The sequence below is a fragment of the Tauraco erythrolophus genome, chromosome 1 (genome assembly GCF_009769465.1).
Source record: "Tauraco erythrolophus isolate bTauEry1 chromosome 1, bTauEry1.pri, whole genome shotgun sequence".
Lineage (NCBI taxonomy): Eukaryota > Metazoa > Chordata > Aves > Musophagiformes > Musophagidae > Tauraco > Tauraco erythrolophus.
In genome coordinates this window covers 115,383,916-115,528,094 of record NC_141465.1, presented here as the reverse complement: position 1 = coordinate 115,528,094, position 144,179 = coordinate 115,383,916, and the positions used below count along the sequence as shown (strand labels likewise).

Here is a 144,179-nt window from a genome sequence, read left to right as displayed (position 1 = left end):
GTGCCTAATTTTTCTGCTTGCATTTTGGCAAAGCTAAAATCTCAGTAGGGCCAACAGATTGTTGGAGTATATTATTAACATTAATAATTGTTATTTTTACAGTCTTTGTAGTGAATGGTAGCTCAAAAAAAATCTGATGGATCAAGGGCTGTGACTTAACCTTTGGTACTACTTCTATACAAATTCAGATCTCCTAACGAGATTTGCTGTACACTTCTACTCTTGCTCTTTAAAGGCTATTTGAGTTTGTTCCACAGAAGGTCAGAGCATATATTGCTATTTTATTATGGTGATGGGTGAGAAAAGTTGTTTTGTCCTTTTTCTGCTTCTTTCTCATTGGCCTTCTTTTTGTCTTCCTAGAACATCAAAAGGGGTAAAAAATCCTGAGGATCTCAGCTAAATGCTGAGCTTCCATTGTCTGCCTGATGAGAACAATCATTTTGATCCAGAAAAGTGACTCTGGATTAGGTACATCAATCTAGGAGGATCCGGGGAACTACAGGCCTGTCAGTTTGACCTCGGTGACGGGCAAAGTCATGGAACAGGTTATCTTGAGTGCTATTAATGAGCACATACAGGTTAACCGGGTGATCAGGCCCAGTCAACATGGGTTTATGAAAGGCAGGTCTTGCCAATCAAACCTGATCACCTTCTATGACAGGGTGACCCGCCTGGTTGACGAGGGAAGGGCTGTGGATGTAGTTTTCCTTGACCTCAGTAAAGCCTTTGATACAGTTTCTCATAGTGTTCTGGTTGAGAAACTGATAACTACTGGCCTGGATAGGCACACCCTCCTTTGGGTTAAAAACTGGCTGGACGGCCGGGCCCAAAGAGTGGTGGTAAACGGGGCTAAATCCGGCTGGAGGCTGGTCACCAGTGGGGTTCCCCAGGGCTCAGTGCTGGGTCCAGTTCTGTTTAACATCTTTATCAATGACCTGGATGAGGGGATTGAATGTACCCTCAGTAAATTTGCAGACGACACCAAGCTGGGAGGCTGTGTCGATCTGCTCGAGGGTAGGGAGGCCCTTCAGAGGGATTTGAACAGACTGGATCGTTGGGCCGAGGCCAATGGCATGAGCTTTAATAAGGCCAAGTGCAGAGTCCTTCACTTGGGGTGTAAAAACCCCAAGCATCGCTATAGGCTCAGGGAAGAGTGGCTGGAGAGCTGCCTGGCGGAGAAGGACCTGGGGGTGTTGGTTGACTACCGGCTTGATATGAGCCAGCAGTGTGCCCAGTTGGCCAAAAAGGCCAATGGGATACTGGCATGTATCAAGAATAGTGTAACCAGCAGGAGCAGAGAAGTGATCCTGCTCCTGTACTTAGCACTGGTGAGGCCGCACCTGGAATATTGTGTCCAGTTTTGAGCCCCTCGCTTTAAGAGAGATATTGAGCTCCTGGAGTGGGTCCAGAGAAGGGCGACTAAACTGGTCAAGGGGCTGGAAAATAAAACTTATGAAGAAAGGCTGATGGAGTTGGGGCTGTTTAGCCTGGAGAAGAGGAGGCTGAGGGGAGACCTGATTACAGCCTACAAATACTTGAGAAGGGATGGTGGGGAGGTAGGGAATGGGCTCTTTACATTAGTGTTGGGTGATAGAACAAGAGGAAATGGGTATAAGCTTAGTCAGGGGAGATTCAGGTTGGATGTTAGGAAGTATTTCTTCTCTGAAAGGGTTGTCAGCCACTGGAATAGGCTGGCCAGGGAGGTGGTTGAGTCCCCATCCCTGGATGTGTTTAAGAATAGGGTGGATGATCTACTTGGGGATATGGTTTAATGGGGATTAGGGACGGTTGGACTCGATGATCTCTAAGGTCTTTTCCAACCTAGAAATCTATGAATCTATGAATCTGGCATTCTTAAATATGGTTCAGTTCATAGCCTCCATCAGTGATCTCAGGAAATCAACAATTAAATTATATATTTAAGTGTAGCTGTATTTTGTTAAGTGAAGATTGCCCAGGCCTTCAAGGTGAGGAATTCTTTGTGTGAACTGTTTTTCTGGGTTGACTCTGTACCTGTATCGTACAGGTCTGAACTGACCTTAGCAGTTCAGAAGTGAGGGACTCAGACTCAGTTCCAGAATGGAAAATGGAAGCACTGCAAAACACTATATACTTCTAGTTTCCAAAATAATAGCTAATGTATATGTGGTTTAGACTGCTTTACTTCATAGCACTAAAAATTATTTTTACTGTGCCTTTTCTCACCTTCTCCCCATTTTTGGTATTTTAAAATGCTAAGGCTTTTTTCCCGACATTCTTTTAGTGAGTCATAGGGTGTAGTACGATTTTGAGTGCAAAACTAAAAGTAATCTACTTTGGAACAGTTTTACAATGGCAACTTGTGAAATGGAAAATCATTAATCATTCAGTGTTTTATAGCATAGTTTTAAAGGAAAAGTAAAATGCTTTGAGAACATGGCTTTTTCTTAGCTACCAAAAAACCACAGTATCAGTATTGGATAAAAGCTTTTCCTACACTGTCTGCAAGAAATTATTTCATTCAGTAACAATGTAAATATATCTAATTTCAGAGAACACATAATTTGGTTATAAGGTTGCATATACTGTACAAACTGTTGAAGAAAAATATTTTGTCCAATAGCTAATTCATCCTACTACATACATTGCTAATGTAAACATGATTGGATATGGCAGATTGCCTAACTTGGGGGCTTTTAGTTCTTCTTACTTGCTGTGTTCCATTAATAAGAGTGACAGAATCAGGTAAGACCTCATGGAAGGAAGGTTGTTCATTGATTAAGGACACAGAAAAATACTCCAGAAAAGACGATTTCAGAAAACACAAGTTTACCAGGGAGTAAAAAGGCAGAGAGAAATACAGGAAGGGTCTAGGAGCCTGCAGCTCCAGAGGAACAGTCAAGAGGAGAAATTGCTGAAAAGAACACATAGCTGCAAGTCAGATTGCACAGGTGATAAAATGAAAACCTCCTTGATTCTGGAGGAAACTTCAGAGTTTTCTGCAACTCATAAAATCCCTGAAGGGACAGACATAAGGTCTGAAAGCAAGGATTCTCTCTGACAAGGGTTCTCTTTGAACAAAGAGAAATGGGCAGGAAGTTACTTATTTATAAGCTGTCTTCTATTTATTTTCTTCCTTACCTGGCTGCTTCCAGGTTGTCTATGTTAAAAAAAAAAGTTATATTTTGTAGTGTAATTGAGTTTAAAAAACTTCTGGTTTACTTTGAGGAGCTCACTCTAAGGGAAAGTTTTAAGCTGATCCACTTCAAAGTTCTGTTTTATATGTGTAAATATACAGACAATTGTTTAGAAATAGATCATGTAAACTCTTGTAACTTTTTTATACAGCTGCCTTCATTATTCCTCTTTGTCTTTTACACTGAATATTCATCAGAATGTGTGAACAGCAATCATGTAAAATGAAAATATTTAAAATTTCTTTTTTTCTAGATTATTGCTAAATAAAATTTAGAATATAGATTCTGTACATGCTTGGTTTGCTCACTTACTGATTTATACCAACATCCTCATTTCTCTAGGAGCAAGATTTAGTTAGGTAAATGACCACAGTTTACGTATTAGCTAAAATCATAGAATCATAGAATCATAGAATGGTTAGGGCTGGAAGGGACCTTCAAAGGTCATCTAGTCCAACTCCCCTGCAAGGAACAGGGATATCTCCAACTAGATCAGGTTGCTCAGGGCCTCGTCCAACCTGGCCTTGAACGTCTCCAGGGATGGAGCATCCACCACCTCTCTGGGCAAATATAGGTACAGATGCAGAGCTTCAAAGATCTATTAAACCTATTCTACACTGAGAGATAGTCATTCAGTTTTCTGTTTTATACAGCCAGCTATACTGGGTGACAGTGATGTGTTTCACTTGAATTCTTCAGAGTTCAGATATCTCAAGGCAGAAGACTAGATTGTCCTGCTCTGGACGTTTAGTGGGTGTGGGGTTTTACTTTTGTTTTCAGTAAAGGACAAGTGATGTAAAAGAAAATGTTCTGACCAAAGAACATGAAACATGGTTCTCTGTTGATTGCCAGTGCTGTTAACATCTGTTGTAGAAGTGATCTGACATACTGTACAGGATGCAACTGTAAATATACTATTCTGCCTGTCACAGAGTGCTTGCAGATGGAACTGTGTGTAGGTATGCACTGAATCATATCCTAAAATAAAAATCCCAATACACAAAATAATGAACCTATTAAAAAGTGCTTTTACTCCACTCTCCTGTCCAGAATGTTGTAGAGTTTCATATGAGCCAAAGTACACATTTCTGGTTTTCTTCCTGTGGAAAAGCTAACATTTCACTTCCTCAAGCCAACATTAGTTGAATTTCATACTTAGGAGAATGCTTGAATTGTACCAACAATATAAAAGGACAAAACCACTCCAAAAGTGCTTGGACATTTAAGTTGGGTGGTTTTTTTCTCCCTATTAAGTTAGGCAACATCTTCGCCTTTAAGATACTACTTAGGAAGGTCTCTCCATTGTGTCTTCCAGTCTGCATGCAAGCCGTAGAGTCCGAATTAGCCTTTCCCTCCTTAACTTGACTCTTTGAAAGGGTCTACAAATTTGAGCTTGTTTGTTTGTTCTTAGAAAAGCAATTTGTCCCATGCTACATCTAATCCAGTTAACCTGTCAGGCTCATCTTCGCAGAGTACAGCAGTGAGCACTAAGTACACATGCAGGTTTTCACTTGCTGCCCCACTACTTAACCTCTTTAAAGGATCGTACAGAATTAAATCCACAGAAATTAATAATTTTTAATCAAATTGTACGAAGATGCATTCTAAGCAGAAAATACCATTTAACACCTCCCCCCCCCAAAAAAAAATACAAAATCCAAACAACCTACCTAGCCCTCTGTGACAGTTTGAGTCTGTTTTATATAAATTCATTTTGTGTCTATGTTAATTTGAAAAGAAAGTGAATAGAGTAGGTGAACAGGAGGTGAAAAGGTTCCTGTTCTGGAGCCACTGAATGTACTGGGAAGGAGAGTCCAGGTGATGGAATGTGACAAAAAAAGGGAAAGGGGAGTGTGGCAGTAAGGCACTGAGAGATAATATCTGAAGCAGAGACTGAAGTACTGCTAAGATGATCAGGCAATAGACCCACAGCCAGCTGTTCGTGCTCACAAATGGGAAAAATTCCTAGAACCCAGATACAGGGACCTGCTGTGTAGTGACATGCTGGGCAGCTGGATACTTATTTATAAGTACTTTTATTTTTATCTTGTCTTGCATAGTCATTTTCAGATTGTCATATTCAGTTTATTCTTGTTCATACTCTAATAAAGCATAAATATTCTGAGTTTCAAAGCTGTTTTGAACCTCCTTATAGATAACGTATCTGGAATATTGTGTACAGTTCTGGGTCCCTCAGTTCAAGAAGGACAAGGAACTGCTTGAGAGAGTCCAGCGCAGGGCCACAAAGATGATTAAGGGAGTGGAGCATCTCCCTTATGAGGAAAGGCTGAGGGAGCGGGGTCTCTTTAGCTTGGAGAAGAGGAGACTGAGGAGGGACCTCATTAATGTTTATAAATATGTAAAAGGTGACTGTCATGAGGATGGAGCCAGGCTCTTCTCAGTGGCATCCAATGATAGGACAAGAGGAAATGGATATAAGCCGGAACATAGGAGGTTCCGCTTAAACATGAGGAAGAACTTCTTCCCAGTAAGGGTAACAGAACACTGGAACAGGCTGCCCAGAGAAGTTGTGGAGTCTCCTTCTCTGGAGATGTTCAAAACCTGCCTGGATGCGTTCTTGTGTGATCTGATCTAGGTGGTCCTGCTCCGGCAGGGGGATTGGACTAGATGATCCTTTGAGGTCCCTTCCAATCCCTAACATTCTGTGATTCTGTGATTCTGTGATTCTGTGAAATGGTCTAGGCAGATCTCCCTTAAAGCCTTGAATATTGGGGATTCTGTGTTTATATTCTAAAAGATTCCTCTTTGAGTATTTTCTACCTTGTTTAGGTAATTATTTGAAACAATTACATTTTTACAGCTGTCCTGCTTTGGCTTACTGTTTTGCTCAGGTTTAGATGATGACATCCCTTTCTAAAATATTCACCATAGCCTTATTCTTGGGAAGGGGCAAGGTCTCAATCTATCAATAAACGGCCTGCTGTCCTACCTCTTACAAATTTAAAAAACACATCAAACATAGCCAACTCAAAATGATTTGGAGGGAAACACTAGAAAAAGTTGTTCCCAACAGTTCTTGTTTGATATCGTGTTAGAGCCTCTAACAGCAGTGGGAAGTCAGGAAAACTGGAAAAAATCTTTTTTGAAGAGGTGATTTTTCACTTGCATCATTATTCAAGCTCACAAGTGACTAACATGCTTAAGAATGAGAATTGAGAAGACTTGGACATTTTCCCTCAGTTCTTGGAAGTCCAGAGTCTAGTAACTAATTACTTTTTTATATTTTCTGACCATTAATAAAATTACCCCCCACTTTAATCACTTGAGAATTTGTTTGGTTTTGGATTTTGCATTCAGTGATTCTAACATAAATATTTGCATGTGATTTTTTTTTTGTAGGTATACACAGAATTTCTGGCAACATTCTAATTTTTTCTCTAAAAAAAAGTGACATCTTTTAATGGCAGAATGTTCAAACCACAATTTATTATTTTTTCCATTGTTTTTTCATGGCATAAATTTGCAAGTACTTCTAGTAAGTCAAGTGCTGATATGAGTGGACTCATACTCAATGTGAAAGCTAAATGTGTTTGCTTAATTACTTTTCCAGGACTAAGTTGTCAGTCATTGACTTTCAAAATCCAAATGAAAATGAGGTAGGCAGTTTTTGGTGAGGAACGGGGAATCAGCATTTTTGAACTGTGAAGATAGTTGACTTGACCGAGAGAAAGACTTTATTTTTCTATAGGTGCATGAAACCCTATAACTGAAGTCGTTGTTCATTATACTAATGCATTCTAATGCTAGACAGAATTTTAACATTGCAGCAGAAACTTTTTTTATAATTTTTCACAAAGACTTTGGACTAGTGTTTTTTTCTCATTTACAGTAAACTGTACTGTCATGAACATTTGCAGCCCAAACAGGAATTGGGTGTCCAGTATTTCATTTGTGTTCCACTGTTTTCATCTCAGTGGATTTTAGTCTATCACTTGTAAAATGTTGTCAGTTAAAGTAGACAGGAGGGCAATTCAGCAGTGTATCTTGTTCGTTCTCTATACTCACGAAAATTTTTCCTTTCTCTTTCCATTGTTTGCATTTTAATAGGAAGACAGCTACCTTCAGATGATACAGAACTCAGCTCTTGTTTCAATCGTACTTCATGAGAACTTTAGAAGATACTAACTGAGGTACGTATTTTTTCTTTTTGTTTTTAGAATTTCTACCTTGCAGGTATTACATAGATAGAAGAGCAGACAAAAGACATTGTGAATCTAGACCAAGGAGAGTAATCATACGTGGAAAATAACACAAAGTTCTATCCATAAAGAGAGCTACTGGGTGAATAGACTAGACTAGACTAGACTAGACTAGACTAGACTAGACTAGCCTAGAATAGACTAGACTATTTCAGTTGGAAGGGACCTACAAAGATCATCTACTCCAACTGCCTGACCATTTCAGGGCTGACCAAAAGTTAAAGCGTCTTATTAAGGGCATTGTCCAAATGACTCTTAAGCATTGACAAGCTTGGGCCATCAACCACCTCTCTAGGAAGCCTGTTCCAGTGTTTGACCATCCTCTCGGCAAAGAAATGCTTCCTAATGTCCAGTTTAAATCTCTCCTGGCACAGCTTTGTGCCGTTCACACCTGTCCTGTCACTGGATACCAGGGAGAAGAGCTCAGCACCTCCCTCTCCACTTTCCCTCCTCAGGAAACTGTAGAGAGCAATGAGGTCATCCCTCAGCCTCCTTTTCTCCAAACTAGTCAAACCCAAAATCCTTAGCTGCTCCTCACAGGACATTCCTTCCAGCCCTTTCACCAGCTTTGTTACCTTTTTCTGGACACACTCAAGGACCTTCACATTCTTTTTAAATTGTGGGGCCCAGAACTGCACACAGTACTCAAGGTGAGGCAGCACCAAGGCTGAATACAGCGGGATAATCCCCTCTTTTGACTGGCGGGTTATACTGTGTTTGCACCCAGGATGGGGTTTGCCTTCTTGGCTGCCAGGGCACACTGCTGACCCATACTGAGCCTGCTGCCACCCAACACCCCCGAATCCCTTTCTGCAGGGCTGTTCTGCAGCGACTCCTCTTCGGATTTATACTTGTGCCCGGCATAACTCCGTCCTAGGTGCAGAATCCAGCATTTCGACTTGTTAAATTTCAACCCATTAATCTTTGACCAATGCTCTAATCTAATCCAATCTCTTTGTATATCTGGGCACTGCGTTAGTCATTCTTTTTTTATAAATTGAGAAATCAAATAATTACAAATTTGCCAATAGGAAACATTAAAATGTTGCTTTTTTAGGGTCTTCTGTCCATTTTATCAGATCTCTGCTTTTCTCCAAAAATGGAAAAAAAATTTTGCAGGAGATCCCTGGGCATGAATACTCTATCATTTAAATACTGACTAAGTAATGTACCCTTCAAAACTATCTGGCATTTCTAGGTTTATTCCTGTAATACTTACAGGGAATTTCAGTTAAACAAAAGCTTTGGTGTTAACACAACATACAAATGCTTTTGTCTCAGTTTATCTTTTATAAATCCATGAGATTAAATATAAAAGTTGTTTAAAAGATATTGATAAATATTTTATTATGAAAAATATTTGTCTTTTTTGTCAGATACCAGTGAATTAATGCCTTTGTATAGGAAAAAACTTCTCCATTTGTATATGTAAACAGAGTCTGATAAAGGATTAATAGCCACAGAATTCATAAAGAGAAAAAAGTATCTTGTAAGCCTGTGATCAGCTGGATTTGTGTCAGTACTAAATTTATGATCTGCAGCTGTTAAATGTCTCATAGGAGCTTCATCTTCTAAAGCATGGTAACAGTGTGAGTGCATGGCTAGAAAAAAGGAAACATTGTCCAAACATATGGACGATGATTGCAATGCTTCACATGGCACAAACTTTTATTCTGTAAGTCTTACAAATGTATGTTTTCATGCTTTTTAAATTGCAGGCAGCTACCAGCAGAGATACTAAAATATTGTAGGCTGAACAGAAAGTCTGTCGGTCATTGTTTGTGTAATCAGTCTAATGTAAGCAGTGCTGGGCTGGAATTCCTGTTTCTGCATTCGGGAACTCAACGCTTAAGCGGCACCACCAAAAAAAGAGGTGTCATAATTTCTGTATCATCTTAAAATATGTAATATATGCAACTTCTTTTTTTAATAGCTCTTGATATTTCTATATCTTTCTTAAATACCAAGAATGGCTTAACTTTCTGGAAAGGTTGGTAATGGTTAGTGTAGTTATTGTATAAAAGTTGTATGTGCTATTACAGGTATATTATAATATACGCATTTCCTTTTTTAAAAAAGACTTTATATACCAGCCAGTATAGATTATAGTTAGAATAAGGTTAGCATTAAAATGAAAAGTTTTCAGAAAATTGACTATTAAAATTCAGTTGGATATTACATATGGATTCAGAAAACAAAACAGAAGTCTTTTTTGTTTCTAATTTTGCTTTATGTACTGTTAGCAGCTATGTTATTAATTTTCACATGCAGATTCTATGAAGTGCTGCATATTCTCAGATTTTAATAAAGCAGTTGGTGTTATGTGACAGGTTGGGCCGTTTTAGTACGCGTTATGGATTGGTTATTTCTTGCAGTGGGACAGTTCATTTCTGGAGTCAGTACACAACCATTTTAGCAGCAGAGTTAGCCGCTTATGTCACAGATTATAATTAGCTGTGTCTGTATGCCAAAGCAACAGGATGGAATGCAAAACACAGCCAAACATGTGAACGAATTTTCTTCCAGTGATATTTGGCCAGGCCTAAAATATCTTCCACTCCAGATTTGAAAGTAGTGGAAAAGTTAGACAATTCTCTCTGGGGAAGAAACTAACTGTAGTTTCTTCAGAAGTCTGCATTGTTTCAGATCTCTAAGGTAAGTAACATTTTCTTCAATTTCTTTTTATATCTGTATTAAAATACTAACATATGAATAATTGAGTTGGGCTTTGTTTGCTCTTTACTTATTAGATGGGTGCATTGAACTTCTCCCCTCTCTGATTTTCTGTGCAACATTTCAGGCTCATTCTGTCCTCATTTAAGGATTGTGTTGCTGCTTATGTGATTTATTTTATTATCCAAATTTAAGTGTTCATTTTTATATACAATTATTATTTTAGATTCTGATAGTTGCAATAGTAAACCTCTGATGTTTGTAGCTCTAAATTTTTCTCAATTTATCTATATCACATCCTGAAAGTTAAATTACATCAAGAGCGGGTCCGTGCTTCTGCTGAACACTTCTTTGTGGCTTGACAGTATGTTAATAACCTTCCATCTGAGGACCTGTTACCAAAATCGATTCTAACTTCTTTGACGTATGTTTGAATTAATATGGAGCATCCAACTATATATATAGAAGTTCTTTTACAAGTATACAGAATTCCTTTTACAAGTTCGTTGTCTCCTGGAATTCAAATACATTTTCTCTTGGATTATTTCGCTGACTGAAAGAAAATTACTAACTAGGTATCAGTGGGCTCCTGGCTCGTTATCAAATGATTTATTGCATGATACTTGGTGTCTCTCCACCAACAGATGCTTGCACTGCATATTTAATCATGCATCAGAATGAGCACATAAGTTCCTAAAACAGGGTATTGACCAAGTATAGGAATGTGATTTGATGGCATCAACACCAGTCATCTTGGCCCCTTTTGTAGTGGTATGGGAGGTTTCACCATGTCTATGTTAAATCTCCTCGTACTGAAGAGATGAATCGTGTCCTAGAAGTGTCTGCCTCTCTCCGTTGTCTGTGGAGAGGGCTTAGGTAAGTATGGCTGATGCTGTCTGTGTTTGGTGAGATGAATTCTTGCCTGCATAGCCACATCCAAATGAGTAATCCACGGGTGAACTATAGTAGCTTAGTGCCATAGAGTTCTGAAAGTTTGCACTCAGTTAAGATTTTGGAAGTTTTGGTTGTGATGCATAGTCACAACTGATGCCACTGTGGCTGAGATGAATGTCCATTTATCTTCTAAACAAATGTGATATTCACATATTAGATACAGACCTCCTTTCCATTACATAATGAAGAACATATGGTCCTAGAATACCACCAAAGGGCAAGAACTACTGTGTGAAGTTAAATTAAAAATAAAATCATCTAAATTAAGCCCAGCAATAGAGAGAACCATTTAAAATCTGTTTTGTAAACCTTTACACTTTTACTAATAACATGCACCTTTTTCCTGGTGGAAAACTCGGTGTTTAAAAGCAGGTTATATTTAGTTTTTTATTCATAATGATAAGGCCTTAGTAACAATATAAAGATACAATATTCATCCTTACTGTAATAGGTTTGTAATTATACAGATATCTGTGACTGTACTTAGTAGTTTTGAGAATACTCATGCAAAAATGTATGTTTTAAAGTAAGGGAAAAGAGTTTTGGAGGAACAATAGAAAGGAAGAAATGGATATACTGTATCACAGGAACACAAGGCTCTGTCAAAAAGCACAGAGAAGTTGTTTGGGAAAGATCCTCTTGCTTGAATAGCCTTGTGAGATTTATTCCTTCCTGTGAAAAGTAATGCCTTTTACATGAGATACAAATCCCAAGTTCCGAGCTCTTACAGTTTTTAATTATTTTCTTGACTTGCAATTAAGTAAGCTGGATATCCGGTGGACTTATTTCTCAAAGTTGATTGTCTTAGATGTTTAACGAGCAGTGACTGAAGATTTTCCATAACAGACGTTTTCAAGGTCTTTCTCTAATACAGGTTTTCTGATATCTAATAAGGTCTTGCCCATTGTAGTCTCTCAGTGGAGACATAAATGGGGTTTCTTTCTCTCTCTTCTGTCTCATTTTCAGAAAGCTTGTAGGAATGTAGTATTTCTGAGACCTCTACTTGTCTGTTGAATTTGGTAAAAATTGGCCAAGAAGCTCAAAAGCTTCTTGGTAGCTTCAAGCAGGAGGGAGGGAAACTCATGGGAGAAAGTTTAGACAGAACACAGCGTGTGGTTGCTTCTTTATTTATTATACCAGGCTGAAAGCATCATAGCAGTTTGGATAACACATTAATTCAATATCCTGGTCAAATTTTCAGCTTGGGTAACAATATTCTCACTATTTAATTCATCTGTAACTTTGGCTACCTGGGCTAGTCTTCTCATTAAACCTCTCTGTATATCTGCCAAAAGCTGTTACACAACTGCTGCATTTCATGCCGTGGTTGGATGTGTTTCTGTGGTGGATGAAGTACTACTTCTGTGTAAGAATGTGAAGAGGAATATAAACTAAAGTACTTCAGTATTTTTAAAAATGGTGAATAGCATGTGCTAAGTTTTGAATATTGTTGGTATTAGCCATCAACCACGTGATTTCCACTAATACATATAATATGTTTATTTGTGTGTGTGCATACGTATATCCTGAAGGTTGTCTATAAGAATCAAGTATATATCTGTATTTTCAAGAATGGGATGTAAGGTGGAATCATCTTGTAGTAATGCCTCTTAGAACTCTTCAGTTCCTCCTTCTTTATTTGCTGTGTGGTCAGTGCTCTGAGGAACAAAAGAAGTCTTAGTACCTTTTCTTTGCCTTAGCTTTTTCCAGTACTGCCAGTGGCAGAGACTAAATTTTTTACAGACTTTTTGCATCATTGGCTTACGAGTTCTGGATACTATTGGCTTTCAGCCTTTGTTTCAAGTTAAAATTTCATGGAGGTCCTACTTTGAATTTCAAAGCTATTAGACCTGGCTATGAGAAGCATACAGTTTTGGTCAATGATGGCTGCTGATGGAAGGAGACACCTCTGCAAAGTTCCACTGCAGCCAGTTTCCTCAGTTTTGAGGAAAAGGAGTTTGAAGTGAGGGGCAGTAATAAGTAAAAAAATCCCCACGTTATGCTGACTCCAGACTGCTAAAAGCAGAATATAAAATGGAAGTGGTTCTTAAAAAATAGATGCTCTGGAATGAAGCTGAGTCAGCAGAGCGCAGCTATGGCAATAGACCCTAACTGCAGACAGGGCTGCATTAGCAAGGCTATAGATGGCAAGCTGCATCCAAAGGTCTGTTCCGGTCCGGCATTGAGCTGGAGTAGATGAACTTCAGAGGTCCATTGCGGTCTAATTTTTTTCTGGAATTCTCAGAATTTGTTCAGATAGATTTTTCTGAATATTCCCTTTATTGCTATTATTTACCTACTGGTCTTGATTACTCCTCTGATTGTCCTACTAACTGATCCAGTCAGTAGTGTTTCAGATGTCTACTTTCAGTATGAGGAGGGCATCGCAGTTTACCAACTGAGATGTCATGGGAGATTGGTAGCTAGCAATATTGTCAAGTCTCTATCGGGCCCTCATAGAGTTCCTATAAATCAATAAGAATTGACTGTATATTAGAATTGAATTTTACTTGGAAATAGAAGGAAGGAAATGGACAAATTCAGATTTTAAAGCCAAAAAAGTAACAGTAAGGGTTATTTTAGTATCAACATTCCCTGTGAGCTGAAAAGTTACGGGAGGATATTTGAGAGACTGACAGTAAAAGGCTGTAGTTATTGTTTGCCAGAGTGAAGGACTTCATAGTAGGGATAAGAAACGGATAATATAGATTTCAGTATGTGAAGGAGGAAGAGATTGATTGGGGTTTGACCTGACTGCCAAACAGAGAGAGAGAGAGCATGGTGAACACTCCCAAAAGTCAGTATGGATGAGGCAGACAAGGCTGCGTCAAATTTGATTAGCTTCACGTTCCTGTAATAGTATCCTGATAAGCTTTTTACCTTCGTATTGCACCCCAAGGCTTCTAGCATGTATTCTGGTTCTGCAAAAAGGCAGTGATTTTTGAGGGCTGAAGCAGTGAAAGTTTGCCCAGAGGGCACCCAGAGCCAAGTTTTATGTAGTATGGATGGATGTCATATGGAGTTTTAGGTAGATGGAGCCAAACATTCTCTAGGACGGGCGGCAAGACCAGGATAGGAGATGGTAGCCCTATGCCGCCCATACTACTTTTCAGGCTATTTTTCTAGTCTCAAATGCTCAACTAGACATGTTGAAGGGCCTATTTGACAAAAAACTTGTCTACTTTATCAGTCTTACTCTTTGATATAATCAAATGTATATCTTTTAGCCACAAAACTTTTCTTCCCTGTAATATTCTACTTTTGATTTGGTTGTGTTATGGTAGGTATTTTCCATTTAATGAAAATACTGAAGAAGGTTTCTGAAAACTGTTATCTTGCTTAAACGTAGAACTGCATTATGAAATAGTATGTTTCATTCTGCATGATTTCATGAGTTATTTAATAATTATAGTCAATGCATGTGTGAAGATAATGCTTTCAAACAGAAATGCAGTTCTTATATTCATGAAGTTGTATGAGACTATTAGTGTATTGTCTTAACAGAGAAGAAACTGTTTATAAGCTATATTTGATAAAGCCACTCTTTGTGTTTATCTGAGTACCCCACATTCTTTTTTAAGTGTATATTTCATTGAAATTGTTAGTAGCCACTTTTGCAATCTGTGAAAGTACTTTTTTTTACTTTTAGATTAATATATTTTATTAATTTTGCTTTTAGTTAAGCATCTATTTAACTGATAGTATTGTGATTCACACTTGTTGATTTGTTTTAATTTACTTTGATCATACTTATAGAAGACAAAGCTGTATCCCCTTAGCCATGTTGAAAATATCTAAAATTCTATTTAAATTAAGAACATTAAAATTACTGTCTTCCTGTATCACAAGTTCTCAGGTACCTAGTAACATATGACTTTAATTCAGGAAAAAATTCAAAACTAACATTCAAAAAATTACCTAGAAATAAGTTTTGATTTAGGATTGTTTAGTAAGTGAAGCATATAAATGGCTAGAAGGTAAAATAATGAAAATAAAGGCATCAGAAAGCAAAATTATTCTTTCTTCCTTTGCTTTATCAGAAGATTCCATCGTTTGCTACTTCTCCTTTCTCTTTGTGACTTTCTTCAGCATTCCCTGGGCACTTTCTCCCCATATTTTACAATGTTCGCTCATATCTCTCATGTTCATTTCCTGAGTGTACCTACTATTTATCGTTTTTCACATATCCCCAAGTGTCTACTCACAATATTTAATTTACTGTACTGAAATTATGCCATGGAGACTTTTTCTTTTTTACATGTCTGATTTCATATTTTGTTAATTCACAGTTAAAAAGAAAAGCGACCATTTACAAGTCAGTTTTCTCATCCTGAAATAGATTTCAGCATTGTGGTAGATGATTTTAAATTTCAGCTGAATTTTATCCAGCTTTTTCTTTTGGATTGAAGTAATATATTTTAAAGCCATGAGGGTACTCTTCACTTTTGTACACTAGAGGCTAACAAAAATCTCTTAGTTGTCCTTATATTGAACTAAAGCCTTTCTGACACGGTTACCTTCCAGAAACATGTGTAGGGTTGTTCTTCAACTGCCAGTTAAGGAATCAAAATCTATCCTGGGCAGGGTTTAGTTGCCCAGATGGTAGAGAACAATCCAAACCACCTGCAAACCTGGACTAGGTGAACCTGCAAAAACTAAGATCTAGCATCATTTATCTTTATTTTGCCATTAGAATTTGGCATACTTTTCCAGAATTTGAGTTTAGGAAGGCCTCATTTGCAGCTCTTTCTCTTCCTGGAGAAATGCTTACATGAGAAGTCACCATCACTGTTCTGGGATTAATGAACTGTTCATTTATTGTAGACAATTATCAGAGGGCTTTAATCAAAATATGAATGCTTTTCTGCCTGCCTCTGGCTCACAGTGGAGTTTATCTGCCAAACATATCAGATGAGGATGTTTTTAAACATATGTAGGACCTCTTTCTTGGGCTGTTGTGGAGCTTGCTTTTCCAAGTGATGCCTTTGCTAGACTGCAAAGCAAATTTTAGGATTAGTGATCCTTACACAATGAAGTCAGTTGATCTGTTGAAATAGAGGTCTAATCCAGCCTACAGTGCAGGTAGTAAGTGATCTGAGCATGCTCACAAACCATAAAGAATTTTTCTTAAGTACGGATCAGAACCAATAGTTCAGCATCAGCTGCAGTTTTCCGTGGACCTACAAGGAACAGTTTGGAGAATTGGTCTTAAAACCTTTAATTCTTTTTTCACAAAATACGGTAGAAAATTTTGATGCTCCGGAGCTAGTCTTTTGTTCGTTATTTATGGTCAAAACTGCAAACAATACTGCAGTGGATGCACAGATAGCAAATAGCATACTGATATTGTTACTAGACTTTCCTGTTACAATATTCCTTTTTTTAAAAATGTTCTGGGTTGGTTCTTTGATAAGATCTCAGACTCAAAAACTGTAGCATATCAGTGTGGCATGTCAGGCACTATTGTCTATATTTGATGAGCAAACAATGTCTAATTTGAGTTTAGAAAGGCAAGTTATACTTGTATTCTATGAGCATCTTTTTCTGTGTATGCTCAAAGAATAACTTTAGAAACTACAGATATACCTCCTGGAGAGAGTAGCATGCTTGTTATTTGATCCAAATAGGAATTGTTTTCCAGTTACCCAAATTAGGATCTTTAAAATGAAGAAATATGCCAAAAATAAGTCTTATTTTTCAGATTACAGTACTTGATTTACATCAGTGAATCAACTTTAATTGAAGTTAAGAATTTTAATAACTGCTTATTTCCATTTCGGTTTAAATACTTTCTATGAAAAATTCTGCTTTGAGATACAAAAAGTATATGTGTTGTATCGAGTGAGAGATTTTGCTCTTTGTTTATTTTGGAATGTATACGTACTTAATGTGTACTTCTGGATTTTGTTTATGCTTCGTTTGTTTTTACAGCTAATTGAAAGGTCATCTATGTCTTTCCTACTGATTTTATTCAAAGAAGTGACATACTAAAAAAAGCAGTACTTATATATTTGTCCATGTTCTTCATCTTCTGTGTTTCTTACATTGCATTATTGCACAGTTTGTCACGGTTGCTGAAGAAACGTGGAGTCAGTTGCTGCCTAAACAGTTGAAGTCAACATCACCAAAAAAGGCTTCTGTAGTCCATGTCTTTTCATGATTACCTTATGTGTCTAATACACATTTAAATTAAGCTGTTTTCCCCTGCGTAAGTAAAAATGATTAATAAAGCTGTTACAACCAGGACTGCAATGCAACAGAAGCACATCAGTTTTTGACAGTTAAAATTCATCAGAAAAGGGCAGAGATTTAAAACATATAATGAGACACAGTGTACATAGGAAAGCATTTTACTTCCCTTGTTACTGAAAAGGAAAGTGAATTTTGAATTTTTAGTTCAGTTTCCTGTGATTTTACAGAAAATGTACAATTCTCACTTTCTAAATGCAAGGTCAAATTATTCTTCTTTTATAGTTTTAGAAACATATCTGCGATCAATCTCTTGAATTAGAGAGGAAAGACATGAGGATTAATTTTCGTCTCTAGCCTCTGCATCTAGTTCCATTCCTTGTTTCCTTGGTGTATTTTCACGTCACTATTCAAAAAAAAGCTTCATGAAACCGCACTATAACTCCATTTACTATGTGAAATCATTTTTCAAGGCTAAATAAACAGCTTTTCAGAGTCCTCAACCAACATAGGAAATCACCACAGAAAAGAGTTACCTGTTTTATAGTTGTGCTGAAGTCTACTGTGTGAACTGGAAGTATGCCTCTAAAGAGATAACAGCATGCTACCTGGAAGTAGCACTTTCATAAAAGCAGCAGCAAGACCAGGGAGAAGAGAAAAGTTTATGCCAATGCTCACGTCTTTATGTACGTAAATAGAGCTGTTTCTTTTTGCTCTCACAGAGAGTACCTCTTCCCACCACTGAGGACATGAAGTACTTTTCCTGAGAACGACACTGAGGATAATATAAAAGGACTTTTGCTAAAAGCTCTGTCCAAGCAGGACTTGTATTAGCAACAGTATTTCTACAAGATTCGCTTTGGCCTTGCTGGTAATCATTATTGTATGAGAGAAGGGATCCACTATCACACACCTAGAACATGAAAAGATATCTTTTTTTAAAAAAAGTATTTTTAAGTAAGAAAAGATGTAATTTTTTAAAAGTATTTTTTAGAAGTATCTAAAATTATTCTTTGTCTGGTAGACATTCACACGAGATTATGATAGCAGAGATTCTTTCATGATTTGTCTCCATCAGAGGGATTGCTTTCATTTCCTTTGCATTTACAAAGAACTTCAAGCCTTTCATATGTTCAACAACCCCAATCGAAGTTATTTCTCCCTTCCTCCCTGAGTTGGCTTTGCAGTTCTAGCATATCTGTCACACTTCCCCAAGTATATAAATAACCCAAAAAAGCATGACAAAAGTGCTTTTAAAAAGTTTATACCTACCAGTGTTTTGAGATTCCTGGTGTTATCTCCAGGGAAGGAAAATTGAAGGCCACAAAGCCAATTCTTATTTGCATTTAATGGTCCTTAAGAAATGAAATTTTGTACACAGAAACCTAATCTTCACTGCAACTCAAAGCAACAAACTACCAGATCCTGTCTTCAAAGTTTGACTTTAATATGTGTTAAAGCAAAACTCTGTGGTATTTCTTTTCTTGAGATATTGTACATTGATGATAAAGGAAGAATTGAAAGTAATTGGGAGCATCCAAGCAATACAGTAAAAAAAAAAAAAGTAAACGAGAGCTGCAATATAAATAGCAGTACAGACAGCATGGGATGTATCCATTTTGTCAACTACTCAAATAAACTTCTCTTAATGTCCAGGATACCCAGAGACATACAAACCACTCTAAAGTAGCCAGAATTCTATTTAAGCACCTATGTTAGGTGTATTACTGCTGACCTGATATAATGAAGGTTTGAATGTGGTGACTCAAGGGGAGTGCTTAGATGTTCTTTCTAAATAAATACTCTTGAAATAAATAAAAAACTGTATAACTTGTAGTGCAAAACAAAGGTATTAAGGTTATTCTTTGAACTATTCATCCAGATTTCCTTAGTGTTGCGACATCGTTTTTATTTCTTTTTTTGAAGGAATATTATTTCAATTCAAATTAGTGTGACTTTACTATGTTTATCTAGAGAAGACAGGATTTTTAAACTACTATCAGAAATACTTGGTGCAATGATGCATATTGTAAACAGATTAGCTCCTTTGAAACACTTATATTTCAGTCAAAAACACATAGCAAATTCTGTTTGATTTTTGAACAAATAAGTAAACTCTGAAGCTTATAGCGAAAAAAATTTTGTGCAATTACACATAATACAGTTTACCTATTCTTCATGGAAAGATGTTACAGCAATACAAAATTATCAATATTTTACGTTGGCAAAATTTAATGTAAGATTTAACTTAGGTTCACCCTCTTTCCAACACAGAACAAGATATTCCATTATGGATGTCAAATATGTAAAATGTACTCAGTGTGTACATTTCAAGTCAAAAATCCACACTCGACTTGTACTCAGCTACAAAAATAACTGCGTAAGGACGAAGGTGCTTGCCAAAAAGTAAGCTGAAAGCATCCCAGAAAATATTTAGGAGCATTATATATGGAAGGACAGATTGGATATATGTTCTCTATCAAAAAAAGTTTGAGGGAGGACAAAAGTAACTCAGCATGGCAAATCTGCAGGTTAAGGGAAATAATTAGAAGCATGAAGTCCTATTTCCCAAATCCGAAGTTGTGTGCAAATCAAATAAATAGAAAAAATTTTGAACTCTGGCAGGTTAAATTCAGAAACAATACAGCTGGGCAAAATTTTTAAGGAACAATGAACATCTTAAGTGATGATAAGTCTTTCTTCAAACATGACAACCACCAAAACCTACCAGGTAGTTTGCGTGGTAAAGGGATGATCAGACTAAAAAGAGTGGTTGGAAAAGGATATTAGAAGTATGCAGAATGAATTATTTGTTTCTGTTAATTGTGGAAGAAACTGAAACACTTTCTGTGCTAGAACCCCACTTTATGGGGTACTCCTCAGAGGATCTATTTCAGAATAAAAGGGCTGTAGAAAAAGCTTGTCTATAGAGGACATGTAGGTAAAATATATAGTAATATTCAAAATCAGAAGATATTCACCAAAGACCTCTGAAAGAACTCAAGAACAAAATAAGTAAACTACTAATGGTGATAAAAGGCCAGCTTTAAAGACTGCAGAATCCTAGATTAATTTAGATTGGAAGAGGCCTCTGGAAATCATCTAGTCCATCTTCCTACTGTACTTGATCAGGGAGTGTGCAGCAGAACATCACTTGTCCTTTGGTCTGTCCTTTGATCTTTCTCATAACCTCCTGAACGACTCCTTTTCTATTTCAAAGCAAAGCTGTATGCATTTGACTCAGCCCTTTGCACCCATCGCAACCCTCGTCCTCCTTGCATTCCCAGCCTTTCTTTCCTGTGTGCTTGTATCCATCCATTCCAGCACTCCAGTCATGCAGGCTATCCAATGTATTTCTGTAATTCCAGTGGGACCATTGGTCTGCAGCTGTGCATGAATTGCTCTTGTTTGTTTCCCGTGCTGTGTTCATTCATGTACAGACGCTGGAGATTGAACCCAGTCATGCTGCTTTTGTAAGGAAAGGAAAGAGCCTTCTCCATCATGCTGTCCTCTGGATGCTGCTTTTCTGCCTCTCATGCATTCACTTCTCTTAAGGCTGTGGCAACCCTGTCCTGATGTACCCAGTTTAAAGCTTTCCTCACTAAATTAGCAGAGATGCTCTTGCCCAGCTCGATCAGAGGGATTTCATCTCTTCTCAATAGTTCTCACTCCTTAAAGAGGCTTCTATAGTCATAAAAGCCAAAGCTCTGCCTCTAACACCAGCTAAGTAGTAAGGTATTAACATACTGGGTATGTCCGCTCCTTGATGAACTTTTCTCTTTCACTGGAAGGGTTGAGGAGAAAAACAGCTGGCCCTTACACCCTTTACTCCTCCCCCAGAGCTCCATAGTCACTCTTCATGTGCTCACCCTTGTGATGCTCATGTGATGAACAGCAAGGGCTGGATAAGCCTCAGAAATCTCTGCATTATCCAATACCTGATCACTCAGCAAGCAGCAGAACTCTCAAGACATCAAAGTCAGGTCAGCGGATGGGTGCCTCTGTCTCCTGCTAAAAGAGGTCTCCAATGACTATCACCTGCCTGTTGCTTATGCAGGTTGCCACTCTCCATCGTTTTTTACTTCACCGAAGGGCATTTCAAGACTGAATGATCCGAAATGAAAATGGCATATGAAATTCAGTCTAGGTAGGATGTGAAGTTTTGCGCATGGGGAGAAAAAAGGCCTTCAAATGCAAAGTGATGGTATCTGAACTATTAGAAGTTCATAGGGAAATCCTGGAGTTACGATGGATCATTCATTGAAAACACTAGTTGTCAGAAAATGAAACATTTGGAATTCATGGGGAAACAGTAGAGATCAAAAGAGAGTACATTGTACAACTCCATAATCTACCCACCTTTGAATCCTGTGTGCTGGTTTTGTTCCTCCTCCTTTTCTGAACTGAGTAAGCTAAGAGGAGGGTAATAAGCACAGCTAAAGCAATAGCGCTGCTTTCATACAGGGAGGACAACATAACCTAGAAAAGAAAGGACCAGGGTCAGAGAGATCAATATGATCTGTAAGAAGGCTTCCATTCTTTCATCAGTGTCATCTTTTACTCACCATCAGAGAGAGACTATTGAGATAAATGGACTTTAGTCTGCTCCAGTATAGGCTCTTTCATAGTTTTAAGCTCATAGATAATAAACATAAAAAATGTTTTTTGATGATTTGTGTAGGTCAATTTGTTGTTATCAGACGGGATCTGCTGATGAAGTAGGATATAGTAACACAAAGCAGCTGAAGCAAAACTGAAAAAATATTTATGAGAATCTATTTTAATTACATCAATCATTAGGTTTCCTAGTATTTTCTGAATATTTGATTTTGGTTTGTTGTTTGTCGTGTTCTGTTCTCATAGGAGAAGTATGTATTTTAAAATAAAACCTGTTTGTAAAAGCTATGTAAAATATACATTTGGATACTTGATATACTCTGAAGATTTATATTTTATGTGCCTAACAGCAATATCAGAAGGAAAATCCTAAAGGAGTTAACGTTCTCCTCATTGAGGAGGTCTGGGAAATTTCTCTACGTGCGTCATCTTTCTGGAGGATGACTGAAGAAATGTCCCGATTGAAAATATCAGTAGAAGATATTTTGGGACAAATCAATAAAATTAATAGTTATTCTGTCACTGGGACCAGATGGCATTCACTCATGTTCAGAGGAAAAAAGTTCTTTGTGTGCCTTTCTGGTAAAAGAAGCAAGATAGCATCAAACATGACTTCATCTTAATTTTCTGCCCCAAGAACTTCTGATTTATTTAGGTACTGCTAACTGCATGATTCTAGCTTTGCTTCAACAATATATTCCCACTGTCCATTCTTCCAAGAGCTGGAGTACTGAGTAGAATAGTGATGAGAAATACAAATAAATCTTCAAATATTCTGCAATTCCTATTAATTTTTGTATGCAAACAGAGAGGATTTCAGCATTGTCAGAGTGGGTAGAATACCCCCAGGCAGATTATCCCTATCTTGATATTTTGAACAAATAAAAGAGCAGTAATGTCAGTATAAGCCAAAATGTGACCTTCATTCTGTTTATAAGTGGTTATAAAGGGATTTTAAAGGAAGAGTCTCTTACGAATAAGTAAGATGTAAGGTAGGCAGAGACCATCAGATGTTTGCAAGCAATTGGGGAAGAATGTTTTAAGTTACAACCCTTGAACAGGAGGATAATGTCCCGTGAGCTTAGACTTTCAAAGGCATTGTGCACATCTGCCTAGTCCATTATAACACAAAATTGCCTGGGTTTTCAGTACGAGGGTGGTAAGACTTTGGAATAAATTGCCCAGAGAAGTTGTGGATGCCCCCTCCCTGGAGGAGTTCAAGACCAGGTTGGACGGAGCCTTGAGTAGCCTGGTCTAGTTGAGAGGTGTCCCTGCCCATGACAGGGAGGTTGGATTAGATGATCTCTAAGGTCCCTTCCAACCTATGCCATTCTATGATTCTATGATTCTATGAATATGGAACAGTTTTACTTAAAGAACAAAGACAATGTCTTAAAAATACATGCTTTTGTAGTTGTCTCACAAGAGCTGTGGTTCTCTGGACTTGTCAATGATATTGTAAATTCAAGTGAAAGAGATTTTCTCTGGAGGACAGTACGGATTTTAATGTATACTTGAGAATACAGGAATAGTTCTGTAGAGCAGTCTGGAAGTGAATGACAGACTCACATGTCCTTATTTTTTGTCTAGCACATTCTTCCAGGTCTGAATGCATTGCTTTTGCAGGTATAACAGGTTGTGGTGTAAAAACATGGTAATAAGAGTAAGAATTTGAATTTCATAAAGTGCCTGAAATGTCAAAATGTTTGCCAGGCTTCCAATTTCCGATACAAACCAGAAATACATCTTTAAAGAGCACAAGTAGGTTTTACCTTTCATAGAATTTTCAAATAATTTACAATTTGAAGTAGTTACTGAAAAGGCTGTGGCAGGGAAGAAAGGAAGAAAGAAAAATGAACCTATAAATATCAGAGCATATTCCAGAATTTTTGCCAGTTATAGTGACATCTTTTGTGCCTACATGCAAGTTTAAGTAAAAACATAAATTGTAGTTGTATTATATAGCCCGATGGAGCTACCACATGATGCAAAACAGTTCACTTCCTCTGGACTGTCATAAGTTGATAAAACTTTTTCTATTTCAAATTAAGAATTATTCCCTTTTATAAAAGCAAGAACATTTTTCTGAGAAGTACATTTGAAACTGTGTAACAGATGGCATTCTTGTTCACCATACAGAGATTTTATAATCTTGGTAATCTTCTCAAAAGAAATGTAATGAAATGTCCATTAAATTTAATCTATATAGGAAAATTATTGTTGCTTACTATTTTAGAACTTGTTATTATTCTGTTCAATATGTTTAATTAAGACCACTTAAATGGTATCACAAGCTCTTATTAACACAAACCAGTGGAGAAGAAATAGTTTGCTTAAGTGGAAAAAGGAGGTAGTAGGAGAATGTTCACTTGAACAGAGCTGAATCTTTTTTTTTTTTTTTTTTTTTTTTTTTTTTTTTTTTGAGGAAAGCCACATATGTGCTAGCTAAGCCTAATCCTCAGCAAATGGCATGACACAGCTTGCATCTATATAACTACTTCTCATTCCCCTCAAAACAGAATGCCCTTTTGGGAGCCCTCCTCTATGCTATCTCCAGATCATAAAGTGTCCATGGCCATGTCAGGCAGAGTGCCAGGTGGTGTAGGCCAAGCTATTCCAGGATGCACGCTGTCAGTGGAAGAACATGGATGTTCACAGCACATGCCTTGGCCCTGCTTAGTTTACTATTCTAGATGTAAGGTAGGAAAACTCTTAACATAAAAAATGGCCTGGGTCATCAGATCAAGGATTTCATAGATTTCATAGATTTTCTAGGTTGGAAAAGACCTTAGAGATCATCCAGTCCAACCGTCCCTAATCCCCATTAAACCATATCCCTAAGTAGTTCATCCACCCTATTCTTAAACACATCCAGGGATGGGGACTCAACCACCTCCCTGGGCAGCCTATTCCAGTGGCTGACAACCCTTTCAGAGAAGAAATACTTCCTAACATCCAACCTGAATCTCCCCTGACTAAGCTTATACCCATTTCCTCTTGTCTTATCACCCATCACTAATGTAAAGAGCCCTTCCCCTACCTCCCCACCATCCCTTCTCAAGTATTTGTAGGCTGTAATCAGGTCCCCCCTCAGCCTCCTCTTCTCCAGGCTAAACAGCCCCAACTCCCTCAGCCGCTCCCCATAAGTTTTATTTTCCAGCCCCTTGACCAGTTTAGTCGCCCTTCTTTGGACTCGCTCCAGGAGCTCAATATCTCTCTTAAAGCGAGGGGCCCAAAACTGGACACAATATTCCAGGTGCGGCCTCACCAGTGCCGAGTACAGGGGCAGGATCACTTCCCTATTCCTGCTGGTCACACTATTCTTGATGCACGCCAGTATCCATGGTATGGATATGGTATGTACCAGACAAGGTATGCATTTTATGACTCTGTAAAAGGCCGTCTAATGTAACTAATTTTTAAATCCTAAAAATCACAGTTAGTTTGGCATCCCTGAGAGAAATGTTTTAGCCAGTCTTACAAGTTTCTGCTCATACTTTATTTTCTCAAAACTTTTCTCCAGACCAGATTAATGTACCATCACCACAGAATGACTCGTTATATTACTGTCAGGAATATAGAGATGAAGCACAATTTTCCCTCTCATAGGTTTGGGTCCGGAAATTGGAAATGAGATATGAGATCCTGTCACCCGTAAGAATCTTTGCTCTCAGTGAGATGCTTTCCTGTGCCTCTGCTGGTATCTGTAAGGGAGATGGAGGAAGAACTGATTTTTAAAGCAGAGGGAACAAAAGCCAAATAAGGAGAGGAAACAAGTAGACAGAGACAGGGTGATGGTCCTCTAGAGAAGCTAGAACTGAGCCTGGTCAGCCAGGAGTGTTGGATTTGAAATAAATGCTAGGGATAGATGTGACAAAGAGGCTTGGAGCTACCCATAAATGTGAAGATTAAAAGACAGGAGACATTTTAAGATGAAGTGAAAACATGAAATAACTGGATAACTATGTTGAGAGAAAGAGTCAAAAATTGGAGTGGGGGGAAAGTGGCAAGGAAGAGACGAGAAGGAAGACTGAGATTGTATAAGGGGTGAAAGGAAGATATTGAGAATGTAAGAAGGTAGGGAAGGAGAAAAAGATTCAACAAATCCTGGGAGAACTGCAGCTGGTAGGAAAGGAGACTAGGTCTGGCTAAAATAAGTAAGAAATACTTTCAAAGATATTGGTAAGGCACCGAGGAGACCTTATTAGCAGCCTTCCAGTACCTAAAGGGGGCCTACAAGAAAGCTGGAGAGGGGCTTTTTACAAGGGCGTGTAGTGCTAGGATAAGGGGTAATGGCTTTAAACTGAAAGAGGGGAGATTTAAATTAGATCTAAGGAAGAAATTGTTCACTCTAAGGATGGTGAGGCACAGGAACAGGTTGTCCAGAGAAATTGTGGATGCCCCATCCCTGGAAGTGTTCAAGGCCAGGTTGGATGAGGCTTTGAGCAACCTGATCTAGAGGAAGATGTCTCTGCCCATGGCAAGGATGTTAGAACTAGATGATCTTTGAGGTCCCTTCCAACCTTAACCATTCTATGATTCTATAATTCTGTGAAGTACTGAAATTAATCAACTTTTCATATCAAGTTGTGTTGTCAGCTTCTGGTACTGTTACTAATTTGCATTATTGGCTGACATGGGTAGTTAGATATACTGCAATATGTTGCTAAATCTTGGTTTCACTAAATATCTGGTTTTAATTGTCATGTTTAACTTCTGATTTCAACTGATTCTTGTGTTGCCTAATTTAATTCTTTTTCTTTTTTTTAAAAATAATTTTAAATTGAATGTCGGATCACAGATCATAAGAACATAATTTATGTACTGTAGATGGTAACTATCACAGTCTTGGTAACTAAAACAATTTTTTGATTTTACATATCCAAAATTATACAAAATTCTATAATTTGATGTTATATCAAATTATATATGATATATATGATGTATATATACATCCAAATTTTGTCCATCAAGTTACTTAAGAATTCAATGCCAGACTTTTTCAGTAAATTAGAATCATAGAATCACAGAATGGTTAGGGTTGGAAGGGACCTCAAAGATCATCTAGTTTGAACCCCCCTGCCATGGGCAGGGAGACCTTCTTAAATTACTTAAAAGGCTGCTTAAATTACTATAATAAGGACTGAGTAGAAAGGTCTTATCTGCATCCAATGTAATGTGCATGTCTGTTCTGAATAAGGGAATCATTTAGCTCTCACTGAATAAGAGAACTAAAGTCCTAGTCAACAAAAACTACTTCTGGTAGATTACAGTAAAAGTTCTGTAAATTTGCCAGCCATCTTTCTGCATTTCTCTTCTTGGAGTGATAATTAGATAATACCTAGGTTTTATTGTAAAACTATTACTTGCAAAGAATTACAATCCAAGTGGAAACCTTCCACTTTTCACCTGAAAGCCCTTTGATACCTGAAGGATCAAATGATTGTTAAAGACATTCTTTGTCCTAGGTTTCCCATAGCAGAGTCTCAGATGTCAGATTCCGGAAAAAAATAATTTAATTGAGTGGTACAGCCATAGGAGCAGCTCAAGCTGAGTGCCTGCAGAAAGGGACCCTGAACAAAGAAATCCCTGGGCATTTATACCCTACTCTCTGTGTACCCATTCATGCGCTGTTCACGCACCTTGCACGCATCTCTTGGTCCAATGATAATTTTTGGTCTGGGGTCTTCTTGTTCCTTGTTGGATTCTTTCTTTGTCTCCAGGTAGGCTGTTGGCTGTTTCTTATCTGGATGGGTTGCAGGTTCTGCTGAAAATCACGGCCTCCGTATCTCCCAGTTTACACTGGTCTCAGGGCCTTCCTTTGTGTAACTAAGCATCAGTTCAACTGATAAGTTGATACGTTCGACTTTTCTGGGTGAAAGTTTGCAGCTTGTGGCCTGAGGCTGCAGCAAATTTAGCTACTAATGCTGAAGAAGTTAGCTACTAACACTAAGCAAGGCTTTTAATCCTGACAATGCTTAACAATGCTAAGCAAGACTATTCAGATGAAAGAGTACAATTAGAAGAACTCAGTTAAATAAGCTTGAACTGCAACGTGATCAGAATAAGAGATGATGTGGTATTCAGCTCTCAATGTAATTTATAATCCTATAAAGACTTTCGTTTTTTAATTTATAGATGGAAAACTTATTACATCCTCAAGTCATCCCTGTCTATTTAATTTTGTTTTGTCCTTTTTAGTGAGAAAGCCCTTTACACTGTAGACTAAATGCGCACTGTTCTTATTTTCCATAAAGACAGAATTTTTATTAAATTTTAAAGAGAGGAAGAAGGGCGATTCTGCTAGCCTTTCCATAAGGACACGATAGCTCTCAGCATTCCTTGCCTAAAATTGTTCCTTTCTTCCACCTATTTAAAGATAGATGCTGCAGAGCTCGAGCTAATCATTTAAAGACTTGTCCATATAAATACAGCCAGTTAAACAGTTCCTCTTAACATTAGGGTTGGATTTAACTATGGTGTTACTCACTTATTCTTCCAGTCCTCTTAGTTTTCTTTTGTTGTTTTTATTTTGTGACTTCCATGTCAAAATACATTGTTTATTGATTAAGAAGAGTATTTATTATTGTGGGATTTTTTAAAAGTCTATCATATATTATTTATCATCCAGGAATATATTCGAGGTTTTAATTACAGAAAACAGGCTTATTAGCACTACCAAGAAAGATTTTGTTAAACAGTAGCATTTTCTGCATTCGTATTTCATTCTTATTTCCCCTCATATATGAGAAAAAGGAATGAAAAAGGAGTGAATAATCATCCCCCTGTGATTCATTCTAGTATTTGGAAGGCACTGGTAAGATGCAGGTCTGTACTACTCTTATCAGCTAAAATAATAAAAATATGTCAATCGCTATGTTTAACTTTCAAGCCTCAATTTGTGGAGCAGGTATTCCTGAGGTAGCGGGTAAGGGAATATCTTCACTGTTCTTCAGGCTTCCTTTCCCAGCATGTGCTGGAATGGGAGTTGCCTTTCTCTCCTACCATGCAAGCTGTGTTGCACCATTCTTCCTTCTTCTTCAGCAGAAACCTTAGTACTTTCCTTCTTTACTTGTTCATTATTATGAGCAGGTGAGGGGAGAAAATGCTGCAAGTCAGGGAGTGAAGGACGGAAGTTAATGGCAGCCAAATTCACAGTCCTTATGTGCTCGCTACTATTGGCATTTGTATGACTTCTGAACTCATTGTATGTAACTACTCTAGACTAGAAAATCTGAAAGCAATTTCAAGCTTGGAAGCTCACTGGAACTCGCACTTTCAGTTGACCTATTGCTGGATCCTGAGCAAAGGAGATTTTTAGGAACTGGGCTTGACTATAATCCTAAATTTGACTCCCATTTTCTCAAGGAACTACACTAGGGTCCCTTGGGTTTCTCCCATCCTGAGCAAATACTTTAAGACAAGAATTCTTAATTTCAGTTTTCTAGAATTTACTCCACTGAGGACATCTAGCTTGACCTTCTTTCAGGTGAGTGAACTATAAGCACCTGCACTGGAAGTTTCCTCCTCCTCCATTTAAGAGGAAGTGAAAGTTATGCCAAGGAGTCCTGTAAGGCTTAACACACATTACTGATACCAAAGTTACTCCTTAAAATGTTAGCAAGATATGCAAAAATTAAAAATACTTTACAAAAAAAAGTCTATCTAGTACTTTTGGTTGTCCTTTGGATTCTGAAGGAAGTATCATGAAAATTACTTTCTTCTAATCTGATTAATGTTTTAGGAGTTTATTAAAGGAGGAAAAATAAATTAAGTTGAAAGACTGAAAATAAAGTTTTAAAAACACTTTTAGTGTAAATAAGATTCAAAACAGACATTAGACATTAGACAGATAATCATTTTTAATATGGTACTTCATCCTATGCTGTCAGTGACTATCTTTCAGCTATTGCGGTGGTACTTAAAATGTGCAAAGCTGTTAATTGTGACTGTGTCATAGTTATTATGTAAATTTGCACTGCGGGATATGCAAACAGTTAACTAGACCATATGAATTTCTTCGCTGGTTTCTGAAAATTACGCTGCAGGAGTACAGCTCTTTTTAGCTAATGACACTAGTTTACAGTTCGACTGTAATATGCTGTATAATACACAAATCTCGGCAAAGCAGCATTGGGCAAGATTAAATACAATGTGTTGCAATGAGGGAGGGTTGAAAAGAATTAGAAAATTTTCATCTAGTCATGAAAGTTTGAGTTTTCCCTGTCTTTCTGATTTTGTCTTGAAAGCTTTTCTATATGAATTCCAAAAGTTTCCCTTCTTTTGCATTTTTTTTCTTTGAACCGATTTGCCCCAACTGTTTTTCCTCTGTCAGGAAAATACTCCAGCTGCACCTGCTTCCTGCTTCTGTCCTCCACAAAGACAAAAGTGTGCATGCCTGAATACCGCCGAAGTGTGACGTTTTAACGTACTTCTGGTGTTCATACTGTATAATAATGCTCATTTAGCTCAATGCATTACATAAAAACAACATTAATGAACACAATGATCCATGAAGATACTACATGCGGATTGTAAAAGCAGTTCTCACTTGCCTGAGTTGGCAGGTTGTTTTATTTCAGTTTACAGTTCGTTTGTAATGGCACAAGAATTTAGTTTAAATAATTAAAATGGTCTTTTTACTGAATTGTTTTAGTTTAGCACTGTCACCTCTTTCATCTCCACACATAATGTGAATTTTCTTGCATGCAAATGAATATGCTTCATGTAAAGAGAGAAGAGTAGAAGCATTGGTGACAGAAGTTCCCTTTTAAAAGAACGGTATAGCATGAGCATCGGTGGGGCAAATTTCTTCATGAAACCTCACCAGTTCATCTTAACTCTGACTTGAAAATGTTCTCCTGAGTCCTAAGCTTTTTGTGTCTTTGCTGAAAATCCCAACACAGTTGGAAACAGTTGAAAAGTATAAAATGCTAATAATTATATAATTATTACTGGAATTATAGTTAGGTATTAGTATTAGTAATAGTTATTAGTATTAACCAAAATGTGTAAGGAATATGTGAGTAGTTGACCTTAATCCTATTTGACTTCTGATTATGTGGACCCTTGAGTAGGAACACAAAGAAATTCCACTTCCAATTAATGGAAGATTTTTTCATTACTATGGTACTGCTGACATGATCCAAATAATACGCGTTTTCATGACTCATTTGAATGATGTCAGAATTTTCATTCTGAAACTGGATTGCCATTTTATCTGCTCTGTAGTTTGCCAGGACTGCTCTTACTCTGTAGTTCATCACCGTATGCTGCCTCCTTGTAAAAGAATATAAAGATAACAGTTACGGAAGTTATTGTTCGTTGGGCAAACTTGCTCCTCCAACTAACTTGTGTTCACTCTGGTGTCTAAGTAACCACTTCCTTCTTGGTGTGTGTTTAGTATGCTTCTACACAACCAACTTACAGTTTCATGTTTATTCCATTTACAAATCACAATTTTCATCATAGTACTAAAGATCTATTGTTTTCATTCTAAAAGTCTCTCTTGAATCCTGGCAGACTTCACCAGGCAACTATGAGATCTGCCTCTTTAAGGCTTTTCTTTCAGCCCAGCTACCTAAAACAGCCCAAAGCTATAGAAGAATTTCTCTCTGACTTCTCCAGACAGGTCTGAGATTATTGTCCTATGTGATTTCAGCTCATGCACGTATAAGTCAATAATATGATAGGCTGATTCTTTCAGAAGAAATGGTCCAACAGTATCAATTCTTAAATGATTTCCCCTGTAATTACTTGGTACTGGGCCACTAATTCTCTTTAAAATTATGAAATATTATGTTAAGTAGAAAAACTTAATCCTTTTCAAAGTAGTCAGTCGTCTAGGCCAACATTACCCATGTGCTAGGACCAAAGCAATTTTTGGCATTATTAATAATGCTCAGGAACAACAGAACTGTTTTCTGTCAGGAAAAAATAATTTGTGCAGGGAACAGTGCTGCACTGGGAGATGTCCTCTGTGGAATTTCTGAAGGGCTGAAAACAATTACAAAACTCATAGACTTTTTGTGAAATGCATAATGGATTTTGACCTCGCCTCATTGAACAGCAGTACATAATACATTATGTATAGCACAATAAACATTTTACACTATGTGAAAAATGGAACAGAGGAGAACAGGAATCAAAAGAATCCTATCTTTTTGTTAAATAACATGCTTCTGGAAATCATTCTGTTTGGAATAATTTAACCAAATGTTTATACCTAAAACATGTAGGTATGTACATATGAAAAAATCCTCCTAGGCTCTCTTTATTTCTCTTTTTATGGAGAGAAATTAAAGACATCTAAGGTGCAGTTCATTGGATGTCTAAAATATACATCTAAAATCAGTCAGGTGAATAATTCCCAGCAGGGGTAGGTTTATCTCCATTCATAATAAAGGGAATCCAGGTTGACTGGCTCAGATATTAAAGGCTAAATTGTTGGTATCTTAACATTGCAAGATGAATCCCAACCTCAGAGACCACTGTGATGAGGCTGACTAAAAACATGAAGATCTGATAATTCCTTTACTCTTTATGAAATGATGTTTCTACTGCAAAATTTACCTTGAAGATGTAGCGGACAGCAACACAAGGAACAGGCAAAGCATAGATGCCATAGCTAGGGATTTGTTGTCGAAGGCTCAGCTGACTTCATGAGACTGTCCAGTTTCTGAAGAATGCTCCGTTTTTCTATTTAAATAACCTTTTAAGTTGTTTAAGTGTTCTTAGAAGTGGATTTTATTTGTCACATCAAAAAAAAAAAAAGCAGTCGGTCTTGTGAAGGGGGCTTCTGTCACTGCAGAAATTTCTATAGCTGTCATCTATCTTGTCTTTTGTTATGCCAACACTTAACAAGTAGGTAGAATGAAGGAAACTGAGAAACTCAGAGGATACCCTATGTTAGGGTATTAGATAGTTTTACTATACCTGAGCAAGAACTGCATGGATTATTTCTCAAAGTATATCTCTTGGTGTCACCAGATAAGAGTTACTGCATCCTGTCCCATACGTTACAGTGTTCAGGAGAAATCTGTGTACAAGTAAGGGTGAAGGTTCTTCCAAGCATTTTATGATAAAGCCCGTTGCATGTATAAATGTCCCAATTTGTCTCAATTGGCAGAGCATGAGAAAGTAGGTTTAAGAAAAAGGGCAATTTCTATGAGAGTGGTACGGTTTGTTATATAATGATTAGCAGGAAAAGAGCAAAAAAATAGTAACAACTCATGTATAAACAATATCCTATAATCAGTATGAGGTGCTTGAGTAATAAACAGAACTGAAAAAATATAATCTGAGAGTTTTAAACAAATGTAGTTCATGTGGTGAATATTAAGTACCATCTTGAAAATCTACAATGTTTTGCAGTAATGTTAAGCCAAGTTATTTCAGAATCTATGATTCTCCACTAATAAATTATTATACTGTTTTCAGAATTTTCAGCAGATGAAAGTATTTTTATATACAGTATCATGAGCAACTGAGACCGATAGCAACAAATTAATTAGAATATTGTCCCATAATGGCTGTAGCACAGTTACATTATGAACTGCCAATGATCAAGTCTCATATTTTAACATAAATAAACAACAAATTAAAATATTTTTGAATGTAAGTGCAGAAATGAGTACTGCATGTACGCAAAGAGATAATGCATGAACGTCTGTTCAATTGTAAACTTACATTGCGTACTCTGTCTCGTAGTTCAATAGGAAGCTACAGGAACAAAAGATGACATCTTTCTAAAGACGAGGGTTAGAACTGAAAGCCGCAAGCTTGTTACAGACACAGGATGGCTCTGCAGGAGACTTGAAAAGAGCTTTTTTAACAACTTAGAGTAATTCAGCAGCTGGGAAAGGATGTAATTTAATCACGTTTTGAAAGTTGCGTGTGCAGAGCACAGTGATCTCATTCGCAGGAGTAAATTCAGAATTGAGAAGAGACCTTGTGTGAAACCTGTTTGAATGCACTCTCCTTTGGGAACATTATATTGTAGGAAAGTTGAACGGATTTTGGTCAGATGCCCACAGTTCTACCTGGCTCATGGGAAGTGCTTGAACTTAAAATATCTATTTTCTTTTTGGCATCCATGGTTGTTTTGCGTTTTTTTTTTTTTCATTTTATATCAGCAGAAGTGAGACAGATGTTGCACACTGATAGCACCTTCAGCTGCTGAGATTTTATTCTCGGCTGAAATTGTAAGCTTTAATGAATGGTTTGAATTGTTAGTGATCTCTGTGCTGAAAGTGAGTGACTATCCTCGTGTTTTAAGGAAGTGCAATCTGCTAAGATTTCTTTAAATTCAAAGAATGCTTCTTTAAGAACTATGGTACAAAGTGAGGGAAGTTGTTTACACCCAGTAATCAGTGGTTTTATTGGTAATATATCCTTAAGTATGAATAACTGATAAATTGAGAAATCATTATGTCCTTTACATTATTAAGAATCATTTAATTTCTTTATACACAGATTCTGAAGCTTAACATGTTTTGGCATTCCAGAAATACCAGTTAAGTTTTGCAACACAAAGAATGCATTTTATTACTGAATCGAGGAAAGAATATGTAGAAATGTTTTTAAACCTATGCTTACAAGGTACTGTTACCAATTATTTGTACAATAAAATAATATTGTTCTGTTAGCTGCAGATTACGGTATAATCCTATGAAATATTTTGTAATGGAAGAATTAGAATATTATGAAAAATAGGAGGAAGTTGTTGCCATTCTAAATAGGATAAAATAAATTTAAGCTTCCTGAAAATAGCAATTGATGCAGTTCATACATTAAAACATCACATCATGTGTACCAAAAAATAAGATGTAAATGTAATTTGAATGGGACATGATGAAAATGCTTTCTGTGTAAAACTTCGTAAGAGTTTCTAGTGTCTATGAACTTGCAGTTCATAATTTCCTTGGGTTTTTATATAAATATTTTTAATTTAACTCAAACACTTAGGCAATCCCATTTTTTTTCTTTACATAGCAAATGGTACGTGAACAATATACTACAACAACACCAGGCACTAGCCTAGAGAGGCCGAAGAATGAATATGTCTACAAAATTGGAATTTACGGCTGGAGAAAGCGTTGCCTCTACCTGTTTGTTCTCCTCCTGCTCATCATCCTAGTTGTGAATTTTTCTTTGACAATTTGGATTCTTAAAGTGATGTGGTTTTCTCCAGTAAGTATCCTCTTTGATTTTTTATTCTTTTCATATTCTCTTCCCTTCCCTGCCTCACTACTTTACTTATTTCATATGATTATTGACTTCTCTGTGTGTAATAAATGGTTCCTGTTTCTTCCTTCTCAACTGTAATTTGCACTTTTGTTGAAAGTATGTAAGAAATATCTATCTTTGAACATACTCACTGATCTGTAATTTCTGTATTAGTAATAATATTTAAAATACTGATGTTGTTGATGCCTTATACTGAAGTGAATTCTAACCATTCTAAGAGAATGTATTTTACTGTTGTCTGTAGTCTCGGCTTAGTTTATATTTTATAAATGTGTTTGCTGTAATTTTATCTCACATAAAATTCCTCAGTGTTAAAATATTGCTGACAGTAGCTAGTTTTTCTTAACTTCCTTCTCTTCTATATCAGCTTCTGAAATGTAACAATTTATTTGCCCAATTAATTACAGCTCAGAGGTAATTATTACTACTTCGTGCATGAGGCTAAGCAGCTATATTACTCAGAAATAAATTTAATAACTTTCCACTGTCATATATATTTTAATATTTATAATGTAAATTTGCTCGTAGTAGATTAAAGGGTAACTTTCAGAAGTCTGCAAGATGTAGCTTTAGCCAGAATGCAATAAAATGCATCAGTGAATTTTGAAGCTAAGCTAATTTTTTCCTAACATGCAGTTGTGATACACAGATGATTTAAATAGACTTGTTACAAGAAAAACAATAATAATAAATTCCTACAGCTCTGCCCCTGCTACTGAAGAAAGTGTTTATTAAAGTTCCTTTTATCTATTGTTATTATGCCCCTCTCACTAAATAAAGGGCATTTTATCTTCATGGAAGCATTCCTGTACTCTACTTTCTCTTACTATAAAGAAAGTAGGTTGATTTTAAGTGCCACTTACTAATACAGTTACTACTGCTTGACTTCCCATCAAGTTTCTTCCTCCACATAAATTCTTTTCAGCACTGTTACTGTCATACAGATTACAATGCAGAATATCTTAGTTCACATACAATTTTTCTGTTAAACAGTTCACAGGGAAGATGTGCATTGAGTGACTGCACATCATGAATCACAGAGAACATGAATAACTTTTCAAACTGTTTTCTGTGTGGCTCAAGTTTATATTTTTAAGGAGTTTTAAAAATTATTTTCTGTTGGTTTGGTTTCACTGTTGGAAACTGGGTGTTTCTTCTCCGTATCAGTCAGAACTGAAAAAATAGCATCAGAAACTCCGCTTCTAGAAACTGCTATCTCCTACTAGTTATCTGTTAGGAAGGCATCAAATGCCTTGATCTGCTGAGGCACAGTGTCCTTCTGCCTTGGCAGCAAGAGCAGTGGAATAACAGCTCACATAGTGCAGGCTTATACTCTTTCACAGGGTGGACTCTGACTGCCATGGTTATAAGGGTTTTCCTGATTCTCTTTTAAAGAATCTATATTCCTGACATACCCAGTTAAATAGTGACTTAACTGTAATGCCTTCATACATTTGGGATAATTCTAGGGAAATACCTAGATTTAAGCTAAATACCACCTGTAAGAACATTTGTACAAAGTATACGTGCATGTCACAATCCTCAGCAAAAGTATGTGTGATGTCATTAAGAACAGAGAACTTTTTCTGCTGAGTATTGTTTTAATAGAGTACATCTGTCAAGACAAGAAGTAACTCTGAAGATACTAGAAATATCATCCAGAGAAGCACTTCTAGCCTCTAAGGAAAGCCTAAGAAAGAGTATAGGGGTTAACTACATGTTCAAAGTCTGGAAGTGTAATTGAAGCATCATGGTCCTTTTTGTGTCTAAGGAAATGCTGTTTGTAAAGATTGAAGGTAACAGTCATAGAAACAACTAACAATAACTGTTGGTGCTTTAGAAATTGATTGGCATAGTTCTATCAAACAGCCCTTTCATGAGCCCACTCAAAGTTGACAGAGTTATTACTTAGACATCAAAGTTTATTTTATAAGATAAAAGTTGTTTTTCTGTTTCCTTAAATCTTTCATTAAATAATAACTTGCAGTATACAAAAATCACATGCTATATCATTCATAGATTCAGAATAAAATAATATTGAAACCATGAACAGAGCTTCAACAAGCTGACATGGAATTAATCCATGCACACATCTCCTGTCTGAACCCAAAAAAACAGACAGTGTGATAAATACTAGCAAACAAGCTAAGCTGACAAAGGAGAACATGAACTAGACATAGACATGCTGCGGGATGTATAGATTTTAATCTCCTTGTAGAAATTTGGAAGGATGATGAAAGGCAGACTTTTCTATACTCCATTGTTTGAGAGGCCTTCAGCTTTAAATGAACATGACCAAATTGAACAGAATTTCATTTCATTTCGTTTCTTTTCATAAAATCTAGACTAAAAGGGAACAACCTGAACAGAGAATATATTCTTTTTCTCATACTGCTCCAATTATATAACATATGAGCATTGCTTAGTTGGGCAGATTGATTCACAGGTATCAGATATGTCTCTCTTTTTTTTCTTTTTCTCTTTTGGAGTTCGAGGGGACAGTCTCAGGTTTTTTTGGGAGGTGAGAGAAGAAAGCTGTGGATTCATTATATTCAGCTGTTCTAGAGCATACAGAATTAAATTATTTTGCCTCAAGCTTGGTCAATAAGGTGAAATAGAGTAATTTAAAAACTAGAAATAGTTTTTCATGAAAATTAGACAGTTTGAAAAAAAATTGACATTGAGGTTTTTTCCCCGGACATATAACAAATCAAAATTTTGCATAAAATGGAAATTCCAGGTTTTGTTTTTAACATATTGAGGCTTTCTGAGAACTAAAGGGGAGTGCTAGTCCTAAGAGTTTAAAATAGGTTAAGAATCTTAAGGGATTTAGGGCTGCAACAGGGTGAGGATGTCCAAGCCCTGTGAACAATTTTGAAGGGTCTGATAGGTCTGAAAGAGGAGAACTTTAATGTCACTGGCATCTGCTGGAAGGACAAACATGGCAGGATGGAAGCAGTGAAGATTTCTGGAGGGTATCAGGGATAACTTCTGGATAGGACAACTAAGGGTGGCACGCCGCAGATCTGAAGGGTAAAGTTACTCAAGCTTGCTGGTGTTTAAGGACAGTATCCTCCAAATGCAGGAACGATCTATCCTGACACTCAGGAAGGTAAGTAGCCTGGCTTAACTAGACAGGTTACTTGTGACGGAGCTTCAGCGCAAAAAGCAGTATAGGAGAGTTGCGAGCAAGGACAGGCTACAAAGCTGAGATTTAAAAACATTGTCTGGGCCAGGAAATGTGTTAGGCTTCCTGTGTTAGGAAAGCCAAAGCTCAGCTTAACTAAAGACTTAGAAGGAACAAAGGGTAGCAAGATAGGCCACATCCATAGATGCAGAGAGAACTGTCTGATTCTTTTGAAACGTCACCCTCTGCTGTGTTTGAAAGTTTATGGAGACTGGGGAGATCCTCAATGATGGGAGAAATACAAGTGTTGCACTTGTCTTCAAAAAAAGAGGCCAAAGGGACAGTCTAATGAATTATGGGCTACTCAGCCTCACTTCAGTCCCGGGAAAATGGTGGAGCAAGTCCTCTTGGAAGACATTTCAAGGCCCATGAAGGAGAATAAGGTAATGGGGAACAACAATCAGCATGGATTTACCAGGGATGAATGATGCCTGACCAACATGATTACATTCTATGCTAAGATGTCTAGGTTTATAGCCTATACCTATAGTTTCTGTTGTAGCTTCTGCTCCAATTAATATGAAATGAATTTATATGCAGTAGAACAAGCTAGAAAAAGAGTAAAAGATTCCCACATCAAATGTGCTATAAACTGTTGGTTAGGGCATGGATCTCCAGTAGAAGATGTGAGATCAGATTTTCCCAGGGAAAGGAGGGATTTTAATCTGGGAGTGCAACAACCCAGTTGAGTCTTGCAGCCACTTGTTCTTAGGTAGAAGGACATCAGTACTTTTTCACATGGCCACTCTTTATCCTTGTAGACTTTATTGGTAAGATGGTCACTTAGGATATTCTGATTGTGTTCATGTCCAGTGGTGATCAGATAATACAGCTGCAAGAATATTAGTATGCCTAGATCATAGAATCATAGAATCATAGAATCGTTAGGGCTGGAAGGGACCTTCAAAGGTCATCTAGTCCAACCCCCCTGCAAGGAACAGGGATATCTCCAACTAGATCAGGTTGCTCAGGGCCTCATCCAACCTGGCCTTGAACGTCTCCAGGGATGGAGCATCCACCACCTCTCTGGGCAACCTGTTCCAGTGTTCTACAACTCTTACGGTAAAAAATTTTTTCCTAATATCCAACCTGAATCTACCTCCCTCTATTTTAAAACCATTACCCCTTGTCCTATCACAACAGGCCCTCCTGAACAGCCTCTCCCCATCTGTTGAACAAGCAAGGAGGACTTCTGAGGACCTGTATTTTGGAATTTGATTCTTAAATTATTTAAGTATCTCCCATACTAATTGCCCAACATACAAATTCCATGACTGTGAAAGGCTGCATAACTGGCAAACAATTTGGAAAAGTCAGATAGTGTTAAGCTAATTTTAACATGAAAATGTTTTATACAACACTGAGCATCTGAAAGCTTTGTAGAGATTAGCTGCTCAGTTGGAGACATTAACAAGAGGTATTTGCCTTCTTAGTTTGCTACATAACTGATTATGATTTCACAACTCTAATCTTTTGCTTGTATTGCTGGAGACTAGTTATTTCCGAGGGTTTTGTTGAGGTTTTATTTCATTTTTACTTTTCCATTATCTTTATATACCTTAGAGAAAACTAAGTTCATGAGACCAATTTCACATTTTCTCCTGAATATAACAGGCTTTATCTGTCCTATCCTGCTGTCACACAGAGAATTAGTACTCACAACCTCAGAACTTCACCTGTAATACTGATCCATTGTGTCTACACTATAATCAGTGAAGACAGAGACCAAAACTTTTAGGTCACTATTGATTTTCATAGATTGTCATGGTAGTACTCTAAAACTCATGTGTGAAAAATGCACCTGATCAGCTGATAACGATTTCTGATGCAATAGGAAATCTTGTTCAGAAACCCCAGATTAATTCAGTTATGGTATCGTTCAGGTTGTACTACGTTATCATAAGGCCAGGAACAGTCATGTGCCAAAGATTATTCCTAACTTTTTTTAGCCTCTGATGGAGAAACTCATGTTTTCATGGGTACCTCAGCTATCATGATCTCCTGGAATAAGAGAGGTCAAGGCAGTTGTCCTGTTTCATGTTGATAAGGACAGACAGTTATGAGAGAGGAGTGTTTCCCAGAATAACTAGCTGCCTTTCTCCAGTCTGGTGATTGGCATGAAAGTTTTTCTCTGACAAAAAAAATATAAGCACAAGCACAGTGTGAGTAAGAGGCAAACAGGCCTTTATAGTTCTAGGTGCACTGTCAGACAAACATGATTTGAATCCGCACTCAATCCCATGTTCTTCTGCCATCCATGTTAAACCTTACTTGGGTTTGAGTCACTAAAAAGAGGAAAGTCAAGCCCTAATACTAAGCTTTAGAACAACTTGTGGATCACCTTATCATGACAGGAATTAACTTGGTATATGGAGAGCCAAGCCCACAATGCCCGGTCCATCAATGCGTATTCTAAGCATGGTTCTTCCTAAGAGCAGGATGAATGTTTAGCCTGCTCTTGTGCCTGCACTTCAGCTGGACGTACAGACATAGGCAATGAGAACTGGGAAGGTCTCTGCACATTTAGACTGGAGTATACTCTTTACTTCCAGTTTGTCTTTGTCTTTCTAGCACTGGAATAAAGAGGACAATTGCTACAGTTGGACAAACAAATACAGGATTTTCCACATATTATTCACAGGTCTTTCTTCTTCTATACCTCTTTCCAGAAACTTTTATCACAGCCATACCACTCTGCTAAACTTCGTGGGTTCTCATGGGCAATTAGTAGTGAATATAGACAAAGCTGTTAAAAATTATTTTTTAATTATTTTCCAAAGTTTTCTATAAGGCAATGTCAATTTGCTTATGTTTAATTGTCTAAGAAAATGTAGAAAAGCTAACTGTATATAGTCTTACAACCAACGGCTATCTATACACATTAATTGGCTGATAATTATACTGGCCTAGATCTATAAATATTATATGTGGCTTATAATCACATACTTATGTAAACAACTGTGTAAGCACTTGAAAAATTCAGGCATCTAAGATGAAGGGGATTACTTAAGGAAACATGAAAAATACAAAACTAGAAATGTGATGAATCAAAGCAAAATTTTAACTGAAAATCAAATTACACTTTCTGACAGTGAGACTTACTAGACTGTGTAATAGCATTCCTTATTAAATTGTAGATGTCCAATCATTTGGAATATTTAAAACCAGACTAGACAGCAATAAAAATATATGGTAAAGAACACTCATTCACAGCAGGAGTTCTCCTTCACTGCAAAGACATACACTAATGAACTTGTACAGCCTTTCCACGAGTTGTATCATTAACAGTGTATGCTCCATGGAATTAGTTGCCATTTTGAGAATGCTACAGTTTTAAATACTCAAATGAAATAAAATATTTATTTAATTATTAACAAATTCTCATCCTAAATTTTACTAAAATATTTTCACGTCAGAACACCAATGTTCTGACGTGAACACCAATGTTTCTACTCTGAATAATCCTGAAGAGCTGTATTTTGCTATTTTTCCATTAAGTTAAATATAATTTGCCTCCAACCAGCCACAGTCATTCCCATTATCTCTATCAGACAGTGAATATTTTATACAAATAGTAAAATCTGAAAAGAAAGATATTGTGATACTTATTGCAGAAAATCTGTTATCAAAGAAAGTAAGACTTCTCAGTTAGGCGATATATACTTACATATATATATAAAAAATGTATTAAAGCATTTGATTAATCTGAATTATATTATGAATCAAATTGTGTACGTAAAAGAGTGTGGAATAACACTCGTTTAAGTGAAAAAAATCTAAGTTTACTGTTGTTAGAATAATTTATATTGATAAAGAGTTTTTAAAAGTCTGAGTACAATGAGATTATAGTGTACATGCAAGTTTAAGAACTGTGGACAGGTGAGCTCATAAGGGCTTGACTGCAGCTCCTGATTCTGCTTTGCTACTTTTAAGCTGTATGGGGAGACTTAAATGAAGCTACTCTTAGCAAACTCTCTGCCAGAGGAAAACCAAATGTTCTGATCTCATGGTCTGATGTATCGCCTTCTTTTCTGAGCCCCCCCACACAATCAGTAATGTTCGATTGGACCTTTTCCTTGGGTTTTGGCATGTATTTTTGCTCCCAGGAGCAAGCAGAGCTGTTCTAATGTAGAAAATAGGAATGATGAATGACAGAGCTGGTAAATTTACAATTTGAGTAGCTCAAGTTTGACCTGGAAAAGGTCTCTGTCCATGAAACTTAGCCTATTTTTCCTAGTGCTGTCAGCTGACTTCATAAAAGAGGTTAAATCTCCCTGAAGACTTAATGTATCTCTTTAGATCATCGTTTACTCAACAGTATTATTACAGAGATTCACATACTCAGTAACATACTGTAATGTTTTAATTTACTGTAACGTTTCTTAGAATAACATAAGTTGACATGGAATGGTTACGGTTGAGGACACTGATGAAAACAAATAGCATTTCCAAAATGTGGTACCCAGGGACTTCCTAGCGCCTGGATCCAAGTGCACATCCTGGTTGCGCCCTGCGTGCGTGTGAGCTCCACTCCTGATTTCAGGTGCCCTAGTGCTTACAGGAGTGATGCCTGCAGGCCCTCTCCTGCTCAAAATCCACTTTCCCAAAGGGGTGCTGACATGGCTGATGGGGTGCACACTATGGTGTGCACCTAGTCTGCAGTTTAGTACCCAGAGTCAAGCCCACCCTACTGAAATAACGATGAGATGCAGATATTGAACAACTTGGATTTAATCCCTATTTCTGTACTCCATATACAAATAATTGCATAAGCTTTGATGTACGAAATCCAGCCATCTGATCACAAACATTCACTGTGCAGAGTTCTCGAACTGCCTTTTTTGCATGTGGGACTCTTAGGACATGTCAGTTTTGAGACTGACACTAAAATGACCTAAACCTGCCTAACTCCAGTAGAAATTAGTGAGTCAGACAAGTGACCACTGTTCTCAAATGGTGGCTCCCCAAGACATGCATTGATTTAAGTCATTGGTACATCATGTTCCAGGTCATGCATTGTCTGTTGAGTTAGTACATGCAGCTAATAATGTGTGTTTCTGCAATGTCTAGCACAGCAGGGCCTCCATCCAGATTGGGACCTATGAGCACGACAAGACTAGGAAAGGAGAATAAATACCGTGTAACAAGCAGTTTCCCGTTAAACAGATAAAAGCTTTGATAAGATTAATCCAAACTTAAAATTTCATTCTCCTAAAATGCAGAGGTCTGGCTGCCAGACAATTTCGGGAGTATTAATATTGAATTATACCTTTGGAGTTCTGCTGTTTTATTGGTTCTCTCTCTTACCCCACGCAGTAACTGTTTCCATACAGGTTTTTCATAGAGGACCAATACGTAGAAGACAAAGTCAGAACTGGATGTATCGTTCTTCAAGAAGAATCATACAATAGCCTGTGGCTAAGCTGTACACCAGTTTTATTTTCCTTGGTGTGAACTAACAAGAAATCCAGTGGTTTCTGAGATTCTTTGCAGGTCTTTGAAGGTTTTCAGATATGTAATGAAGATCTTACTAGTATGCTGCCTTACTACTGTTTTTACAAATCCCTAAGCCTGTAAATTCTAGAAGCGCTTGACCACTCCTATGATTTTTCCCATTCCATTTTATCTAGCATATGTTTTCCAATTGTTAGACTTTCAGATTAAGAAATCTATATCTGCCCTGTCCACAGAAGCAAATGTAAATTCCTTATATTCTCCATTCCTTGAAGGCCTTCCACAGTCCTGTACCAGACTTCGCACCTTTACTTCCTTGATGACCCAAAACCTCCATCACCTGTTATTTCTATTGATTTTTTGCTCTAATAGTTGTTCTGCTTCCTTTTTAGTGAGCATCCAGGTGATATCTCCATGTATGTTCTGTGTACCTCTTACAATGGTCTCATGTATCTTAAAGTATCCTTTTTTGGCTTTTAAAATGTCTTCCACTTAAAATCCTCATCTGTACCTTTGCATCTGCCCAGACAAAACGATTATGAGAATGCGCATTTCACAGAATCACAGAATGTTAGGGATTGGAAGGGACCTCAAAGGATCATCTAGTCCAATCCCCCTGCCTGAGCAGGACCACCTAGATCAGATCACACAAGAACGCGTCCAGGCCAGTTCTGAATGTCTCCAGAGAAGGAGACTCCACAGCCTCTCTGGGCAGCCTGTTTCAGTGTTCTGTTACCCTTACTGGGAAGAAGTTCTTCCTCATGTTTAAGCGGAATCTCCTGTGTTCCAGCTTATATCCATTTCCCCTTGTCCTATCATTGGATGCCACTGAGAAGAGCCTGGCTCCATCCTCATGACAGTCACCCTTTACATATTTATAAACATTAATGAGGTCCCCCCTCAGTCTCCTCTTCTCCAAGCTAAAGAGACCCAGCTCCCTCAGCCTTTCCTCATAAGGGAGATGCTCCACTCCCTTAATCATCTTTGTGGCCCTGCGCTGGACTCTCTCAAACAGTTCCTTGTCCTTCTTGAACTGGGGGGCCCAGAACTGGACACAATATTCCAGATGTGGCCTCACTAGGGCAGAGTAGAGGGGGAGGAGAACCTCTCTTGACCTACTAACCACACCCCTTCTAATACACCCCAGGATGCCATTGGCCTTCTTGGTCACAAGGGCACATTGCTGGCTCATGGTCATCCTGCTGTCCACCAGGACCCCCAGGTCCCTTTCTCCTGTGCTGTTCCCCAACAGTTCAGTCCCCAACTTGTACTGGTACATGGGGTTGTTCTTACCCAAATGCAAGACTCTATACTTGCCCTTGTTGTATTTCATTAAATTTCTTCCTGCCCAACTCTCCAGCCTGCCCAGGTCTCTCTGAATGGCAGCACAGCCTTCAGGTGTGTCTGCCACTCCTCCCAGTTTAGTGTCATCGCAAACTTGCTGACCGTGCACTCTATTCTCTCATCCAAGTCATCGATGAATATGCTGAACAATACTGGTCCAGTACTGACCCTTGAGGGACTCCACTGGATACAGGCCTCCAACTGGACTCTGTCCCATTGACCACTATTTTCTGGCTTCTATCCTTCAGCCAGTTCACAATCCACCTTGCTACCCGATCATCCAGACCACACTTCCTCAGTTTACCTGTGAGGATGCTGTGGGAGACTGTGTCAAATGCCTTACTGAAGTCAAGATAGACCACATCTACTGCTCTACCATCATCCACCCGCTGGGTGATGTCCTCATAAAAGGCTATCAGGTTTGTCAAGCACGACTTCCCCTTAGTGAAGCCCTGTTGACTGCCCCTAATGACCCTCTTATCCTTGATATGCCTAGAGACAGCACCAAGGATAAGTTGTTCCATTATCTTTCCCGGGATGGAGGTGAGGCTGACCGGTCTATAGTTACCTGGGTCTTCCTTCTTGCCCTTTTTGAAGACCTGAGTGACATTTGCTTTCCTCTAGTCCTCAGGCACCTCTCCCGTTCCTCACGATTTAGCAAAGATGATGGCGAGTGGCCTGGCAATGACATCCGCCAGCTCCCTCAACACCCGCGGGTGCATCCCATAGTTAAATTACCTGATACATATAGCTGTACTGTCTGCTTACTAAACTTTTCCAAATATACATTTCTGTATACTTAAAGTTGTGTGGAAAATGTAGTTCAGTGAAATATAATAATAATTAGATCCTATAGAATGAAAATGTATTTGAATGGAAAACTCCTTATAACTTGCACTAAGAAATACGTGAATTGCCATAAAACATTCTTCTTACGTTTTATCTTGAAAAAGTTATTTCATGAGTGCAAAATGGTTTGGTTTTGTTTTTTGAAATTTTCTTGTTTCATCTTTAACGAAATAAGAATTTGAAAATGTATGATCAGGTCTTAGCTATGGAGCAGGACCTGAATCGGAAAGTGTCAAAAATTCTAAATGTCATGCAACAGGAATTGCAAAAAGCTCTCACCCTTTCCAGTTTTATACTTAATTTCTTTGTCATTGCTGTTATTTTTTAGTTATATTGTATAATTAATTTATACAAACACTTTTTAATACATGTTAAGATACCATTTTATTGATGCATAGCATATATTTATGTCATTATTTTAAAGATGATGTTGTCAGTGCTAGAGTACAGCTTGCTGTGATACACTATAGGGAAAAATAAAAAATATTTATTTTCTATTTTGCTCTGTAAGAGTTACAAAAATGCATTTATCAATAATGTCATTAGAGAAGCATCATAGTAGGTGGTTATATTTTTATGTGTAAAATCTCTGTGGTCACTATAAATTTTTGTGCCATGAACAAAAAAGTGATCATGATAGCATTTAGCAAAGGCAACGAAAACTGTACTTTTAAAATTTATTTAATCAGTAATACTAAGATGAGAGGAAGGCTGGGTAAGGGGAAGCCTGGCTGACTGAAAATGAGGTTGGGTTGTTATTGGAGATGATCTGGATTTAATTGCAATATACAGCACTGATTGCTATTTAATATGATAATATAATTTAAAATAAATTTGCATGATAGCTGCAAGACAAAACATAAGGTAAAATATTTAATTCATTCCTTTCAGACAGAGCTGGAGACATCTTCAGCAGTGCTTTGTGAGGGATGCAACATCTCTTTGTCCTTTTTTCATCTCACATTTTTGTCATCTTGACTATTTAGACAGCAAATTCTGTCAGGGTGGAGATGCTTGTCACTGTGTACTTACTGAGACCATAAATGAAACATCCCCTAGTACAAATTATAGGATTTACAATACTGAATCAATACATAGTCTGTGTAATCGTATACACCATGCAAATATCCCTGGTTCCTCAGAGGACTTCGAGAAATAAACATCATGCACTGTGGTTCTGAAGAAAATCCTTTTGACAACCTTTACAAATCAAAGGAAAAGATTTAATTCCATTTCCTTAGCTAAGTTGCATAATTACAAATGTTAATACAACAAAATGAATTAGCAGACTTATAAAAACTCAATTCCTGAATAAGTCAGGTAGCAGAGGGAGTAGCCGTCTGTTTTTCTGATGTTGAGTAAATCGGTCCCAGGAGATGTAACACCAGATGTAATGGCATTGTTATTAGCCAAATATTATCCAGCTTTGAAATGTCTGTGCATTACAGAACGAGAGACAGCATTCAGTCCTTGCCGAACAAGAAAACAAAACTGGAACTGAATCTGTTTTAAGAAGCTATTTTTTCCTCTTGAGTAATACCTGTTGTAATAAATGCCTTTCTTTACTTAAGAAAGTCTGTTATTCAATATATCAGGATAAAGAGGACCTGAAAATACCTTGAAAGTACACATCTTAAATATTAACCCTGTTTTATGACAGAAATCTTATCAAAACTCAGCAAATGTCAATGGTGTAATGAATTTACATCTTTTGTAGCCATTTCCTTACAAAACTGTTGAGTTCAAAGTGGCCCTCTACTTTTCTAGATCATGGAATATTACCCACTCGCTTTCTTGTCATATCTGCAAGAGGTGGTTTAGTCTGTATCCAGCCCTAAGCCAGGTGAGACTAACTTCTATACCAGGAGTGCTTGCGGTTGCTAAGGGCTCTGATTTGACTAATGACTTTGACAGAAAAGGCTCCATTGTCATCTAAGAACAGGAGTCAGATAACCTTCTCTGTCTGAGCCCAGGAAATAGAGTCCTTGCAAGAGAAAATGAGATGAGGCATCAGTAATGTTATTATACCAAGCACGTATTTAGCTCCAAAGTAGATATTGTAAGTCAAACAGAGAGTTTCATCAGATTCATTACCAATCCTGTTTTGCTGATTGCTCTCGAACAATCTCTATCCACAGCCCTATTATCTCAATGAAACAGTACGCTCTTGTTTGCAAAGCAAGTTCTCTAAATAGTAATTGCTGCAAGAAGTACTGCAGTGAAAGCTGGATCTATAAAGCCATTAACTGAACTAGCTTTGGGGCACAACAAATGGTGTCTTGGCCTGAACTTGCCAAGATCTTTCTCTGGCTGGCCTAGAAGTAGGATGTGAGTATCCTATATAGTAAGAAAAGGTATTGTCTGAGTGGAAGTGCTGCAACATCTCTGCTCTGAAGTTAGCATCATTATCAGTTCCAATCAGCAACTGTAGCATGTGTGGACTTTTAATATTTGGAAAATTTGAATATTCAGGGAGCAGATATTACAAATCAAACATGCTATTAACTCCTGAGACAGAAGCTACTTGATTTGAATTGAATGCATGTTAAAGCTAATGTTTGAATCAACTTAGAGATTTTATTGTTGTAACCATGCTAACATACGGATATGCCTGTCTTTCCAATACTTGATCTCTACTCAAAAGAGGAAAATACACATCTTCCTGTGCAGCTATCAGCAGATACATAGACCAGAAGTTTAATTTCTGTTGTCTCCAGGAGTCTGAGGACTGGAATTGAGTCTCATGCTGAGAAGGTGGAGAAACAGTGATGATATGATATGATATGATGTGATATGATATGATACGATACAGTACGATATGGTACGGTACGATACAGTACGATATGAAGAGTGGTTGACCCAATTTAGTGTGCCTCCATGTGTATCAGTTTCTATGTTGGTAGGAAAATGAAAGTTACAGATATTGATCGAATTCAGGTGACTAGAAATACTTGTTGTAAACTGAATGAATGTTCCTCATGCCTCATTCTTGTTTCTAAGGACCACGTGCCTACAGCAGCAGACCTCTACATGATTATATTGGCTTGGGAGATAAATCCCAAGTATATCATCTGATGCTCTTTTGACTCCATAAGACATAAACAGCGTAAGGCTCGGCTACCTCAGAGCAAATCATTGTGAGTGCACGAGCCCTAGAGCTACATCTGCTTGTTTCCACTCCTAGTAGTCCCACAGCAATGTGCATCTCTTTCCATCTGACTTTCTTGGTCATGAGCCAGAGCAGCAAGTCCCACGATAACAACAGGTGTTCTTGCATCCAGTTTTTACAAAACAGGCGTTTAGGACTAGCCATACCAATGCTGTCAAACTTTCTTTACCCGTTCATGTCTTCATTTTCCTCAACACAAATATTCATAGCCAGAAGCAGTTGGCCACACCACCAGAACCATCAGTATGGCTTTTGGAACTTTTTGGTCCTGGCGAAGGACTCAGTCCCTCTGCAGTCCTTGGAAAGAAACTTAAGGGCCTTTCCGCATCTGGTGAATATACTACACATATCTACTGGCTTTGTGGAGAATGGAACTGCTTCCCCTTATTTCTGAGGACAAATATTTTATATTTTTAGAAAATTAGAAAACAAGGCCAGGTTGGACGGAGCCTTGAGTAGCCTGATCTAGTTGAGAGGCATCCCTGCCTGTGACAGGGAAGTTGGATTAGATGATCTCTAAGGTCCCTTCCAGCCTATGCCATTCTATGATTCTATGATTCTATGATTTGTTGTGTCTAGAGTCTAAGAAAATGATAACACATCCAAGATGGTCCTACCATCCAGGTGTTCCATAGCACAACCCTTACCTAGGATTCTAGTAGTGGTGGCTACTTGTTTCAGGTGGTTTGGAATATCTTTATGCAGGCAATTCACTGAATAGCTGTCAAATATCCTTTAGACCATGATTTCTGAATCCAAGAGCCTTTTGTTGAGCTTTTATGAGGCTTGAACCCACTCAGAGTTTGAATTTTTTGTTGAAGGCCTTGTCTCTATTTCTACAAGAACTTACCTCCTCAACAGCATTTTCAAATGATGAAAAATGCTTTCACTGCAGTTGAAGACATCCTGTTACTCCAATTAGAATACACCTTACAGTTTTGAAATGAAAACAGGTCACACCTTTGCAAACACTAATGTTAAACTGCATCTTTGGTGCATAAGGGTTTGGCAGCTTCCAGGAGTTCCCATGCCAGTCAACTCCTTGCAGCAACAGCAAAATGTGCTTAGTGTCTACAGAGATACCATCTCATCCTCCTCTTCTATACAGCTCAGTCCCTGCCTCGCTGTGGGCTTTGAGTAATTAGAAAACATGAGTCTCAGGGTTATGTGCACAAAAATGTGTTACAGCTCAGGGCCAGTACACTCAAGCAGTGACAGTTACCAGCATCAGGATAACAAGAATCCAGACTTGCCATACATCTGCTATATTTAATGAAGCACTTTTTTTTTTTCCTAATCAATAGCTTATTGTATTACTGCATCAAAGGCTGTGTCTAACTGATATTTGGACCCTTTCCTCAAGTCAATAGAAATATTTTTATTCAATTATTTGAGTAGGAACAGAATCAAGTCCTTGAAATTGAAAACATCAAGGTTGCTCGTTACTGAGGAAGTCACAATACTCAGTAAATAATAATTGACTTCTCCTAAATGGTAATGTAAGAAGCAGAGTGGTTGTTGAGAGAACATTATGTGTAACTATTACACTTGTCCTTTTTATGGAACTTATTGGATCTCAGTGCAGTAGGGTGGTTGTTTATCCTAAAGCCCTCTCTTTTATATTCTATGTAACTTCAATTCGCCACTTATAAAAGGGGGATAATAGAATTTGCCCATCTCACCATACTGGATAACTTGGTACTTTTACAGTCTTGAGATGCTCATATAGCATGGTAGTAAGAAAATAATAATTGTTTGGTCACAGTGGTAATTGATGTGAGGATCATTATATGAAATCCACATTTTTGTTGTTCTTATGCATGTTACAGAGTTTTATCTGTTAATCATCACAGATAGTCAATTATGCAGGTAACCCAAGTCTAAATTTCCATATGGTTTTGCACTTCCCGAGTGGTCGATAAGAATGGATAACGAGGCTCTTACTCAAATACGTGAAAATATGTGCTTTGTGTCAATGCTTCAATGAAACATTTGATGAAGACAATAGAGCATACTTGAGGACATAGTTATACAAAGTCATCCTGAGTGATACAACTGGATCTACTGAAAAATAAGAACTTATAGATAAGTTAAAGTGCTAAACCTTGTCACATGGCATATTATTCTTGATGTCAAAGACATTCCTTTGTCTGTATAACATTTTTAGAATAATCGTTGCTAAAAAATCTGAATCCATTAGAAAGAGTGGGCTGATTAAATTGCATAATATTCTTATTCAACATCAATTACAGGTTTTTTGTCTCTAGTAAAAATTTCTTCCTTACAAAGCCAAAGGCAGGATAGAGTTTGCCATCTAGGAATTTGTTAATTTTCCTCAATCTGCTTCAGAGCAAGAATTAATTGCTGCTTCTTCCTCTGCCTTTTTAAATTTCAGATTCATCAATGTCATTTTTATACTTACTCTATAATATACTGTTTATTTAGTTCCTTATATTCCAGAAAAAATATGCAAACTGTTTTTAAACCTGATGATTAATATAATCCACTTTCACCTGATGAGATAAGGCATGAGATGAGAGCAATAATGAGATCCTAAATTTAGTTAATTAAATAAGAGCATTTGTTAGTGGTATTTCTTTAGAACATCCTGGTATTTCATGTCATATTTTTCAAAAGTGTTTGTCTTAAAACCTGTGTGTTTTTATGGTGTTGAAGTGATCTCTGTTTTATATTACAAGTTAGAAAAAACTGTCCACAGTCTTCACTAGAAAAACATATTTCTAAATCACTCAGTGCTGCCTAGGAATTGTGATTATGAAAGCCATAGGGGGCTCATCATAGATACTATTTTAGTTTTGCCTTATAAGATGTATCAGTATATACTAGGCACTTTTTGAAAGCTTTGCAATGGTCTAGAATTTAGAAATTGTATCTAATTCCACTGAGAAAAGTCAGTACATTATGTATTTCAAAGCAGTAAAATATTTGACACTGAATAAGAGATTCCATAAATAGCTATTCTAAAAGCCTCTTTCCTGAAATAAATCCTTGCTGAGGAGGAATCAGAGTTGTAATCTCTAGTGGAGTGAACTGCTGACATGAATATTTCTTACCTTATGGAATGTAAGCAGAGCTTGTTTCTCTCTTTGTCTCACTTCAAGCCTGTTAAAAGAAAATAGCTACATTTTTTTCACTGAAGACTGCTTCAACATGTTACTTAGCATTTTATGTGTATGTATATTTAAAATATATAAAATCTCATAGGTGAGAACATACTGTATTTGAAAATAATTACAGTCTCTTAAAGTTACAACTTTTTTCAGTGGTAGATATAATTCATGAGATGAACAGGGTATTGATATGTGGTCAGCAGCCTGTCATGTATCTTTTATTCTCTGCTTACAAGGAGAACAATCTGAAAAACATTTGGAGTGGAAATAGTATTTGGGTTTATTGTTTAATGTTTAGTCCTCCCACCTACTCCTTGTAGTTTGAGGCAATTGACTTGAAGTATTTTAACGTAGGCTGAGCTCTAAGGCTGTTTCAGCATAGCCAATACAAATGCATTTCTTTTTAAGTTAAATTGTGTAATGTTGTATTTTTTCCTCAAAAAAAAAAAAAAATCATCTTTAATAACTTTTTCTTGAAAGCTGCAACTTTGTAAAGAAAAATACTCCTGGAAGTAATGAGGAATTCTCAAAATTTTAAATGCATTAATATGGGTATCTTTGTCAATTGACTAGAGGCAGGCATCTCTGGAAATTTTCAGTTTATGAAAAGAACAAAAAAATAAATACAGCAACAATAGCAAAATGTGCATAATTCTTGCATCTTCTCCTTAGACTGGAATGGGACACCTACGTGTTACAAAAGAAGGCCTTCGTCTGGAAGGGGAATCAGAATTCTTGTTCCCTCTTTATGCCAAAGAAATCCATTCTCGAGTGGTAAGCAGATAATCTTTCAATGATGCTAAAATATGAACAGTTGAATTTAGGCAAAGTCCAGGCATCTGTCACGGAAATAGATATATATTTCTCTGTGTGTGTATATGTGCATACACACATCTTTTTGCATACTTTACAAGCATGATAATTAGGTCAGTGTTCTGATCCTGTGACAGAATTCACATTTTTCTCTTAGGCATGTGATATGAAGTAGCTCAAAAAGGAATTGTAAAGGGTCATTGTTTATAAGTAATGCTAAAATTTTAAGAGTGTGTAGAAAGTTTTTCATTGTTTTTCATTGTTTTTACTGAGATTATTTTTTTAATGCTGGCTTCTCTGTGAAACTGCTTGTTTTGTTTATTCATCCATTACAGAATAGTTTCAATATATCTAAAATTAGTGGATCGTATTGGAAAAGTTACGATTTCTCTAAACAGTTTTTGTCACTTCTAGGGCAACAATATTAAATGTATGATATGTTTATATATTTGTGTATATAAAATCTAAAAGACTAAATGGAAAGACTTAGGATTTAATCTTGTTTGCATTGACAGAAAATTGTATCATTATTATTGAGGTAAAAAAGTAATAACATACTTGTTCAAAGAAAATATTTATCAAGCAGATGAACTTTAAAATGGCACTGAGAATGAGTGTGGTATGAAAGATTATTATTGAAGTACTGGGTTTAGAGGAAGGAAGAGAGAATCTGAATTGCTTTTTCATTATCCAGGTGAACTCTGAAACGTATTCCAGTGAATTTTTTGTAGAGCGATATCTGTTTCTGGCCAACAAAGTGAATGTTTTTCAGAACTATCATCTGTAATCCAAACTCTCACAAAATAAAGCCATGTTTTATGAACATTGTCATCAACCAATGGGACATTTCATTGAACGAAGTACTAGTCAATGAGAGTAAAAGTCGAATTTAGATCTTTCATTACTTCAAGCATGTAATCATCCTCATCAGTAAGAAATAGCGAGTTATGAGACTTTTCTGAACCTAGGGAAGAAGTTCATGTTTGTATCGCTGTGGCAATAGAAAATGTGAATAAGTTTATCAGAAAACATGGTTGATACAGGATTTAGGATGATGTTTTTAAAATGCTTGATTACTGAAATTTAAGCAGCACCAATATATTTTACATCTATTAAGCCTTTCTTTTTCTCTCTTTCTGCAACAAGTGTTTCCAGCAGCAGAAACAGCTCTTACTTAGTGAAATTCCATTACTAAATCTATATTTTCGTTTTGTTTCTTATGCTGTATTCTTTTCTGCCTCATAGGCAGTGGGTAAACTATTTATGTCCTTAAATTAATTTCCCTTAAGGTTGTTTATCCGATAAGACATGTAACTTAAGACCAGCCTAGCTAATACTTAAGAACTCCCTCTGCCCCCAAAAATCGTTATACAATGTTAAGCTACTATTCATGCTGGTTTAATATTCCTTCCAGCTCTTCATACATTTAGTACAATATAGGAAGAAAGAGGTGTGGCATCATCTAATGTAAGCTTAGCTATCTAATGACCCATTGTGATCATTAGTAGCATGCATTAATTAGAGCCTTCAGGCTACTGCATGTCTCTGCCCCCCAGGAAGTGATAATTCATCAGAGGTTTTCTGTTTGTTTATTTGCCTGCTTTCTAAAATATTTGAACTCTCTAGAGGCTTAATTGCCTATAGCTTGGTCTCCTGAGTGCCATCTATGTATTTATTCTCATAAGGTTACTTATTTGTTATGATTTCTGCTTCTAAGTTTGTCTGTTAGAGAATTGGACAACTCACAACTATCGTAGCAGCTTTCTCCCTTGCCTTAATAGTGTTCTCCTTGCAGTTTCCTAACAGTTTTTGTCACCTAATGAGGTCTCTAAAGTGCTAAGAAAATATGTAGCAGAAAATTTACTTGCTGTGCATCGTCTCTAGAGCCTATTACAAGTTTATGCCTTCATTATGAGTCCAACACAGAATGTGGGCAATACTGTTTCATTTAGGCTAATATATATTCATGGAAAAATAAAAGATGAGCATTTATAAATATGTTACTAGATTTTAATTAGTCAACAACCAACAAGTGTGGAAGCTGGAGCTCTAGAATACAGTTTATTCGCACTTAAATTTAATATTACAAGTTGCTAACTTATTTTTTAAATCGACCAGTGGCAGTCAAATGAGTGTAATAAAGATGCCCAGATTTGTGGGTCATTTAGCACATATACTTAAATGTCATATATTTACCTGATCTTTGTTGACCTTCCTTTCCTACTTTGTACTAACTTGTTACTATTAATGTTCATTCTAACACACTGCTTACTTTTTTCCTAAGACTTTTCATTATTTCTGTTAATTTTGTTAGCTTTCACTTTTTCCGTGATATAATTCACAAAAGGAGATTCATTTATTGTGCTCACTCAGAGACTTTTTTTGATATAGCTTGTCTTCCTACTTGCAAGGTATCAAATATTTTTTTTAAAAAAAGTGTAAGTTGGACTCAAAACTGTGTATCGCTTCTACCACTGTTACTAGGTAAGTGTTTGTAGTAAAATTCTTCACATAAAATGTGTTCAAATTCTCAATTTATTTCATACTCTATGCATTAAATTACAGTGGGAGTGTGATTTGTGAGTGATTTCCAGGGATTAGCCCTTCATGGTGCTGCACAGTCTCTCTTGGGTCCAGAAAAAGTGCCAGAAGCTGTATATGTGAAAGAGATTGTTCTGTAACAACACTCCAGTAGTTAGAAACTCACTTATTTGTCTAGGAATGAGTATCCTCTTTGAGGTCACAAGCAGGCAGCTTGCTAATATCTTCTTCATATCACGTATTCCCTGATACTTTGGCAACTGAAATCTGCTTAGGCACCCTTATCAGGTACTAGGTTACTAGGTTCCTGTCCTTTAGATATAAAGTATGCTTTAATATGAAAGCACCTGCACTGTAAAAAACTTCTCTCTTTTTTAAGTCTACCAGTGGGGCTACAATTTGCTGACTGAAGTGAACATGATCAGACTTTTTGTCCCCAGATAATTTTATGATACTTAAAATCAAGTAAAGGCAATGGCCAGTGTGATCTCCCTGAAAATCAGCTGCATTTAAAGACAATTCAGGTGGTAAATTAAAGGAAAACATAAGAAGAACCCACTTAATTCCCTCCTCACAGAGTTTCAGAGCACTTTCAGATGATCCCTACCAGTTCTCTTGACATGAGCCTGTTTCATTACTCTGTATATCCAGTGTGATGGAGCACAGTGGGCAGCTAGGTCGTTCAGAACAGTTACTCGTCTGCTCTTCACAACAAGCAGTGGGTGGGGAGGCACCAACAGGCCTGAAGTACAGAGAGTTTGAGTGTAAGGTCTGGGAATAAGTAACGGAAATGGTACATCACCTAGGAGGAGTTCAACAAGGACCACAGCGAGCTATGAGTTAATACAAGGGGATGTTTTTGTTTTGGTGAAATAATTCCATGCTAACTGCAGTCTAGGAATGACATGAAATTTTGAATTGCCTACCATATCTTGTCTGGATTGTGGTAAGGTGTGGTAGCGATGAATGAAGATACCAATTACACCGCTCAGCATGTCTTCCATAGGTGGCACAGAAAGATGGATGAGCATCAGGCTCTGACAGCTCTGCAAATGTCCCACCTGTGGTACAACCTGTGACAAATCCTTAATGCCCATTGTGTTTGGCTACTTGCCCTTCCTTAGCAGAACATCTCACATGCTTGTTTTCAGACTGATGCAAGATTGGAAGTCCAGGCCAGCAGTATGGGAGGAAGGGTAGGGCTGAAAAAGAGATTGAGAAGTGAGATCTGAGAAGGGTTGACAGGGACTTAAATAAATGACGCCAGGTGGGTGTCCTTTCAAGGGCAATATGCTTTGCTGCATCCCCTCTTCTTGAATCCTTTCTTCAGGTGAACTACGCCTTTCCCCTTCCCTGGGCCAAATCTTCTCTTGCCTCCTGCCCCTTCCAGTACCCCTTACACTCACTGGAACTCTTCTGGAAGAGACGTGAGTGAGAGTGGAAGAGGTTTGAGGTGTCTGTGTCAGCGTTTTATGTGGCTAAGTTTCTTTTCCAGTGATTTCAGGCTTAGAGAGAGCATGAAAGTTGTTGCATGATTTGTTGTCTTTCCTACAACAAAGTCAGAGTTAGTCTTTTGTAGCAGGGACATGTGTCACCATCGATTTGGCAGTTGTCTCTCAACTACATACCTCATTCGACTCAGCACAGAATGGTCAAAATATCACCCTCCTGTTGGTCATATTTTCTTCTATGAAAATGTGTAGTTTCGCAGTTTGGTTTCGGTTTTAACATAAAATTAAATGCTTCCTAGGTCCTACTGTACCCTCTCTATGACTTTCTATTTTTCCTTAGATAATTTTCCAGCCACAAAGTTTTGGAACTGAGTATGATCCTCTTAAACTTTCATGGGAACATGTGTTTCTTTAATTGCTTTATATTCTAATTATTCTGTTGAATCTACTTTTTTCCCTCCGTTCTTCAGGACTCATCACTGCTTCTCCAGTCTACTCACAATGTGACTGTGAATGCTCGCAATTCAAACGGGGAAGTCACAGGCAGATTAAACGTGGGTAAGTCTAAATGATTTTTCCTTGTTTGCTGTTTTGGAAACATTTTAATGAATATTTATTTGCAAGGAGTTTGGAGGATATGAAGTGCTAAACACATGATTATTTTTTACTGTTATGACCATATTTGAATAGTTCAGCTGCTACTTAATAAGTACCAACAGTACATTTTCAATTTCTCAATTAAGCATTAGTTCTGTAAATATTTGAAGCACTTTTTTTTATTGCAGATTTATGCAGAAAGGTCACTGCAGAAGTTAGTCTTTTTCCTGTGTAAATATCTATTGATAGCTGCAAATCATTTTCTAAGAAAATGCAACAGAACAACATGGCTAGAGAGGTCTGTATGTCTCTCTTCATTTCCTAGTATTCCAGTGACTAATACATTTAAGCAGATGTCCTAAAAAAACTAACAATTCACAACTTGGAAATGTACATATTTTACTATATTTGGTAGCAGTAAGATTCATTGGTTTCCTGAGTAAAATCAATAGATCTAGACAGATGTAGGTGATAGATCTTGGCAGCAAGAATAAGGAGACCTTACTCTTTAAATCATATTTTTAAGCTTCACAGTTTTCAAACAAACTTCAAATAAAAAATATAATTTAAAACTTATAAAAGAGTCTGCCATTCCCCTTAAAAATATATAATTATACAATTAATCACCATTTAGCCTTTAAATGTTTTCAGATCTCTTCTTTTTTAATTCAAGCTAATCATTCTCTTAAAAAAATACCCCTAAATATTTCTCAAAACATGATAGTAGCATTCATATCTCATTTTGGTAATAATTAAGGGTATGAAATCTACACTACTTCTCGTTTCATAATATTAGTGCAGTTATTAAACTGTTTGCAGTAATTAACCATACAGTGACCACATAACCAAAAACACACACATCGCACAGTCAAAATTTCTGTGACATGGCACATGTCTTGTTAATTCCATCTGCTCCATACTGTTTGACTGACCAGATGTGTACCTGCACTGTGGTCATGTGCCCATCCTGCCTGACATGAAGAAGTTCTCAGGAGGTCCTTTGGAAAGGGCAGACCACAGAGCAGATCATTGACAACCGCACAGATCTGTCCAACCTGATCCCTGCTGAAGTCTGAGAAACTTCCAGGTGAAATCAGGGATCTCCTCGGTAGAGTACAATGGCATGAAGCCTTAGAGGGAAGAGGGGCCCAAGAAAGCTGGTTAATATTCAAAGATCACCTCCTTCAAGCTCAGGAGCAGTGCATCCAAACAAAGAGACAGTCAGGTAGGAACACCAGGAGGCCTGCATGGATGAACAAGGAGCTCCTGGACCAACTCGGACACAAAAAGAAGGCCTATAGGGGGTGGAAGCACAGACAGGTAGCCTCGGAAGAATACAGAGCAATTGTATGAGACATCAGAGATCAGGTTAGGAAAGCTAAAGCCCTAAGAGAGTTAAATCTGGCCAGGGACATCAAGGGCAACAAGAAAAACTTCTATAGATATGTCAGTGATAAAAAGAGATCTAAGGAAAATGTAGGACCTCTCCAGAAGGAAATAGGGGACCTGATTATCCGTGATATGGAGAAGACTGAGGTTCTCAGTGACTTCTTTGCCTTGGTCTTCACTGGCAAGAGCTCCAGCTGCACAGGGAAGGTACACCATGCAGAGGGACCTTGACAGGCTGGAGAAGTGGGCCTGTGAGAACTTCGTGAAGTTCAACAAGGCCAAGTGCAAGGTCCTGCACATGGGTTGAGGCAATCCCAAACACAAGTACAGGCTGGGCGGAGAATGGATTGAGAGCAGCCCTGAGGAAAAGGACTTGGGAATGCTGGTGGATGAGAAGCTCAACATGAGCTGGCAATGTGTGCTGGCAACCCAGAAAGCCAACTGTATCCTGGGTTGCATCAAAAGAAGTGTGGCCAGCAGGTCGAGGGAGGTGATTCTGCCCCTCTACTCTGCTCTTGTGAGACCCCACCTGGAATACTGCATTCAGCTCTGGAGTCCCCAGCACAAGAAGGACATGGAGCTGTTGGAGCGGGTCCAGAGGAGGGCCACGAAGATGATCAAAGGGCTGGAGCACCTCTCCTATGAAGACAGGCTGAGAGAGTTGGAACTGTTCAGCCTGAAGAAGAGAAGGCTCCGGGGTGATCTTATAGCAGCTTTCCAGTACTTAAAGGGGGCCTACAGGAAAGCTGGAGAGGGACTTTTTACAAGGGCGTGTAGTGATAAGACAAGGGGCAATGGCTTTAAACTGAAAGGGGGGAGATTTCGATTAGATATAAGGAAGAAATTTTTTACTCTGAGGGTGGTGAGGCAGTGGAACAGGTTGCCCAGAGAAGTTGTAGATGCCCCATCCCTGTCAGTGTTCAAGTCCAGGTTGGATGAGGCTTTGGGCAACTTGGTGTAGTGGAGGGTTTCCCTGCCCATTGCAGGGGGGTTGGAACTGAATGATCTTTGAGGTCCCTTCCAACCCAAACCATTCTATGATTCTATGGAATATTTGATGTTTAAGTAATCTCTTTTTGCCTGGCAATGCTCTTTATTGAATTCATTAATAATTGGTCTTATGTGCTGTCTGGTGTAGTTGCTACAATTGTAAATACTAAAATGAAATATTACTAATAATACATCATACTGATTTTAGACTGATAGAAAAGTGTTGAAAAAGCAGTACAAATTTAATGTGGTAAAGAATTCTGTTTAAAGATATGGTCGAAAAACAGTGACTGGGTTAAGTGACAGTCTGTTAAAGTAAATTACCGTCTATACATACCTTGATATTTTTAGTCATTGTCCCCAGCCAGTCATAAAATACATGCAAGATGATGTTCCCTTATAAGAGGTGTGAAAAATAGGTGTGTGGCTGATTTACTTTATATACACAAGCCATTGCTAAAGGAGGTTGCCAGCATGCTGGAATTATGTCTTAATATGCTGTTCATCTTATAAATATGAGTAGTTGCCATTGTGAAGGAGCTGTATAGATAAGTTTGGGATCATTCCAAAGATGACAATATAATGTAGAATCACTATATAATGTAGTATCACAATATAATGTAGTATCACTATAACTCATAACAAAAATACCTTTTAACTCATAGAAGACTGTGATTCAAATGAGCTGTTAAAATATTTTAATAAGTTGCTAAGAGTGATTTAAATACCCAGTCTTCAATAGAAGTAATTCGCAAGAGAGATGTGAAACAAATCTTTACTTGAGGAGTTTCTGTGAAATTCATCACATGGGGATAACAAACACATATTACACAAGAATGGAAAAGGTTTCCCTCATGAATCACAAATATACTAAAATTACATCAAATGTGAGCAACTTTCACCATGAGCACTCTTGTTTTAAAGTCTCTACATGCTTCTCAGTTTACCTGCTTGACATACCTCTTGCAGGAGTTATGTAGACATTGTAGCTCTTTAGAAGTGCTGTAGATCTTGCTGTGTTTTGGACCATGTTCCATAATTACACTGCTTTCAGAAGCCTCACTGAATGCAAATACATTTAACTGCTTACCAGGAAAAGAATCGTTTCAAAATAATAGGGATCATCACTGAAAAACCAAACCAATTCTGTGCTTTACTCTTTTTTGACTTCAGTATCCCTCTGATGACAAAGGTATCCATTTTGTTTGAGTTACTCTTTAAAATCGTTTAAAACTCATATATGACCAAAGTAACTCATATTAAAACCAAGTAAATAATTTAAAAATGATAATAATAATTTAAAGCAAAAAAAAAAAAAAATAAAAGGAAATAGAACATTTACTTAAAGAATTATGGGGATGTGATTGCTTTGGGAATATTTCTGGAAGAAATGGTTCTTAAAAAAATGATGTTGTCCAAACAGCAAGAAGGAATCTAAGCAAGGCACAGATGTGGGAAGGTAGAGCATTGAGAGTCAGAGGGAATAAAGAAAGCTGTGGAGTGAGAAGCCTATAGGCAGGGCAAGGATGTCTACAGAACAGATGGTAACTACTTTCATTAGAATAGTTCCTGTCTTTAAAATCATGAATAAGATTCAGATGTCATTATCACAGCTTGCTCATCAGCCTTCAAAACTGAAATATCTAGAACTTTCTTTGATAATCCAATAAAGCACTTGAAGAAAGCTGCTAACCATCATCTCCAAGATTCCTGTTCTTACCAGTTCAAAGCCTTACTCAATGCTAGAATAAAAAAGAAACGTAGCACCTTTGATTTGGACCCTGAGCCATAATAAAGCAACTTAGTGTAAATAATTATCAAACTTTTTCAATAATGAATGATAACGAATATATAATATGTACCAAAGAAAGGTATAGACTATATAGTCAATTATCAAATACTTAAAAGCAACATTGGTATCAAACAGTAGATGATGCTTCACTGGAGTAAACATATGCTTACATATACCATCTTATATTCAGCAGATGCATATAAGACAGTCAGATTTTGCAGTAGTGTTCCAGTGCTGAATATTAAGAAAGTGAATGAAGAGCAGCATGTTTCCAATATCTTTACTGAAAAGTAGGGCAAATTTTTGAAAAATGCTTTTTTTCAAGGATCATGTAAGGAGGCTTCAACTTAGAGAAGACACTAAATTCTGTTTGTAATATGTCTTTTTCAGGAGAAAAAAAAAAAAAAAAAAAAAACCCACAAATGAAAAGGGCTTCCAAAGTCACACAAAGTGTGTGAGAACTGATTCCAGTACAGTTACACCAAGGAACAGTAACATCAGTAGCTTCAGGTCAGGGGTTCAGTTTAAAGTACTTAAGTACTAGCTAGAGGGAATTTATTTAGATAGCTGTATTATGAAGCTGTTCTGCACTTTGAAACATGAAATTGGCATCACTCAGAAAACATGGGTATATGGTAAAAGTCAGAAGGGTTTATACGATCTGAAAACAGAATCACAGTCAAAATTCTGCCTAGAGACTATTTTCACATCCATCACATTACTCTGAACAGCTGTTACAATGAGAGCATTTGTGCTATCCCACCCCCCTTTTTTCAAACAGGAACAACGTTCTGGGGAAACAAGTAAGTGTCAGTATCTAATATATTACTTCATTAGCATTAATTGACATCTGTAAACTACTACTCTCCAATGTCAAATCATTTCTGGCTTTCTTATCAGCATTTTGATAGCTCATTTTCAAGTGATGGTATTTTTTCATCAGAGCCATAACAGGAAGAAAACAATGTTAATGAAGCATGGTGTATGTAAGAAGAGTTTGATGGTGTTTTTACAGGGAAAACCCTGAAGCCAGTTTCATAAACTTGACTTAATTAATGACATTGTAAAATCATTTAGCTTTTCCTTTATTTTTCCCAGAAGGCTTTCATTAAAAACTCCATTTTTGTCCAAATAAGTTCCTTCTTATCTTTAAGATAAAAGCCAGAACATATTTCTTGAAGATCTTTGTACTGCAGGAAGATGATTATTTGCACAACTTTAATTGCTGTCCAGCTGCATTATAAGAAGGAAAGATACAACATAGGCGTAATTAATAGAAAGATAAATTGGAAACATCATTGAAGTATTTTTGAGGTGATTAAGTCTTCCTGTGATCAAGAACATACGATATTTGTTCCAAGGGGATTAAAGTAGGGATTTTTACTTCCAGATGTATAAAAATTTTAGCTAGCAATGAATATCATCGTATCAAGACATACACACTAGTTTTATTTAAAAGTAAAGTTTAGTTGACTCAGATGAGAATGACAGGTGGCTGCTAAAACATCCTACAGGCTTTATAAGCAATCCTCTTTTTTAATTTCCTGTTTTAATCCATGGCAGATGTGTTTCTATTCTATACTAAATGCATATACTCTTAGTCTTTTGTGGGACCACTGTATATTTAAATGGATATAATGTTGAAAAGAATTAAAACAAATAGCAGAATAAGGCAAGTGGTAATCAATATACGTTTAAATTAAAGCTAGCTAAGTATATCACCATGAAAACTTATTTATTAAAAAAGTAATTTAGTCATTACAGCTACAGTTTACTATTTAGACTCAAATGAACAGTATCCTCTTCCGTGAAAAAATACCGTTGATGTCTATGTACCATTTATAGTAAGGTGCTTACCATGGCAAGACTTACACACCATGTCCCCAAATGTGATAATCTTTATGAAGAAATATGTGATAATGTTCAGCATCAACAATGCTGACTTAAGCCAGACTTTAAGTGTCCTCTAGAAGTTAATCAGGTAGTTATGTGCATTGTCAACTTGCTTAAATACGCCAGCATCACAGTTAAGGGGAGATCTAACCTGGCCAAGGATATTTGAATCCCGTGCTGTCATTTCTCTTCTAATTGTGTCTGGAAAAGAGAAAAGCAATATGCTTATAGGTCTACAGAGCTTAGCTCTGAAAAAAAGGCTAATATTTGGAAAATAATTTCTTGTTTGGAAAAAGAACCGGATCGTAGATATCTGTCTCCCATCAGAGAGCAATTACGCATCTGAGTAGCCCCATTCAAAATAAGTGAAAAATGGGGGATTATTAAATACTTTATAACCGTCTCAGCTTTCACAGTCTTCAGTAAATTTGCAATCCCAAACAACATATCTCAATTCATATGGTGTAGTAATCATTAACATAAGTCATTGGATGATAATTTGAACATAATACTTATTGCTAAAGGTGAGGACAATTCTTGTACTTCTTTCCTTTAAAGTAGTGGGAAGACTGAATTATTGTCATTGGTTAATGCTAGATGAATTTGTAAAGGTTAGCTTAAAATAGCTCATATTTGTTGTGACTATGATCTATTATAGAATTTAGATAATTAAGTATGTCTAAAATCCTAGTCATATCAAGTGTAACAGTACTTTCTTCCTAAAGCTAACAAGACTCCTGATGGCAATTGGTGGCCAAAAAACAAAGTATAGTGGATCCCTATCATTTTGCAGCTGGTCTGCAGAAGTCACACCCCCCAGTCCTGGTGGACTACTTGAACATGTATCTGCAGTGTGCCCTTGTGGCAATGAGGTCTAATAGCATAATGGGCTGCATCATTCCACTCATGGGATACTGCATCTGGAATACTGCATTAAGCCCTCTCCAGTATGACAGAGCACTGAGCAAACTGAGACTCTCACAGGGAGCCATTAAGATGGTCAGGGAGTGGAAACACATAAGACGCTGAAGAAGTTGTGTTTGTTTAACCTGCAGAAAAGAGGGCTTAAAGGGGGCCTCTGATTTCTTCCTGCTACTAGAAGGGCTAGAGACAAGGTGAAGCCAGACTCTTCTCAGAGGTGCACAGCAAAAGGGCAAGAGAGAACAGTTGTAGGTCGCAGTGAGGCAAAATGCAACTGGATAGAAGGTGTGGGGAAATAATCACTGTTAGAAAGGTTACCCATGGGAACAGGTTGCCCAAGGAGGCTACTGAATCCCCTTCCTCAGAGGTATTAAAATTCCACCTGGACAAGACCCTGAGCACCTTCATCTAACTTCCAACCAAGCTGACCCTGCTGTGAGTAGGAGGTAGGTCTAGGTGACCTCCAGAGGTGGCCTCTGGCTTGCATTCTTCTGTGATTCTGTCTTGTCTAGTCTTCAGCTGACACGCTGGAAGGGCTCAGGTTGCTTACAGACCCCATGTCAGACTTTCTAGGCTGATGTAGAAGTCTTAGATACTCTAGGGCATCTAAAATAAGCTGAAGGCCAGGCAGGGAACACCAAAGTACATATAATGGCACTAGGCAGCTATGTTGGCAACTGAGTCATGCCCCATCTGTTTAATTGATCCTCTCACATTGTCCTCTGCCCAGATCCATTAGGCATGCATAGAATACTCCTGAAACACAATGCTGGAGTTGACCTTATGAAAATACATTCATGTCTTTCTTTTTTAGAAAAAAATAATTGGAGAAGAAGAATTATCCATTATACAGCAGATAGAGTAGATAAAGTATTCACTCAGGGATGAGAGACTCAGATCAGCTATCCTCTTTGCATACAGGGTTTCAAATTATCATGCCTCATCTCCTTTAGTAGTTTCCTTTTCACCTTACCTGTCTGAGGACTGTGTGTTTCACTTTTTCCTGCTCAAGTTATTCATCATGCAACAAATTCTGGATTCATTAGGCCTGAGAGAAAAGGTGACACCATAGCCTTATTGTCAAGTCACTGTGTGAGAAACATGATCTCCTATTCCTGCCATGGTTTCTACATGCAATAATCCATTTTACAGTGAAATATTTCATGGGTTTATTTTTGTATATATTTAAATAGAGTATTTTATAAGGATAATGCTTAGGTGGATAAAGACGTTTAGTTACCTAAATCACTCTGAGAGGGGAAAGTACTACCATCTAAATACCTAACACTAGGTCAGGTTGCCAGTGTCTGCATGATCAGTGTCTGCAGTGTTGCCAGTTTTTTAAAGATATCTAGACTTGTATTTGACCATAGAGAACAGCAAACTATAAGAAGTGCTGACATCAAGGCATCCTGACTTTGATCTGAGAGGGCATAATTGTTGCATCTCTTGCATAAAAGGAGAACCGAGAGAAAAAGAGGAAGCAGGAACAGCAAGTGTTCTATTAGTGTATTAGAGACGTTTTTCAAGATGATGAGAGATGTATGTTATGGACATAAAATGTATATATGCAACACGCTGCATATTCTCTGCAATAATGCATTTGTTCTAATAAAAGACCAACAAGTACTTCTATACCATTCCATATGAAAATCTGACTAATTTTATGCTTCTGAAAGTAATGACTTTACATTTATTGGTATTGTATTGCTCATGGAACTAGAATTGAATCTGTAGGAGTATTACATTTTTTATACACTTTTAATGAGATCTTATTTTAAGTAAGGTGCTTTAATATAATAAAAATTAACTAAAAAGTGAAATTGCATAGCAATTGCAATACCCCAAAGCACTCAGGATGTTGGCTTATATTCAACACATCAATGATTCTAGGTGGTAGGAAAAAAGTGAAGCATACAGAGTAGGTGACAGCCGTAGGTTATCAGAAATGATGGATAGCAGAAGAGACTAAGGAAAAAAACAGATCTGAAATTAAATGACTTCAGTGTTGGAGAGCCTTTCCTTCTGAAAGATCTAAAGACACACTAAAAGTGCTTAGTACTTGACAGAACTAACTGGATTTGAAGAGTCTGCCTACTTGTCAATTTCATTGACGTTAAGCATTTGTGGATATGTATTTTATGGCAGACCCTTTTTCGATAGAAGATTCTTTGCCATCTTGTCCTTCTACATTTGTATTGGCCTGGAATTCAAAGATTGGGTAGCAGTAGAAGGGAATTTATTTAAATGCGTTTCGACTAAAGTGGACTCACTAAACAAAAGACCTTTCTTCCCTGGAAACCCACCTAGAAGAGTCAAGAGTCAGGAGGAGAAACAAAAAGAAAGACTGTTCAGCAGTATGCTCCTTTGCAGGCAATAAGTCAATTGGTTTTGGAACAATTTTTCATCATTTCAAGTGTCATCCTCAGTGTCAAGAGGTATGCGATGTGCTAATCACATACAAGTTCTATATCAGAACTGCGTGTGTCAAAGGGGGAAGTGTAAAGAAACAAGGGGCAATTATTGGTCAGCCTGATTAGCAAGGATAACTGATCGACCTGGGAATTTCTGTGACACCTCTGGCAGCAATGGGAAAACTTTTCAAATGCTCTCTATAACCTGTGCTCAGTCATGTTACATATTTAATTGTAGAATTTTATCAACAAGTATGATTAAATAGTATTAGTTGACTTAATATAGTTGACTTGGGAGTGCTGGTGGATGAGAAGCTCAACATGAGCCAGCGATGTGCACTGGCAGCCCAGAAAGCCAACCGTATCCCGGGCTGCATCAAAAGGAGCGTGGCCAGCAGGTCGAGGGAAGTGATTCTGCCCCTCTACTCTGCTCTCGTGAGACCCCACCTGGAATACTGTGTTCAGCTCTGGAGTCCCCAACACAAGAAGGACATAGAGCTACTGGAACGAGTCCAGAGGAGGGCCACGAAGATGATCCGAGGGCTGGAGCACCTCTGCTATGAAGACAGGCTGAGAGAGTTGGGGCTGTTCAGCCTGGAGAAGAGAAGGCTCTGGGGTGATCTTATAGCAGCTTTCCAGTACCTAAAGGGGGCCTACAGGAAAGATGGAGAGGGACTTTTTACAAGGGTGTGTAGTGATAGGACAAGGGGCAATGGATTTAAACTGAAAGAGGGCAGATTTAGGTTAGATATAAGAAAGAAATTTTTCACTCTGAGAGTGGTGAGGCAGTGGAACAGGTTGCCCAGAGAAGTTGTGGATGCCCCATCCCTGGCAGTATTCAAGGCCAGGTTGGATGAGGCTTTGGGCAACCTGATGTAGTGGAGGGTGTCTCTGCCCATGACAGGGGGGTTGGAACTAGATGATCTTTGAGGTCCCTTCCAACCCTAACCATTCTATGATAATATGCTAAAGTTGTAAACAAAATGCATTTATGAATTAGGAGATTCAAGTTTCAGATATTGTATTTGCCTGCTGTTTATGATCTGAAAATTGATCTTACTGGGATCACAACACAATTAGTGTTATTGCAATATAGCTAGTCCCTGTGTATTGTGAAATACAGCCAAGAGAAATTAATGGCTACTTTTGGTTACATAAATTTATTCCTATTTCTTTAAAAGCCTGTTATTACTTTTTAGAATTTGTTCCGCATATACTGAGATGTCTTATCTCTAACATGAATAAAACATATGCTTGATTTTTGTTTACCCTAGCATTCCCTCTAAAGATTTAAAATGCATCAGTTATTATCCATACCATTCTTCGATAATGAGGATTACCTATGGACAATCCTTCCACTTCGCTGTGGCATTTGTTTTGAGAAAGCTATGGACCTAAAGATTCTCCTTAAAGATCTATTCAAATGTGCAAGGACAAGGGTCAAACAGGAGAGAAATCTGGATGCAAACCCAGCATGGAGAGTGCCATGAGTTGTAGTTTCAAAGAGCCACCAGTTAAGACTGCTTTGGGAAGCATATAATGTGCAGTGAATGCTCTCAGTGCTTGCAGAGTTTTTTATTTAAGTCTATGTTGAAAACATAATGGGCGTAGTTCACAATGCACGTGTCCTAGATCCTACCTACCTGCCCTCTACATGCTTAAATTCAATGTTTAAATTCTCCTAACTCTTGCTCACGAAAAAAAAAGTTAAGAACAATAGACACCAAACTTTTCTTGAGCAATAAATATCGATAAACACCCTAATGAGTCACCCAGTGCATGACCAGAAACATCTGAAATAGGAAGGTGTGGGGACAGAATATGTCTACGTTAGCAACCAAACCAGGCCAGGACCCATGGTCTGCCCCAGGGGCAGGTAGCATGGCGCAGCTCTCAGCTAAACTCACTTCCCTCCAGAACTGGAGAGCTTCATCCATCCCGTCTGCAAGGAAGAGCCCCTGATCAGGGGCATTGTCTGGGAGATCACTGTGTGGCACAGGTCAAGATGGTGCCGAGGAGCATGCTACCAGATTAGCAGAAGTTGGCAGTGCTTGTGTCTCCTCTGCCGTGGTTTTCTCTAATTTATTGGTACAGATGTGTTCATTAGCTTGCTAAAACTTACTGCTCAGCCAGGATGAGCACTTTTCTGCCAATCCTGTTATGCCTCTTGTTCCTCCTCTAAGAAAATTTTTCTCTGTTTTTCCTCTATCTCATTATTTGAGAGTAAAACTCCCTCAATTTCTCATGTTAAAGGTGTTCTGTTCTTGCCTGGAATAATCACGTATTACATGAGTGGAAGAAAAGAGGAGAGCCAAGGAGTGTGCTTATGTGGTCTAATGTGAAAAACTATTAGCTGGGAGCAGAAAGGCTGAATCCCAGCCTTGTTCCATTCACTGTTGGAATGGGGTCAGTGCATACATGGACCGGTTTAGTTAAACTGGTATATATTGTATCTCCAGTTGTATCATCATGAAGTTCTGTATGGACATCATGGCTGAAATTTGCATTAGAGAGGACAGATGAGGAAGTCAGTCTGCACAACACGCATTTGTTATCTATGCCTGTTTACTTTGGTTATGTGAGAATTTTGTCCAAAGTGTATAAATGCTATTTAGTGTGTATATATTCATCCTAAATTCAAACAATTAAGGCAGCTCCTGTATCTTATAACTATTTTCTTTTGTCATGTCACATCTCTCTGTGAATTAATCTACATTCCATAACAATCCAATTAATAAACATCTGTCAATTTCTGGCAAAATGCAGATGTGCAAATTGAATTAATCAATTCATACTTTTTGAGGTCGGTCTTTCTTATGTTCTTAATATGAGAAATGTGAAAAATCTTTCTTTGACAGGATTACTTGTGAAGTAGATTCAGCCAATTAGCAAATCGAGAAGATTTGCTCTAGAAGAGACCAAGTCAGGCCTGGTGCAAATCATGTCACACTTCTCCAATTCTTTCAAATCCATTTTTTTTTCCAATGCTTTATAATCAGTGAAAACTTCTATGTCCACCAAGGTGCTGTAGTGCCACTATTCAGGCCCAGCAATTTATTTTCAAAGATGAGTGCCTTTGTACCAAGGAAATCAGTAGATAGCGTTCCCTCTAAACATACAGTATCTTCATCACATTAAAGCATTTTTCTGTAATCATGTGTAAATAATAATTAACAATTATATAAAATTAACGGTATATATTTCTGAGTCTGTTAGAGATATTGCTGCATATTGCTTGTAGGCGGGCACAATATTTCTAATACACTTACAGCAGTTTCTAATTAGTATTTTAAAGATTGTCTGCACAATAAAACCTCACAGCTTAGAATTGAATCTGTGGAAGGTCTTGGGGCTCCTACTTTACTTTAAAATACATATACCTAAAATGTAAGTCTTCAGGATCTTCACTCAGTTATTAATTCTTTTAATCAACAAATATTCTATAGCTGTATAAAAATATTGTCTTCCAGCGTGCCAGACCTACTAAAATATTTACAGCACTGAAAGGAAGAATACTTAACCTTGTCAGAGCCTACAAAGTAAGCATTCTTATTTGTATCTCATCTACTGGGTCTAATCCAGCAGATATTTTAATTGCATGCTTTTTAGAATGAGTTCTGACAATAAGCAGGATCAGGAGAAGAAAAGGTGACAGTGCAACTTTTCTCCAGCAGTCCTACAGACAGTGTGTTGACTCTGGAAGCTGGAGACTTGGGTTTCCTTCCTGTGGAGGAAATAAAGGCCCCAAATAGTACTTTCCTTTTCTACACAGTGTAAAACATCTTCAACAAAAGAGGCAAAGACTGACTTCTAAATCCCTTCTGGCAAAAAATGTGCGTGTATGCACAAATGTACCCTCAGCATGCCTGAATCACCCCACCTGTGTTACGTCAGACAGCAGAAGCTTTCATTTGTGTATCCCTCACTCGTGCTGAGCGCTGTAATCCTGGTGTTGAATGAATGGGAAGGATGAGGAGCCTGCCCCTGCAGCATCAGTAACGTTGATAACAGCCAATTTACTTAGGCCCTTGATTTGTTTGAAGAGACAAGGGTCTACCTGCACTACATAAGTGGGCGGTTTCATTGCTGCTGCTGGGCAGAAACAGGAACAATAAAACGCCTTAACCAAGATTTTCTAGGAAAGCATTGGTAGGGATCTGTCCTTGCCTTGCTTTCCCAGAACTGCTTCTTTTACTGTAAAAATAAATGACTGTTTAACACCTGTTCACTGAATGAAGATATTTTCTGAGCTCACTTTTTGCAGTACACTTCGGAGAAGTAAAGTCATGTGCTTCAGAAGAGCTTTAAAGAGCCAAAATGAGATCAGTAAGGCTGTGCCTGGGTGCACACGTCCAACAGAGTATAATGTACTGCAGAGTTCAGTCCTCTGCCCTGACCATTTTCAAGTAGAATCAATATTGGGTTTTATGCCTTAAAATTGTTGCCCTCATTTAGGACATTATGGCTTCTAGAACCCTTTCTGTGCTTGGTGGGCAATTAAAAAGCAATACTTGCATCTGGTGAGTGAAGCAATAAGCAATTTGTTTAAGACCTTATGGTATGCATCTCTTGCGTCAGCTACCAGGCAGATTTAGGAAATACCTGAATGTATTTCTTAGCAGTATCAATCATCCGTCACCTAATGCCATTTTAACATAAGAGCTCACAAAAAAAAAAAGCTATTTCTTTTGAGAATTACTGCCTGGAATATATTTAACATTTATGGGAGGAGGCATAGTAAGATAGGTTCTTACTGGGAAGGAAGCAGCTCAGTGCCTCTCGGTCCCGTGAATGGTCTGTGAATTACCGTTATTAAAAATTGCTGAAAAGGAGTCTTAACTGCTTTGACCATTCTCTGTAATTTTAATTCTGAACATAGATTTAGATGATGACTCTATGAAATAGACATTCAGACTTATGTGATATGAATTTTTAGTTGATCAGGTTGTTAGGAATATTAAGGGTTTGATTTACATCTGCTTACCAAGCCAATACTGTAGAACCATTTTACTGAACTTAGGATCTGGTAACATAGAAAGACTCTGTTGCACACAATTATTGTGATTTTTGGCGTACCAGATCCGATTGCAAATACTCTCACAATTTTCTGAAACTCTTCTAAGAACATGATCAGTAACATTTGCTAGATATGTGGAGCTAAACTGGCGTTTTTTATGAAGAGCCGAGGGTCGTGCCCTAACATGGGATGTTTGTAATTTTAAAGCATTTGAGCATCACTAATCAAAATGAATGACACTGCAAAGACTTTGATAATTGTTTTCTATGTTTTTTTTTAAAAAAAAAAGATTATAGACTTATACTGATGAAAGAGTTAGTAGTTTCAACACCAAGAACATGAATGTTTGTCTTGATCAATTTGTGAAGGATTTTGTAAATTCCCTGGAAACCCAACTTGAAAGCATGACTCCAGGCGCAGTTTGGAACAACAAATTAGATCATGTAAATAGACTTATCCACTTGCAGTGCTTACAGGGCCACTATCCTTTGAATATCTGGGTGCTTCGTGATCCTTAATGTACTTAAATGAGTCACTAAACTGTTAAGACCACAATTCAAATTATTAGTGATTTATATAGAAAATTGAAGAAAGCTGATGTAATTATTCTATTATTCTACTGTACTTTGCAGGTCCTAAAATGGTTGAATTCCACAGTCAACAATTTCAGATCAACTCAAAGGATGGCAAGCCACTTTTTACAGTGGATGAAAATGAGGTTGTAATTGGTACAGATAAACTTCGAGTAACAGGTTTGTAACAGTTTAAGAAATGCCCAAATAACAGTCACAAGAAAAGCATAATAAAAATTACATTTTTAGATTCATCATTGTGTGTGAACACAAGTTCTGGTTTTACTTCATTAGGAAATAGAAATTTGAAGATGATGTGACCTTTTTCAATAATCAGTAAGAACTTTTAACAGCAAAATAATAATATGTATACATAAATATGTATATATCTCTGCATGTGAGTATTTTATTTTAAAGCCATTTAGTGATTGAACTGTACTGGTGTGGTTTTTTCTGAATTATTTAATATTTCCAGTGCACACTGTTAACTGAGGCTGGAAAAATTCTAGATATTCCAGTTCGAGTTGTATTGAGTTTTATTTGTGAAAACTTTTTAGGCTCTCTCTTATAATTCTGCATGGTTTTATCTTTCAAAGTGAAAGCCACTGTATTTCTGCTCTGTATGTAGCACATATGTCATGGGATGGTATTCGTAGTATATTTAAAATGCCATCTGTCAAAAGACAAGTTTGTCTTAGGCTATTTCTGCAAATGATGAAAGTACTCATTTACAAAGTAAGATGTCAAACTTATCACATGAAAATCTGTTTCCTTCCATATGACCTGGTAAAGTCAACCTAGGTGTAAGGTTGCATTAAAACAGATACATCAAGGTATGGTTTCTCTTTAAGCAGAAGAGTCCATCAAAGGAAATATTGAAATTATCCTGCAACTTGTTTTCAATTACATTTTTAATATTTTTAACCTGATTGCAACTATCATGTTTAACTTTTGCTAATTACTGGTCCTCTGAAATCTTGAGGTCTTAATTTGAATGGGTATATTCGTATTATTTCACTGTGCAAAACTACAGATGTGGTAGTAACTATACAATTAGAGTTTCAAAGCCAAAGTTAAGTTATAATAAATGTGTTAATAAATTTTGTTTACGCCTGAGGGTCTTATCTTAAGTTTTTTACTTTTTAACCTAATTGAAATTACAACTTTGTTTAAGCAGGAAACCATATCAAATAATTATTGTTTGCCCAAGGGATGCTAAACTTTAATAGAAAAGCATGTTTAACAAAGATATGAAAAACTGCATAATTGTTAACTGATTTGGAAAAGGTCTATCTCTGCTCAAAGTAAGTAAAAATCATTCATACACGAGTTGAAATTGTTATGCTAAAACATTTATACTGGCTTGTCCCATATTAATCTTTACACTGCAAAGATAATTGTTTACTTTGGCAGATATTGTTGAAAGACACATGGCGTGTTTCTTTTTTACACTGCAGTACAGTTCAAAAGCAAATCCATTAAAGCCAGTGAAGTTATTTCAGTTATTAATATAAGTGAGAGGAGATTCATGCCTACTTTACTTCAAATTAATTTATTAAAATTATGATTTAAATGATACTATTAGCATGAAGGATAAATTAGTCATACTTTGCTTACTGAGATAATTTTTTAAACATTTTAGATAGAGAACAAGATCAATGTGAAATAAATTTTTAAAAGTTCATACCATGAGAAACAGAATACCTCAGGCTTAAAATACACAAAGAACATTTTGCGTTTTTTTATGTACAATATAGTGAACGATTTGATTTTTCTTCTTATTTATGTGAATTATGAAAAGCTCAAAAACAATTTGTAACAAAATCTGACAGTTCTCAACTAAAATATAGTACAGCACAGAGCAAATTTCTGTGATTTATGGTATTTCAGGAAAAATGAAAAAGTTTAAGCATAAGCTAATCCAATCCAACACCTCAGGAACTGGCATTTTCTGACAATTTGGTATGTTTGACCTCATATTATATCAGTCAGACATTTTCTGGCCCATGTGGTAGAATAAAATAGTGGCAGGCTCTCTGTTCTCCTAAGAAGAGGAAACACCTGGGGAAAGCCATGATCAGGAAAGTGTCTCAGATACCCTACAGGGTCACAGACAGGTCTAGATGCCCGTGTTCAGACAAATGAATTGAACTTCCAGTCCACACAGTCAATGCAGCCCAAAGCATGAAGGGGACACCTAGACCTGGCACGTGGAGAGCTCTTCTGCTGACCAAATGCAGTTGTCTGCTTTAGGATGAGCAAAATGGCTTGTTCATCTCCCTTGAATGTAGTGGCTGAGTTCAGATACTTAAACATAAGCATCCTGCAGTGTTTGAAACACCTCAGGGTATGTGAGACACCACATTGTGTCATCGGACCTACAGGAGACACTTCCTTTGATCTCGGCAGCTGGAGGCCAGGCAGGAGGTACAAGGGTATTTAGACGACAATTATAGGTACATATGATTAGGGAACTAAATTCTGCCTCTGGCTTATCTGTGACACCTGCGTCAGAGACACTTAAATTCAAATGTATGAAACATGGCAGGGGGGTTGGAACTAGGTGATCTTTGAGGTCCCTTCCAACCCTAACCATTCTATGATTCTATGAAGCTAAATTTAACCCTTTGTGACAATTAATGCTACCTGAAGGTAGTTCACTAAACTACCAGAAGTTCACTGCTAAGTGTGGGCTTCAGTCTTCTCCAGTGAGGAGGCAATGCTCCAATGACAATGCTGTTTTAGAAAGGCAATTGGAAAGATTATTTTTAATTAAAATGCTGTAATTGCGGGGGTTTAGTGCTGACTCCAGTCCTCTCGAATTGCACAAGCTGAGAACTAGCAATACAATTGGGCTTCTCTGGGGAGTTTCTCTGGTCTCTCTCTACCCTCTCTGCCTTGTTTCTGAGCCGCAGAGGTGCTTAGACCAAAAAAACTGCCATCTAGGACCAGCAGACAGGTGCAGATTCCCAAAACAAGGAACTGCTTTAGTTCCAGCAGGGCTTGAGCAGCCATGATTGCACTCAGGCCTTACTAATCTCTCTTTGTATAGATGTTTGCTCCCCTCCTCCAGTCAATTTTGCTAGGCTCCTCCTTCTGACATCTCTCTGTGCATATCTGGTCATTATCAATGGAACAAGTCCAAACCTTGATAAAACTGAGAAGTTGGATTAGAAGAGGCATCTGATTATCAGCTCACATCCCTTTCATAGACAGACAAGTAGGTCGTATAATTTCTTTTATAATCTTACCAAGATACATCTCAAATGTAAACAAGCACTATTCATTTTTGTATCACCAAATGTGAACTTCTGTCCAAAAGGTGCTGTAGGAGATATACAAAAGACTGCATATAAACAGGTCCCAGAGTGAAATTAGGAAAGCCTGTGAGACAGAAGAGTTCCCTTCGCTACCATGATTTTTCTTTCCTTGTGCCTTGCAGCTCTGCAGATCCCATAGCAAGGCATCGTGAGGGCACCTTTGGCATGTGGCATCCCACATATGCTGCGAGGTGCCCCCAGCAGCCTGTCAGCCCACTCATGAGCAGGCTGCAGATCTAGTTTTGAGAATGGCTTTAAAAGTGACCTCAAGACTCAGTAAGGCATTCTGAATTTTAGTTAGAAGAGAAGAAGGTTTCTGAATAATAAAGTTTTGGAATGTTGTCAAAGCAAAGCATTCAAGATCAAAAAATATTGCTAGAAAAGTTAGTTTGAGCTTAAATAATTGGCAAGGGAGCTCATGTATAGAGAGGTAAGCCTAAACCTGGATGACCTGATAAATTCATATTTGCAAAATAATTGAGATATCTCTTTATTGGGAATTTGTCCTTTTCATTCCTGTCACTTCTTTCGCAGTGTCTGTGTCATGTGAAATCATGAGGAATTACTTTTTTTCTTCCACGTCCATGATAAAACTTTACATCACATTTGATCCCACTAGTAACACATCCCCTCACTCATCATTCTCTGTTTGCAATTATATTTTAAGACCTATCAGTCAATTTTAATCCATATAATGCATTCCAGGCTGATTTGTGTTGCTCTAATCTCTTAATCAAAATGTGATGTGTCATCAAAGTAAATGCCTGTGGAAGTTTATTACACCCATACTATTACCTTTATCAGCCAAGCTTGTCATCTCATTTACAATTCAAACATATAAATGTGTTTAATAATGTCCTACCCAGTGCTATACTGCATACAAAAAGGATGCAAGAAGTACAGAAGATGGTGTTTAATTAATCTGCTAGAGGACCTTAGTATTTTGTGCTTGCCTTTCATACTCTGGTACCTCAGCTTCTTGACTTTCACCTGAGTGTATATGAGAAAGAGTGCAACTGAATTTCTCGCATTTTTCCCTGAAGCCACTGATACAAATGTTTACAACCATGCTTAATTCCACTTTTAATCAGTTGTGGAACTACAAATTGATAATGATGAGCTGTAGTGATTATATGAATTTCTAAAGATGATAGAGGAATTATGTGAAAATCAGAGCACAGAGTAGAGCTTTTCAGAGTCTGCCCATGCTGGTGATGGCTAATGTGGAGACAAAATGCACCAGCTGCGTTTGAGAGACAGGTCTTTTCCTTTTGAAGTCATTATTTATTATTTTGTCAGTGGTAGCAGATAATAGACTGTGTTCATGTAGCTGAACTACTAGGCTCCACTTACCTTTTATTACTCTGATTGTTAGTCTCATAGCTAGATATGCCATGTCTTGATTCTGTCAATAGCCTTTATGTCACTTTTGCAAAATATTAGTGTGATTATTTCCTTCTCTAATCTTTCTAATAATTGAAACTGTATGGTTTGTAGCAAGTGGACTAAAGAAATTGATTTTTACACATGGATATAGCAGGAAAATTTATAAATGCAAACATAAGACTAGATTTTTAATAAAATGTCGTACCATCAGGTTGATGGAGCTGCTCCAGTATGCACTGTCTGTTTCAGCACTTTAAATCTGAGGATTGTTTCTACAGTAATGACACACCATAACATGCAAACAGTTACGGTGCTTTACAAATGTGCCACTCAAAATGCTTCACTGGAATAGAGGCTCTTCAAAGACAGGCTGGAAAGGCGAGGAAGGATGTGCCCTCTATGTGCGAGAGCAGTGGGAATGCACTGTGCTCAGCCTTGGGATGGATGAGGAGCCAGCTGAGGGCTTATGGGTCAGCGTTAGAGGGCAGATCAACATGGACAACATTGTGATGGGTGTGTACTGCAGACCACCTGATCGGGAAGAAGCAGATGAGGCCTTCTTCAGACAACTGGAAGAAGCCAGGTGATGATATGTCTTTTTCTTCAAAATAGTAGTGCTATCAAATGCTCAGCTTTTCCTACAGACCTTAAATAAGATGGAAATGGATCTTGTATCCTGAAACTGTGCCAAGATCCTCACTATGTGACACTACTACTTAGATATCAAGAAAATTGGCACAAAGTCAAATTCTACCACCATGGCCATCATACGTAAGAATACACATCAGTGTAGCAAGTCATGAAGTTTCAAACTCTGCAGTTTCATACAGTTGCCATTATAAGAAGCTATGCAGCTACTCTAAGAAAGGGAATTCACTTGTGTCATATCTTCATTATACCTCATCCTATGACACAGTACAGCTAAGCTGGTGCTGAAAATAGCTGAAAAATTTAAACAACTATCTAACAAAAAAGGAAATGGATTCCAAACCATACCCAAGCAGAAGAGCACACCATATAATGTATGTTGTTATAGTAGATGTATCCATGAGTAAGAAAAAGGAAGTGGGAAAAAAAGGAAATTTAAAAATGCCTTCCAAGGTCATCAAGCCAAAATCTGCATCCACAACAGCATTTTGTCAGTCAGGACTGCACTTTTGCTGCAGATTTGATGGTTCTAATAGTTCTCACATTCCACTACTTTATATCATGGAGGAATCAGGGAGTGAATACACTGGATTCCTTTTAGATGAAACTGAACTGAGAAATGGGCTCCAAGAATGCATTTACTTCATAAAATTGCAAATATGTTTTAAGTCCACAGGATGAGACTAGAGTTGGTTCAAAGTAAAATCCGTTAAATCTGTATAGCATGAGCAGCAGATCTTTAGATTTATCACTCTATAAATCCACCCTTTTCAGGTCGCATTGCCTCCTAACACAGACATACCTAAAGACTTCCCAGTACTACAGGTGGAAGACATGAAGGTCAAGCTATCTACCCTGATAAATCGTGTGCTTTGAGATCATTCAAAGTTACTGACAAGATAAGTCTTTTGCTAGCACAGGTAGTATTGTTACAGTATATTTTTCACTGAAATTACAACCCATTCACTGTAATCCAAGATGAAATTTTGAGCAAGGAAAACAGTGAAATGCTTGCTTTGCTAAGAATTGTCAGTTAGGACATAGTGCAATGAAGGACAGTGAGGGATTATGATATATTCTCAAAGGACCACAGTGGCAGAAGAATCACATTTGAGGCAGTGTCTGCTCAAAGAAAAACTAAGTCAGAAGTTTTGACAGATCAGCATATCCTTGCAAAATATCTTAGCTGTTCCAAATCAGCGTTTTCTGACAAACCTAATTCCTTAGGATTTTTTTTTCATCATCTCGAATGTGTAAGGTTGCCCACCTGGTAACACCTACCAGCACAGATAAAAGAACAGGTGAATAATTAACTGTATCTGTCCAGCCATTAGGTTTTATCTTGCAAAATAATGCTAGTATGGAAGGGTTAACGTCTTGTCTGAATTAGTGGATTTTATATTTTCCAGTGTTAGGAGATTCTAGAAAAACTTATCTATTTAAATTGATGATGAGTAGGATATCAACAGCTAAATAAAATAGAAGCTTAGAAATCCATGCTTCCTTGAAGTGGTGAAGTGATTCAGTATGGTAATTCTTGTATTTTGTATACTTTTCTTCCATACAAGGTAAGAAAATTTAATTCTAAGGAATCATGATTTCACCTAGACCTCTTCTCAAAAAGCACGTTTCATGCTTTCTTAGGACATTCTGAGAATTTACCCCCAGCCCTCATGCCCTCATGAAGTGACGGTTTTCCTGTCAGTTGGCTCAGCACTGTATTAATTTTTAATGATACCTCTTAATTTCACTTTTTTCTTTTTAGCATGTTCTCTATGGTTGCCCTCACTAATTTGTATTATGCTTTTCCCTTTATACCACATCTAATACCATCTAATACCACATCTATATCATCTACACCATACCTTCTGATCATCCATTTCCTCTTGTCTTTCCTTCCCTCTGCTTCATTCTACATGTACTTAAACCTTTTCATCCCAATCTCATCAGGTCTTCCAGGGAGAAAAAAAAAAAAAAAAAAGATTTTATTTTGTTTGCAAGTATTGCATTTAATATGTAAACTATGATAGACTATGAGCACACATTATTGTTTAATTAAGCACGCACATGTGTGCATGCATATTCTCCAGCCAGCAATTCAAGAGGCGTCTTAACAGTTCGTTTCTCTAGATGGAGTCCAAAGCCCTGACTTAGGGCTTTCTACAGCCCATGATTCTTTCCCAAGGGTAACTGCATTCTGTTTTAATTCAGAGAGCAACCAGAAAAGCCACATTGAGTAATATCCTAACTATTAAAATATATTGCCTTGCTACATATTTACCTGAAAAGTGCTTAGATATGTGAATCCTCTAAGCCAGAGAAGATTGCTCAACCTAACTAAGGCCTCCCCAGTTTTGGATGAGTACCGTCACAAAGCCAATGAACAGCAGGTGACTCTACCTTTACAGCAGCTGGTGGTGTTTAGCTGCTTTTTTGAGCCATGTCTGTTGCTGAGGGGCTTTTGTCCTATGCCAGCTAGTTCCCTGATCCCAGTGAAGCTTAGGCTGGAGATGGTCACTGAGCTGCTGATACTTCAGTGACACTAGCGCTCAGGAGAACAGAAATGGAGGTGCTTGTAGAAACTTCAGGTCCAACAGAGAGGCTGTTGGGTGCCTGCTTGTTGTGGGAACACTTTGGAGCTTGCAGTTTTGAGCAAGTTCTTTTGGTAGGCCATATCTTTAGTGCTGAAAATAGAAAGATAAAGAGTGGGGCACTTACATGAGACCTGCCTGCAGAGGGATGAGGCCCCTCTGTAAAGCCGCTCTGCACACACCAAACAAGGAGGCTCTGAAAGAGAGAGAAACATTACACTGACGATTTACATGGTCTGCTGCCTGGATGCATTTATCGAGTAATACTCATACTGATGAAGAGGGCTTGCAAAACAGGTTTCCTGTCTTCTAGCCAGATAGATACTCTAAATATCATCACATTATTTTGTGAGACTTAGATACTGCTACCTCCTTCTCTTCTCCCAGCAGCTATATTTGGAGGGGAACTGGAGGATGTTACTGTGTGGAAACTGGCGATGTGAACATGGAATATTTAGGCACTTCATTAACTATCTGACCACAATTTTTTTTACAATCTGTATTGCTCTCTTGAACCACAGCACCTTGGGCCTGGGTTGAAAATTGACTGCTGTGCTGTTATAGGTAGCCTGAATTCCTAATTAAGTTAAATGTCCAGGACCTAAAATAGATGCAATTCCTTATTTGTATTTATCCTCTAAGCATTCAGTCTTGCTTCTGTTTCATGCTATAAATGCTCAGAGGAGGACCAGCACCCTTTGCATGCTGCATTCTGTGCCATGAATTCCAGTCTTGAAAATTACTACTTCTTGCACAAATTAACTTAGAACCACAAAGAAAGAGAACATTGTAAGAATGAAAACACTAGATGCAAAGAAAGTGCAAGGTTAAAAGTAGGTGGGCCTCAAAGAAAAATTAGAAAAAATGACTTGTGACAACAAAGCCATGGACTCTGATTTTCAGGAAGGTACTGATATTAAGGTGATGAGGCCACATAGTAGCCTCTTACTTTAGTAGCCATAAGATCCTTTACAGAAAGGATCTTATGAACATTTTGAGAATCTGCAGCCGTGAACTTCATCTGGGTTCGTTATGTCAGGGCTTTGAGAGGTATTTTCCTGCAGCAGCACAACGCAAACAGTCCTTTCATACTGATAACTTGCTTTGCCCCACCTACACATGTACCACCACACAGAGGTAATCACTGTTTCTTCCCTGTTGGGATGAAACTACTCTTATTTCAAGAGGTAAACTATTTTATCCCATAGTCATTACAATTTTACGTGCATAAATACCATTTTATATTCAGCAAGCCTGACTAAAAGTAGGGGGATATCTTTGATGAAGCTACATGCCAGAATTTGTGCTATGTATAGGATAGTCCAAAGTAAATATGAGTATTTAAGTCTGTAATATTTGAAAAGATTTTGTGGGATTTCAAATATTGCTGTTAACTCTAATTGAAGTTACATTCTAAAAATTTTATTTACTTATTTCGTTGTCCCAAGTAGTTTAAAATGTCTATCTCCAGACTTTTTAGATTTCAAGAATTTCCACTTGTACTTTTACATTACCTGTGTATTGTGTTGTTCCAGTCAATACTATGATAGCAGAACTATATCTATATTTCAATTATCTCATTAATTGTTAGTATATGTTTTTGTATCTTAATTTCTGATATCAAAGTGGCCATATAAATCACTGTTGCTATTTTTTTTACATTTTAACTTTTACAGTATAATGTTTTTCTTTTTTTGCAGGGCCTGAAGGAGCACTTTTTGAACATTCTGTAGAAACACCACTTGTGAAGGCAGAAGCTTTTAAACAGCTTAGGTAAGAATTTATGCATAAAAACTTATATCTAATAAGTAAACATTGTTTGCTATAGCTATTGACTTTTTTCTGAACAAGGAATTTTCAACAGCAGTTATAGAACTACTAACTTTTTTTTCTATTTTATCTGACAAATTATTGTTTTGAAGGAAAATTATACATTGCTCTGCAATTTTGAAGTATATTATGAATGATTTATTGCTGATAGGGAATATTTAAAGCCACATAAAATACGGTGGAAAGTCTTTCTGTAAACTCTTTTTCAATTTTGAAACACTTAAATGTGACTTTTTCTCCAGTAGAAGTTGCTTGTCTGAATTAGGTAATTGACCTATAATTAGTCAAGATTTTAAGAAACTAGTATCAATCTGAGGAAAAAGACTAATAAGAAAAATTTGGAAATTTGCAAAGCTCAAACTAAGAAGCAGTTGGAGTGAGAAATGCATTGTCAAGTACCTTGTATGTTTCAGAGCTTCTTAACTCTGGAATAGCATGTCTTGGTGCATTATTCTATGTAATTTTGAGTATCCAAAATTAGTTTATATTATGTTGGTTATGATGAGGTAATAAACTCAATTTGCATTTTGTTCATGAACATCTGATGTTTCATTTTATAAGCCAGTTCAAAGATCTTTCTTGATTTGAAATGAAAGAGGTTCTCTTTAACAATTATACTTCTGTCCTTTCGTATCTTGGCAGTCTGCTACTTTCTGTCACAATTTCTCAGTGTTTCTTTTCCAATAATGATAACTATTAGAGAGTAGCAAAAGATAATTAAATCTTTCAAGAGCACTGTCTGTATCTTGGTGACTGAATTTTCAAATTGATAATGGCAAACGAGAGGGAGACTATTAAGATAATTCTTTTAATTTTCTCCTTGCTATTTAAGATTTACTTACAGTAGGATACCTTGTGCTTGCATTTGAAGGCAGAATGAGCTCAAGACATTAGTTTTCACATGTTGAACTCCGCTTTCAAGAATGTGTTCCTTCTACTATGTTAGAATTTGGATGTGACAGACTTTGACCAATGTGTAGGATTCTGCATGGTAGTGAACATTGTTTGGTTTTGGAGGGAGTGGATTCATTATGTTGTAAATTTGTCATTTCCTGTGATCATCTCAATTTTGATAAAGTAGGACATCGAATTTTGTAACTACAAAGCCAAGCAGCTGTGCAAATTTTAATTGGATACATATAAATTATTTTCTGTGGTTGTTTCTTTGCTTCAAATGCATCATCAATTAATATTTTAATAGGCTTAAAGCTAATCGTTTTATCCTACAGTCATTATGCTGTGTTATATTTTAAGTTCCTATCTGCACTTCATTTTAAAACAATTACACCATTTCAGACTGTGTACAACTATTGTTATTATAAATTTTTCATCTCTTTTTGAAATAAGATATCATTTGAAGGAAAACACTGAGATTAATTCAAAATATTTGTAAAGTTATCCTGCATGGATGAGTTTACCTCGCAACTTATCTCTTTATGATTTTGACCATGACAAATATAAACACATGGTTTGATCTAGAATGTTGCTATGTGTTAGCAGAGCTTGAGTGTAATAGTTAAAATCCCATTCAGTTCTGTCTTCTATTAACTTAAAATAGTAGGAATTACAGATTCTTGTAGAATTTAGAGAAGTTATGCTAATAATAATTATTATAATATCAACGAAGTACCTATATGGCCACATCGACACTGACACTTGTGGCTGGTGTTAGTATCTGCCATGAATAGAATCATAGAATGATTTGAGTTGGAAGGGGCCTCAAAGATCATCTAGTTCCAACTCCCCCTGCCATGGGCAGGGAAACCCTCCACTACACCAGCTTGCTCAAAGCCTCATCCAGCCTGGCCTTGAACACTGACAGGGATGGGGCATCTGCAGCTTCTCTAGGCAGCATGTTCCAGTGCCTCACCACCCCAGAGTGAAGAATTTCTTCCTTATATCTAATCTAAATCTACTCTCTTTCAGTTTAAATCCATTACCCCTTGTCCTGTCACTACACACCCTTGTAAAAAGTCCCTCTCCAGCTTTCCTGTAGGCCCCCTTTAAATATTGGAAGGCTGCGATAAGATCACCTAGGAGCCTTCTCTTCTCCAGGCTGAACAGCCCCAACTCTCTCAGCCTGTCTTCAGAGGAGAGGTGCTCCAGCCCTTGGATCATCTTCGTGGCCCTCCTCTGGACCCCAGCTGCAGTACTGCTTTCAGGTCTGGGGTCCCCAACATAAGAAGGATATGGACCTGGCCGAGTGTGTCCAGAGGAGGGCCACAAAGATGATCCGAGGGCTTGAGAACCTCTCCTACGAAGACAGGCTGAGAGAGTTGGGGTTGTTTAGCCCGGAGAAGTGAAGGCTCCAGGGAGACCTTATAGCAGCCTTCCAGTACCTAAAGGGAGCCTACAAGAAAGCTGGAGAGGGACTTTTGACCAGGGCATGTAGTGATAGGAGATGGGGTAATGGCTGTAAGCTGAAAGAGGATAGATTTCTATTAGATATAAGGAAGAAATTTTTTACTCTGAGGGTGATGAGGAACTGAAACAGGTTGCTCAGAGAAGTTGTGGGTGCCCCATCCCTGGCAGTGTTCAAGGCCAGGTTGGATGAGGCATTGAGCAACCTGATCTAGTGGAAGGTGTCCCTGCTCATGTCAGGGCGATTGGAACTAGATGATCTTTGACGTCCCTTCCAATGCAAACCATTCCATGATTCTATGAATACAGCACTCATGCATGTCCTGGCTGGACTTGAGAACCTGAAGCTTACACAGAGAAGTTCAAAATGCCTCATTCCTTTAATTTATTTTTTTTTTTCTGTCTTTACCACCTGTAATCAGTGTCAAGTCTGAAAGCAGAGATGAGATTGATTCCATAGAGGGCTTCTGAGGAGGTTTGAGAAGCAAATGCATTTGTCTGCAGTGCAGATGCTAAGTTAAAATGTAGACAGAGAAGAGCAATTTACCAGGCTTATGCTGGAAAAAGTTTATTTTCAAGAATAACCTTGAACGTCAGTGTAAACAAAATTCATGCATTCAGTTGGAAAGGGGCTGAGACAAGTTTACCAATAAATGGTAATTTTGCAATGCTTTATAAATATTCTATTTCAGTCCATTCTTAAATACAGGAAGCTACCTACTGAAAAGCACTTCAATATGAAAATTAAAAATGCAATTTTAAGTAGTACTTTTCTATTTTAAATTTGAATATGTGTCCTTTCCAGATTAAGGTATTGAGTTTCAAGTTATAGGCAATATAACCTATTTGCTCACCTCAGGCTTTATCTCCACACTTTCACCATCTATTATTCTTCTGCTGTTTTTCCTCTGTTTTTTCCTTCTGTGGTTGTGCTGTGCCATGTGAATGTGATATGCTGGGTGAATGTAATATAAAGTGCCACAGTAGACAGCATTAACTATAGGGAATACTGCTCCAAGAAAGCCCATCCACTTCAAATGTAGTTGCATGTTTCAAGGAGCCGACTGGAAAGCTGTCAACGCTCATAACTTTTCAGCACGTGTCATATGAACGGAAGCCACATTCATTCTCTGCCATTCAGATGTAGGGCAGCATCACAAACAAAGCTGACACAAACGTCCTTCTGAATTACACATTCTGCTGGCTTTCCTGTCCAAATGCCGAATTTCAAGATAGACCACTTTTCTGGAAACAAATAGATAGGTGTGTTAGAACATATCTTTTTATAGCTAAGTAATGGAGACAGAGCAATGCAATTATACTGTGGTCAGTAACTGCCTGTTCATCCTGTAATTTGAAGGAAACATATAGAGTGCTTTTCAGTCTAACAGATTGAATTCATGACTCACCTGTGAAAAAAAAAGAGATATGCTTGCACTTATTTCCAACTGGTAGGAAGGATTATAATAACAAAATCTACATTTCAAAGTCTAAGCATTCCTAGGATTAAAATAACTTTGCCTACTTTTGAATTCCTTTCCTGGAGTTTTTATCTCTACATTAGATACCTAGTTTCCATTTACAGAATTTATTAAGACTTGAGACGTAGTGGAGACATAAAAACAAGGTCTCACATGTAATTAGTGTCTGACGAACATTCTAATGGCATAGCTACAGTCAACAGGAAGATTTGGATATATCCAGGAAATATCCTCTCCAGATAAACACCACTGAGGTTGTACCTGGTTAAAATTTGCCACTTGCGATGAGTGAGAACAGAATTATGTCTGGACTCTTACTTCTCTCTGCAGTTCAGTTGCCTGGTGTAGTCAAGTGCCTACACAGCTTCCAGGTGCTGGAGTGCTTCTTTGACATCAAGCGCCTATCTGTTGGGACATATCTCCCTTCCTTTGGCCGACCCTGTTCTTCTGTATGGTCATGGGACCACAGGACAGCAAGCAACAGGAAGCATAAGTTGTTCTTGTGTAGGGCATTCAGCAAAGAGTAGGAGGAGACCAGAGGGTTTCAGTTATGATTTAAAAAGTTATCCTGGAAGAAGAACCAGATGGATGTCCTGACCACTAGGTTATCTTCTCTTTATTTGCTCTGTTTCTTGCCAGATTACTTGTTTGTGCAAAGACTGACATTCAACCCAGGGATGGCCATAATCCAGCTCTATACTCCTGTCAGACTGTTTTGTAGTCTGGTAAATAGAGATGACAGATACAGGTTTTGTTCCTCTCAAGATGAGGAGGAAATTGAACCAATGCTTCATAATTCATTGCTGAATAGCAAAATCAGTAGAATTTTATTGTATGCAATATAACATTATATATATTATTATATATTTTTTATATATTAATATATTATGTAGAATATTATAACAAGATGGAAAGAGTTATCTCTTCTATGGTTTTCCATGAAGGTGACCACAGCCCTTGTGCTTTAGTGTGTGTTTGACGTGTTGACAACTTGCCTCAATCAGGTCTCCTGGGGCTTCCATGGACTTTAGCTGCCACCTCTAACTGAATCACAGCAAAATTCTAAAGAAAACCAGGTACCTTGCTTTCAAAAAGAAGGAATTTAAACAGAATTATAGAAGCCCGTGTTCGGACATGTAACTTGTGACCTAAAATGTAGATGGGAAATGTATAAGGACAACTAATGGATCTAGCTGCTATAGACAGAGACCTTTTTAGCAATTCCCTGAAAGCCAACTTCTCCCCCAGTTCGATGTTAGGTACTGGAAGTAGCCTCTTCTGATATTATTCAGAGTTTCATTCCAGCACACATACCCTTTTTTTCCTCAGTTATCAAATATCTATCTCTTTGTGGAAAACTAGTGTCTTAGTTTAGACATTTTTCCAGTTTGGAGCTAGCATATTTTTCTGATAATTCATAGCACTTTAGAATACTATTTAGCATATTATTCTGTTCCTCCTAAATTTCATATCCTTGAATAACATACAACTCATACATAGTTTTGTCATTTTGGTGATGTTCACATCTTGTGATCTGCATGTCTTGCCCTTTTCTAAGGGTAAACAACGGATCAGCAAAGCTGTGTAGATCTAAAAACAATGTTTCTGAACTGAGCACTCATATTTCCCAAACTAATAGAAATGTGCTTTAAAAAGTTACATCTTTCCATTTATTAAATAACTGTATACTATGCATAATGAACACTCAAAGATGATTACTAGCTTTGTTCTCCTCATATGTGACATAAATGGATGTCCAACAGCCAGCAACTGTGCCTTCTGAGCACAAATCCCATGGGAAATCACTTCTAGTGCAGTCAGTTTGTGGTATTTTGCCAGGTCTTCAACTGAGGGTTTATATCCATGTTCAAAAGTGACCCACATCGTTCCACCCTTCTTGAATTTGAAAAGCACTGTAGCAGGAATGATGTCACTGTTCCAGAGAGTCAACATTTGTTAGAATATGATTACAAATATATATATAATGCTATCATTTAACATATTATGGGCTATGGGTATATTCTGAATATAGCATACTGATATGCATATATATTCTGAATATAGCATACATATATTCTGAATATATATACTGGGTATACCCAGCTTATGGGTGTATTCTGAAAAGATTGCAGTATTTCCCAGAGAAACAGTTGTATTTTAAACAAATGTATAATATGGCATTGACCAAAACTTTAAATGTATCATTTAAGAAGCATTACGTAGTTATACACCTTCTAGGTATTTGGTTAAAGTGAATTACTGCACTGATGGGTTGCTGGTAGACCTCCCTATCTATATATTCAGAATAAATATGTCCCCTTTAAATTTTACTTCTGTTCTGTGGCATCCAGTAGCTCCACTTTTATGGCTTCTACTTCTCTCTGATGCTTTATGAAGGCTTACTTTTATCCTTTCCATTCCCCATTCATAATATGATTTCCTTTTGCACTCAAAGTATAGATTTGCTAGGGTAAACTGTATAATAAGATAGAGAGAAAGGCTGGAAACTGAAGTTGTGGAGTTTTATGGGTGTGCAAATAAGAATTATGAAGGAAACCTAGAAAAAGATGTATAGAAGACAACCAGGATAAAAACATTTGCTAATTCATTGCTTAATCGTGTTTGTAATACTAATGCTTACATGCTAATTGCCTAAAAATATCATCTGACTAATTAAGTATGGTGATTTTTATTTGCCTTCATTATGCAAATCAAAATCCCAGTCAGTCAGAAGAATGAATTGCGTAATGCAAAAATAAGTCTGCACTTATAATTCAGTATTTGTAAAGCATCTCTGCTCCCTGACTAGTGAGATATTTCTACTGCAGTGTAATTTTATGAGTCCTGGCATTAATTTGTTAAATATAAATTTACATTCATATACTTTACTGCATTCAGATCAGCTAAGAACACCATCAAATACTTCTTTTGGAAGCTTAAAGAATTTCTTTCCATTCATCTGATGGACTCAAATCTATGAAAAGGGGTAGTGTAAAAGCATCAGATGGTACAGGACACCATGTTTATCAACTCTTCAGAAACATTTCTGACTCAGATATTTAAAAATACCTTATTAACAAAGGCTTGGGTACTACTTCACGCCTAGTCTTCTTTTAAGCAGGGATTTTTCTTGAAAATATTCATCTTGAAGTGAAAAAAAATTTCCAAGTACCATCTGTTTTCTCTGTCTTGTGTTACTAGCTCTTTGTGTGTACCCATGTTCTTGCAAAATGTTGTTCACTGCGATTTAGTTTACAAGCTACGGTGCTTCGCCTGCGGGGCTTATGTGTCCATGTACGTATGGACCACATGACCTTAGGAGGTAGACGTACCTCTGCTAATCATTAGATCGTCCTCCCTTGTGTAAGTCTGAGTCTGTGGAGGGACTCTGTCCTCATCTCACAGAAGCTGTTTCCCTCCTGAGGGAGGAGGGACATTTGGTGACCGGTGGGAAATGAGCCTCAGGTCTCCTGGTGAGCTCATGTGAGCAGTCAGATGTGCTGACAGGCAGAGCTGCCCTCCTGAGCATCTTCCAGTTTCTAAGAACTGCTGGCCTCTGGAACTAGTGAGTGAGTGACAGATGTCTGAGTAACGTCAGCAGAGGAAGTCTATGCACTGATGTTAGTGACCTTTTTGCCAGGTAAGATCTCCCTGAGAACACATGCCAGATTTCTGCCCACTGTCATCTCTGACTTTCCCGTAAGCCAGTCAGGTGGCTGATGTTCTTGCTGAAGCCCAGAGCTGTCACTTGACATGTTAAAATCAATAGGAGCTGTTTCTGCCATTTGTACGGGACAAAGCCATTTGCCTGTTTTCCTTGGCTGCTGATGTCAGTAGTGCAAAGACCAAAGGCATAATGATTTCTACACCTATACTGTTGAACCGGGTACTTGATGATGTCAGACTGCTTGCTGGGCTTGCTGAAGTGAACTTGTCATCAGTGATTACAGCATACTCCACCAGAGCGCAAGCTGCCGTGAAAACTTGATCGTCAGAGTTGCAGACACCTTGCAGATGACCACCTGGAGCTCTATTTGTAGATTTGTGATTGTGCTGTCACTGTTCTAAGATGTAATGCTGAGCTGAGTAGAGCATCCTTTACATTATCTTTCACCTATATACCTGTCTGCATATATATCAAGGGAGCTGAGGGGAAGCATGAAGCAGGAGGCACCCACCGTAAGGATGTACATGTGGAAAACACTGAAAGAAGAAAGGGAAGCATTTCCTAATAACAGTAATTCTTCCAAAAGATATTGTACGTGTGCACCGTCACTACTCACACTCTTTCCCCTCTTCCTCAGCCTGTGTGTGCAGTTGTGTTACTTCAGTTGTGAGGAATATGAAGAGAGTGTGGCACATTCAGCCACTGTACTAATGAATCACAAGAGGAGAAGGGTATGACCCGCTTGTCAGCAAAGACCTCTTCACTTGAGTGTTTCTTTTTCTGCAGAACAAGTGGACACTATGAACAGCATGTAGTGAAGAATTCCAGTTACATGAAATCTTTCTGTGCATTTGCATATTAAAGAAAAACTTGCTTCAGGTATATAAAAGAAAGGCATGGGGAATTTCAACCTCGAAGATAATTTCATGAAAATAAAGACTCATAATGAAAATACTAACCAGATCTTTACAACAGTGATGCAAAAAGTGTTATTATATGAGGGTAAAATTTTATAATACAGTAAGTTGTTTTAGAATATCATTGAAGTCATTTGAAAAAGATAGCTATGCTGGAAACATCTGTGATGTGCCAGATTCAATCACATTCACTGGGGCTTTGGCCATTTTTAATTACCTGGAGAGTCAGCACATCATAAAATTGAGGTCATCACAGAGACCTCTTTTGAATTAGCTCTGCTTACCACTCTTTATCACAACTGTCAGCCTTGAGAGAAGCTTCTATTTTAATCATATCTCAGTTCCGATCTTTAGTCTTCATTCTTTCAACAACTCTGCAATGAGTGACAGTGGGCAAACAGGTAAAAACACCTCAATATTTAAGATGGATGAAGAATTAGTAAGCAGGTAACTACACTGTAATAATCATGTCTGCTATGTTTTTGAATAGGTTATAAATGTTGTTTTAAATTGCTTTTATAGTCTTTCCAAAGTGCCATTAAAACTGGGCACTGTTTTATTCCCTCTTTAAGAGAACATGTCAGTGCATTTGTCCTAGAACTTTGAACATTTCTTTTATATTGCTTACATAAAATAAGTTCTGTTAACCAAAACCTTGGGAACTGGAAACATCTGTTATTCATATCTGGCTTCGTAACTGTGCTTGTGCACAGAGATCACCCCTAAGCCATAAGCAGTGTTAGTGCCTGCTGTGCTTAAGCTGAACAATTCCCTTGAATCCAGAATCTCATAACTGAACTTTACTGGAATCATCTGTTGCCACTCATTTCAGATTTATAGCATAAATGCAGAACTAATTTGGAACACAGACTATTTCAAGAAATAAAACTATTATGAGAATGTTTTTATTTAAATTAAAGGAAAAGAAAATATGCTGCAGAACATGCAAGCTGACATCTTCAAGAGCAGCAAATACTCCCAACATTTAAGAACACCACCCAAAAGGAATGGAGTGCCTCAGGGATCTGCCATTTATCCTTGATTTTTAACATAAGACGAGATAAGCTAAAAAAGACTGAATAGACTTATTTATTTAAAAATCAACCACACTTCCTATATATGTGGAGTAGGGTTAAAAAAAACAAAAACAAACTAAATTCATTCATTCATTCATTCATTCATTCATTCATTCATTCACTGAAGTGGGAAGGGTTCCTCCCACAAACCACCCACACAGATGCGTTTTCAGAGACTATTACACCTGGAGCATGGCCCCAGGGGTTTACAACTGCTTGGACAGATAGTTCAGGCGAAATTGATTCAACTCATTTAGAAATCTAGAGTGTAGCTGTCTACATCAGATCTCATCACCTCTTGGTGGAACGCAACAGGTACTGTTAGGGCATGTTATATTTTATCCTAACAGAACCATCTCAGATTAGTTAAGCAGTGCATGTTTCTCTCTATTCATTTTGAAGGGTGCACAGGGGATTGACTATACTCTTTATTACAGGCAACTGCTTATGTTCAGAGGAATTGTGCACTTACTGACTGTGCCATGTTTGGTTAAACTCTGAAGAAACGAAAATTCATCACAAGAAACAGTGCCACGCACTGTGCTGGGAAATGTTCAAATCCCAGAGTGAAGCTTTTTGATTTATAACCCTATATTCCATAAATTCCTCTAAATTGTTAATCATAGTTTATATAACCTTGTAACTAGGATTAGCAAATGCTGCCAATTACTGGCTCTTGTTTGATATCAGACATGAGGTAATGAGTCCTTCCAAGCTAATAATTAGCTTGGAGGCCCTGGCCATGCTACAACTTTATCTTTTCAGGAAAGTCATGACACCATCATATTTACCTAAAAGAAGTGCCTTTACTTTCTAAGTTGGTAAAAATTCATAGCTTATACTCCCTGAAGACTTTGAGAATCTCAAAATACAGTTTTAATGTTTTCATTGCGATCAATTTTCTGAATCTCGTCTTTCTTCAAAATTTTTTGCGTATCTTCTGCATCAAATTCAGACTTCTTTTTTATACTAATATTAATAACTGTGCATCAGCCTCCCATGCTTGTATTTACATGTATATCTATTATCTTCTGTAGCTGTTCCGTTGACTCCAGCAATTCTTGTTCTGAGGGTTTGTCTGATTTTCTGTACAGCTCTGCACCACTCATCTCCAATGTCTTCATGTAATTTAATTCTTTCTTAAAGCTTAAAAATCTGCAAATTTGTGTGAGGAAAACACCACAATCTATCTTTCCTTTTAATCCCAGATTCTCAGGTTGCCCACAACCTGAAGCACAAGAGAGGATGAAACAACCTTATATTGTTTGTGCTTTTCTTTCATGGAGTTCTTAACAAAGAATTCATTAGAGGAACACAATCCATTTTGGGTTTTGGATTCTTCAACTCTGAGCTCCCTTCAGGTCATACGAGGCTCTGAGCAACTTGATCTGGTTGAAGATGTGCCTGCTTATTGCAGGGACAGTTGGACTAGATGACTTTTAAAGGTCCCTTCCAACCCAAACTATTCTATGATTCTGTGATGTTGCACTACTTAAAATTTAGGCACCCTGATTCAGCAGTAGGGCAAATCATAGAATCATAGAATCATAGAATGGTTAGGGTTGGAAGGGACCTTAAAGATCATCTAGTTCCAACCCCCCTGTCATGGGCAGGGACACTCTCCACTACACCAGGTTGCCCAAAGCCTCATCCAACCTGGCCTTGAACACTGCCAGGGATGGGGCATCCACAACTTCTCTGGGCAACCCGTTCCAGTACCTCACCACCCTCAATGTAAAGAATTTCTTTCTTATATCTAACCTAAATCTGCCCTCTTTCAGTTTAAAGCCATTTCCCCTTGTCCTATCACTACACACCCTTGTAAAAAGTCCCTCTCCAGCTTTCCTGTAGGCCCCTTTAGGTACTGGAAAGCTGCTATAAGATCACCCCAGAGCCTTCTCTTCTCCAGGCTGAACAGCCCCAACTCTCTCAGCTTGTCTTCATAGCAGAGGTGCTCCAGCCCTCTGATCATCTTCGTGGCCCTCCTCTGGACTCGTTCCAGTAGCTCCGTGTCCTTCTTGTGTTGGGGACTCCAGAGCTGAACACAGTATTCCAGGTGGGGTCTCACGAGAGTTGAGTAGAGGGGCAGAATCACTTCCCTCGACCTGCTGGCCACGCTCTTTTTGATACAGCCCAGGATATGATGGGCTTTCTGGGCTGCCAGCGCACATTGCCGGCTCATGTTGAGCTTCTCATCCACCAGCACTCCCAAGTCCTTTTCCTCAGGGCTGCTCTCAATCCATTCTCCGCCCAGCCTGTACTTGTGCATGGGATTGCCCCGACCCATGTGCAGGACCTTGCACTTGGCCTTGTTGAATTTCATGAGGTTCTCACAGGCCCACCTCTCCAGCCTGTCAAGGCCCTCTGGATGGCATCCCCTCCCTCCAATGTGTCCACTACACCACTCAACTTGGTGTCATCTGCAAACTTGCTGAGGGTGCACTTGATCCCACTGTCCATGTCGTCAACAAAGATGTTAAATAGCACTGGTCCCAGTACCGACCCCTGAGGAACACCACTCGTCACTGGCCTCCACATGGACATTGAACCGTTGACCACAACTCTTTGATGAGTCAAATAACAGACTTGACTCCATATCCAAGTTCTCTGAGTGACAAGATTGTACTAAGTCCATGGATAAAACAATTTCAATATAGATACATGGATAAATGGATAAATTTATCTGTGAACAAATTAATTTATCCATGGAATCTGATTATTTCTGATTTTATTAATATCCAATGATTGTCTAATGTAAAACACACAAAGAGTTTAAGAATCCATTACTGCAGCAGCTCAAGATTCTATGAGATCATTATAAGATTATTTTAGCTTTAAAAGATGCATTCTGTATAGGTGAGCTATGCTTAGTTGAGCCTAAGTGATTATTTGTGACGTGGCTTCTCAGTTTCTCTATTCCACGACTACATGGCTTTTCACGAAATATTGACTCCATTGGTATCAGTGGGATTTTGTCATTTCACTGTGGCTCCCCTTCATTCCAGTCCAGCACAATAAGCCCAAATGTGTCCTGTATGATGACAGCTCCTTCCTGAGGGTTGGCAGAAAGAAATAAGAAAGTGGTTCAATGGTCTTTTTTTTCTCCTCCAGAGCTGAGAACTTAACCCTGAAGTGTTGAGTAATGAAGTACTCCTAGCCCTTACCAACATAGACATCTGGGAGGGGAAACTAATAAATTAGTGCCCTCCAGAAAATCATGGAATCCTGGAATAGTTTGGGTTGGAGGAGACCTTACAGATCGTCTAGTTCCAACCCCCCTGCCGTGGGTTCCAACCCACCTTCCACTAGATCAGGTTGCTCAAAGCCCCATCCAACCTGGACTTGAACGCTTCCAGGGACGAGGCATCCACAACTTCTCTAGGCAACCTTTCCAGTGCCTCACCACCCTCAGAGGGAAGAATTTCTTCCTTATATCTAATCTAAATCTCCCCTCTTTCAGTTTAAATCCATTGCCCCTTGTCCTATCACTACACACTCTTGTAAAAAGTCCCTTGCCAAATTTCTTGTAGACCCCTTTAAGTACTGGAAGGCTGCTAGAAGATCTCCTAGCTATCAAATCTGGCTATAAAGGTAACAGCAGCTTTTTAAAAGATACGATTTTCTTGATCATATAGATTCCACTACAGATTTGAGAGACTGTTTTTTAAGCTCAGTAACCATACACTATTAACCCTTTACACCTTGTTGATAGAAGACAAAAATAATTGGCTTAAACTTATTTTTATTTTCCAAAAGGAATTATTTTTTAAAAAGAAGGAATTCTGCAGTAATATTATACACACCATACAAAAGTCCTGTACTTCTATTAGTAGCCCTCTTGTAACAACTGCTAGTGCTTCACACATTAGGATTGTCAGCATATATATGATGTAAATGTTAAGAACATTATCGTCCCAAGAAAGAAGGCTACCAGAAAAAGCAGAGTCTACTATGTACTTGTGTAATTATTTCAGAGTAGCTCTGCTGTTATCGAAGTATTTGGGATGTTTCAGTCCATTAAAATATACATTTGTGTCTATTTTTTAGAGGTCAGAGATGTTACAAACTGCCAGAAAAGCCTAGCATATTTTGAGACTTTCCCAAGTGATTGTAGACAAAATTATAGACCTTCCAACATGACATTTTCATTAATGCATTTAAGTGGTATGCAGAAGAGAGTCAAGAAAAAAGTGACTTTTAAAATCAAATTACAACAAATTGCTTCATTATTTTATAGTATCTAAATTGCAACATAGTACCATTTAAGATTTTAAAAACAAGCTTCAGAATTACCAAAAAAATGAGATTCTTTATGTACAGCTGCTTCATTCCAGCCAAATAATGTAGTTCCTCTGTTTGTACACTTGCCTCTAAACAGACGCCCTCATAGTATGTTTCTCTGAATTCAGTTGTACCCTATTCATTTTCTTCTGATATCATCAGACAACTTTTCTGTATTTTCACAAGATGCTGGTGATCTTTTTTATTACTGGCACTGTAACTTTATTTTTGAGCGGTATTAGCCTTGGCATACTTAAGTTGAAAGTACAGTTCTAATATTAAGCTGGTTTTTGTGCTATCGTAAGTTTTCCTGTGAATTTGTCTGCAATGAAATAGCCATATGCACTTGGAAGAAACTGCAAAAAAAGTTATTTTTTAATTTTAAATAATTGTTATTCAAATCAGATTCTTTAAGAACATACTGGTTTGCATATTACATTTTATTGTGGCATAAATAATAGACTAACCTGGGATTCAGTGTAAGGGAACTGTAGATATTGACATTAGTCTTACTGAGACAGAATATGTGTCCTAATGCAGGAGCAATAGCCTTTGAAAAATGGTTTCTTTGAACTAAGCTACAAAAATTGGGATGATGTAATATAACCATTGACCAGCTAATGGACAGGGGAAAATGGATGCTGGTTTTCAGTCAAATTTTTTTCATTATACTTCATTTAGTTTAACTCAGTGAAGCTCAGATTTAGAGTATCAAAGTGAAAGGAAGAAATATGGAAGACAACATCATCCAGGTAGGAAGCAATTATTCCACCTTTAAATGAAGAAATTCAATATATGTGATGCAAAATGGGATGTTTTAAAAAGAAAAATCTGTCAGCATTTGAAAGATTAACATTAGTTATGTCAAATCAGAATTTTGCACCAAGGCTCGACGAAGTAACTGCTATATTTCCATTACTGTGCGGAAACTGATCAGGGAAGAAGCTTTAATGAGTCATTAGTATTTTGTATTTTTTGACATTCAGTAAGAGCTATCAGAGTTTCTTGTTGAATACTAATACTTCCATGACTTTAAGATATACACGGTTGTTGGAACATGCTGTGAAACTCATCTTTCCTGTTTGCAAGAAGATGTAATTTTAGGAGCTATTCCAAAGAAAATAATTTTACAAAATGAGGCATTTACCGAGACTGAGATCTCAGTCCTGTTGTTTTGTCCTTCTTTGCCTTTGGACCTGCTGGCAAACAACCAAAAGCCACAAGGCAGAACACCAAGATCCATAGCTTTGGGTAATCATATTCTTCTTCCTACATCCTGATCACCCTCCCCACTTGCCTGACCTCAAAACAGCAAGCTCCTGGGAGTTAAGGGAATATGGGTGGGAACTGGCGGCCAGTATTAGTGTGTGCCTGCTGCTCACTAGCCACCTCTACGACTCCAGTTTACTTTTGCTCAGCTCATGTCAACAGGAATCCAGCTTCTGCATAAAGAAAGAATATTGTTCGAAACGCTGTATACTGGACCATAAATAAATGCCGACAGTCTCTTTTTGCTGTGTGACTAGTGCATGCTCTTGCAATGGTTTACTCTTTTATGATGTCTAGCGGCATTGCCAGTGACTTAGACTGCTTTCAGACTAATCAAAAAGCCAATATACTCCTGTTGCCTTTTAAAGGTTAACATGCATTCAAAGAGCAGAGCTGAAAGCAGACACCTACAGAGAACCAAGTCCAATTAAGCCCACAGAATCCTCTAGGTTGCTTTTTGACTTTCAAGATATTCGTTTCTTAACAAGTTAAAGATTCTCCTTTTCCCCCTTTTTGCCTCGTTTTTTTTTTTTCATTCATTTCTTACGTTTTCTTTTCTTGCTCTGCTCCACGACCCAAAATCACCGCCTAATTTAAGTTCTGTTCCTCTTTCACCTTTCCGAAGTCAGACTTGAACTCAAGGGCAGGCATTCATGGCAAGACTCCTCTCTGCAGACCAGAGGCATCCTATGAGAGATTTTTCCTTACTTCACTGTGTGAAAAACCCATTTTGGTTGTATGCCAGCAGCATCTGATGCTCTGTGCCCCATTTTCACAGCCTGTCCCCTATGCAGCCTCAGTACTTTTGCGTCTTTATAGACTGTAGTAAGACCTGTCACCATTGCTCTCCTAACAATTCCTGTTTCTCTCAAGGAAATAAAGTAGGACATAAAAATTACATATATTCATAATCTCAGAAATAGATGAGCCTAGTCTTGGAAGTACACATGCACAGGGATTGTTCCATGGTGCCTACTTTCACAGGGATTCAAGCTTGCGGGATCTATTTTCAGTGCCATAACGGGCAACCTGATTGAACTCCCTGCAATGGCTTTATCTGGCCATGGAACAGTTTAGTCAAAGCACTTCTTTGTTTTAAAATGTTTTCTAACTCTGAGAAGTCATGGAGATTGTTTACTGAGTGGTGGGTCAAACAGTCATGTACTCAAAAATGAAGAGTGGGAGACATCCTTGTGAGGTCGTCAGGTTTGATTTTAGCGTCTTCATGGAAGTTCAAGGGAAACAAGAACAATATGCAAATACACACCAGTGGAGCATATACCATTATTCCAGCTCCAGATCTTCTGAATTACATTTTCTAAATCTCCTTTTTTTTTTTTAATTTCACATGCTTCATCTTTTTCTCTGATAGTGTTTCCCATGCATGTTCCCGTATCAATGCTTAGGAGCAAGTGTGAAGCAGTATCTTCTGTCCCACAAAGACTAAATGACAGAAAGGGGCATGGGATCTTTCACTGTCTCCTGCCCCCTCATATGACTTTGTTCTTAAATCAAACCTTAGTATAGATGTTTATTTGGCCCTTTTGCACAGATCTTTTTATTTTAATTATACTAAAACGTTATGGAAGACTGTGCATATTAGAGAAATGGAAGTGATGGATTAGTATATTTTATGAACTCTCATAAAAATCAATACCAGCAGGCTTGGTGAAAAACTTTTAATGAAAAGGCATTACAAACTAGTCAGCATTTAGGTTCTGCCTGGACCCACCTCATATTCTTTCGTTGTTTAAATGGGCTTCACACAAAAACCCCACCATATAGGTGAACACCAGACCAATATCTTATTAATGTTCTAACCAAACATACTGCTGTGAAATACTCTAATATAAAGTAAAATCACTCAAGTCTAGTATATTTGACTTTTTATTTTCTCCTCTGTGCAAGGGCCCTAGATGTTTCTCTTTTACTGATATGAGAACACATTTAACTCAAATACTTAATACACTATACATTGCTAAATTCTTTACCGTACCTTTAACACTCTAGTGCCAGGTTTACGTTTCATAAAACCTCTGTGTGGTAAAATTGATCAGGCTATTTTAACTAAAAAGAAAACAAACAACAAAAAGAAAGTAGCTGTATATATGTATAGGCACACCAGTTGTTAGGCGCACCACAATTTCAAAGGAAGTGTCCATCTATCTGTCCAGTCCACTTACAGTAACCCTAGTCTTCCTAAGGTAGGTGTTCGGAGGAATGCATACATTTGGGGAACTTTTATCTGAAGTCATACCCAGGAATTCTGTCCCCATTGAATTCAGGAGAGATGCTGACTCATAGATGGAAAGGACAAAAAGTGACTGGAAGGAAGGAATAAACTATTCCACAAATTCACAAGAGCAATCTGGTTCCTCTGTCCTGCTCTAAGAGTCAAGCTATCTCACATTGTGGTAGGAAACCTGGGCTCCAGAAGACTGTGGTACTCTTTCTGCAGTACTAAAATCAACTTTCTAATGCATTGTGGTATTTATAAGATCAGCAAGGTATTCTTCCATCTCCTGCCAGAATAGGATGAAAGAAGAGATCAATATTCCTGCTGCATGCACCGGCTGAGAAGGGACATTCAAAGTCAGGGTTCAATTCAGCTGCTTCTTTACAACAACCACAGCAGGTTGTCACTCCTCTCACATCCTCCCTAAACACAGCCAACGGAGCAATTTCTGGTGATCTAGTATCTCCACGAGTTAGCAACACACTTATAGGAAAGGGTGAGAATCTCCAAGTCTGTAGGTTGTTGGGACAGTTTCAGATCCAGAGCTTGGATGCTGTCCAGATTCCCTCAGAAGACTTCCACACAGTCCTTCATAAATTATCCTTCACACCTCAGCACCAAATTTCCTTGGCAGCTAGCCAAGACATCATAGTCATCTTCTGGAATGATCTTACCAACAAGAAAGAACACAGTGATAAAATTATTACCTTCCTTGTAATGGGTTGCTTTAGTTGTACTGGACTGCTGGAGGGCCAATATCCAGCAGATAAGAGAGATATGAAGTATTAGAAGGGACCGCTTAGTCCCCCACCCCTCTCTGCCCTTCGTTAGCCGAGACAGTGCAGTTTCCCTGCACTTTGCCAACAAACCTCCTGGTGTCTGCAGCGATCAGGGTGAAGGAGAGCAAGACAAAATACCTACTCAGCAAGTTAGCCTAGGTATGATTTCCATTGCTTCGCGTTTCGTGGATATGTCTACATGAGCGTTTAAAGTCAGGAACATGCTTTTGAGGGGAATCTCCCAACTGCCTGAGCTCTCCAAATCTTGGTTCTCATTGTGGCACTGTTTGGGACACATGAACAGGATTGCATTTGGATTAAATTAACCTGAAAGCTATGCTCTCCTGGAGAATGCCTAACGTGCTCCAACCTTTCTCTGCATCCAGTCTTCAGCATCAGGCAACAGCTATTCCAGAGTACTCCTCAGAACACGTATAATGGGGGTGTCAGGTCCTTGGCACCAAATGTTGTGCTGTCCCAATCGATTCCTCTTGCTAATAGACCTCTGACTGCTACCACAGTACCTAGAAGCTACTTGTAAGTACAGAATTCATCTTTCCAAATGAGATACAGGCTGTGACAGATGTCTCATTTAGGACAGCACATTACATAGATTAATTCCTCTAGATGATATAGATCCTCACTCCATTCTGTTAAATGTAATTTATATGCCTGTAATTTTTAAGAAAGATAAAGTGACTGGTAACAATATATTCCCTTATTATTCTACTGCCTGAATTCAAACAAACACTAAAAGGATGAAAAACTCTGGTCTTAATCAACTTCTGTCCTCTGAGTGTCTGTGTACCCTCTAGCATTTGCAACCAAATTGAATTCTTCTTTTGCCAAGAGTTTTGAGGGATGCACATCAACATTTTGCTGAGCCCAGCCTACTCTCTTCCTCCTTTTATTGCCTAGGGAATAGATCTTGAAACTTTCTTACAGCCATTATTTGCACAGTGTATCTTCTTCATGTCTGACCAAATCATTCACAATGTAGAGCAACTTCCTCCTGTCATCTGTTCACTGATATTAAAAAAAAAAAAAAAAAAACACACCACATTTTGCTTTATTAATGTCTATTTAAAACACCACCAGTGTTAATAATTGCAGTGCTCTATTAGTGTCTTGCCAAGACACCATGAGTTCGTGCAAGTATCTCCACCAGTCAGCTTTTCTGGTAGGGCAGTTCTGTGGTCCCCAAACCCTTAAGCATACAGGAGAAGTTCAAACCTGCCCACCAGTGACAAACTGGAAGTGCATCACAGCCAGGACCACTGAAAAGTTTTAAATGACTTTAAGGTCATTGTCTAAAGGGCTGAGAAAGTCACGTGTCTTCAGCACTAAGTGGAGACTGAGAAGAAACATTTAAAGTCAAGGTTCAACTCAGTCATGTCATTTCTACACTAGGTCCCTGTTTCCCTTTTATTACATCTGGACTTGAGGCACCGAACCTTTGAATGCTGTATGAAGAAATACATCATTAGTGTTACTGAATGTTGCCTTGCCTAAAATTTCACTCATAATAGTTGCAGAAGGCTTTAAAAGCACTGCTTAAGCTTCACTGCAGTTTCCATTACCAGGAAGCTCCAATGACTTAATTAAGTACATCTACCCTTAGTTAATCTAGAAATAGGACTTGTATAAACAGCAGAAATTTAGGATTGTGATTAATATAGTAAATGTAGTTCTGCCATGTAATTTAAATTAGAAGTAAGTCATATCATAAATCTGTAAATGCTTCCAAAGTCTGTGGGCTTCTTGCCAGCATTAATTTTGGTAGAAAGTAAGAAATATTTATCCGGTGTTTGATTGCTTTTCAAACTCCACGTCTGATGTGCTCTACAAAAATCTGTCCCACTCTGCCTTCTTGCAGTATTCAATAGAGCTTAAAAATAAAAATTTATACCTACATATAGATTACTTACATAGATTAAATTCTTTACAGAAAAATGAGTTATTTCAATTTTTATAGCTTTTTGCTAAAACGAAGGCAACAGTTGTATTCAACTACCTTGACACTGACTTATGAAAATATATTAAACTTTAAATACTGAAAATACAAACTTTGATTAATTTTTCATTATATAATGCATACGAACGTGCATTGGAAAATAGTCCCATGAAGCAGACTTCCCATGTAAATCATTCAGGGAAAATTTTATTTCCAATTTTTCATAAAAGTGTAAATCTAGAGATCTAAACCAAAATGTCATGGAAAAGTTGTTAACCACAAACACTGCTTAATAAAGCTTACTAATGCTATGTTAGATGGCTGATGCAGAACAGACTCATACTCATGCTTTTGAACTCAGTATGATCATAAGAGAAGTTTGTGCCATCTCAGAGTCATAGGATAAAGCATCAAACTATTATATGGATATGGTCCTAATATGGAACCATGATGCAGTTATCCATTGTTAGGAATTTAAATTACTGATCTGTAGTTTAAATTAATTGAAGGTGACTAACCTAGGAGATGTCGAGGAGGAGCAGATCATAGAAACATAGAGTCATACAATGGTTTGGGTTGGACAGGACCTTTGAAGAGCAAAGAAAGTAGAATCTTCTGTTACCTCTGGCCAGGCGTGATAAGCCAATATTGCCTGAGTTATTTTCAGATTTGGGGATAACAATGAAATTTCAGAGACTGTGCTTGACTGTGTTCATATATCATGGGTTTAAGTTTTAAGATATCAGCTGGATTTAGCTTCTTCAGAACTCTAAGATACAACTGAAGTTTCTCACAAGCACAAACTGACTTCTTTTAAATTCTAGTTTTAATGAAGTAACTGGAAAAAAAAGGAAGAATTGAAGCAGTCTGAGTAAATGAAATCCATCAGACAGCTACATCAGGATTGTGTCTGAAATCGTTTCGTTCCTTCAGCATGATTGACAGTCAATGTCTAGACTTGCTATCTGATGCATACCTAGCAAAGGACCTCCTGGGGCACAGTCGTCCACTCATCCAGATCACGCATGGACCCAAACACAGCATCTGCTGGGAGTGCGTGCACACACACACACCCCCCACGTGCAGCCCTGGGAACGGGGACGCGGCCCGCATTATTTTATATGTGTCCAGGGAATGTACAAAATAGAGAAGGTAAAATGGATGTAAAGTAAACTGGAACCACCAGTTCATTCATTTTCTCTAGCCTTGATATTCACCTGTTTAATGTTGGCTGATAGTGTAAAATTCAGGCTGGTGTCATCAGGAGGGGTGAACCAATACTCAGGAACAAAACCCAGTAGGTATCAACTCTGATCCTGTGTTCCCAGTGCGTCCAGATGAAGCAATTCTAGGTAATGGTGAAAAAAAGCAATATAATCACTAGCTTGTTGCTGAGCTTGGGCTTTTTCTTTCCTTCTCGTGATTTTTACTTAGTACTTCTATCCCTGCTACTTATCATGGAAATGATGGCAAATTCTGAAGAAACAAAACCTTATCTTTTGGAAAACAAAAATCATTAATCCTGCACAGCTGACCTGACGAGGTTATTACTCAGCTAATATAGTACCTTCCTGCCATCTTGTGGCACTGTAGAGTTTGCAACTTTTTGTTACATTGCATAATTTTAGTTTCAAAAGAAGTTATTGGTTTTGAAGTTTCATATGCCATCTAGTTAACACATGCACACACACAGAGAGAGTGAAATCTTGGTCTGCCTAATAGCAGTGTCAAAACTCTTCTTGATTAAAAACTTCCAGGCTGCACTAATTGTATTAATTTCCATATCTTACTGTGTCAAAAATGAAAATAAATTCAAACTAAAGAATGTAAAAATGGGTTTCAGTTTTAAAGAATAAATCACCATTATACTGGTAAAATCTGAAGTTATGTCTGAAATAATACCTTGCATTTCTGTTATGAATTCATCTATATTTTTCATTTGGGATGCTTCGGTGTTTTTAAATAGCCACCTCCTTTTTCAAGTCTGCCTAAATAAAAAAGAAGCTGCATCTGTTATGCGACTTCAGGCTGTATCCTTCAAGTGCTTGCTCAAAGTTTACTTATTTTTCAAAAATAAAGGAAAATTTGAGAATGTGCTACTGTCAGAATTCCTGCTCCTGCTTTCAGGCTGGAATCACCGACTCGATCTTTGAGCATGGATGCACCACGAGGAATTAATATCAAAGCACAAACTGGGAATATTGAAGCTCTTTCCCAGATGGATATCAAACTACACAGCAGTGATGGTGTGGTAAGTACAAGCCCTTCTGTTTCCATAACTATGGTTGATCTTGCTGTCTGAATATAACTAATAATTTAAAGTCTTTTTTCAAATTCTGTTGATTTAATTCCTCAGATTTTGGGAGAAAAGATATTAAAATCAATGGTGCCAATAACAAGACTTTTATTTATGGTTCTGATTAAATAATACTGCCAATTGACATAATGATGTATTAGCATAGAGAAATGCTTTCTAATAAAACTCTGATAGTGCTCAGCTCCCCACTAGCACAGTGATCCCCAGGCACCCCAACGTGGTCCTTGGCCCAGAGGTAGACATTCAGCCCCAGAGTTGCCAAATTATGAAGTGAAGTTCTGCAGATATCGTTGAGCACTGCTCTGTCAGCAACAGCACGTGACATGCAGCAATGTGTTTATCCTGTCCGTGAGGCCATACAGTGCCAGTTCTTCCACAGAGGAACTCCAGACCAACCTGTATGTCCATGCTTAACCTGCTGGCACAGCTGCAAGGCTTCAGCACTCAGACCAGTACAGACCTGGATCCAGTGGTAGAAGCAGCACCCAACCCCTGCTATTCACTGTATGGGCAGGGGCCTCGTCTTTTATCATAAAATCAGAATGGTCTGGGTTGAAAGAGACCTTAAAGATCATCTAGTTCCAACCACCCCTGCTATGGGCAGAGACACCTTCCACTAGATCAGTTGCACAAAGCCCCATCCAACCCGGTCTTGAACACCTCCAGAGATCGGACATCCACAACTTCTCTGGGCATCCTTTTCCACTGTCTCGTCACCTTCAGAGTAAAAAATTTCTTCCTTAGATCCAATCTAAATCTGCCCTCTTTCAGTTTAAAGCCATTGCCCCTTGTCCTATCACTAAACACCCTTGTAAAAAGTCCCTCTCCAGCTTTCCTGTAGGCCCCCTTTAGGTACTGGAAGGCTGCAATAAGATCACCCCGGAGCCTTCTCTTCTCCAGGCTGAACACCCTCCACTCCCTCAGCCTGTCTTCATAGGAGAGGCGCTCCAGCCCTCCGGTCGTCTTTGTGGCCCTCCTCTGGGTACACTCCAACAGCTCCATGTCCTTCTTGTGTTGGGGACTCCAGAGCTGAATGGAGTATTGCAGGTGGGGTCTCACAAGAGCAGAGTAGAGGGGCAGAATCACTTCCCTCGACCTGCTGGCCACGCTTGTTTGGATGCAGCCCAGGATACGGTTGGCTTTCTGGGCTGCAAGTGCACATTGCCACTTCATGTTGAACTTCTCATCAACCGACACCCCCAAGTCTTTTTCCTCAGGACTGCTCTTGATCCATTTTCCACTCAGCTTGTATCTATGTTTGGGATTGCCCTGAGCCATGTGCAGGACGTTGCACTTGGCTTTATTGAACTTCATGAGGTCTCTGCTAAGGAAGAGGATGGGCACCACCATATCCCTGTCCCATGTTCCAGCATCTGCCATGAGCCTAGGCCTCAGAGCAGCTTTGTATATAGCAAGTCTGGGTGGAAGGCTATTCTTAAACCACTGCCTATAAACAGTCAAGATGTTTTATGGCATGCTACTGCATTATTATCTCTAATGAGCCCATTTTTCCTGCTTTCTCCCATGCAGCTTTTGCTCGATGCTGAAACTGTGCGACTGCCCAAATTGCCTGAGGGTACAAGGGGTGGATCCAGTATTTCTCATGGGCTCTACGAAATCTGTGTGTGTCCAGATGGAAAGCTGTACTTGTCCGTGGCCGGCATGGGCTCCACTTGCCAAGAATACAGCCGTGTCTGCCAGTGAAGCACCAGAAAAGGCCACACACACCCTTGCCAGTTTTATATTATGGCTAAAGAGCATTGCCTAAAGCAGAATTTTCAGCATTTTAAAAACGAAGTACTTCAGTTTATGAAACGAATCTGTACCTGCAATTCTGGACCACAGGGTGAAAGGGGAAAAAAAGCACAAATGACATTTCAACTTCAGAACAATGACTTGAATCAAATTATATGTTCTGTCAGTAACACTTTGAAAACAGCCTTACAGACATCATTAAAAAAAATAATAAAAGGAATGTGTTTCCTTGCTGAACTATTATTCAGTTAGATGATTGTCATTGTTAATATTTTTGAGGTCTGTGTTTTTTTTCTGTCACTACGTGTAAACATTCACTGCATTAGTGGGTGAAATTAAATTGAGGGAACTACTTGAACTATTTGCTAAGACAAAGCATTGTTTGAGGAATTCAGAAAGTGCCAGCAAATGGTCTATGCAATTTTGTTCTTGCAATAACACAAGATATGAAAAATGTGGCATTTGTATAACTTCTGTGTAAAAGGTGTTAATTTGCTAATAGCTTTCTATTTTAATTTGGCAACATATATGCTGATTTGCTTTCTACTGAGATTCATATAAAAATAACTAATACAAAAAGCTCCGGGAGTCATTTACACCTCTCTGTGTCTCAAATCTGTTCACTATACAACAGAGAAACATGTTAGTATATTTTATAATAGCAATAGTTTGTTGTACTGCCTGTACCATCGTACTCATTTAAACCCTTTTATATTTTAGGACATACTAATTCAACAAGGCAATTTGCTCTGCCAGCTGGACTAGTGAAAAGAAAAAAATCCTTAATGTGGCTCCAGATTGTCTGACACAAGGAATTGTTTGGGCGGTGGGAAAAAAAATCCTTTTTTGCAGCCCACAGGATTCAATTAAGAGGACTATTTCATTTCCATCTGCAGCTGTTGACTGATATTTCTGATCCTGTCAGAGTGGGACTCCATCGCAACTGGAGAGAGTAAAACTACTCTTTATTATTTTTTACATTAGGACTTTGGATACAAAGTAAATGCTCACCAGAGTTGACAAACCATTTATTGACCTTGTAGAGAAACACAACTGCAGACCCATTCCCCTGTACTGTGTTGCACTGGACACAAATAAATTGTTTGCACACCTCTGGGTAGCAGGATTTGTATTTAATAGTCTGTTGTTTAAACCTCATGGGTTTTTAACTCCTTTGATGCTGTTTTGTATCATTATTACCCAGGTAGGAGCTGCTATCACGTAGTGCCTTGGTGTCTATTTACAGAAAGATTTTAACTCGTAATTGTTATTAAACTGCAGAATGTCCATCCTTTAGAGAAAAGAATCGTCATCCTTAAGGCAGGAAATCTGAGCAAAAGAATAAGAATATGCCGGTTTTTAAACTTGCTACTTCAGCTGTGGTGGACCAGCAAAGAAACCCGACACTCAGTTATGATCCCAGACACCCACAAAAGACTGAGTTGAGAAGGAGTACCCCGTTAACAGCACCCGCTGTTCTTGTGCTAAAGCCCTGGGTAGTCCCTGCCTCAGGGGCTGCCTTTGTAATTCATCCAAGGAGCCTCATGCACAATACTGCAATAGCCCTTCATTAGCAGGGTGGAGCCCTCAGCAATTAACCTAACTAGAAGAGCTTCAACAGGAAAAGTAGGAGATGCACTTAAGCTGAGCTTCAGGCAAAGGAGGCAAGTGAATCAAGGTCTCCCACGTTATTTGGAGAGTGCTGCAGTTGCAAACATAATGCCTAAGGGAGGAGTAGGAAGCCACACAGCTTCTGTTTCTGAAATTCCCTTTCCCTAGGCTTAGACATCTACCTTCAGGAGCCAGACCAGGGCTGTTGGCCCTAAAGAGAGGAATATATCTGTCTACTCTACAACTGTATCTCTCAACTGTATCTCTCTCTACAACTAAGCCCTGAGCCAAGACAGGCTCAAACAGAAACCTGTCTCCAGCATTCCTTTAGTCAGTTTAGGTGGTTCCAGCTCCATGTGCAAATTTTTACAATCCAAATTATGACCAGTCTTGGCTTATTCATTGGATAGAAAGTCTGTGTATTAAAATAAAGGACAGCAAATACCACCACATGTGCCAGATATACCTAAAACCCACTGCTAGAAGTAACCTGGAGGGCTGTAATGTACTATGTCTATAAAAGGCTGTAGACAACAGCCAAAACAGGACTTCAGCCCTCAAGAATTCAGCCACTGTCTAGTGTCAAAGGCGTTTGAATTGTCATCATACCTATGTTTCTGACCTCAAGGAACATGTGCCCACTTCCATGTGGCACCAAACTACTCATTCACTTAATCTAATCCCTGATGTTAGCTAGATACTGTAAATAAGGACATTAGTTACCATCTGCTATTATGCTGACACTAGAAACGCAGCACTTTAAGTTACTCATTTAAGCTTTCATTGTGGAGGCACATTTTCAAATGTGATTTGCCAGTTGATACAGAGCAAGGAATTCCATGTATCACAAGAGTAACCTAACCCCTAAACGACTGGGTATTTGGAAGCCACTTCTGTTGCCACTTCTTGCATTGAAGTTGCTCCGTTTTAGTTGACATTTTTACAAAGCTGTGGTATACAGCTAGGAAAATCAGGGTGCAGTCCCCTGGCTAGTAAGACTCATAAGTCCTATGGCACCTCAGTTAGACATTGCAGTAACTACTGCCTTTCTTGTGGAGATAATCCTTTTGGACTTGCCTCAGTTCACAGGTAGATTTTGAGTAGTACAGAAAACTAAACAGCTGTATCCTCAGCTCTGCCATCATCCAAATCACCAACTTGCCCCTCTTCATTGTTTAAACTTCATTCTTGGTTATGCTACAAAATCGATATTGGAAATATAGTTGCATTATATAAGTTGTGCAGGTGCTTTAAAGCAATGGATGGCAACTTCTTGTCACTGAAGAACACTTTCAGGATTTTCTCTTTTCATTGTGGTTAGCAGAGAAACACAGTTTATGCTAAAATTAATGCAGTATAATTAGCCGATGCTATAATCTGAATTGTTAATCTCAAGATAGTTCATACATCACTAAATTATCATTTCTGGTATCTCCATGTCGATGTCTTTTCATCTCTATTTAATACTTCGAAGTTATTGTTTCTACTTGAATCAAACTTCAGTGAACAGTTACAGACTAACAAAATTATGGCACAGGAAAGTGAGAGTACACACTTCTCTAGTTTATTTTCGAAAGTGTTATCCAAATGGAGAAAAAAAAATATTATCCAGCATAGTGAACTGTATTGTTTGCATGCTTTTTTCCCCCTCAAAAAGAATTATTTACAGCAGTTCTTGTAACTGGTTGGGATTGTTACACGGTGGAAAAGTAAAAATGCCAAAATAGTAGTAAAATTTTATTGGTGATTGCCCAAACACAACCTTCTTTGTTTCCATTTCACAGTCCTTTAGTAGTGACATTTGTCTGGTTTTATATAGCTTTATGCAAAAGGAAATTGCAAGAATTAACTGAAAACTGAGTTCTTGAATAAACTTTATACATTTTGAAAAGTCTGCTTCTCCTTTTGTTTTCAAATGAAACACAGCTTAAATAAATGCTTTCATTTTTAAAACAAAATTGTGTTCGCAGGATTCTAAGAATGTGAAACATACCGTATTCAAAATCACGAACAAAAATCCTGGCCCCAACTGAAAATTTACTTTCCAGAATTTAGAAAATGCTTTAAAATTAGGTTTCATTGGACATCTAGAATTCCTTTGTCTTCATCTGTAGTATGTGAAAGTAAGCAAAAAATTATGCCGGTACTAACGAATTAATCATCGAGAAAGCAAATCAAAGAAAAGATAAACGTTTTTGATGAAAAATTCATTGACAAACACCTCCATGTGACAAAAATGTGTGTTTTCTTCAAATGAAAACATCTGCTTTGGCTGTCAAGTTTAATTATTTTCAACCATTACTTCTGCCTGTGTTCCACAATACCAATCCAGCCATCCCCAAAGTGTTCAGCAATAGGAAACGTCGAAGTTGGTACTACCCTCCTTTACTTTAAATGGAGCAATTAAAATGGATTTTATTAAAGCCTCTTTTAAAGCAACCCAAGTACCAACTGAATGCAATCCTTATACTAATAGTTCTTAAATCCCAGTTTTCAAATTGCCATAATAACTTTATTTTGATGATTACTTTGCACATCTTTATACAACAAACTATTTCTTTTTCTTTGGTAGCTGGCTACAGAAAAGTTCTTTCCTTAAAAAGAAAAAAGGTATTTTTCTTGTCACTAATGGCTGAGGCAAATGACTAGTACTTTATAGACTTCAAATAGAATTTAGAAACGCTGTTGTTTGAGCAGAAAACTAAAGTTTCCACAAGAAGATAAATAGTAACAAACCTGCTAAGGCTTGTTACAACTAGTTTCTTAGGTTCAGGCTACTAAATCAGTTAATCAGGCTACAGTTAAATCAGTTTTCTGTACCACTGATCTTTGCTAAACGTCTCAACTATAATCCTGGGAGACAAGACTACGGAAGCTGCTTTTCCTAGAGGCATTACTGGTACCTGTGGAAGATAACTAGAACATACACCTGTCTGAAAAGACGTTTTCTCTCATGTGAACTTGTGCAATGTGCAGAATTAGTCGTAAAATGTATTTTGTGGAGCCTACATGCTAACATTTACTTCTACAGACCCTTACTAGGAATCATCACATACTAACTGTTCTGAGCTTCCATGTCCAACTTAGGAACAAATATGTTATTCTGAATTTCACAAGGCTCTCAGTTGAGCCAAAAGGAAGCATGGATTAAGCATTTCACCTATTTATTTTTATAGAGGATTAAACGGCACTTAAGAAATCAGTTTCTATCACAACATGGTTTCCTGGTGTCATAAGGCCTCTTTATTTAGGCTACCTGTAACAGTGAGTTAAGCAAATAAAAAAATAAGAGACTTCCAATTGAGACACCACTCGGTCTGTCTCTGCATCCATATGAAAATTTTATTGCAACTGATCGATAGTATCAACCTGGGAACAATAGAATAAATTATTTTTTTCTGTGTCATTCAGGTTTTCTTCCTCACCTCACTTCAATATTTAAAATTACTTCAGACCATTAGCTTCCTAAGAACTGGGACCATTTTCTTTCTTAGTGTCAGCACTCAACAACGTATACAAAACAAATAAAATATAACAAAATAGTTTAGTAATTCTGCACAGCCATTTTAATAGTTCATAGTAATATTAGGAAGGCAACATAAGTTGCTTAAAACCAGTTATGTGCTTAAGATTTATTTCCTTCCTCAAGATCTCACCTAAAAACATGAAAGTGTTCATGTTGCTCCTGTTTGTTTTCATTCCACCATGCTACCTTATGTTTCAGCTCCATTTAAACTGAAAAATGCAAGAACTATTTCCTTTTGTTAGTATTTTGCTTACCCTGAATGCTATTCATCTGACTTCATGCACAAAGAGCCTCAAAGGAATCTGTTTTAAAAACACAGGCAATAAACTAAACTGATTTATTTCATGGCACACCAGGATTTGTGTTTTACTTATATGCTATTTATTGCAAAAAAAAAATCAGCAAAATATACAATTTCTTTGAGAAAACTGCAAACATGTGTCATTGCAAAAAAAAAGCATTTTTCGTTTTTAATAGTATTTTAATATTTGTACAATTATTTAGAATAAATTGAGAAGTGATTGTGTATTTACCTATATAAAAGAAAGCTTGAAATAAAAGGTAAATTTAATCTACTTCATAAAACCAAAACACATCAGACCGAAATATATGTTTGCATTTTTCTTTATTAAAATTATGGCACTTAATATTAAATAGCAGAAATAATAAGGCTTCACAATCAGAAGCAGTATCATTTTCCAAACGTCACGTTTCTTCCCAATACAATTCTCAAGATTTTTCAGAAGAGGACAAGCCCTTTATCATTTGCACAAAACTGAAGAAGCCTTCATCATGATTTTTTATCACAGCTGTATCAGCCCTGCCAGCTCACTTTTGGTTTTTTTTCTTTGTATTTTGTAAGTTAAATTACAGTTTCACTGTCTTGTCAAGTAAATAATTGTACTAGCATGTCACTGAAAATATTTTAACATTTCTATTAAATGTGGCTGATCCAGCAAAGAAAAATCCTTCCATTTAGCATCATCCTTCTATATTTTTTATTTTTTTTTTTTTACAAATAGCTAACGTTGAACATATTGTATGACATTACCAAAGTATTACAAACTATAAAAGAAAGAGTGTGAACTAAAAATCAAGACTTCTCTATAGCTGTAGTGAACGAAATAAAAAGAGCATTACATTGCAGCACCTTTAAACATGTAACAAAAAAAACAGTGCTCAGTATACCAAAAATGGGTTACTGAATTGTACTATTATCAATGTTTGCTTGTGGAAAAATATATATATATGTACACACACAAAGGCACACACACAGGGGAAAAAAAAAATGCATTTAGACATATGAAAACTGTGTTTGAAAAAAAAACCATAAAACACCATATAATAATGTTCACCAATTTTGTATCATCCACATGCATTTTTCATTAAACAAAGATGACAGGCTCTAGGAAAAAAAAAGTAAATTAAATACTTAATTATTTTATAATAAAGGAAATACAATCAATGCATGACATGAAGTTGCACGTTAAATCAAGTATCATCATTCAGCATTAAAAGAATTATCCCAGTTCAGGGGCACTAAACTATCCTTTACATGTTCACAATGTGATGCTGCAGCAAATTTATAATCAGATCCAGCTGATAAGAGTATTACTATGAGTGACACGGATGTCCACAGAACACAAAAGAATACAGAAATGCTTTGGAGCAATACCTCCAAAGTTATTTTATTTCCATCCTACCTCCCATTTCATAGTATGTCCAGTCTTAAGATTAGTACATTGAAAACTGACATTACTGGTTTGGAAACGTTATATTAAAGGAAATAAAATCTAATAAGAAGTTATAATTACAGGCTTCATCTAACAGAAAGCTAAGCTTTGGTTATATAAAGTGCAGTTCACTAATATGCCAATTAATCACAATATTGTACATAACAGCTAATTTTTGCAGCTCAGTTTCCTTGCAAAGTTTAAAAAATATTCATGTTTTACAGTTTGCTTATACAGCAGGCTCAGTTAAAAAAAAAAAGTTTAAATAATTTTTAATTCTAAGTACTTCAGTACCATCCACCTTTGTGCACGACACTTCTAAACTGCTTTGCAATGTGTAACCTCTTAGATGTTTGGTGATCTGCACAACCGCCATTTGTATCCGGTCACGGGAAATGCCTACGCTCCTGACAAAACAGTTCCCTAACCTCTTCCAATTTCTTACAGCTTTTGTTGAATAAAGTTTTCAAGTTTTATTATGATACAAGCAGTACATTCCATCACTCGCATAGCAACTTCTGAAGTAAACCTATCATTGGGAATCTGTGGAAAAGGAAGTAAGTCAGGATACCGAGTTTTTAAGCTATCTACTCCGTAAGCTTCCAATGTCTGTACATCATTTGTGAGCCCTTCAAGCTGCTGACTGTATTCCTCTATTTTTTGTGCAAGAGCTGCTGGTTTTACGTCTTTGTCTGATTTGCCCTTCACAGCGTAGTCAGCTGCAATCAAGGCTAGTTTAGTAGACAGGTAGCACTTAAAGCAAACCCACTCGTTGGCGTTTTTGTGAAGGTCGTTTCTTGCAGCTGAGAAGTTAGCTCGGGCCTGCCGAAGCCACCGACGCGCCTCTACGGGATTGCCAACAGACCTGAAGGTAGGTGGGACGAAAAAGCGCTGCGAGTACGATGGCCCCGTGGAAGTCGGACACTTTTCTTTAGACTGCTGCCTTTCAGATTTGTGGCTTGTTGCTTCTTGATTCCATGAAGTATAAAATCTCTGAAATGAAAATTTATCCGACTGAAATCGAGAAGCAGAGGATGAAAATGTTCTTCTTGAGGCTCTGTCCATATTTTGATCCATAAAGGCCTGTTTTTCTAGCCTGTTAATCTCATTCTGCAAATGTTTGAAAACTTCATTAGCTATATCGAGATTCTCTGCATTTTTATCTGGATGCCATTTCAGATACAGCCTCCTAATAATCTTTTTTCTTTCAGATTCTGGAAGCTTCCAAGCCTGTTCGATCACAGATGTCACTTCTCTTAATATTTCTGGCAATGAGTTTGACTTTATCTTTTTTGGAGAATGATGTTTTGAGGACATTGTTTTGTGACTCTCTCTACCAGTGAAGAGAGGTGGAATTGTCCTAGGTCCATGTGCGGGAAATTCCGTGGGACTGGTCGGGGTAGAAGGTGCGCTATCCCTGCTTTGAGAACTTTCCTCCGGTCTTGAAAATTTGTATAAGTCAAGAGAGCTCACTATTTTATATTCGCTATATCCGATATCAATCTGGTAAATCTTCCCCAGAAAACTGGGACTCTCATCATCTTCTCTTTCTACTTCTTGTACAATGATCGCATAGGTATACGTTGGTTGATATGATCCATATATATCACCACCTTCGGCATCAACAAGGTAACCAACATATTCACCAGGATAAAACACATTCATTGGATCCATAAGAAGTGTATAGTGAATTTCAGCTGGTATAGGAGTGCCAGGTGTTGGTAGTTCAAGTTTTGATGGCTCAGAAGAGTCATACTTCACTCCTAAACTGTCAAGCTTCTCACTGATCCGGTAAATATCATTACAGCCCAGCATGGCAATTAAATATGAGGTATCAGAAATTAGGTTGTCAGTCGCAGATTTTAAGGTCATTGCTAACGCTAACAGGAAATTTATGTCTTTGCTGTCAGAGTGCTGTATGTAAAGCAGTATTACTGCATTTCCGTATCTCTTCAGGAAAGCAAAGGTCTCACTTTTGCTGTGGGGAATAGGAGCAAAACCTTTAACTCTTAATGTTGTCTGCAACTTCTCAAAACAGGAAACTTTCAAACCTTCTCGCAAAGCTTTGCAAAGTCTTATTGCTTTTTCTTCATTAGCTAAAAAAGCATTGTCGTTTTCATGCTTCATAATCCTAATGAGTCCTGTGATGAATTGTTCTGAAGACAACAGCAACTGTAACCTTCCCTGCAAAGAACATAATGCTCCGAACTGACAAATTTTGGGAGACTCTTCATCCAACTGTTCTTCAAGAATACTGCTAAGTAAGCGAGGCCTCAATTTCTGAGGGAATAACATTATCAATTTAGTGTGAAAACCGTGGTCTTTGCCTAAGTAACACTGGCCAAGATCAACAAGCATTTGCACGCCAATGTTACCTTGGATTCTGCTTTTGTAGTGGGGTGCATCATCAAAAACTAAGATACTAGACTTCACCAACCTACCATCTTGACTGGGAAGGTAAAGGGCAAAATCCCTCATATTCTCAAGGTCATTCCTAACCTTGACAGAATCATTCTGAAGACTTTTGAACAGGCCAGAAACTACTCTTTTAACTGTACGCATTTCATTAGGATCCAATTGCTTTCCTTCTGAGTTCTTGAATATGCGACCTAGAACTTCAACATACTGCTTTGTCGAAATAATATCTTCAGTACCCAAATGTTTAAACAACTGATGGAAAGTACCGAGTTCCAAAGGAAGCTTGTAAAGATATGGTTTAAAATCGGATTCATACTCAAGGTTTATTACCACCTCTTCAGGCTTAAGGAGTTTCCAACCTTCTTCCACCATTACAAAAGAAACTCCTCGAAGCTGAAAGCGGAACTCTCTTTTCTCTGTACTAAGAAATTCATAAATGCTTCTTAAGACCTTGGCCCTAGTTTTCACCATGTCCTCATCCAGAGTTGTTATATTGCATATGTTCCTGCAGTTATTGATAACTTTGTCCAGGGGAGGGTCCAAATTAACATTCAGCATAGTTAAAACTTGCTCAAGTTGTTCTTGAGCACCAAGACTACTTCCCTCTTGCTCTTTGATACTTAAAGGTGTTGCTTTTTCAGGAAGAATGGGACACGAAGTCCACAGCAACTGCAGCACATCAGTCTGTTTGAATTTAGGATTCACCTGTGCCCCATTGAATCGTATAAGAGGAAGTGTCCCATTAACTTCTTGATACTGAGGATGAAATCTAACAAATTCTGCTGGAGCTCGTTCAGGGCACAGAAAAGGAATTAATGACAATTCTTTCAGAAAATTTCCTGACAAAAGGTCAGTTCTTTCTTGAAATATGTGATGAAGGAGGACATCAACAGTATTCTGTAGTGTTTCTTTTGACCAGTTTTCTGTATTTGCTCGCATGCTGATCTCCTTAGCAAACTGTAATAACTGTTGCTGTGAAATGATGAATTTCAATCCGATATGTCGTAGAAAAGTTACCCACGATGGAAGGAATGCAGCTTGATTTTTTGGTTTTGTAAGCTGCTCTAGTTTCTTAAAAAAATCTTGAGGTATAAAGAATTTTTCAGGAAGCATAACTTCAAAGACTTTTACAGTCCTGTCATAAAAATATTTTGCAGGTTTTAATCTGTTGCTTGCATCATGAATGATCAAAATGCTTTCAAGCTTTTCAAACAGCTGTTCTTTCATTTCTGAAGTTTCTTCAATGCTAGTTAGCCTATTCTTTAAGTAGATCAAGTGTTCTAATTTTGCGTCGTAAGACAGACTTTCGATTTTTGGCAAAAGATGCTTCAAGTACACTTCAAGATCATCCACATAGACACAGCCAAGCACAGTATACAAATCTTTCAAATGAACCTTCTCTTCAAGAAAAGCTGATGAAGTCGACTGAGCCCACCTGTCTACTTCTACTGATGGGATGCTCTTCGTCAGGACATAACAAGTCCCATATTTTGAAATGCTGATGTATCGGCCACTGATCGATTTATAACATGGAAGAGACTTTAAAATTTTAATGTCATCCTGAGACGTCAAATGACATAAATTGCAATTGAAGTACATTAAGAGAGCCTCAAAGTCACTTTCTGCTAACTTTTCAGTCCTAAAAGTTGATGTCTGTACCATGTGTTGTATGGCTTTCAGAATGCTTGAAGGATTATCTATATTTGCTGTACATCCTGACAACAAAGGCACTAAAGCGCTGTCTTTGGAGCAAATTTTGTTCAATGCCAGCTGAATACAGCCTGTTTTCATTAAAGCGTGAAAGACTTTATCGCTTTGAGCATTCGGAAAAACAGCTATGTGCATAATGCTGAGGGGCAGCAAAACGTCACACTCTGGCACAACAAGATGATTAGCTGAGACAGTAAACCTTACACCTGGGAGCAAAGTCCAGTCCTTCAAAGTTTCAACAACATCATCAAACTTTGCTTGTGTATCCTCTTGCTCTTCCTTAATATTTATAGACTCACTAATAAAATGCCAAGCATTTTTAAGCCAAGATTCACTTGCGAAGTTTTCCTTCCATTTCATACAATTTCTAGTTTTGTATTCTCTAGGCAACACAGATGATAACAATTCAGCAAAACTTCTGATATCAAAGACTTTCGCTACTTCGCTGCCAAGTAAAATATTGCTGTATCTCAAATACAATGTGTTCATAAAGAGATCCTTGCGAGATGGAATCAGTTCATGGTATGTTGTTAAGAACTTGGGTCGCTTTGAATCAAAAATTTGCAAAACATTGTCAAGAGTAATAAGGAGTGGCAAGCCCTCAATTTGAATTTCGTTTTCTTCTGCGTCTTTAAAACAGTAGTCAACCAGAAGTTTGAGACTATGGAAGAGCTTCAAATTTGTCTGCTGAAGACGACAGGGTAACTTTCCAATGTGGCAATTAGAGTCTGGAAAAGAAAATGTCATCAAAAATAATCGGACATCAGCAGGTGTCACATAGGTGACAGGAATATCTGCATCTACCAAACAGTGGTAAAGATTTGCAGTTTCATCACAGTTATATACCAGATTAAATCCAATTTCTAAGAGTAAATGCTTGAGTCGGTAAACATTTTCAGCCACTGTCTTCCGCGTTGTGATGTTGTATTCCGTATTTTTGAGATGCTGCAATTCATCTTGCAGTAAATTGTCAAAGAATGGCCTGCCTTTGTTCACCGTAGACATGTTAACCCATGTGATGATAACGGCAGAATGCAAATCGGAACCATCAATATTTGGAGCTCGCATAACAGGTAAAAGACGCTTCAAATCTTCGTAAATGCAACTGTAAACTGCTTTCACTAAACAATACCAATCCGGCTGAATATCAAGTCTATTAACTGGAAAAAAGGACAGAAATTTTTTTAAAGTGTCTTTCACAACATGAACAGGTGCGTTTTGCAGCACTGACACCGTAGGATCAGTGCCTGGAAAATACCGTTTCTTCAACTGAATCAGCAATTCAACATACGCCGGTGCTATCAGCGCTGTCATGAGGCTACTATTCCAGTCACTTCTTACTCCAACACCATTATCATCACGCCATAGATTTCTTCTTGCAGAATCCAAAGCAAAGTGTCCATTCACATGAAAAGGTAATCCAGTTTCTAATGATAACGGTAAGAAACAGAATGCTCTGTGGGGTTTTTTGTAATTATGAGTAATGCAAGCTGCTACCCCGCCACGTGGAAAAAGAGTGATGTCCTCATTCTTGTGTGCTGAAACCACACTTTTGGATACCTTTTCCATGGCAGAAAAGCCTGACCTGTTACAAATTAACCAAGTTGTAAGATTCCCTTCAGAGTCTTCAGTATCCATGGTGTAAGTAATCTGTTGCACAGGTATTTCACTCAGCTGCTTTTTTTTGGTTACACTGTCAATTACAGATGCATGGAATTGCTTTCGTTTCAGTCTGTCCCCATCAGTGATTTTGCCTTGTACAGAATACAACACATTCAGTGCTCCTGTTGTTTTTTCTATCTCACAAATAGAAATTTTTTCCATATGGTTCAGAAACATTAAGAGTTCTGCTCCATCTGTACGCAGCTTATCTAAAAGATTTTGGACCATTCTATCTGAGCACGGAACTGAGGAAATTTCTGACACTTTTGCCATTTCTCCATTTCGAAGAGGAAACCTAAACATTGTGCAATTATCCAGTTTAAAGTGATCTCCTAAGTAGAGGTCCAGTACATCCGAGAACTGTGTTCTGAAATCTGCATCTAAATCTCTAAACATGCGGCCAGGACTTGTTGATGTTGAACCTGGTGCGTATCTAGCGTGCGGATCAAAAATACATAGTATATCATTGCCAGATAGGAAAGACGGGCAATCAGTAATGTGATAAACAGAATTGAAACCTATGCCATATTGTCCAGTTTTACAGGGATTTCCTACTTTTGTACCTTTTCCAAGGTTCTGGATTCCTCGAATATCATCTTCTGTAAAAGGCTGATTGTTGTAAACACACAGTGCTGGTCCTTGAAGTGGCGCCCATTTCTCATCAAATATTCTGTCAGCTGGATGCTGTCTAGGATCAAACACAAAACAGATCTCTGTAGCTTTTGCATCATCTGCATTCTGAAGGAGCTCTTTCAGCATTTCTTTTTCTGAAGGGTAGGCATTAAGAATGCTTTTAATTCTACTTGTCAATTTTTCTTTCTGGCCAAATTCCGTTCCAAGGGTAGTAAAACAGATATTGGATGCATATCTTTCTAAAGCTTTATGGCGCTTTGGTATTGCTCCAAGCTTTACTGCAACTTCTCTTGGAATATCACCATGACAATACTTAACAGTGGTGTCTTTAACTTTAATCCATGGGCAGTCATTGTAACACAAAGATTTTGCAGGCAGAAGTGCAAGACGAGTATCAGGTAACAAAATCTCACCATACTTTTTCTCACAGAATTCCTGCTTCTTCTCTCTAATGAGGCCCCATATTCCTTCACTAATTATTCTCCTGCAAAGCTGAAAATGGTCTTCTGTTAGTTGTTTGGTCCCTCTTTCCTGATTTATTAATTCCAGAACTACAGCAAAATCTTCAACTGTAAAAGCCTGTCTTACACCCACACTTTCAAACAGCTCACGGAAGCTATTTTTATATTTATTAGGCAACTGATAGAGATAGGGTGCTGCTTCAAAATTCAAATGAAAAGACACTTTTGTTGGATCTGCATACACATTCTCAACCAGAATAAAACTACTGTTTGTCAGTTGTTCAACGATCATAGCTTTTGTTGATTCATTCTGTGACATTGCTTCATGTAGATACTTGTAACAAGCATTAGTGATATTTTCTTGATATAATGTGATGCCATCAAATGACTTTGCAACTTCTTCTAACTGATTTATGACCAAATTAACAGCTGGTTTCTTCAGTAAACCCAAAAATTCTTTGACAGCTAATGACAAAGCACCACAACCTTTAAAGGAGTGGGAATTTTCATTAAGAATTGGTTGTATTAGGCAAACTATATCTTGATGATCAGCAGTGAAAAGATCAGTTGCTGAAAACATTGCTTCAGGCTGAAAATCACTGCCTTTCCAGTGCAGTGAGAAGCCTGCTGGTTTGCTAAGGAAAGGAAGGAAAGGGATGGTTTGACATTTTGCAGCAAATTCTTTAGCTCGAGTGTCCCTAGATTTTAGTTTTTCATCAATAAGACTCAATATAATACTACTTCTGAGACAAGCTGCGGCATGATCAGTCTTGTTAACTTCAGCTACTGACTCTGCGCGTTCTATCAGATCTTCCCATAAAATATCGTCTTTAGCCATTCCCAACTGAACAAGTTTCACCAAAACAACGGGGTTAAGATAATCCTGAGTGGTGCCATAAGGAAATCTTCCATCTTCAGCATCATATAGCTTTGCAACTCTTCCTTCAGGATGGATCAGTCTTGACGGTGTAACTAATGGATGTCCGTCCAATGAACAGGGAATACATGGAGTAACACGAAGAATTCCTGAGAACTCCTCCACTTTTTCATTGAGAACATAACGCATCAAAGGATCACGCAGCTCTGCGTCAATCTCCTGAACATTAGGGAAAAACACCTCAGAAAAGAACTGTTTCTCAGAGAAAGTGTTTTCCAGTAATATGTATTTGCATCCTGCTTCTTCAAATCCTGTCTTTACCCAGGACGGGAGATCTACAGCACACAGATTTTTGGAACCAGCTTTTTTAAGGTACTTCAGAAAGATCTTAAAGGCTGACGGTCCAACATCTGGTCGTTTCAGTATAGAGTCATCTAAAAACCTTACGTTCTTCATGGAAACCCAAGAGAAACCATCAGAAAACACTTTGATACCTTCTTTGCTTTTCATATGGGCTATGTCTTCGTAAAAACCTTGACAAATAACAGAAAAATCATCGTGAACTGAATCAGGATCTGGCCACACTGCACAGTAACTGTAGTCAACTAGCTCACCATTGATCGCCATGTCACGTAGAACACAAAGTGCTTCTATGTAGGCTTTTACAATAACATGCCTCATGAATACTGTATTCCATCTTCCTTTTGTGTCTGTTTTCCAGATCTCTTTCCGATTTGAAGTAACTGCAAAGCAGCCATTTATATGAAGAGGTAACCCTGTTTTTATTCGTAGAGGTAAATAGCAGAATACTTCACCTATGTTGTTGCAGTTAGGTTTCACAATCCACTTTTGATCCTGGGTTTCAGACAGCAACACTCCTACTCCACCACACGGAACAAGACCTAGTCTTCGTCCACTTTCGTGTAATGAAAACTTCAAAGCATCTCCAGTGTCCATGCAAGAACATATAAGCCACGTTGTTGAATCCACCGTTTTCTGTGGCAATTCATCAGCCGATCTTTTTGTCTGTCCCGATTTAGCCGTTTCAAAGAAAGAAGCTGGATCATCTTCCGTACCTCTGAAAAGTGGAGACTGCAAATCAGCGATCCGCCTAAACACGTGGTGAAACTCTTCTACTACTATCTGTAGGATACACGAGGACTTTGGTGTTTCAGTGGGAAGCTTTTTATTACTGCTGCTGCAGATCTTCATGAGTTTAGCTGCTTCTTTTAAAACACTTACATTTGGTGCAGTCAAGGCTTTGGAAGAACACAGATTTTTTTTGATAGTGACAACATCTTGTGCCACCCCAGGATCATCTGCCTCAATTTTCAAGTATTTCAAAACCATTGAATTTACACTCTGAGCAAATATTATCAGTCTATGACCACAAATGCTAAATTCATCCACAAGAGAGTAAATGTCTGCTGTATTGTAACATGCACTGCTGACTTCACTCACTTTAGCTTCCTGCTGAGTTCTGAAGGACAGCCTGAAAAGCGTTCCTTTGTAGCTGTAAGGAGATTCTACAGTCAGTGGCAGCTGGCAACCAAAGACTCCTATAAACGGCTTAAACTGATTGGGAAATTTTCGCAGCCTTTTCTGTTGTTTACTCCAGTTGATTTTGATCCCAGGGTTAGACTTATCTCTAATATGCTTACTGATATGGTTAACATTTGGATCAAACATAATCATGAACTCCCGGCTCAAAATAATCGGAACATCAGTGATATGATAGACAGAATTGAATCCCAGTCCAAATTTTCCTACTTTGTCAACTTCACTCCTTTTTAAAGACTCTCCTAATCGAGTTATATTTAGGAAATCAGAGTCAGAAAATTCAGAATTATTGAATGACCACAAAGCTGGACCGTGGCACGCTGCCATTCCTGGATCCAGAAGATTCTCTCTTATATCCATATTTCTTCTCATGTCAATCAGGAAATTACATTCCGTTGCATTAGCATCATCAGCATTTTGAAGCAGCTCTTTAAAGATATCTGAAATGGAAGGGTACTCTTCCAAAATGTTTTTAATTCTTACAGTCAGAGGCTCTCTTTGTCCAGATTGCTCAAATCCCATATTTTCTGGATTAATCAGTCTTGTGCTAAGGCATGGGACATTTAGCCACTCAGCAGTTTTCATTGGTATGTCTTCATGCACCAAAATTATTGGCTCAACAGAATCTTCAAGCAAATCATTTAAGTCATCAACTTTGATATCACAATAGCAGCACTCATGAATGGGCCTCATTGCCAGTTTATAGGGAAGTTTGCCACTGTACAGTGGCATGGGTGTATGCAGACTTGCAGGAATTTGATTGCTGTACAACCACCTTATGATGCTCAACATAATGTGAAGATTCTGTTTACTCTCTTGTTCCGACAGAGACTGCTCACTTTTTAGATATATTTTCTGAATGACCATAGAAACGTGGTCTGGTGTTAACTGCTCAATTGAACCACAACATTTAAACAACTGGTGAAACTTCGCCATAGTTTTTGGCACATAATGTAGGTACGGTTGGAGATCAAGATCAGGTACTGACTTTATTACTGCTTGTGTGAGGGAACAAAATGTTTTACCTGTCCAAACCCAGGGAAATTTCAGGGCTTTAAAAGCTTCTTTGCCTTCTTCTAGATGATCATGCATAAATCCATAAATCTCAAGCAAGATATGCTGAAATTGATAATAGTCCTCATCACTGAAGGTTTTAGAACTGTGCCAGTCAACCACCACCTTGAAATGTTTTAAGACTGCTTTTATGCTGGGCTTGGTGGAGATACCAAGTGCTTTTTCTATATCCAACAGCACATTTTCCACAAGAGGAACTGAGGAACCAACTAAAATTGCATGAGAAATATCACACATTTCTGGTGGTGAACACAGATTACAATGATCTCCTTTCCAAACTAAGGATCCTGGATAATTTGGAGGTCTTTCCTTACATGCAGGAATCCATTTTATTTTTTTCAGCACAGCTTTTGTTTCAGGTGAGTCAAGCAGCGTATGGTTTTTGTTCAAAATCATCAAAAGAGTTCGAGCTTTTCTTAAGAGTCGATCATGACTGGTGTTAGAGTTAGCATGCAAACTTTCGATTTTATTTGCCACTCTCGTAATATCACTTTCCTCAAGACTGGCCTCATTTTTTAAGCCTATTTGTCTCAAAGAATGAAGAATATCTGAAGATGTGAAAATAACAGGGGGAAAGCAAATTTCCTCCTCACCGTAAAACAAATTTTGCAGAAATTCCACCTCAGGATCAAAGAGTTCACTTGCTGACATTATCTTTTCCTGTGAAATCTTAATAAACTTTAGCGATGTCAGCCAATCTATAACATCTGTATTCTCATTTTTCAGAAAGGTCAGATTTTCAAGAACCCATTGCATTATCTGTGTTGTTTCATCGTATGAATAAAAATCACTTCTTATATCCTGTAAAATAAACTTCAAGCAATCTGTGCTCTTTAGCTGTTCTATTTTCAGGAGATTAGCTAAGCGAATAGTAGCTTCATCACTGCTGTCAATTATTGGAATAGAAAATCTGAGACCAGGGGGAATTTTGGCAGTGTGGTGTAATACCTTACTACCTTTTAGCCCAGTAAAAACAGGGACACTATCACCAGATGATTTTTCAATTTTTTTAAATATCAGCAATTCCTGAATAATAATTCTCTCTTTTTCACTTGCGTCAGTTAAACTAGCTAAGAATGTCCTAAGAGCATCTTTATGTGTTGATGGAAATGATGCAACCTGACTGCATAGTTTCTGTAAGGACATTTTTTCCATTATTTGTAAAACAGCACTTGGTAGTGGTGGATGCACGTATTTTTTTATAAGTGGATGTTGGATAGACATATCCAGCTTCTTAAGTACAACTCCACCAACTTTCTGAATAATATCAGCCAAATATTCCGGGAGCTGAGTCTCAGATTCATCTTCCAGAATGATAGGTGATGGATTCCTAAATCTAACCAGTTCCACTGACGTTTGGTTTTCCTCCAGCAGTGTCTTGGGGATAAGCGGCATGTCATCAAACACACTCAAGTCATCAGAAAAATGTATATATAGGTTCTTCCAGACCATCTTAAGCCATGAAACTGAGGGGTGATTTTTGTCTTCCAAACCTGGATACCACTGTACCACCATGTCTCTGCCAGGCCACGTGCTATTCATAACTTCTTTAATCAGCCGGGCAAATCTTTCTGGGTTCAGAAGCTGCAGTTGAGTGCATGGCCTTCCTGAAATTATAGCAAAAGGGCAAAGCCATGAAAATCACAGAGCAGAGTTACACAATAAAGTGCTTTTGATTGTTGGGGGGTAAAGAAAAAGGAGGGAAAAACAAAAAAACTAACTTGTGCCCTGCTTTTTCTTTTTGTAGAAAAAACTGTTTGTTAAATAGAACTGCACATACCAGCTCCCCTTGCTTTTAGAAGTTAATTAAAAGCAAATACATTCCTTATTAGTATAAAAATTAAAAATTGAAAATTATCAGTATGTTATCACATTTGTTAGTTTGACACAAGAGTTCTCAGGCATACGTAGCAACTACGGATTTAATCAAAGTAGATGCTTCGAACGTATTTTTTTGTTTGGTTGATTCTTTATACTACTTATTTGCCTAGTGGTAAATAAGAATTAATCCATTATTTGTTTGTCTATAATTGCAAAGATTCAAATAGATTTGAAAGATTACTTATTAGCTATAGCAAAGAGCAGGTCAGGTACAGATTATTATACACTAAAACTGACAAGCAACAAAACTCAGTTTTGCAAGGACTGCGGAAACTAAGTTCAGATGTATATTTTATTCTTATTTTGAAAGACTTCACTAAAAGAAATATATGTTAACATTCATGTCTTAACTATCCTTAGACAGCTTATACTGAAAAACTGCAGAATGTCTGAGGGTAAGAAAATAGTACAGAATATAAAAATATCACTATCTCCCAACGACATCAAAAACAATGACAGAAATGGAAGCAAGACATCTATTTGAATTTCAGATCTTTCTTCCATCTAGACAACACTGCCATTTCTTTAAGAGCAATAGTGCAATTAAAGATACTATCTGCTGTCCCTGCTCTGCTGAAAATCAGTAGTAACACATCCTTCAGAAAAATAATTTTTTGTTTCACTTCATGCCTACAGAGCTATGCATTCTGTTAGTTCTATTGAACAGAAAACACAAGTAAACACAGCAGCCTTGTGAAAGTGAGAAATACTTGCACCAGTGGGCCAGCAAGGTAAGAATCTGCTTAAAAGCTAAGCTTAAATCCCATTACTTGAGCACAGAACTTTAGAAACACTGTTTTAAGAGTCTATACATGTGATGTTCAAATACTGGAAATCTTTCTGTGGCATGGGAATTTATTAAAAAAATATATTTAAAAAACCACTGAAAATATTGATCGTTTCTGTGTAACATAAATACGAGGTTTCTTTATCGATATGCATTTTCCCCTCAACTGTATTTAGAACTCTTCATAATTGTCTTTTCTAGCTATCTTTTGGCAGCTCTATTTGTCAAGTTTTGTTTACAAGAAGGCTGGGGTAATGAGAATAGCTAATCACCAAATTAACACAAATATCAAGCTTCAATCCAAACCAGTACATCTTCAGTTAACAGCCATACCTGAAAATCCCCAGAGAAGCTGTTGGGCTAGAATATAACCAAATCCATTTTTAGAAAACATCTCACGAGTTACACATTAACACACTAAATATAGAAACAGTTATGAACTAGAAAAATACAGTACACATTTTAGGAAAGAAAAAATAAGATCTGGTTGTCTTTGTACAACACAACTAAAAAAACAATTGCATCCCATTTTCCCAAAGAAATAATACAAGAAAGCTTCCGTTTCTGCAACTGTATCAGGAATCTCTCTGATGTAATTTCTACAGTTAAAGTAAAATTCTTGACAGGTAAGGTTTCAAAACCTGCCCAAAATCCCTCTAATACTTACTATTTATAATAACATAAAACTTCAATGGTACTGCAGTTGTACAATTATGCAAAATCTTAGAATGAAGAATAATTGAAGAGGAGGCAGAATGAAAAGTTGGCCACTGCAATCTTGCAAATGATTATCTAGAAGTCCTTAGGCATTTCTAGAAGATTTAGAAGAGTTACACTTCTCACGTTCATTTACAAAAATATGTTCTTCTAGTCAACGAAAGGCATACTACCAACCAAGAACAAGTCTCTAGAAAAACTTCTAGAAAAAAGAAACTGCCAGAGGAAGAAGAGAGACAGAAGCAAGACCTTAAGTATTTGTGACCAAATATCTTCCCAGGAACTAAACAGACTAGACAGACTTTGTTGCAACTCAGACACCGAGCATGGAAATGAAGGAATGTCCTAGAAGAACTCAGCAAAGGATTGCTCTATGAATATGTAAGGGGTTACTTTTTTATTTTAGTCATGTAATAATGTTTAAAATGTATTCAAGCATACAATCTGTCAAACTGGTATTTTGTTTTGGTTGTTTTGCTCTGTTTTTTAATTTAAGCATGATTGTGGACTGCTTTGTGACATTCACTTAAAGGAAATTGTCTAGAACAATACATCTTAAAAGTCAATTTAAGACATCATCACAAAGAACTGGCATTTTTTAAAGCTAACATTCCTATCTTCCATACAGTTTTTCATCCATCTAATTTCACTGTGGCTGTCTTGATCCCTACATATTTCTGTTCTTTTAAAGTCTCAGCAATTACTACTAGAGTAAACAATAGTTCTTTATGGTTCTATCCCAGATTAAGAATATTCACTGTTTAGATACACAATCTAAAGTAACCACTACTTTCAACAGTTTATAGTCTGTATTAAAACAAAACAAAATAAATTACAGACAGTACTGGGGAAAATTAACAGTAAAAAAAATAACATATTTTACTGAAACAATAGACACAACACCCATCATATAATATGACCATAAGGCTTTGACAATTCTGCTTTTTAGCACTAAGTTTGTCTTTATAGTAGTTTCAGACTTGTTGTTCTTCATATTCAATGAAAGTCCCAGCACTGATTTCACATCTTCTATACAATTTATATTATTTTAAATATTTACACTGTGTACTCTGTGCAATAAGTCACTCCCAATTCTTTCAATCTTTTCATAGATGCTTTGCCATACTTTAAAAATTTACCATCTTAATCTCAGAATTATCTTATTTTTCTATTATTTTTGATAATGATGTAATGATCAAACCACGGAGAGAGGAGTACGTTTCCAATGGAACAGGAAGAATAATAAACAGAAAACATATAAAGGACTGAAGGGGAAAAAGGTCAGAATACAGACTGAAGAAATAGAGATTGTGACTGAATGACTGAAGACCGTGATAAAAACTATCAAGAAACGCAAATCACCACAATGATTTATAGTATTCTATGTCTGGTTCTAATGTCTTCAGTCTAAAATAGAACTCTGACAAATTGCGCAATTTAAAAAAAGGGAGAGACAAGGATCTTTTTCTGAAAAGTACATTTTCTAGACACTGGAGGATGAAATAGCTCACCATATACTCATACTATTTAACAATAAGCTGAAGAGTGACGTGTTTACATAAAAAGACTTCTGAGACTGACTTCAAATTTACCAATCAAATGCATAATGAATGCAAGGGTAGAAAGGTAAATATAGACAAACTCTAGGAGAAAAAGAGGCAAAAAATTTACTTGTGAAGGTGGTTAAACATAGAAGCCTCTTATCTACAGATGCAGCAAATTTCTTCACCAATTCTTCTGATCAAGACTGGAAGTATTTCAGTAGGTCCACATTGACACAACCATAAGATATGAATTAAGACTCAGAGAACACAATGAAATTATATGGTCTACAGCATGCTTGAGGCTAGATGCTTAAGCTAGTTTCATCTGTTTTTTTTTTAAAAATGCACTGATGTGATCACTTGTGATTGTGAGATAAGAGATGATCCACAAGACCAAAACCATGACATAGCTATTGCATATGCAGACACTAAAACCACAAAATAGAATTCAGACCGTCTTAAGTGGAAGAATACTATTTGCACAAAATTACTGAACCTTGAATGCATGCTTTCCTAAGTGAGTATCTATTCTTTTATTGTAAATTTTCATCCTTCTTCTCTTGCCTTTATCTTTTTGTTCATTTATAATTTTCATTTGCTTCATTTCCAATTCAAACAACAGTCTACTGTATCTTAAATATTTTTTTAGATGACCAACTTATTTACATGAACTCAATTTCAAAAAAACATTGCTTTAAACTCGGGTTTAGAACTAGTCTGTTCGACAATTAGCAATCTGTTTCACTATATGAGAATACAAAAGACACATTACCTCGGCTTTTGGCAGCTTCTTTCAAAGCATCTAGAACCTCTGGCTTCAGGTCATCAGAAAGTAACCTTCCTTCCAGGCCAGGAAAGAGTGATCTAAGCACAGACAAAAAAAAACCAAAACACACTTTAGCAAAGCATCTACTTTATTTATGTTGCTGCACAGAAATTACCAGCACAGTAATCATCAGGGTAAGACAGTCACATGCAAAGTAATCACTGACATATGCAGAATTAGGCTTTCAAGCAGGACTTTTCTTGTAAATGAGTAAATCATCCGTTTAGAAGCAGAGATAGTAAGAAACTAATTTTTCCAACTACTCTTCTTTTCAAAGCAGGTCTAAGCAAGTTTTCTTTCGATAGAAAAACTGCGATTAGAAAACTATTTTCATCTATTTGTATTCTAATTAAAAAGAAAAGGTTAAATAGCACCTACTATTCTATGTCTCTTAAAGATAGTATTTGAAAGCATACAAAAACACAACATGTAATTGCAGGACTTCACAGATCTGTGGATTCCAAAAGATCTGCAGGCAATTGTTAAGATTGTGATAGCCAAGAATCAGTCTCATCCTGCCCTTTCCTCCCCTTCCTTTATGTTAGCACTTAAAACTAAATTGCTTTTAGGTCTTTGGTTTTCCTGAAATAAAAAATTACTATCCAGTTTAACTCTGACGGCAGACATGTCAGTTATACATAAACCAACACAGAATCTTTCTTGTTCTTCCACAGGTGTTAACAGAAACAAATCCATAAGAGTTTATTTCAGCTTTTTAAGCAGGCTCCAAATTTGAATACGCAAAGAGCCAAACTCTTCAGTTGAACGTGTTTCAAGACATCTAGTATAAGTGACTTATCATATTTATAACATTAGAATAATTACTCCAGGCAAGAACAGAGGCAAATAAAGCATTACTATTTTAAATTTCTGTATTATCATAGCTAAGAAGTAGATTTATGCCTGGTATAACATGCTTTTGTACCTGTTTTACAAGACTAACCAAACTAAGTCCATTAGCAACAGAACACAAACTGAGAAAGATATAGCGGTATCATTAAATTCCAAAAAAATGTATCTCATGACTAGTCTGAAGCAGGGCTGGAATTTGTTACATCTCATCATGGGACTGTTTTCTGTATTAGTATACTAGCTTAACTTCTAAAAGGAGAAACAAAGTGAAAGAATAGCACAAGATAAATTGTCTCACAACAGGGGCCAGAGAAATTTTATTATTATATTTTTTTGAAGACAACACTAGAATCCCAGGCTCTGAGTACTGTTAATCTCCTGATGAATAACCTGAATTTTCCAGAACAAGAAAGATTATGGTTTTAGAATATAATATAAAAAGAAACACAGTGGACTTGAAAAAAGCAAACTCCTCTCAAGCAACATGGGAAGACCAGTTACCTGCATCCAACTGCTTTTCCTGAAGATATGTGACACCCTCCACTACACCAGGTTGCCCAAAGCCTCGTCCAACATATTCAAACCACAAATAAGGACACCCTGGAAGTGTGGAAGGCCAGGTTGGACAAGGCTTTGGGCAACCTGGTGCAGTGGAGGGTGCCCCTGCCCATGGCAGGGGGGTTGGAACTAGATGATCTTTTTTGTCCCTTCCAACCCAAACCATTCTATGATTCTATGACCTTACTTAGAGCACTTTTTACCTCAATAATATCTATATTGGCACACTCCAACCCACCTCTACTTCCCTTATAAGCAGTCCATAGGGCAGTAAAAGCAGCAAAGCACATGCCAAGTGACACATTCTCTCAAGTTGAGAATCTGAAAATTAGTGAAACTCTGAGGGAAAGGGTGTTTGTGAATATACATACGGATAACACTTCATGAGGAGGAACAACTACAGGTAAGACATCTGGTGTGTCTGAGTGACTTCTAGCAGTATCTCTTAAGAGATTACTTGGACAAGGGTCCAGATTTAACATGCATAATCCAGTACAGACATAAAAAGCAGTTGTCATGCCTGCTCCCCAGTGACCCCAAGGTCACTTATTATTCCAGCTAGCCTGCTCTTTCCTATCTCCTCCCCAGTGTCAAGTGCAAGCTTTTTTGGCAGATGAAAGGTCAACCTAATTGGAACATGGACACCGCTGGGAAATTACCAAGGAAAAAGAAATAATTGGAGAGGAGCTGGAAAGAACAAAGAGCAGATGCAGAAGACAAGCCCACTTCCTTCCACTGTAGTATCTGCTTCCTTCCTAAAACCAGTGTTTAGTACTAAGACTTTTGCTGAAAATAAGAGCGTTATGTTAAAAAGTCTGAAGTAATCTCAAGCTTTAAGTCTAATAAAAGCTCTTATCATTACCTAATTTAACGTACTTCCTAGTATGCATGTTTCTAACCTCCTCCTATTTATAATTCTCAGCAGCAAGTTAATTTGAAATATATCCTAAAGCATTCCCCTAAGGCCTAGATCACATGATTCTTTGTAAAATCATAATGCCAAGTAGCTGCCAAACTTTTCAAATGAGACATATGCACACAAACATGTACATATTATATACAGAAAAATGAGTTCTATCTATGCATTATTTCATTACACTACAGGCAGCTGCACATCATCTTGTTTGCTGATAAGCAAATGACAGTCTGAAGCTGTTTTAGCATTTAAACTAAAAGAAAGTACTTAATATTTTAAGTATACCTGGGATATTCTTCTGAGGTTATGTAAACTACATCCTGTTCTGACACAGATGAAGAAAAAGAAATAAAATTTCCGTTCTGTAATGGCAAAAGCTCCAATCCAATCAGTTCGCTGTAGACTCCATCAGAAAGCACAAATTCTAAAAGATGAAGCTTTTCTTCAGTAGGTCCACCATGTCCAGATTTTCTTAGTACTTGCCGTACTACAGCAGGAGTCACTTTCTTCACAGCTTTAGCAGCAGAAATAGTAAGATGCACTGCACTAGCAATATTTGCTGGTACCTTGGCAATCTGCTTCCCTGAATTCCGGAGGTAGTTGAGAACAGACTGTGTGTACTCCAAACTCTCATCCATTTCAGAAAAGTGCACCTGTTCCACCTTTATCCACTGATTACTCATTGAGTAAATAACTGTATGCTGGAGCAGCTCTTTAAAGAGAGGTACTACAATTGGTTTCCAAGGTACTCTGATTTTGTTCTCATCAGGCCACAACCTATAAATTCTTTCAGCTGACAACGGAAAATCTGAATTCTTCTCAGTCTCCATTCGTTTGATAGCTTCCAAAATAAGGGTGGTATATGCCTTTGGCACTATATTCACCACAAGAAGATCATTCCACAAAGCTGCTGGATCTCTCCATTGATCCAGCTCTCGCCATTTGATACTCCTCCTATTGTCTGTGAGACCAAAGAAACCACTAACATGAACTGGGAGTCCAGTTTTGCTTTCTTCACCCGGAGGCAAAGGCAGAAAACAAAACGCTCTTCCTGAAAAATCTGCTACAGCTCCTTTTTCTTCCCCATTAGATGATAAAGACATGGCTATTCCAATAGTAGGAACAAATTTCAAGTCATCAGCTAAACAATCCAGTTCAGTACACATTCCTCGACCGCCTACACAATTACATACTAACCAAGATGTTTTCTGTGCGTCCTTAACGCTCTCATCTTCTACAACTATATTGACATGGTATGTCACACATGTTATACTATTGCTTGGAACTCCCTTACAATACTGATTTATTGCAGTTCCTAAGATTTTGATAGAATTGGGTCTTTCATGTTTCAAGGCCTTGTTCTCACTAGCGGTTACTCTAAAAATCAGCCTCTCAGTTCCATCAGCTTCCCTAACATGCAATGAAACATCCTGAACACTCTTCAAAAAGAGCAATACTGTGTCTGCATCGGCTCTGAAGGATTCAAACAGCTCCAAAACCTTCTGTTTGTCATAGACATTGCTGCTCAGCTGGGAAGGCTGCAGACGAAGCGGGAAACGAAAAAAGGTACCAGGAAAGTTTCCATTCTTAAAGGTTTCCTTAGTGCTGCCAAATACACCAATGAATGGTGCAAACTGGTCTGTAAGTTCATTGATTTCCTTGCTATCTTCTTTTAGATTCCAACACTGGCCCGATTCATGAGGTCCAAAAAGGGTTTGATGGGGATCAAGCATTCCAATCTGATCACCACTGAAAATACTAGGCACATCTGTATACACAAAAAACAAGTATTAACAATCCTGAAACAACACACTTTTCAAATACAGTCTTAAGGAACAAATTTTAAAAGGGCAAGAAAAACAAATGCTATAAAACTGCAATGAACCTAGTACAATTCTGAAAACTTATAATTCAGTGCCTACTGACAGTCAGTCAATAACAGCAAGTCAGTCAGCCGCTGAAGGGAACTGCTCCGGAGCTGGCCCGACCCACTACGGAGCTGCGGGTCTTGGCGCCCAGTGGCTTTTCCTGAAGCAGGGAAACACCAGTGGAGTGAAGGGACACCCCAGGAACCGGCAGCTCTTGCAGGAGGCACTGACATTGCCAGAGCAATGGCAGCCACCCCCACACCTACAAAGAGCAGCCCAGGGAGTGTGAACGACCAGGAGCTGCCAACAGAGCGGGCAAACAGGGCATGGCACATCAGCCAGGGCGTGGCATGGCAGTGTGCGCAGCACTTCATGCAGAAGGGCTCACAGGAAGGGCACAGTCACCCTGCCCAGCTCAAGATGTGAGTGTAGTTGGGGGCCACCGCTTTATCAGAAGAAGCTTAGCTATGGTATCCAACTGGCAGAAGGCTAAGTCCTCTGCACCCGGCAGAAGGGATGTGGCAACGCAGACAGAGCTCCCACGAAAACACACAGCTGTCCAGGTCTCAGGCTACAGGGAGTGCCAGAGCCTTTCAGTGGTACGGGACAGCAGTGGTGAGAACAGCTGTGAGGTGTGAGCAGGTGGACCATCTGCTCAGCGTGGTGGCAGAGCTGCGAGAGGAAGAAGGAAGGTTAAGGAACATCAGAGAGTCTGAGAAAGAGACTGGTGGTGTCATGCTCTGCCCTCCTGAGACAGAAACAGGAACAGCCACCATAAAAAAAAAAAAAAAAAAAAAATCAAGGTCAAGGGGATCCTGTATCCTCCTCCCATGAGGCTGAAGGCAGTAGCTTAAAGGAAAGGCGTGAATGGAGGTAAGTCTGTGCTCAGGGTGGCAGGCGAACCCCCTCCTTGCCCATGTCGCCTTCCCAGGTGCCTCTGCACAACAGGTATGAGGCTCTGAATGCAGAAGGCCCGTCGATGGATGATGTGGATGACGGTCCATCTACGCCAGAGGTGTTGTCAAGAGTCAGAAAGGCCTACCCCCCATAGCATGACCACCTCCGCGAGGAAAACCAGATGGGTTATAGTCATACCTGAGTCCCTTCTGAGGGGAACAGAGGGTCCGATATGCTGGAGAGATCCTCCGCTTAGGTAAGTCTGCTGCCTCCCTGGGGCCGGGTTAAGGACATGGCTAGGAAACTTCCTAGCCTGGTATGGCCCTCAGACTATTACCCATTACTGCTCTTCCATGTGGGTGGTGATGAAGCCACACGTAGTCCAAGGGCAAGCAAAAGAGACTTCTGAAGAGCAGCAGAGAGGAATTCCAGACACTCCAGCCAGTAAGTCAGATTCACTGGGGGCTTAACTTAAATGCCTCTATGCAAACACACGTAGCATGGGGAATAAACAAGAGGAGTTAGGTGTGTGCGTGCCTGCAAAGTTATGATCTTATTGGCATCAGTGAGATGTGGTGGGATGAATCCTATGACTGGAGTGTCAGAATGGAAGGATACAGGCTCTTTAGGAAGGATAGGCAGGGGAGACGAGGAGGGGCTGTCGTCCTCTATGTCAAAGACCAGCTGGAATGTGTGGAGGTCCACCTGGGGATGGATGAGGAGCTGACTGGGAGCTTTTGGGTCAGGATTAAAGGGAGGGCAGAGACAGATAACATTGCAGTGGGGTCTGCTACAGGCCACATGACCAGGAAGACCAAGCAGATAAGGCCCTCTACAGACAGGAGCAGCCTCACGTTCACGAGCCCTGGTCCTCATGGGGGACTTGAACCACCCTGATAACTGTTGGAGAGACAACACAGCAGGGCATAGACAACTGAGGAGGTTCCTGGAATGTGTTGATGATAACTTCCTTCTCCAAGTGACAGACGAGCCAATGAGTGGAGGTGCTATGCTGCATCTTGTTCTCACCAACAAGGAGGGGCTGGTGGGAATGTGAAGCTCAAGGGCAGCCTTGGCTGTAGTGACCACGAAATGGAGTTCAAGATCCTCAGGCTGGTGAGGAGGGAGGACAGCAAGCTCACTACCCTGGATTTCAGGAGAGCAGACTTCGGCCTCTTCAGGGATCTGCTTGTAGAGTACGATGGGATGAAGCCCTGGAGGGAAGAGGAGCCCAAGAAAGCTGGGTAATATACAAGAATCGCCTCTTCCAAACTCAGAAGCAGTGCATCTCAACAAAGAGGAAGCCAGGCAGGAACACCAGGAGGCCTGCATGGATGAACAAGGAGCTCCTGGACAAACTCGGACACAAAAAGAAGGCCTAGAGAGAGTGGAAGCAAGGACAGGTAGCCTGGGAAGAATACAGAGCGATTGTATGAGACACCAGAGATAAGGTTAGGAAAGCTAAAGCCCCAATACAATTACATCTGGCCAAGGACATCAAGGACAACAAGAAACGCTTCTACAGGTATGTCAGTGATAAAAGGAGCACTAGAGAAAATGTGGGTCGTCTCCAGAAGGAAACAGGAGACCTGGTTATCAGGATATGGAGAAGGCTGAGGTACTCAATGACTTTTTTGCCTCAGTCTTCACTGGCAAGAGCTCCACAAGTCACAGAAGGCAAAGGCAGGGACTGGGAGAATGAAGAACCACCCACTGTAGGAGAAGATCAGGTTCAAATTAATCTAAGGAACCTGATGGTGCACAAGTCCATGGGACCTGATGAGATGCATCTGCAGGTCCTGAGGGAACTGGCAGATGAAATTGCAAAGCCACTATCCATCGTATCCGAGAAGTCGTGGCAGTCCGGTGAAGTTCCCACTGACTGGAAAAGGGGAAACATAGCCCCCATCTTTAAAAAGGGAAAAAAAGTAGAGCCAGGGAGCTACAGGCCAGTCAGTCTCACCTCTGTGCCCGGCAAGATCCATGGAGCAGATCCTCCTGGTGACTATGCTAAGGCACATGGAGAAAAAGGAGGTGATTGGTGACAGCCAACATGGCTTCACTAAGGGCAAATCCTGCCTGACTAATTTGGTGGCCTTCTGTGATGAGGTTACAGCATTGATGGATAGGGGAAGAGCAACTGGCATCATCTACCTGGACTTATCCAAAGCATTTGATACTGTCCCACACAACATCCTTGTCTCTAAATTGAAGAGATCTGGATGTGATGGATGGACCACTCAGTGGATAAGGAATTGACTGGATAGCCACACTCAGAGTTGCAATCAATGGCTCGATGTCCAAGCGGAGGCCAGTGACAAGTGGTGTTCCTCAAGGGTCAGTACTGGGGCCAGTGCTATTTAACATCTTTGTTGGAGACATGGACAATGTGATCGAGTGCACCCTCAGCAAGTTTGCTGACGACACCAAGTTGTGTGGTGTGGTTGACACATTGGAGGGAAGGGATGCCATCCAGAGGGACCTTGACAGGCTTGAGAGGTGGGCCTGTGAGAACCTCATGAAGTTCAGCAAGGCCAAGCGCAAGGTCCTGTACATGAGTCCAGCCAATCCCAAACATGGATACAGGCTGGGTGGAATATGGATCGAGAGCAGTCCTGAGGAGAAGGACTTGGGGGTGTTAGTCGATGAGAAGCTCAACATGAAGTGGCAATGTGCTCTGGCAGCCCAGAAAGCCAATCGTATCCTGTGCTGCATCCAAAGAAGTGTGCCTAGCAGGTCGAGGGAGGTGATTCTGCCCCTCTACTCTGCTCTCATGAGACCCCACCTGGAATACTGCATTCAGCTCTGGAGTCCCCAACATAAGAAGGATACGGAACTGTTGGAGCGGGTCCAGAGGAGGGTTATAAAGAAGATCAAAGGGCTGGAGCACCTCTCCTATGAAGACAGGCTGAGGGATTGGACGGTGTCCAGCCTGGAAAGAGAAGGCTCCAGGGAGACCTTCTCGCAGTCTTCCAGTACTTAAAGGGGGCCTACAAGAAAGCTGGAGAAGCGTTTTTGCAAGGGTGTGTAGACATAGGACAAGGGGCAATTGCTTTAAACTGAAAGAGGGTAGATTTAGATGGATATAAGGAAGAAATTCTTCACCCTGAGGGTGGTGAGGCACTCAAACAGGTTGTTCTGAGAAATTGTGGATGCCCCCTTCCTGGAAGTGTTCAGGGCCAGGTTGGATAAGGCTTTGAGCAACCCTGTGGCAGAGGCATTGGAACTATATGATCTTTAAGGTCCCTTGCAACCCAAAGCATTCTATGATTCTATGAGTCTATGACAGGAAGAAACAAGCACATTCCTATTCTGCAATTAAATACAGAAATAGTCATTCAACTATTTGAATTTTAGCAAACAGTGAGCAACAAAATGCATAATTTTTTCTAACTCTACACTTATATCTTTCCAGTATTTTCTGGAAAAAAATTAATTTACTAAACAGGTATTCTATTACATTCATACTTTGCAGATCTTGAAGGCTTGCCAACAGTAATTTTGTACATTTAAAAGCATAAATTCCCAGAATTATCCATCTACTGAATGTATTAACTAAGCTTTTATTCATGATCTACTAGATAAAATAGTGTGAAAAAACATCCTGTTTCTTACAAACTCACTTCACAAGTCAAAAACTATTTCAGCAAAAATTTGCCTCTTATCCTGTACTGTCATAATTACTATGTAGACTGTAATCACTATTTACCTTATATGCTGCTTCTGTACAGCAGTAAAACATTTTGCCAGAACAACAGATTTCAAGACTGAATATTAGCAGCCAGTGAAAGAGTTTGTACTCTCTCTCTCAAATGTAAATTTGCATATATCTCTATTATGGAATATCCTTTCTAGCATGAAATAAAATCACTGCTTATTACGTAAAGAACCTGCATAAAAGTTTCAGTCTACTCTAAACTTTTACATTTCTACTTGCATATCTGCCCTATATTATGGGCCTCTATAACATGAACAGCAGTGCATAACTGAAATAACAGTGTAAAGGAATGTTCATTTCAACATAAGGGACTAAGTACATAATGATGTTACTAGAAAAACAAACCTCCTCCAAAAAACCTTCAAAATCCAAAAGATACCTTACAGAGTTTTAGAAAAACCTGAACACTTCTTAAGGAAACTTAGCCATGGATCTAATTTAAAAATGTACTATAGAGAAAATATTAAGTGTTAGATGAATATCTAAAATAATTAAACATTTTAAAACTTCAACATTTTTATTTTAAAATTTCTACTGAGAATACCTGTTATATGATAAACTGAATTAAAGCCAATTCCAAATCTTCCAACTTTCAGGGGATCATCTTTCTTCCTGCTTCTTGCTATTTCCTGTATACCATGCCAGTCCTCAGGGGTGAAAATCGCATCATTGTATGCATAAAATGCTGGTCCTATAATAAATAGGCAAGTATTAAAAGGACAACAGAATAAAACTATTTACTGTTAAAAAATTTCTAGGAAATGAACTTGCAGAACTGAGAAGGTACTTCTTTAAAGTATGCATGTGCAAATTTAATGGCGAAGCTATGACTCGAGCTGACATCAAATTATGCTTGGCGATGAAAGGGACGTATAGAGTAGCAGCAAAAACAGAAGCAAGAAGATGGATTTACCTACGCATATGGCACTTAGATTTATATTCTAATGTGGTATCTAGTTCTGGTTTCCATGTTTTAAAAGAATGATTCTGAAGAACTGAACAGAAAGCACAAAACAACAAAACTTTTGAAGAAAGTGTCCTGCAGCACAAGGCTTAAACTCAATCTGTTCAGTCTATCAAAAAGATGTTTGAAAGATGTAATAATCACAGTCTATTAATACCTCCACTGGAAGGGAATACATGGGAAGATGTAACAATAACCTGTGTCTAGAAAGTAAGACAGACAAATTCAAATTAGAAGGCATAATGACACTGATTAACTACCGAAAAAAGCTAGAACAAGAAGTAGTGGATCATTTATCACTGAAATCTTCAAATCACAACTGAATGCCTTTTGGGATGATTATGCAAACTAATTTGTTTGATAAATACATAACTGACCTCTATCCCAAAAAGTCATATTGGATGATGTAAAAACCTTTGCATGCAGTGAAGTTTGGTATAAGGGTGAGAGAATAAGAGCTGGGGAAGAAAACAGGTCGCGCTGAAATGTAAGGGGCTAGGGTCATCTTTACATTAAGAACTGGAGATAGCTCTCAAAAGTTAGAGGTTAATATGTAAAAAGTCTGATCATGATTGTCTAATACCTCAAGCATTCTTTTATCCTAGGTCTTAATTATTTAATCTTGTTTATTTGCCCTACTAAAAGTCCTTTCTTGTATTTTGGGATACAGGAACCCAGGGAAATAAACAACAGGATACACAGTCACCCTGGGAGAAGGAACTTAGTCTTCATGTTCTGCTTTATTCTTTCTCAAACAACATTAACTGGAAGCAGTTGGAAGGCTGCTACTGACAACCTGCAAGAAGACAGTGTAAGGCCTTCAATACTCAACACTGGCTTTGGAAAAGAATTACCAATATTAGAACGCAGATAAGAGATGCATCTAGTAAGGTGGAAGTTGCAATGGAGTCATTCCTACACGGTCATCTCCATACAGCAAGGAGAAAAACACAGAACCACATGCGTGTTGAAAAATAGTGGCCAAAATTAATAGAAATTATATTTACCCTGATATTGTGCCATGTCCTTTGACCATAGGGTTTCTGTTCCATATTGAGTTTCGTCATATAAAAACCTAACCTCTGTGGCACCAGCATCTTCTGCATTCTGTATCAGTTCCTGAGACACAAAAAAACAAAACCAAAGTATAATGCAGTAACGCTGTATAGATTCTAGCAATGGCTCTCCCATGTAAACAGTAGAAGACAATAAGCAATTGTCTCAAGTGTAATTATTTTCATATTTTTCAAGCAAAATCATTTTATCCAGTTTACCTCAATGAAAACAGACATCATTATAAAAGGAATATTCAGACAAATACTACAAAAGTGATTTGAATTTGGAACTCAAATGCCACGCACAAGTGGTATCTATGAAGCTTAGAAATAAGCTACTAATCTCTTACTAATACAACTATTTCATCCAAAATCAGAGTTATACAAGTATTGAAACAATGCAAAGAAGAAAAACATATTTAAAAAATAAAAATAAAAAATAATCAAAGTTTACTGTTAAGCCCACGCAACAGCTGGAAAACAACAGTGACGCAAGTCATAAAACAGCCCAGGATACGGTTGGCTTTCTGGGCTGCCAGTGCACATTGCCGGCTCATGTTGAGCTTCTCATCCACCAGCACTCCCAAGTCCTTTCCTCAGGGATGCTCTCAATCCATTCTCCGCCCAGCCTGTACTTGTGCTTGGGATTGCCCTGACCCATGTGCAGGACCTTGCACTTGGCCTTGTTGAACTTCATGAGGTTCTCACAGGCCCACCTCTCCAGCCTGTCAAGGTCCCTCTGGATGGCATCCCTTCCCTCCAGTGCGGCCACAACACCACACAACTTGGTGCCATCTGCAAACTTGCTGAGGGTGCACTCAGTCCCACTGTCCATGTCACCAACAAAGATGTTAAATAGCACTGGTCCCAGTACTGACCCCTGAGGAACACCACTCGTCACTGGCCTCCACTTGGACATTAAACCGTTGACCACAACTCTTTGAGTGTGACCATCCAGCCAGTTCCTTATCCACCGAGTGGTCCATCCACCAAAATCATGTCTTTCCAGTTTAGAGACAAAGATGTCGTGTGGGACAGTATCAAATGCTTTGGATAAGTCCAGGTAGATGATGTCAGTTGCTCTTCCCCTATCCATCAATGCTGTAACCTCATCACAGAAGGCCACCAAATTAGTCAGGCAGGATTTGCCCTTAGTGAAGCCATGTTGGCTGTCACCAATCACCTCCTTATTTTCTATGTGCCTTAGCATAGTCGCCAGGAGGATCTGCTTCATGATCTTGCCGGGTACAGAGGTGAGACTGACTGGCCTGTAGCTCCCTGGCTCTACTTTTTTTCCCTTTTTAAAGATGGGGGCTATGTTTCCCCTTTTCCAGTCATTGGGAACTTCACCAGATTGCCACGACTTCTGAAATATGATGGATAGTGGCTTAGCAACTTCATCTGCCAGTTCCCTCAGGACCCGCGGATGCACCTTGTCTGGTCCCATGGACTTATCCACCTTCAGGTTCTTAAGATGGTCTCGGACCTGGTCTTCTCCTACAGTGGGCGGTTCTTCATTCTCCCAGTCCCTGCCTTTGCCTTCTGTCACTTGGGCTGTACAGCTGGAGCTTTTGCCAGTGAAGACTGAGGCAAAGAAGTCATTGAGAACCTCAGCCTTCTCCATATCCTGGGTAGCCAGGTTCCCCGCTTCCTTCCGGAGAGGGCGTACATCTTCCCTAGATCCCTTTTTATCACTGACATATCTATAGAAGTTTTTCTTGTTGTCCTTGATGTCCCTGGACAGATTCAACTCTGTGAGAGCTTTAGCTTTCCTAACCTGATCTCTGGTCGTTCGGACAATCGCTCTGTATTCTTCCCAGGCTACCTGTCCTTGCTTCCACCCCCTACAGGCCTTCTTTTTGTGCCCGAGTTGGTCCAGGAGCTCCTTGTTCATCCATGCAGGCCTCCTGGTGTTCCTATCTGGCTTTCTCTTTGTTGTGATGCACCACTCCTGAGCCTAGAGGAGGTGATCCTTGAATATTAACCAGCTTTCTTGGGCCCCTCTTACCTCCAGGGCCTCATCCCATTGTACTCTAACGAGGAGATCCCTGAAGAGGCCAAAGTCTGCTCTCCTGAAATCCAAGGTAGTGAGCCTGCTATGCACCCTCCTTGCTTCCCTAAGTATCTTGAATTCTACCATTTCATGATCACTGCAGCCAAGGCTGTCCTTGAGCGTCACGTTCCCCACCAGCCCTTTATTGTTGGTGAAAACAAGGTCCAGCAAAGCACCTCTCCTCATCGGTTCCTCTACCACTTGGAGAAGGAAGTTATCGTCCATGCATTCTAGGAACCTCCTGGATTGCCTATGCCCTGCTGTGTTGTCCTTCCAACAGATATCAGGGTGGTTGAAGTCCCCCATGAGGACCAGGGCTCGTGAACGTGCGGCAGCTCCTATCTGTCTGTAGAGGGCCTCATCCACCCGGTCCTCCTGGTCAGGTGGTCTGTAGCAGACCCCTACTACTACGTCCCCTGTCCCTGCTCTCCCTTTAATCCTAACCCATAAACTCTCAGTCGGGACCTCATTCGTCCCCAGGTGCAGCTCCATGCACTCTAGCTGGTCCTTGACATAGAGGGCAACTCCTCCTCCTCCTCTTCTCCCCTGTCTATCCTTCCTAAAGAGCCTTAAGATGAGACAGCAAGAAATATACCCACAGTTCAGCATACATAACACATTTTTAAAGAATCTCCATAAGGTATTTAATTACAAAAGACATGCAATTATTCTTCTAAAAAAATAATTATGGCAATCATTCAAGAAGACACAGAAAGACAGCCAAAGTCTCTAGAAATATTAAATAACCATCATGTAGTCAGAGACCTGCATTCATGCTGTGGCATATGGAGCATCTGTTACATTCAGCTGTAACAGCATTGTATTTGAAGAATCCAAACAGTTAAATCCGTTTTAACAGATCAGCAAAATTCCTGGTAGTAATCCCTCCCTAACAGTCTGTTAACTCTAAATTGTAAACCATGAAAACAGGAACGTTTCTACTTTTAGAATTACCAATCTGATTTCTAAGGACATTATCTTATTTCTTCACGTTGGAATGAAAAATTGAGTTTCAATTGTTAAGAAGGCCTGAATCCTGACATGGGAACGGAAACCCTCCACTACACCAGGTTGCCCAAAGCCTCATCCAACCTGGCCTTGAACACTTCCAGGGATGGGGCATCCACAACTTCTCTGGGCAACCTGCTCCACTGCCTCACCACCCTCTGAGTGAAAAATTTCTTCCTTATATCTAATCGAAATCTCCCCTCTTTCAGTTTAAAGCCATTGCCCCTTGATCTATCACTACATGCCCTTGTAAAAAGCCCCTCTCCAGCTTTCCTGTAGGCCCCTTTAAGTACTAGAAGACTGCTATAAGATCACCCCGGAGCCTTCTCTTCTCCAGGCTGAACAGCCCGAACTCTCTCAGCCTGTCTTCACAGCAGAGGTGCTCCAGCCCTCGGATCATCTTCGTGGCCCTCTTCTGGACCCGCTCCAGCAGCTCCATGTCGTTCTTGTGCTGGGGACTCCACAGCTGAACGCAGTACTGCAGATGGGGCCTTATGTGAGCAGAGTAGAGGGGCAGAATCACCTCCATCAACCTGCTGGCCACGCTCCTTTTGATGCAGCCCAGGATATGGTTGGCTTTCTGGGCTGCCAGTGCACATTGCCAGCTCATGTTGATCTTCTCCTCAACCAGGACTCCCAAGTCCTTTCCTCAGGGCTGCTCTCAATCCATTCTCTGCCCAGCCTGTACTTGTGCTTGGGATTGCCCCGACCCATGTGCAGGACCTTGCACTTGGCCTTGTTGAACTTCATGAGGTTCTCACAGGCCCACCTCTCCAGCCTGTCAAGGTCTCTCTGGATGGC

The 144,179-nt window shown here is 38.3% G+C and overlaps 2 protein-coding genes across 4 annotated transcripts; one reads left to right on the top strand and one right to left on the bottom strand.

Annotated features, from left to right (window-relative positions):
- Positions 1 to 34,825: 34,825 nt before the first annotated feature.
- SGCG (sarcoglycan gamma) lies at positions 34,826 to 106,418 on the top strand. 2 transcript variants are annotated; one of them, XM_086613354.1, is made up of 7 exons: positions 34,826 to 35,020; positions 52,884 to 52,985; positions 57,487 to 57,574; positions 72,662 to 72,781; positions 82,247 to 82,319; positions 104,525 to 104,648; positions 106,245 to 106,418. In XM_086613354.1, the coding sequence occupies exons 1-7, from the start codon at positions 34,826 to 34,828 to the stop codon at positions 106,416 to 106,418; spliced, it is 876 nt and encodes a 291-aa protein (XP_086469480.1). The 2 variants fall into 2 exon arrangements, with proteins under 2 accessions (XP_086469480.1, XP_086469472.1); XM_086613346.1 differs by having other exon boundaries at positions 104,504 to 104,648.
- Positions 106,419 to 113,671: 7,253 nt separating this feature from the next.
- On the bottom strand, positions 113,672 to 140,319 carry SACS (sacsin molecular chaperone). 2 transcript variants are annotated; one of them, XM_086621436.1, is made up of 6 exons: positions 140,270 to 140,319; positions 138,843 to 138,989; positions 132,101 to 133,583; positions 129,436 to 129,527; positions 126,736 to 126,762; positions 113,672 to 125,341 (listed from the first exon to the last, which is right to left on the bottom strand). In XM_086621436.1, the coding sequence occupies exons 1-6, from the start codon at positions 140,283 to 140,285 to the stop codon at positions 113,781 to 113,783; spliced, it is 13,326 nt and encodes a 4,441-aa protein (XP_086477562.1). In that variant the 5' UTR covers positions 140,286 to 140,319; the 3' UTR covers positions 113,672 to 113,780. The 2 variants fall into 2 exon arrangements, with proteins under 2 accessions (XP_086477562.1, XP_086477553.1); XM_086621427.1 differs by lacking the exon at positions 126,736 to 126,762.
- Positions 140,320 to 144,179: the final 3,860 nt, after the last annotated feature.

Coding starts and splice junctions, on each gene's coding strand:
- SACS (XM_086621436.1), bottom strand. Junction 129,528..132,100: donor ACCTCAGAAGAATATCCCAG/GTATACTTAAAA, acceptor GTCTGTGCTTAG/ATCACTCTTTCCTGGCCTGG. Junction 126,763..129,435: donor AGAAGCTGCCAAAAGCCGAG/GTAATGTGTCTT, acceptor GTTATATTCTAG/CCCAACAGCTTCTCTGGGGA.
- SGCG (XM_086613346.1), top strand. CDS start 34,826: ATGGTACGTGAACAATATACTACAACAACACCAGGCACTAGCCTAGAG. Junction 35,021..52,883: donor AAGTGATGTGGTTTTCTCCA/GTAAGTATCCTC, acceptor TCTTCTCCTTAG/ACTGGAATGGGACACCTACG. Junction 82,320..104,503: donor GAAGCTTTTAAACAGCTTAG/GTAAGAATTTAT, acceptor TGCTACTGTCAG/AATTCCTGCTCCTGCTTTCA.